The 135,253-nt window shown below is 48.6% G+C and overlaps 1 protein-coding gene and 5 long non-coding RNA genes across 13 annotated transcripts; 1 reads left to right on the forward strand and 5 right to left on the reverse strand.

Annotated features, from left to right (window-relative positions):
- Positions 1-5,185: 5,185 nt before the first annotated feature.
- Positions 5,186-9,496, reverse strand: LOC140419335 (uncharacterized). Of its 2 annotated transcripts, XR_011945721.1 has the most exons (3): positions 9,420-9,485; positions 8,054-8,167; positions 5,186-6,314 (listed from the first exon to the last, which is right to left on the reverse strand). It is a non-coding gene; the product is annotated as an uncharacterized lncRNA (long non-coding RNA). The 2 variants fall into 2 exon arrangements; XR_011945722.1 differs by lacking the exon at positions 8,054-8,167 and having other exon boundaries at positions 9,420-9,496.
- Positions 9,497-16,817: 7,321 nt separating this feature from the next.
- Positions 16,818-22,261, reverse strand: LOC140419336 (uncharacterized). Its single transcript, XR_011945723.1, has 2 exons — positions 21,819-22,261; positions 16,818-20,757 (listed from the first exon to the last, which is right to left on the reverse strand). It is a non-coding gene; the product is annotated as an uncharacterized lncRNA (long non-coding RNA).
- Positions 22,262-37,356: 15,095 nt separating this feature from the next.
- Positions 37,357-40,830, reverse strand: LOC140419361 (uncharacterized). The gene is made up of 2 exons (XR_011945727.1): positions 40,721-40,830; positions 37,357-39,701 (listed from the first exon to the last, which is right to left on the reverse strand). It is a non-coding gene; the product is annotated as an uncharacterized lncRNA (long non-coding RNA).
- A 48-nt stretch (positions 40,831-40,878) lies between these two features.
- LOC140419340 (uncharacterized) lies at positions 40,879-118,859 on the forward strand. 7 transcript variants are annotated; one of them, XM_072503200.1, is made up of 3 exons: positions 40,879-40,977; positions 42,459-43,205; positions 72,016-76,047. In XM_072503200.1, exon 3 carries the CDS (start codon positions 72,187-72,189, stop codon positions 73,525-73,527), a length of 1,341 nt encoding a protein of 446 aa, XP_072359301.1. In that variant the 5' UTR covers positions 40,879-40,977; positions 42,459-43,205; positions 72,016-72,186; the 3' UTR covers positions 73,528-76,047. The 7 variants fall into 7 exon arrangements, with proteins under 7 accessions (XP_072359301.1, XP_072359299.1, XP_072359300.1 ...); XM_072503203.1 differs by lacking the exons at positions 40,879-40,977; positions 42,459-43,205 and adding exons at positions 109,066-109,075; positions 115,334-118,859 and having other exon boundaries at positions 69,860-73,436; XM_072503198.1 differs by lacking the exons at positions 40,879-40,977; positions 42,459-43,205 and adding an exon at positions 66,645-66,698.
- LOC140419364 (uncharacterized) lies at positions 80,789-88,507 on the reverse strand. The gene is made up of 4 exons (XR_011945730.1): positions 88,459-88,507; positions 87,396-87,502; positions 84,758-84,871; positions 80,789-81,655 (listed from the first exon to the last, which is right to left on the reverse strand). It is a non-coding gene; the product is annotated as an uncharacterized lncRNA (long non-coding RNA).
- On the reverse strand, positions 95,213-97,117 carry LOC140419365 (uncharacterized). Its single transcript, XR_011945731.1, has 2 exons — positions 97,009-97,117; positions 95,213-96,716 (listed from the first exon to the last, which is right to left on the reverse strand). It is a non-coding gene; the product is annotated as an uncharacterized lncRNA (long non-coding RNA).
- Positions 118,860-135,253: the final 16,394 nt, after the last annotated feature.

Consider the following 135,253-nt stretch of genomic DNA (forward strand, 5'->3'; position numbering starts at 1 on the left):
CGCATCTCCCTTTTGCGGCCTAATCCCAGCTCCCCCATCTCGGGCCTTCCATCTCCCCTCCCCCCAACGGGGCCCCGTCCTTCCAACCACCAACGCCCACAATCTCACAAAACCCCCCCTTCAAACCAATTCACCCTACCCCACCCAGCACCCAAGGAAACAATGCAGAACAGAACAGAACATCCCCCAAAGCACAGTAACCACAGTAGCCCCCCGCGACCTCCCCTCATAACTGACCCTCAGTCCGTGTCCAACTTTTCGGCCTGAATAAAGGTCCACGTCTCCTCCGGCGTCTCAAAGTAATGGTGCTGGACCTTAAACATGACCCACAGACGTGCCGGCTGCAGCATCCCGAATTTCACCCCCTTGCGATGCAGAACCGCCTTAGCCCGATTGTACCCGGCCCTCTACTTGGCCACCTCCGTGCTCCAGTCCTGGTATATACGGACCTCTGCATTCTCCCACCTGCTGCTCCGCTTCTTTTTTGCCCATCTTCGGACACACTCCCTGTCCACCAAGCGGTGGAACCACACCAATACCGCCCACGGCGGCTCGTTAGACTTGGGCCTCCTCGCCAGGACTCGGTGGGCCCCATCCAGCTCCAGGGGGCATCGGGAAGGCACCCGCGCCCATCAACGTGTTCAGCATCGTGACCACATATGCTCCAGCATCCGACCCCTCCACTCCCTCCGGGAGACCCAGAATCCGCAGATTCTTCCTCCTCGACCGATTCTCCATGTCCTCGAACTTCTCCTGCCATTTCTTATGCAGCGCCTCGTGCGCCTCCACATTCACCCCCAGGCCCAATATCTCGTCCTCATTCTCCGAGGCCTTCTGCCGCACCTCCCGGATCGCCGCCCCTTGGTCCTTCTGGGTCTCGACCAGATTGTCGATCGAAGCCTTCACCGACTCCAGCAGCTCTGCTTTCAATTCCGTGAAGCAGCGCTTGAGAAACTCCTGCTGCTCTTGCGCCCACTGCGCCCACGCTGCCTGGTCCCCACCCCCCGCCATCTTGGCTTTCCTCCCTCGCACTTTTCGCTGCACCAGAATTATTTTTTTCACCGCTCCACTCCTGGTCCAATCCATACAGTGCCGGGGAAATCGTACTGTCACCTTCCCACACTGGGAATCGTCGAACAAATGCCGCTGGGGCCCCTTAAAGGAGCCCAAAAGTCCGTTTCTGGCGGGAGCTGCCGAACGTGCGACTTAACTCAGCATAGCCGCAACCGGAATTCGACCTGCGTATTAGGCAGGTTGATGGTACTATCTACCTATGTGACAGGAAGTATTCCTGTATTAGTGTGTGTGTCTGTGGTTCTGTGTATGAGAATGTGGTTGTGTGTGTCTGCAGAATATCTGTGCTGCTTCTAATCAGTTGCAACACAAACCTTCCTCTCTCTGAGCAAATGATGTTGGTTCACTGAGAATTCCATCCAGTGATTTGAAAAGTGCCACTCAGAGATTCATAAAATTGTAGGAGGCCTTTCGGCCCATCAGTTCACCAATGACCCTTTGAAACACAAACTTAACTAGGCCCAATCCCCTTCTACCGCACCTTAAGGGGCAATTTAGCATAGCCAATCCACCTAACCTGCACATGATTGGACTATGGACAGAAACCAGAGCTGAGAAAGACACCACTGCCCCGCCAGTTCAAGGCGACTGTCACCTCCAGCCACAGAGATCACCATCCCCCTGATGTGGGTCCAGTAAACTGTTCCCACCTGATCCAGCGCATACGTCTTTTCTGTCTATTTAGCTGATGCATTATATCTCAACTGCTTTATATTCACCGATGATTTCAACCCCCTTTTTGGATAATCTGTGACTCCCAGACACTTGTCCATTAGAGTAGCGGAAAGTCTGAGAACTGAAATAATGCAGAGTAATGATGAGGTGTATTTCTATCACCACTTTTCTTTGAAATCTCCCCCTAAACCAAAAAGAGTCAAAAAGGTTCTTTAAATGGTGTACAAGGAGTTTCACTCCTTAAGGCAGACTTAAGTAGGTGCTATTCAGGGTCAAACTAATATTTCAAGTTATTCCTGGTATAACCTATATCTACAAAGAAGTAAAAGATCTTGCTTCTGGAGTGCCGTTCGAGTTGATCAGACCTTCGTGACCCCCTTGACAATCTCTCTTCTTATCTGTGGGTGTTCTCAGTAGTTTTGATTCTCTGTTCGGCTCCTCAGTACTGCAGTCCCCATGCACCAAAGTAGCTGTAAAAGCTCATGCTGGCAACTAGCGATTCAGGGTATTTATTACCCTTCTAGCAGCCTTACCGTTTACATGGCCTTCTCCTGAAGTAATATCATCTGCTTATTGATTTATATATTTTGTCCATTTCTTAACATATGTTTAATTCTGCTGAAGCATAAGTACACCTCTTTTTAATGTGGTGTTAACATGACCTTAGCTTGTCAAACTTTTACTTAAAGAGTGATACATCTGACCTTAGCTTGTCAGAACACTGGCAGGGAAGCTTCCTGCTAATTAATTTGTTGTATTTCAGTCTTTTAACCCCTTATCATTTTTAAGCATTGCACTTTGTCATATTCCTTTCAAATGTTTCAAATGACATTCTTTCTATTTTACTATTTTACAAAAGTGTTGGTTGCTTTTTGGGAAGAAATTGTACCATAGCAAAGGCAACTGTCATCTCCAGATTTCCACTTTTAACTGGTGTCATTAAGTTTCTATCTTTCACAAATAAACATTATTTAAAGTAATTCCAATCAATTGCTTGCTAAAATAATTACCTTCTATCAAAGGGACTTGTTCCCTTTATGTAACTTAAAACTTAACTTTGCTAGAATTTCTCTAACTTTAAGAAAGGTATTGGGTTACAGCACGAGTTGTTGTGAGGTGTCATCTCAAAGCCTGTGTGATAATAACTGTCTGCAGTCTGAAACCTTTTGCTGCTGTTAACCCTTTGAGAGACTTCTGCTTTAACTTCTCTATATCATTTTTAAGCATTGCATTTTCTCATATTCCTTCGGGTTGATCATCAGACCTTCATATTTCAAATGACATTCTTCACATTTTATTTTACAGGTGTTAGTTGTGGCTCAGTGGTTACATTCTTATCTCTAAAGTCAGCAGGTTGTGGGTTCAAATCCACCTCCAGAAACATGAGCATCAAATCCAGGTTGATGATATGATGCAGTCCTGAGGGAGCACTGCACTGTCAAAGGTCCCGTCTTCCAGATCAGACCTTCAACTCTGGCCCCATCTGCCCTCAGTTGGGTGTAAAAGTTCCCATGATGTTATTCCAAAGAGCAGGGGAGTTCGCCCTGGTTTACTGCTTAATATTCATCCCTCAACAAACATCACTGAACAGATTCTCTGGTCACAGTCACATTTCTGTTTGTGGGATCTTGGTGGATTGGCTGTGCTAAATTGCCCCTTAGTGTCCAAAGGTGAAGTGGGGTTACAGTGAGAGGGCGGGGGAAGTGCACCTGGGTGGGGTGCTCTTTTGTAGTGTTGGTGGAAACTCGATGGCCGAATAGCCTCCTTCTGCACTGTAGGGATTCTTCAATGCTGCCAGACCTGTTGAGTTAATTTAGCATTTTCTGCTTTTATTCTATATTACACACCCTTTTAATCCACTGATTATATTTATTGAACCACTGTACCATCAACTACCAGGAACAGTGTGTTGATGTTTCAGCTATTCTGGCCTTGGGTGACTGTGTGGAGTTTGCACATTCTCCCCGTGTCTTTGTGGGTTCCCTCCGGGTGTCCCAGTTTTCACTCGCTGTCCAAAGATGTGGTTAGGTGGATTGGCTGTGCTAAATTGCCCCTTAGTGTCCAAAAAAAAGTTAGGTGGAGTTACTGGGTTACGGGGATAGGGTGGAGGCATGGGCTTAAGTAGGGTGCTCTTTCCAAGGACCAGTGCAGGCTCGATGGGCCAAATGGCCTCCTTCTGCACTGTAAATTCTATGATTCAGTATGATTTTCTCTCTCAGTCTGATCCAATGGGTCTGTCTGGTAATATTTCCCTGATGGTGTCACAGTGGTTAGCACTGTTGCTTCATAGCAGCAGGGTCCCGTGTTCAAATCCCGCTTGGGTCACTGTCTGTTCGGATTCTTCCCGTGTCTGCATGGGTTTCCTCCGGGTGCTCCGGTTTCCTCCCACAAGTCCTCAAAGATGTACTTGTTAGGTGAATTGGACAGTCTGAATTCTCCCTGTGTACCCGAACACACACCAGTGTGGCGACCAGGGGCTTTTCACAGTAACCTCATTGCAGAGTTAATGTAAGCCTACTTGTGACAATAATAATAATCTTTATATGTTTGGGTGTTTGGTATATTAAGGAGCAGGTAGAACTTCCTTGGTTCGACCTGTTGTCCCCTCAGATATTCCACCTGTTTTTGGTTAATGTGTCTGGAGTCTTTGAGTCCTTCCAGTCCGTCTCCAGTTCTCCTTCCTGTCTCGGGTATATGAGTCAAGGGATCTTGGTACTGTAATTCGTGTTGTTTAGTTGTCTGTCTGTCTCCAGCAGGTATTGTTGTCTCTCGATAATGACTATGATGCTACCCTTGCTTCTGGTCTTATGAACATATCCGTGTTTAATCCAAGCTCCCGGATTGTCTGTCTGACTCTCCGGGTAAGATTCTGTTTGTCTCTTGTATTTCACTACTGTGACAGGGCAGATGATTGAAGAGATTCAAACAAGGGAGTTCTGGGAAAGATGGGCAAAGATTTGGGAGGTGACAACATGTTCAATAAGTTTGGAGAGGAGAGGGAGGTTGAAGATGGGGCAGTAATTTGTAAGGATCGCAGGGTCAAGCGTTGTTTTATTGAGGAGGGGGTGATGATGGCAGATTTGAAGGACTGAGGGACAATACCTGAAGAAAGAGAAATGTTGACAATATCCATGGACACAGGGTAGTTGGCTGATCAGTCGCTGAGTGGGAATAGGGTCGATGGGAGAGACACTAGAGAAAGATGTAGGTTCAGGGCTCGGGAAAGTATGAAATTTAGAGACAGTTTGGTCCGGTGGGTTCGTGGAAGGGAGGGAAGCAGCAGAGGCAGCTGATCGGATTTACTCAATCTCAGTTACAAAGAAGCTCCTCACACTTCTTGTTGGAGATGAGGATGGAAGAGACAGGGGAGAGCGAGAGTACTTCAAAAGGAACTAACTTGGGTCAGAGATATTAAAAAGTTTCAACACACTGCGTATTTAACACCAATATGATTTATTTGACTTTTAGTCAGATTATTAGCCCCTGTAAATGGGCTGGAGTTTGTCATCAGCAGAAAGAGATCCAAATGAACACGATTCAGTCCTGAATGTGAGGAACAGCAAAATCCAATCACTGTCGTTACTTGTGGCCTCGTTGGTGACTCAGCAGGTGGGATGAAGTGGTGAATCCCTTCCCACACTCAGAGCAGGCGAATGGTCTCTCCCCAGTGTGAATTCGCTGATGTACAGCGAGGTTAGATAATCGCCTGAACCCAGTCCCGCAGTGAGAGCACCTGAACGGTCTCTCGTCAGTGTGAACACGTTGATGGACCATCAGATTCGTAGAACTTTTATAGCACTTCCCGCAGTCTGCACATTGAAACGGTCTTTCATCAGTGTGAACTCGCTGGTGACTCAGCAGGTGGGATGACTGAGTGAATTCCTTCCCACACTTGGAGCAGGTGAATGGTCTCTCCCCTGTGTGAATTCGCTGATGTGCAGTGAGGTCAGATGATTGCCTGAACCCAGTCCCGCAGTGAGAGCACCTGAACGGTCTCTCATCAGTGTGAACACGTTGATGGAACATCAGATTCCCAGAATTTTTATAGCACTTCCCACAGTCTGGACATTGAAACGGTCTCTCAGCAGTGTGAACTCGCTGGTGACTCAGCAGGTTGGATGACCGAGTGAATCCCTTCCCACACTTAGAGCAGGTGAATGGCCTCTCCCCGGTGTGAACTCGCTGGTGTGTAGAAAGACTAGATGACTCAGTGAATCCCTTCCCACACTTGGAGCAAGTGAATGGTCTCTCCCCAGTGTGACTGCGTCGATGAGTTTCAAGCTTGGATGGAGAAGTGAATCCTTTCCCACAGTCTGCACATTTCCACGGTTTCTCTTCAGTGTGACTGCATTTGTGGCTTGTGAGGCCTGATGATCGACTGAATCCTCGTCCACACACACAACACGTGTACGGTTTCTCCTCACTGTGAACAATGCTTTTTCCTTCCATGTTAAAAGTACGCTGATATTCAGGATATGATAAATTGAGGACTCTGTCAGATCCTGAAGTGATGTTAGGTTAGAGTTTCTGGACTTTGAAGCCTCCCCTTCGAACACCCTGTGAAACTGATTTAAAACAGAAATTAGGGAGCGAGAGAGAACCCACAAAAACACAAAAGGCAGGTTGTGAAATTGAGCTGAATGAATCTGGTCATTTGTGGGGCCGGCACTGGGAAAACGCGACTATGAAAACTGCTGGATTGTTATAAAACCCAACTTGCCTCTTTGGGAGGAGAGAGAAAGAGGCGAAGAGGGATTTTGTATATCTACAAGACATATTAAGAGAGTAGTTGGCAAAGCATATTCGACCTTGAGCTTCATAAATTGAAATATTGATACTGAAACTATGCTTTAGGTGGCAACGTGGTTAGCACTGCTGCCTCACAACTCCAGGGGCCCGGGTTCAATTCGAGTCTCGGTGACTGTGTCTGGAGTTTGCAATTTCTCCCCGTGTCTGCGCGGGTTTCCTCCGGTTTCCTCCCACAGTCCAAACATGTGCAGGTTAGGTGGTTTGTCCATGTTAAATTGCCCCTTAGTGTCCGAAGGTTAGTTGGCGTCACTGGGTTCCGGGGACAGGGTGGAGGCATGGTCTTAAGTTGAAGGAGGGTGCTCTTTGCAAAGGTCAGTGCAGACCTGATGGGCTGAAATGCCGCCTCCTGCACTGTAAATTCTATGATTCTGCACTGTAAGAATTCTATGAACCTCTGGTCACCACGCTTCAGGAAGGATGTGAAGTGGGCAGCATGGATGTGAAGGTTCTTGGAGAAGGTGCAGAGGAGATTTACCAGAATGGTTCCAGCAAAGGAGGTTGAGGGGCGATTTGATTCAGGTACACAATATTACGCCAGATTTCCATCGGGTGGTCAAAGGAACTGTTTCCATTCACTGATCTTACAAGCAGTCGGGACACAGATTTAAAGTTTTGGGTAAAACCTGGATTGAACGATATAAGATCCTGAGGGGTTTTGACAGGGTGGATGTGGAGAGGATGTTTCCTCTTGTGGGAGAATCGAGAACGAGGGCATCACTGTTGCAAAATAAGGAGTCGCCCATTTAAGATGGAGATGAGGATTTTTTATTCTCTTGAGGGCTGTAAGACTTTGGAACTCACGTCCTTAAAAGGCAGTGGCAAGAGAGTCCTTGAATATGTTTAAGGCAGAGCTGGATAGATTCTTGATGAGCAAGGAGGTGAAAGGTTATCAGGGGTAGGCAGGAATGTGGAGTTGAGGTTAGAATGAGATCAGCCGCAATCTTATTGAATGCTGATCAGGCTCGAGGGGCCGAGTGGCCTGTTCCGAGTTTGTATGTAAAAGGTACAGGAGATATGAGGTGATATGACATATGTTTTTACACAGCGAGCGGCAATGACCTGAAACTTGTTGCCTATGAGGGAGTTTGAAAATAGACACAATGAATGATTTGATTTCAAAAGGAAATTGGATAGACATCTGAGGGAAATAAACCTGCGAGGATACAGGGATAGAGCAGGAGAATGGGACTAACTGGATTGCTCCAGAGAGCTAGCATGAACTCAATGGGCCAAATGCCCTTCTCTGCGCCATCATGTCGCTGACTCTTTTGTGCAGGCTAGTTTTGTAATTTAACCCCGGGAGGTTCAGATATCACTCAGGTAAATCTGTGCTACACTCCCTTCGAGGCCATTCTATCCTTCCTCAGGTTTGTTGCCCAGAACTGAACACAGTTCTCCAGGTTTGGTCTAACCAGGGTTTGTGAATCTCGAGGCTTTTCCAGTCACACTGAGACCTGAAATCTTCCCTCACAGACAGAACAGACAAACCTTTTACCTTCCACACCTAGATGCTGCTGAAATTCAGTTTTTAATTAATTGAATGACTGTCAGATCGCATTGTGATGTTTGGTTTGCGTTTCCCGCCTGTTCAACCTCCACTTCCAGTATCCTGTAAATTTACAGAAACCTCACTGTCAGTTTACTTTCCTTGCCAACTTTGATTAAATGTATTCCTGGAGGTTTGATCACATGACCTGCCACCATCCTCCAGCCATTAATCGGTCAACATATCCATCCTTGTGACACACTGCCTTCCTCGGCCAATTGGGAAGCAAAAGGACTCGGTACCTTACAGGACAGTGATTGACTGTCAGCCAAACAACCTTTATTCCATTTTCACTATTTTAATGTCCGCTGAAGAGAAATGTTCAAAGAAAATTACCAAAAATGTTTTTGACTGTCTTAATGATTTCCCAGCTTTGACTCTCACTAAGGCAGAAGGTAAAATTTGAATTCATTGAATGTCTACGGATGACCATGAAACCATGGTAAGAAGTCTTACAACACCAGGTTAAAGTCCAACAGGTTTGTTTGAAATCACTAGCTTTCGGAGCGCTGCTCCTTCCTCAGGTGGATGAAGAGGTATGTTCTAGAAACATATAGAGACAAAGTTGATACAAGACGATACTTTGAATGCGAGCATTTGCCGGTAATTAAGTCTTTACAGATCCAGAGAGAGGGGTAATCCCAGGTTAAAGAGGGGAACACTTCAGCAGTCAAGGGCATTCAGCCTCTGATCTCCGGGTAAGCATTCTCCAAGGCAGCCTTCAGGATGTGCGACAACGCAGAATCACCGAGCAGAAACATATAGCCAAGTTCCGCACACGTGAGTACGGGCTCAACCGGGACCTTGGATTCATGTCGCATTACATTCACCTCCCACCATCTGGCCTGGGCTTGCGAAATCCTACCAACTGTCCTGGCTTGAGACAATTCACACCAGAGGAAGGAGCAGTGCTCTGAAAGCTAGTGATTTGAACCTGTTGGACTTTAACCTGGTGTTTTAAGACTTCTTACTGTGCTCACCCCAGTCGAACGCCGACATCACCACATCATGAAACCATGGTCATCTTCGATGGTCAGCACGGTAGCATAGTGGTTAGCACAGGACTGACCGAGCGGCTGGGCCTCCAACCAATCAGGGTGAATGGGAGGCGGAGCAAAGCCGGCGCTCTCGCCCACTACGCATGCGCTCCGGCGCGTACTTCGTCCACTCGGGCCTGTCTCGGGTAAAAGCCCGAGCAGCATTCGCCGATTCAACTGCCGTGTCCGAGCTCCGTATTCGGGGCTGAGGGCCGACACGGATTGTTTATGAAGCCTCCCGACCCCTCAACCGGCTCTGTCCATCTCTCATGACTTACCGAGCGGGATCTGACCAGTGGATTTCCACCCGACTGCCTGAATCCTGGTCTATCATCGGCACTGCGCATGCTCCAAATCACGTGGGCGACCTCGCTCTGCCCCGCCCCTCATTCACTCCGATTGGTTGGAGGACCAGCCGCTCCGCTGGGTCCCCCAGTCACGCCCCCTCTTCCTATTGGACGGGCTGCCGTCAATCATTCGCAGGGCATGGTGAGCTGGAGCATGCGCAGTGCCGATGCTGGGCTCGGCCGGGAGGTTTCACTGAAACCCGGTGGAGGCTCCAAACACCAATAAGAAGTTTCCGGGCCCGGGTTTGCATCGAGCCGGGGGACAGCTGCGGCCTGCTCCCGGTGACAGGCCTGAGTTAACGGCCGCCGTCTTTATAGAGGCTGCAAACCCGCAGGGGGCAAAACATCAGAGACAGAGTTTGTTGTGAAACCAATGGGATGTAAAACAGGAGGTCAGGGTTACAGTCAACAACAACAACTTCTATTTATATAACACCTTTAACATCAGAAATCATCCCAGTCAACTTCACAGGAACATTATAAAACAAAGTGAGACACCCAGACACAAAAGGAGATATTAGGGCAGGTGACCAAAAACTTGGTCAAAGAGATGAGTTTTAAAGAGTCTGAAAGGAGGTAAGTGAGGTGGAGACGAGGAGGTTTAGGGAGGGAATTCAGTGCTTGGGGCCGAGGGAACTTAAAACCATGACGTAGTAATTGGAATCCAGCGTGTGCAAGAGTCCAGGATCAGAGCTGTGCAGATATCTCGGGGGTTGTGGGGCTGGTGGAGATGACAGACACGGAGAGAGATGAGGCCATGGAGGGGTTTGCAAACAAGGGTGAGAATTGACTGGGAGCGAATGCAAGTCTCGGAGCACAGGGATCACTGGGGAAAGGAACTTGCTGTGTATTAAGACATGGGTAGCAGACTTTTGGATGGCTTTAAGTTTACAGAGGTAGAATGTGGGAGAGCAGCCAGGTGTGTAAGGGAATTGTTGAATCGGGAGGTGACGATGGTAAATTGCCTTAGTATCTAAAAAGGTTGGGGGGGGGGGGGTGGTTACGGGTAAAGGTGGAGGTGTGGGCTTAGCTAGGGAGCTCTTTCCAAGGGCCAGTGCCGATTGGGTGGGCCAAATGGCCTCCTTCTGCACTGTAAATTCTATGAGGTCAGAAGCTCATTGGATCAGTATGAAACCAAATTTACAAAGAGACTGTCTAAGTCTCAGACTGTTGCCAGGGAGAGGGGTAGAGTCGGTATGTCACGAATGGAGGTTGGAGCAGGGACCGAACAGTGGATTCAGTCTTCTCCATATTTGATTGAAGTTATTTAGTCAGCAGGAAGAGAACCAGAATGGACCCTGAGTCTGATATCCGTATAACTTAGTTCGAGAGGGAGAGGAAGAACAAAGGAAACCCTGGAAGATTTGGAGAAACGACCTTTGTGATTGTTCATCAAATCTCCACACAGTCAATTAGTCAGGGTGATTCAGATTATAGTCTGTCACAATGGATGAAGTGACTTATAAAGCATGTTCTTACCTCAAATTATATAACTTTGGTAAAAGGAAATAATGATCCAGTACTTTATTTGGATTTCAGCCCCAGGCAGGAGTAGAATGTGTGGACGGGGATTTACAGCTTTGGGGAAAGAAGAGAGACAAAAATGTTCTGCAGAAATTGGAATTAACTGTTCTGAATTTCTATCCTGTACTGAAAGTGTGACCTTTGTAAACTCCTTTTACAGGGCAATAGGAGAGGATTTTCAGACAGGAAACACAAAACCAAATATCACATTACGATCCGACAGTGTCACTCGGTTGGTGTGGACCTGAATATCCTCAGACTATAAATTGGAATGAAAAATGTTTGTTCTGTTTGTGGGAAAATATTTCAATCATCAGTGTGATTGGAAAACACCGAGACACACACACACCTGAGTGAGTGTGTTCCAGTGAACTGACTGTGGAAAGAGCTTTAACCAGTTACAGCCTGGAAAAACACACCATTCACTGAGGGGAGAAACCATACACGTGTTCTGTGTGAGGACCAAGCTTCACTTGATTGTCTAAAGAGGAAACAGACAAAGACACTGACTCCATGGAGATACCGTTGAAACCGTGGAGTATGATTTTCGCTTAGGGGGTTTCCAAAATGCGAGAGGTACCGGGTCCATATCCCGGACGAGCCCTGCAAAGTGCTTGACTGGGGAGGTGATGGTGTAGTGGCATTGTCACTGGATGAGTAATCCCGAGACCCAGCACAATTCTCTGAGAATGCAGGTTCAAACCCCACCACGGCAGATGCTTCATCGTGGTTTGTATTTGAACTTGAATCCAATAAATCAGGGGATGCACAGTGGTTAGCACAGTTCCAGCTCCACTGTCCCAGGTTCGATTCCCGGGTTGGGTCACTGTCTATGCGGAGTCTGCATGTTCTCCCTGTGTCTGCGTGGGTTTACCCTGGGTGCCCCAGTTTTCTCCCACAGTCCAAAGATGTGCAGGTTCGGTGGAGTGGCCACGCTAAATTGCTCTTAGTGTCCAAAAGGGTTAAGTGGGGTTACTGGGCTATGGGGACAGGGTGGAGGTGTGGGCTTGAGAAGGGCCAGTGCAGACTCGATGTGCCGAATGGCCTGTTCTGCACTGTAAATTCTATGATTGTGGAAGTTGGATGTTAAACAGTTTAGTGAGAATCGGGTCAAAGGAGCAAAGGGTAAGTCTCACAGACAAGATGAGCGCTGATAGAGCATGATGGGAAACAGCAGGAAAATAGGAGAAAGTTGTGAGTTCAGAATTTGGATGAGAAAGGTCTTCGAGGCAGATTTACTGAGTGGGTTAGTGGAAGAGGAGCTGTAGAATCAGCTGATCGGATTGTTTCAATGGTCGGGTTTTCCAGTCCTTCCTGCTGGCTGGATCTTCCAGTCCCACAGGTCTCTCAGTCTGCTGTTCCGGTTCATTGGTTGTCTCATTGGGTTCACTGTATGCCTCCTGGTGCCAGTGGAAGAACACCCGGAGCCTCATTCGCCTGATGAATTCCCTGGGGCCGAGAAACTACGACATCTTCACAGCCTTCAACAAGTCATCGATGAAGACAAACATGTTTTTGAGGATGAGAGTGTGATACCGGTGGGTAGGCTGAAGGAAGTAGATGTTCTGAAGAAGGATATATTAGCAATTTTGAAAAACCTGTGGGTCAACAAGTCCCCTGGGCCAGATGGGATATATCCAAGGATTCTTTGGGAGGCAAGGGATGAGATTGCAGAGCCTTTGGCTTTGATCTTCGGGTCCTCACTGTCCACGGGATAGTGCCAGATGACTGGAGAGTGGCGAATGTTGTTCTTCTGTTCAAGAAAGGGAATAGGAATGACCCTGGTAATTATAGGCCAGTTAGTCTTATTTTGGAGGTCGGTAAGATAATGGAAAAGGTCCTAAAGGATAGGATTTATGACCATTTGGAAAGATGCAGCTTAATCCGGATTCGTGAAGGGTAGGTCTTGCCTCACAAATTTGATTGAATTCTTTGAGGAGGTAACTAAGTGTGTAGATGAAGGTCGAGCAGTTGATGTCGTATACATGGGTTTTAGTAAGGCGTTTGATAAGGTCCCCCATGGTCGGCTCATGAAGAAAGTAAGGAGGTGTGGGATAGAGAGAAATTTGGCCAATTGGATAAGTAACTGGCTATCACATAGAAGATAGAGGGTGGCGGTGGATGGAAAATTTTCAGACTGGAGACCAGTTACCAGTGGTGTACCACAGGGATCAGTGCTGGGTCCTCTGCTATTTGTGATTTTTCTCAATGACTTGGAGGGGGCTGAAGGGTGGGTCAGTAAATTTGCTGATAACACCAAGATTGGTGGAGTAGTGGATGAGGTGGAAGGCTGTTGTAGGCTGCAAAGAGATATTGATAGGATGCAGAGCTGGGCCGAAAAATGGCAGATGGAGTTAAACCCTGATAAGTACGAGGTGATTCATTTTGGTAGAAAAAAATTGAATGCGAATTACAGGGTCAACGGCAGGGTTTTGAGGAATGTGGAGGAACAGAGCGATCTTGGGGTTCATGTCCACAGATCTCTGAAGATTGCCACTCAAGTGGATAGAGCCGTGAAGAAGGCTTATAGTGTGTTAGCGTTTATTAACAGGGGGCTTGAGTTTAAGAACCAGGGGGTTATGCTGCAACTATACATGACCCTGGTGAGACCACATTTGGAATATTGTGTGCAGTTCTGGTCGCCTCATTATAGGAAGGATGTGGAAGCATTGGAAAGGGTGCAAAGGAGATTTATCAGGATGCAGCCTGGTTTGCAGCATAGGTCTTATGAGGAAAGTTTGAGGGAGCTAGGGCTTTTCTCTTTGGAGCGGAGGAGGATGATAGGCGACTTAATAGAGGTTTATAAGATGATCAGGGGGACAGATAGAGTCGACGTTCAGAGACTATTTCCTTGGGTGGATGTAGCTGTTACAAGGGGGCATAACTATAAGATTCAAGGTGGGAGATATAGGAGGGATGTCCGAGGTAGGTTCTTTACTCAGAGAGTGGTTAGGGTGTGGAATGGACTGCCTGCTGTGATAGTAGAGTCGGACACTTTAGGAACTTTCAACCGGTTATTGGATAGGCACATGGAGCACACCAGAATGACAGGGAGCGGGATAGCTTGATCTTATTTCGGACAATGCTCGGCCCACCATCAAGGGCCGAAGGGCCTGTTCTGTGCTGTACTGTTCTATGTTTTATGTTCTATCTTGCCAAGGCCATCCCCGCTACTTTCCTTCAAACAACTGCGCAACCTCAAACAGACCATTGAATGCAGCAAACTACCCGGCGTTCAGGAGAACAGCGACCATGACACCAAACAACCCTGCCATGGCAACGTCTGCAAGACGTGCCAGATCATCAACATGGGTACCACCATTACACGTGAGAACACCCCCCAACCAACAATGCGGTATATTCTTGTGCGACTCGGCCAACGTTATCTAACTTATAAGCTGCAGCAAAGGATGTCCCGAGGCATGGTACATTGGCGAGGCCATGCAGACGCTGTGACAACGGACGAACGGACATTGCGCAACAATCGCCAGGCAGGAATGTTCCTTCCAGTCGGGGAACACTTCAGCAGTCAAGGGCATTCAGCCTCTGATCTTCAGGTAGGCGTTTTCCAAGGCGGCCTTCAGGACTCGCGACAACGCAGAATCGCCGAGCAGAAACTGCTAGCCAGGTTCCGCACACAGGAGTACGGCCTCAACCGGGACCCTGGATTCATGTCACATCACATGTGCTTGCAAAATACTGTCCTGGCTTGAGACAATTCACACCTCTTTAACCTGTGATTATCCCTCTCTCCAGTCGTACTGTATGGACCTGTAAAGACTTAATTACTTGCAAAGACTCGCATTCAAAGTATGATTTTGCATCATTGAATTTTTCTACATATAGAACATAGAACAGACAGTGCGGAAGGAGGCCATTCGGTCCATCGAGTCCGATTCAAAATTGGCAGAAGCATTAAATGCTTCTAATTTATGATGTGGAGATGCTGGTGTTGGACTGGGGTGGGCACAGTAACAAGTCTTACATCACCAGGTTAATGTCCAGCATATTTGTTTAGAATCACTGGCTTTCAGAGCACCTTTCGCCCGTTAGGTGAATGTGATAACCTCTAGGCTTCAGAAACAGCTGGCAGCACGGTACCCAATGGCCCTGTGCAACATTCAACTGCACAGTCTTGCTGCAGCTTTCACTGGTTCAGCTGAGAGGCCAGGTCACTTATTACATGAAGACAGCTGTTCCTTTAAAACAGATGTCTCAACTCATAAGACCATAAGGTGTAGAACTTACGTTGAACTTTAGCATTTGTTCAGTAAATATCTAACGGAACAATGCTCTCGATTCAATCATTAATGCATCATTCTTACCTTCCTACAGAAAATTTCCACCAATTTTACTCAATATTTGTTTCATTATTCAGTGTTGAACATCAGTATATTTATGTGTTATATATGATTTCAGTTTGAATTGAATAGCTCTCGAGTCTTCACTCTGAATAACTCTGAAATATACACCATTGAATTGCAAACACGACTGACCAAGAAAAGAAAGCGTTTCACTGGGTAACAGAAATCCCATCAATCTTTGTTCAGTTTGACCACAGTCAGCCTTTGAACAAAGACAAATATAGTTAAATGGAAGTGAATTGAGAATTACGTGTTGCTTATATTTGACCTCTCTGTGTTTTGGTATGAAACATTCTGCAGCCTAAATCCCGTTCATGTATAAGAAAGGAGGGGTGACAGCAAATCCGCACTGAGCCTGGATTTCCTCATCTCCCTGAGTGGCTTTTCCTGTTTCTCTATCATTAAGGCCGAATTTTTCAAAAAGGTGGTTCAGTTAAATCTCTGCCATTTCCTCGAATTCAGTTACAGTATCGTTTGTGTTTGTCTATATGAGCACACATTACCATTAGGTATGTTTTGGATGGTGATTAAAATATTAATCTGAGTCTACAAAGCCATTAAATTATTTTGTGAACTGAGCAAACTGCCAAGATCCGCACTTTGTTTTTTCATGTGTGTAACGATCTGTCTGGACTGTACGCAGAACAATACTTTTCACTGTACTCGGTACACGTGAGAATAAATCAAATCCAATCAAAGAGAGTTTCTTACTCGTCTTCAAATTGAACAATGAGTCTTCTTAAAAATTATTCATTCATGGGAGGTGGGTGTCACTGGCTGGGCCAGCATTTACTGCTCATTCCAATTGCCCTTGAACTGCGTGTCTTGTGAGGCTATTTCAGAGGGCATTTACAAATCAGCCACAACATTGCTGTGGATCTGGAGTCACATATAGGCCAGGCCATGGAAGGAGAGCAGATTTCCTGAAGGACATTAGTGAACCAGATGAGTTTTTACAACAATCAAGAATGTTATCATCAGACTTTTAATTTGATACTGTCATTCAATTTCAGTTTCACCATGTGTCAAAGGCAGATTCGATCCCAGATCCCCAGAGCATTAACCTGGGTCTCTGGATTACTCGCACAGTAACAATACCATTCCTCCAATGCCTAGCCCACATAGTCTTGGCAGAATATGATGTGTTCTATGATCTATTCTTGCAATGACTCTATAGAATTGCTGGTGACTTAGCCAGAACGATGATTTATTAATGTACACGTGGTAAGGGAATGATTAGAATGCTATACAGACCAAGTTATCACAGAGTTAGATTCGACACTCTTGGAACTACCCTTATGTGCAACTGGCCTCGTGCACGCTTTACAACCTTCTGCTGGTCTCTGGATGTCACCTGACTGATGCCTGACACCACCTACTGGTGGGAGGTCACACTGCTGAGTACATGTAATATTATATACACGCTTCTCACCACATCTCGTAACTTCGCAAAATTATTGAGCAATTTATTTTTTTAAACAAATTCTGATAGCTCTGCAGTTTCTGGAAACATTTTGGTTGATCATTTATTTTTTAAAATAAAGATCTAGTCTTTACAATATAATTACCTAATACACCAATTCACTAATGATGATCAATGTTCACTACTGAATAATCATGAATATAATTATTGTTTTTTTGCTATAAAATCAATACATAGTTAATAAAGAAAAGGTACAGAAGGTGAAATGGCTGCAGGAAGCCACATGCTAGAGGTATAAAAGGGCTTGCTTGACCTTGTGAATACACTGTGAAAATGACAATTTTATAACTAAATGTGATTACACATGGTACTTACAGCTTCCTACATTACAACAGTGAATATGTTTCAAAAGTACTCCATTGGCTTTAAAACACTTGAGGAGATCCAGTGGCAGTGAGAGATTTTATAGAAATGTACATTTATTCTAATTGTCTGCAAACTAAGATATATTACACTCGGTGTCCTCATCAGAATCATTGATGAAGACGGAGTCTTAATTTTGTGTAATAACCATGGCGTTGACACATTTTGATTACTCTGTGAACCTCCAGACACATGTAAAACGAGCGCAAACAACCTCGAACCTACTACCTATGAGAGTAGGAGATGCAGAGACGACGGAAGAATTTCAATCGGAAATTGGACAAGCACTGAGAGAAATAAACCTGCACAAATTTGGTGATAGAACAGGGCAATGGACAGACTAGCTTGCTCCACAGAGAGCCAACACAGTCTCAGAGGGCTGGATGGCCCTATTCTCCACCCTCCAGATGCTGTGATCTCAGGAGAGAAATTCAGCTATTCCAGCCACTCCAACTAACTGGAGTCACTTATCCCTGGTGCCATTCTTGCACAATGGTTAGCACTGTTGCTTCACAGCACCAGGGTCCCAGGTTCGATTCTTGGTTTGGGTCACTGTGTGGAGTCTGCACATTCTTCCCGTGTCTGCGTGGGTTTCATCCGGGTGCTCCAGTTTCCTACCACAAGTCCTGAAAGATGTGCTTGTTAGGTGAATAGGAGATTCTGAATTCTCCCTCCGTGTAACCGAACAGGCGCTGGAGTGTGATGACTGGGGTTTTTTCGCAGTAACTTCATTTCAGTGTTAATGTAAGCCTACTTGTGACAAAAATAAAGATTATTATTCTTGTAAATGTCCTCCACACCCTCTCTAAGAACTTCACATCTGTCTGAAAGTGTGGGCCCATATCTTGGGTTCCATTCCAGAGGGATAGAATTGAAAAGCACGGAGGAAATGTTCAACTTGTACAGAACCAGGGTTAGACTACACTGGGCGCACTGTCAACATTGGTGATCTCCATTTAGAAAAAGAAAATAGAGGCACTGGATAAGGTGCAACAAAGATTCATAATAGACAGAGCTGAGAGCAGTTAACACTCATGATGTGGAAATGCCGACCATCAGGTGCATAGAGACACAGAGAGATCTGGGCATGCAGGTCCACAGATACTTAAAAGTGGCAGCACAGGTGGAAATGGTGGTGAAGAAAGCATATGCCATGCTTGCCTTGATAGGACGGGGTATCGAGTATAAAAGCTCGATAATTATGTGACAATTGCATAGAATGTTGGTGAGGTCACATTTGGAATACTGTGTCCCAATTCTGGTCACTGCACTACCAGAAGGACGTGGAGGCTCTGGAGAGAGAGTACAGAAAAGGTTTACCAGGATGTTGCCTGGTATGGAGGGTATTAGCTTTGAGGAGAGATTGAATAAACGGCATTGTTTTCGCTAGAGAGACGGATGCTGAGGGACAACCTGATAGAAGTTTATAAAATTATTAGGGGTACAGATAGAGTGAACAATTAGAGGATTCTTCCCCAGTGCGGAAATGACAATTACAAGGGGGCACATGTTCAAGGTGAGGGGGGAAAGGTTCAGTGGAGATGTATGGGGGGAGTATTTTACACAGGGTGGTGGTGGCCTGGAATGCTCTGCCAAGTGAGGTGGTTGAGGCAGATAAGTTAGCGACCTTTAAGACTTATCAGGATAGGGGTATAGAAGGATACAGGCAGTTGGTCGAGACAGGACACGTGTTCGGTGCAGGCTTGCAGAGCCGAAGTGCCTGTTCCTGTGCTGTATTGTTCTTTGTTCTCTACAGGGCCTTGGCAAGGCCGTACCTGGAATATTGTGTGCAGTTTTGGCCTCATTATCTGAGGAAGGATGTTCTTGCTCTAGAGGGAGCGCAGCGAAGGTTTACCAGACTGATTCCTGGGATGGTGGGACTGACGTATGAGAGACTGAATCAGTTAGGATTGTATTCGCTGGAGTTCAGAAGAATGGGGGATCTCATAGAAACCTATAATATTCTAACAGGACTTGAAAGGGTAGATGTGGGAAAGATTTTCTCGAAGGCGGGAGTGTACAGAACCAGTGGTCGCAGTCTGAGGATACGGGGTAGACCATTTAGGACAGAGATGAGGAGAAATTTCTTCAACCAGAGAGTGGTGAGCCTGTGGAATTTGTTACCACAGGAAATAGTTGAGGCCAATACATTGAATGTTTTCAAGAAGCAGTTAGACATAGCACTGAGGGCGAAGGGATCAAAGGATATGGAGGGGAAATTGGGATTAGGCTATGGAGTTAGATGATAAGCCACAATCATAATGAATGGCAGAGCAGGTGCAATGGGCCAAATGGCCTCTTCCTGCTCCTATTTTCCATGTTTCTATGTAATCCCTTCCCACACTAAGAGCAGGTGAATGGCCTCTCCCCAGTGTGAACTCGCTGGTGTGTCTGCAGGATGGATGAATCAATAAATCCCTTCCCACACTGAGAGCAGGTGAACGGCTTCTCCCCAGTGTGAATTCGCTGATCTCATAGAATAGAATTTACAGTGCAGAAGGAGGCCATTCGGCTCATCGAATCTGCACCGGCTCTTGGAAAGAGCACCCTACCCAAGGTCAACACCTCCACCCTATCCCCACAACCCAGTAACCCCACCCAACACTAAGGGCAATTTTGGACACTAAGGGCAATTTAACATTGCCAATCCACCTAACCTGCACATCTTTGGACTGTGGGAGGAAACCGGAGCACCCGGAGGAAACCCACGCACGCACGGGGAGGATGTGCAGACTCCACACAGACAGTGACCCAAGCTGGAATCGAACCTGGGACCCTGGAGCTGTGAAGCAATTGTGCTATCCACAATGCTACCGTGCTGCCCTCAATGTTTCCGCAGGGTGGATGAATCAATGAATCCCTTTCCACACTGAGAGCAGGTGAACGGCCGCTCCCCAGTGTGACTGAGTCGATGAATCTCCAGCACAGATGAGACTCTGTATCCCTTCCCACAGTCCCCATATTTCCATGGTTTCTCCATGTTTTGGGTCCCCTCGTGTCTCTCCAGATTGGATAATCAGTGGAAGCCTTGTCTACACTCAGAACATGTGCACTGTCTCTCCTCACTGTGAATGGTGTGATGTCTACACACAGAACATGTGCACTGTCTCTCCTCACTGTGAATGGTGTGATGTCTACACACAGAACATGTGCACTGTCTCTCCTCACTGTGAATGGTGGGATGATTTTTCAGGCTGTGTAACTGGTTAAAGCTCTTCCCACAGTCAGTTCACTGGAACATTCTCACTCGGGTGTGTGTTGTGTGGGTCTTGGTGCTTTTCCAGTCACACTGATGTTTCCACAGTCAGTTCACTGGAACTCTCTCACTCGGGTGTGTGTTATGTGGGTCTCGGTGCTTTTCCAGGCACATTCATGTTTAAAATCTTTTGAAGCCGACAGATTGGACAACCATTTCTCCTTCTCGCCGATGATGCCCGATGATATCTAGTTCAGAAGGAATCGAGTGAGTTTGTCACATCATGTTTGAGACATGATGTTTGAGATTTCTGTCTATAATTCCTCCTCTTCCAATATCCTTCAAAAACAATTTACAAAGTCAGCACTTAGTACAGGATAGAAATTCAGAACAGACAATTCTAGTTCCAATGGAACATTATTTCTTCTCTTGTTCTCCAAAAGCTGTAAAATGCTGTAAATGACTCAAAGGGCCGAATGGCCTGCTTCTGCACTGTAAATTCAATGATAATCTATGATTAATCTAGGACAAAGGTTCGGCACAACATCGTGGGCCGAAGGGCCTGTTCTGTGCTGTATTTTCTATGTTCTATGTTCTATGCCCACCCCACACAATCTCCCTCCATTCTCACTCTGCTGTATGTAATATTCACCCTCCCAATTTTCCTGAAGGGCTGATCAATGTGGATTGACAGATCCAAGCTCAGCTCATTGCTTCTTGACCAGGACACAGAGATTATAATAGGAGCAGGAGTAGGCCATTCGGCCCACTGAGTCTGCTCAACCATTCAATGCGATCCTTGGCCGATCCACCTCAGCACCATTTCCCCACACGAACCCCATATCCCTCGATATCTTCAATATTTGGAATCCTTTCAATGTTTGTTTTGAACAAACTGAGGCTCCACATTCCTCTGGGGAAGAGAATTCCAAAGCATCACCACATCCTCGAGTGAAGAAATCCCTCCTCATCTCAGCTTTCACTCTATTTTCCTACTTGTTCCCATAACGCTGAACTCCATTGTCAATAGAATATCTGTCAAACTTGTGCTTCAATATCTTCAATGACCCCCAGATACAACTGGTCCCTGTGGAAGAGAAATCCAAAGACTAACAACCCTCTGAGGGAAGAGATGACTGGAAATCTATAACATAGCGACAGTCTTATGTTACAGGACAATAAATAATAATGCATTTACTTTATTACAAACTGTAAATAATATAACTAATCTGTTGCAACTGTCCTGGCTTGGGACAATTTGCACCTCTTTATACTGTGATTATCCCTCTCTGCAGTCACACCGTCTGGACCTGTAAAGACTTAATTATCTGCAAAGACTCGCATTCAAAGTATCGTCTTTCATCATTGGCTATGTTTGTGTAACCTACCTCTTCACTCACCTGATTAAGAAGGTACATTCTGAAAACTCGTGATTCCAAATAAACCTGTTGGACTTTAACCTGTTGTTGTCAGACTTCTTACTGAGCCTGGCCCAGTCCAACGCGGCATCTCCACATTCTGAACAATGGGGAACAAGCTCCTCCCACTCATTGAAACATCGCCTCGACAAAGACTGCAAACGCGCATGCGCCCTGATGCACATCCAATAAAAATGGCAGCCGTTAACTCGAGCCGAAGATAAGGAGCTGGAGCTCGATACAAACTGGGTCACGTAAAACTTTCCGAGTTTTGCGATTGCAGCAGTTTTACACAACGTTTCCGCCCACTCCCGCGATCTCTCGCTTCCTCCATATTGTTAAGCGCCTATTACTGATTTCAGATCTGAAGACACAGTTCTTCCCGATCGCCATTACCCACCCTGCGCATGCTTCAATCACAGAAAGTCCCGTATCTCATTCACTCCGATTGGCTGGAGGTCCAGCCGTTCTCGGACGGTCCTCCAGTCCCGCCCCTCCTCTTCCTACTGGTCCGGAGCTGCCGTCAATCACCCGGGCATTGTGACGGTGGCAGAAGGTGAGAGCGGCCACAGGCTCAGGCTGACTCGCTGATTGATCAATAATAACATTGTTTCACATTTGGCTCTGGGGCCGCACTCGGGATTTATAAACTCCGCCCACCGACACTGACCTCTCACCTGACATCTCACAATGCCCGGGCAATGATTGACGGCAGCTCTGGAACAATAGGAGGAGAAGGGGATTGGTTGGAGGACCGAACGGGAGCGGCTGGTCCTCCAACAATCAGTGAATGAAGGGCGGGACTCTCGGGGTGCCGGATCTTCACAGAAGAAGCAGGCGCATGTGGCAACTCAAACAAAGGAAGGTTTGTCTCCTCAATTTCTGACCTGGATGCATAGTGATGATTTTTGGAAACAGAGATTACAGCTAACGGGCAAAAAATAAAAAAATTGGGCCTTATTTTCTTGAGAAATCAATTGACTCAGTCGTGACCTGATACAAGTCTTTAAAATGATCTGTGGGTTGGACAGGGGAGAGGTGGGGCGGATGCTGCCAATTGTAAAGGAGTCGAAAACTGGGAGTCAGGAATAAACATGGGCGGCACGGTAGCACAGTGGTTAGCACTGAGAAACGGTGCGGGATTTGCGGTTGAAACTGAGGAGGCTGACAAGCACTGTTGCTTCACAGCACCAGGATCCCAGGTTCAATTCCCACTCGGGTCACTGTCTGTGCGGAGTCTGTATGTTCTCCCCGTGTCTGCGTGGGTTTCCTCCCACAAGTCCCGAAAGATGTGCTTGCTCAGTGAATTGGACATTCTGAATTCTCCCTCAGTGTCCCCGAACAGGCGCCGGAATGTGACAACTGGGGGCTTTTCACAGTAACTTCATTGCATAAGCCTACTTGTGACAATAATAACAATTATTATTATTATTATAAACTAGGTCATAAATACTAATAAATTACTAATTTATTAATAAATTACTAATAAATCCAAGAGGGAGATATGGACACATTTCTTTATTCACTGGATTAGAATGTGCAACTTGTTACCAGGGAAGGAGTTGAGGAAAGTGCTGAATTGTTTCCAAAAGGAAGTGGGACAAGCACATGAGAAAAGGGAATGGAAAGATCAGCTGACAGGCTGAGATGAGGTGGATGGGCTGGAAGGAGATGTGTGTCGAGGATAATCAGCAGCAGAACAGTTGGAAACAGGTCAGAACAACTGGCATGTTCATTGTAGAATCTAAGTGATTCTATGTAAACTTCTATTACACAATGTTAGGATTGCAGATGGGAAATTCAAACCAAACATCATGTCAAGTCCTAACAGAGTCTATTGATTCATCAGGAGTTGAAAATCATCAGCCTTTCAATGTGGAAGGAGAAATGTTTGTCCTGCCTGAGAGAAAAGATTGCAAACATCAGTGTGACTGGAAAAGCACTGAGGCACATACACACAGTGATTATTCCAGGGAACTGGCTGTGCAAAGAGCTTTAACCAAACACAGAGTCTGAAAGAATATTGCACCATTTACATCAGGAAGAGACCGTACTCAGGCTGTGTGTGTGGACCAGGCTTCACATCAGGAAGAGACCGTACTCAGGCTGTGTGTGGACCAGGTTTCACATCAGGAAGTGACCGTACTCAGGCTGTGTGTGTAGGCCAGGCTTCACATCAGGAAGAGACCGTACTCAGGCTGTGTGTGTGGACCAGGTTTCACATCAGGAAGAGACCGTACTCAGGCTGTGTGTGTGGACCAGGTTTCACATCAGGAAGTGACCGTACTCAGGCTGTGTGTGTGGGCCAGGCTTCACATCAGGAAGTGACCGTACTCAGGCTGTGTGTGTGGACCAGGTTTCACATCAGGAAGTGACCGTACTCAGGATGTGTGTGTGGACCAGGTTTCACATCAGGAAGAGACTGTACTCAGGCTGTGTGTGTGGACCAGGTTTCACATCAGGAAGTGACCGTACTCAGGCTGTGTGTGTGGACCAGGTTTCACATCAGGAAGTGACCGTGCTCAGGCTGTGTGTGTGGACCAGGTTTCACATCAGGAAGTGACCGTACTCAAGCTGTGTGTGTGGCCCAGGCTTCACATCAGGAAGAGACCGTACTCAGGCTGTGTGTGGACCAGGTTTCACATCAGGAAGAGACTGTACTCAGGCTGTGTGTGTGGACCAGGCTTCACATCAGGAAGAGACCGTACACAGGCTGTGTGGACCAGGCTTCACATCAGGAAGAGACCGTACTCAGGCTGTGTGTGTGGACCAGGTTTCACATCAGGAAGTGACCGTACTCAGGCTGTGTGGACCAGGCTTCACATCAGGAAGAGACCGTACTCAGGCTGTGTGTGTGGACCAGGTTTCACATCAGGAAGAGACCGTACTCAGGCTGTGTGTGGACCAGGTTTCACATCAGGAAGTGACCGTACTCAGGCTGTGTGTGTGGACCAGGCTTCACACCAGGAAGAGACCGTACTCAGGCTGTGTGTGTGGACCAGATTTCACATCAGGAAGTGACTGTACTCAGGCTGTGTGTGTGGGCCAGGTTTCACATCAGGAAGTGACCGTACTCAGGCTGTGTGTGTGGACCAGGCTCCACATCAGGAAGTGACCGTACTCAGGCTGTGTGTGTGGACCAGGTTTCACATCAGGAAGTGACCGTACTCAGGCTGTGTGTGTGGCCCAGGTTTCACATCAGGAAGAGACCGTACTCAGGCTGTGTGTGTGGACCAGGTTTCACACCAGGAAGAGACCGTACTCAGGCTGTGTGTGTGGACCAGATTTCACATCAGGAAGTGACTGTACTCAGGCTGTGTGTGTGGGCCAGGTTTCACATCAGGAAGTGACCGTACTCAGGCTGTGTGTGTGGACCAGGTTTCACACCAGGAAGAGACCGTACTCAGGCTGTGTGTGTGGACCAGGTTTCACATCAGGAAGAGACCGTACTCAGGCTGTGTGTGTGGACCAGGCTTCACGTCAGGAAGTGACCGTACTCAGGCTGTGTGTGTGGACCAGGCTTCACATCAGGAAGAGACCGTACTCAGGCTGTGTGTGTGGCCCAGGCTTCACATCAGGAAGAGACCGCACTCAGGCTGTGTGTGTGGACCAGGCTTCACACCAGGAAGAGACCGTACTCAGGCTGTGAGTGTGGACCAGGCTTCACATCAGGAAGAGACCGTACTCAGGCTGTGTGTGTGGACCAGGTTTCACATCAGGAAGAGACTGTACTCAGGCTCTGTGTGTGGACCAGATTTCACATCAGGAAGTGACCGGACTCAGGCTGTGTGTGTGGACCAGGCTTCACACCAGGAAGAGACCGTACTCAGGCTGTGTGTGTGGACCAGGTTTCACATCAGGAAGAGACCGTGCTCAGGCTGTGTGTGTGGGCCAGACTTCACATCAGGAAGTGACCGTACTCAGGCTGTGTGTGTGGACAAGGCTTCACATCAGGAAGAAACTGCACTCAGGCTGTGTGTAGACGAGGCTTCAACTCATCGTCCAACCTGGACAGACATAAGAACACCAGAACACTGGCATCACGGAGAAACCGTGGAAATGTGGGGACTGTGGGAAGGGTTTCAATTATCCATCTGAAGTGAAAACTCATCGATGCAGTCACACTGGGGAGAGGTCATTCACCTGCTCTGTTTGATGGAAGGGATTCACTCAGTCATCCCGCCTCTACACACCATCCCGTACCAGCCTTCCTGAACAGGTGCCGGAATGTGGCGACTAGGGGCTTTTCAGAGTAACTTTATTTGAAGCCTACTTGTGACAATAAGTGATTTTCGTTTCATTTCATGTTCACACAGGTGAGAGGCCATTCACCTGTCTGGATTGTGGGAAGGGATTTAATGCTTTATCAAACCTCCGGACCCACCGTCAGGTCCACTCTGATCAGAGACCATTTAAATGTGCTGACTGTCAGAAGAGCTTTAAAAGTAAAAAGGATTTACTGATACATCATCGCTCTTACACTGGGGAGAGGCCATTCACCTGCTCCGTGTGTGGGAAGAGATTCACTTGTTCCTCCCACCTTCTGATTCACCAATTATTTCACACTGATTAGAGACCATTTAATTGTTCTGACTGTGAGAAAACCTTTAAGCAAATGGGATCTTCTGAAACACCAACACACTCACACTGGGGAGAGGCTATTCACCTGCTCGATCTGTGGGAAGGGATTCACTCGGTTAGCTCACCTTCTGACACACTATCGAGTTCACACTGGGGAGAGGCCATTCATCTTCTGTGTGTGTGGACAGGAATTCATTGCTTCTTCCAATCTTCTGATACGCCAACTTGTTCACACTGATCAGAGACCATTTAAATGTTCGCACTGTGAGAAGGGATTTAAAAGTTAACAATCTGCTGAAACGCCAGTGAGTTCACACTGGGGAGAGGCCATTCAACTGTCCCGTGTGTGGAAAGGCATTTGCTCAGTCAAACAACCTGCTCAGACACCAGCAAGTTCACAGGCGGCATCCGGGTTTGGATTCTGCTGTTATTGCTGCTGTTAACCACATGCAGGACTAAAATTTATTTGGATGCCTATTTCATGTGGGGTTCCACAGTTCTGTGGTACAAATCAATGATTTTGAGTTAAATGTAGGGGCTATGATGAAGAAGTTGGTGGAAGATACAGAAGTTATTCATGTGTTTGACAATGCGTGGGTTTCCTCCTGGTGCTCCGGTTTCCGCTTAGAAAGATGTGCTTATAGATTATCATAGAATTTACAGTGCAGAAGGAGGCCATTCGGCCCATTGAGTCTGCACTGGCTCTTGGAAAGAGCACCCTACCCAAGGTCAACACCTCCACCCAACACTAAGGGCAATTTTGGACACTAAGGGCACTTTATCATGGCCAATCCGCCTAACCTGCACATCTTTGGACTGTGGGAGGAAACCGGAGCATCCGGAGGAAACCCACGCACACACGGGGAGGATGTGCAGACTCCGCACAGACAGTGACCCAAGCCGGAATCGAACCTTGGACCCTGGAGCTGTGAAGCAATTGTGCTATCCACAATGCTACCGTGCTGCTTGTTAAAGGTGACATTCTGGATTCTCCCTCAGTGTACCTGAACAGGCGCTGCAGTGTGGCAGCGTTAATGTCAGCCTACTTGTGACACTAAAAGATTATTATTATGCAGAATAAATCAGACGACAGCAGGAAGATATCAATTGCCTGGTTCAGATGGACAGAAAAATGGCAAACAGAATTCAACTGGAGCAGTGTGACATCAAGAATTTGGAGGGTAACAAGAGAAGGGAATGAAGAATAAATGGGATGATGTTGAGAATTATACAGGAACAGTGACCTTGGATTCAAAAACCATAGATTCCCGAAGATGGCTGGACAGGTAGATCAGGTGGTCAAGAAGGCATTTTGGACACTTTTCTTTCTTGTCTGAGGCCCAGATGTTGTCACTGGTTTTCCAAATTTGCAGTGTCTCTTTTTAAAAATATTTTTCGTAAGGTATTTGAAATTTTTAATGATAATAACAATAACAATGACAAAAACATGGTACAATAAACATTACCACCCCCAACCCAATCGTCACACACCCCAACCATAAAACAACAATCCCACCCCCCCCCCCCCCCCCCCCCGCCCCCTTGGAATACTGTTTCTGCTGACATTTTAATTTTCCCCGAGAAAGTCGACGAACGGCGGTCACCTCCGGGTGAACCCGACCATTGACCCTCCCAAGGCTAACTTTATCTTCTCGAGACATAAACCCAGCCATGTCACTAACCCAGGTCTCCACACTCTGGAGCTTCAAGTCCCTCCACATTAGCAAGATCCGTCTCCGGGCTACCAGGGAGGCAAAGGCCAAGACGTCAGCCTCTTTCGGCCCCTGAACCCCCGGCTCTTCCGACACTCCAAAGATCGCTACCTCAGGATGCAGCACCACCTTTGGTTTTAGCAAAACCCTGCCAAAACCCTCCAAGCTTCGGGCATGCCCAAAACATGTGGACATGATTTGCTGGGCTTCTCGCGCACCTTGCACACCTATCCTCTACCCCGAAAAACTTGCTCATCTGGGCCACCGGCATGTGTGCCCGGTGGACTACCTTAAATTGTATCAGGCTAAGCCTGGCACATGATGAGGAACTATTAACCCAGCTTAGGGCGTCTGCCCATAGCCCCGCCTCTATCCCTTCTCCTAGCTCGTCCTGCCACTTGCCCTTAAGCTCCTTCACTGGAATTTCCTCTGTCTCCGAAAGCTCCTGGTAAATATCTGCTACCTTCCCCTCTCCTACCAGGTACTGGAGACTACTCTATCCTGTATCCCCCGTGGTGGCAGCAGCGGAAAGGCCGGAACCTGTTTTCTCAGGAAGATTCGCACCTGCAAATACCTAAACCCGTTCCCTGCTGGCAATTCAAATTTATGCTCCAAGGCTTTCAAGCTGGGAAAGCTCCCGTCTATAAATAGATCCCCCATCCTTCTAATTCCTGCCCTTTGCCATCTCCAGAACCCACCATCCAGCCTACCCGGTACAAACCGACGATTATTATAAATCGGGGTCCAAACCGATGCTCCCTCCACTCTCTTATATCTCCTCCATTGCCCACAGATTCTCAGAGTCACCACTACCACCGGACTTGTGGAGTATCGGGCCGGCGAGAACGGAAGAGGTGCCGTTATCAGTGATCCCAAACTTGTGTCTTTGCATGACGCCACCTCCATCCGCTCCCACACAAACCCCTCCCCCCGCTACCCACTTCCTGATCATGGCTATATTAGCCGCCCAGTAGTAATTGTAGAAGTTTGGCAGCGCCAACCCACCCTCCCCCCGACTGCGCTCCAGCAACACTTTCTTCACTCGTGGGGTTTTACCCGCCCACACAAAGCCTGAAATAACCTTATTCACCCGCTTGAAAAAGGCCTCAGGGATGCTGATGGGGAGGCACTGAAAGACAAACAGAAATCTGGGGAGGACCATTTTCACGGTCTGTACCCACTCCGCCAGGGATAGCGGGAGCATGTCCCATCTCTTAAAGCCCTCTTCCATTTTCTCTACCAGCCGGGATAGGTTTAACTTGTGCAGTGTCTCCCATTCCCGGGCCACCTGGATTCCCAGATACCAAAAGCTCTACACTACCATTCTAAGCGGCAGCTCTCCCAGTCTCTTCTGTCCTCTTGCCTGGATCGTGAACATCTCACCTTTTCCCATGTTCAACTTATACCCCGAAAAATTGCCAAATTCCCCCAGGATTTGCATTACTTCACCCAACCCCTCCAATGGGTCTGAAATATGCAAGAGCAGGTCATCTGCGTAAAGCGAGACCCGGTGCTCCACCCCCCCTCGAACCTGCCATTTCCAGTTCCTAGAGGCTCTTAACGCCATGGCCAATGGCTCTATGGCCAGAGCAAACAGTAACAAGGAGAGGGGGCACCCTTGCCTCGTCCCTCGGTGTAGTTCAAAATACCCCGACCTGAGCCGGTTCGTAAGCACACTCGCTACTGGTGCCTGATAGAGCAACCGCACCCAGTCAATAAAGCCCTCACCAAACCCAAACCTTCCCAGCGCCTCCCACAGGTAATTCCACTCTACCCGATCAAAAGCCTTCTCCGCGGGCTTCCTGTGGCGGCTATGAAGGAGTAAGTCGCACATTTGGTGGCTCCCGCTCGGGTCGGACTTTTGGACCTTTTTCCCTGACTTTTTACCGGATTTGATTTGAAAAATTGATGACAGAGGCAATTGTGAACTGAATTCCCACATCGGTGCATGGAGAGGAGGACTAGAAGTACTCATAAGTGCAGAAACAGAAAGACAGAGAAGACTTGGGCTGAAGCGGCACTGGGAGTAAGCATGGCAGATGACTGGACCTCTGGTTTGTCGACCCAGCGGTCAACGGAGCAGTTGATGCAAGCTTTCCAGGAGGGCTTCGCCAAGCAGAAGCAAGACTGCTTGGAACCAATTAAAGAGGCAATTTCGCGGCTGGAACTTAGATTGGATGCCCAAGATCGGGTGATTCAGAAAGTAGAGAAGGAGCTGGTAGGCCAGGAGGAACATCAAACAGCGGTGGAGTTGGATTGGATTGGATTGGATTTGTTTATTGTCACGTGTACTGAGGTACAGTGAAAAGTATTTTTCTGCGAGCAGCTCAACAGATCATTAAGTACATGAGAAGAAAAGGGAATAAAAGAAAATACATAATAGGGCAACACAACATATACAATGTACCTACATAAGCACTGGCATTGGATGAAGCATACAGGGTGTAGTGTTAATGAAGTCAGTCCGTAAGAGGGTCATTTAGGAGTCTGGTGACAGTGGGGAAGAAGCTGTTTTTGAGTCTGTTTGTGCGTGTTCTCAGACTTCTGTATCTCCTGCCTGATGGAAGAAGTTGGAAGAGTGAGTAAGCCGGGTGGGAGGGATCTTTGATTATACTGCCCGCTTTCCCCAGGCAGCGGGAGGTGTAGATGGAGTCAATGGATGGGAGGCAGGTACGTGTGATGGACTGGGCGGTGTTCACGGCTCTCTGAAGTTTCTTGCGGTCCTGGGCTGAGCAGTTGCCATACCAGGCTGTGATGCAAAATGATAGGATGCTTCCTATGGTGCATCTGTAAAAGTTGGTAAGAGTCAATGTGGACATGCCAAATTTCCTTAGTTTCCTGAGGAAGTATAGGCGCTGTTGTGCTTTCTTGGTGGTAGCGTCGACATGGGTGGACCAGGACAGATTTTTGGAGATGTGGAATTTGAAACTGCTAACCATCTCCACCTCGGCCCCGTTGATGCTGACAGGGGTGTGTACAGTACTTTGCTTCCTGAAGTCAATTACCAGCTCTTTAGTTTTGCTGGCATTGAGGGAGTGATTGTTGTCACTACACCACTCCACTAGGTTCTCTATCTCCCTCCTGTATTCAGACTCATCGTTATTCGAGATCCGGCCCACTATGGTCATATCGTCAGCAAACTTGTAGATGGAGTTGGAACCAAGTTTTGCCACGCAGTCGTGTGTGTACAGGGAGTAGAGTAGGGGGCTAAGTACGCAGCCTTGCGGGGCGCCGGTGTTGAGGACTATTGTGGAGGAGGTGTTGTTGTTCATTCTTACTGATTATGGTCTGTTAGTCAGAAAATCGAGGATCCAGTTGCAGAGTGGGAAGCCAAGACCTAGGTTTTGGAGCTTTGATATGAGCTTGGCTGGGATTATGGTGTTGAAGGCGGAGCTGCAGTCAATAAATAGGAGTCTAATGTAGGATTCCTTGTTTTCGAGATGCTCTAGGGATGAGTGTAGGGCCAGGGAAATGGTGTCTGATGTGGACCGGTTGGAGGTGGGGATGCTAAGAGACCAGCAGAAAACGCTCCTGGAGAAGGTGGAGGACCTAGAGAATAGATCCCGCTGGCAGAGCTTGAGGATCGTTGGGCTCCCGGAGGGATCTGAAGGAGCGGGCGCTGGGGCATATATAGCGGCCATGTTCGAGAAGCTGCTGGGGGATGGGGCATTCCCACGACCCTTGGAGGTGGACAGGGTTCACAGAGCGCTTGCGAGGAAGCCGCGAATGGGAGACCCCCCTGAGGGCAATGGTGGTGAGATTCCACAGATATCTGAATAAGGAGCGCGTTTTACAGTGGGCCAAGCAGACATGGTGCTGCAAATGGGACAACAGTATCCTGCGGATCTATCAAGACCTGAGTGCGGAGGTAGCTAGGAGAAAAGAGAGGTTTAACCAGATCAGGAGAAGAGAGGTGTTTAACCAGATCAGGTCGACCCTTTTCAAGAAAAAGGTGAAGTTCGGACTGTTGTTCCTGGCCAGCCTCTGGGTCACATACGAGGAACAACATTTCTATTTCGAGTCGCCTGAAGAAGCGCTGGACTTTGCAAAAAGGAAAGGACTGGTGCTGGACTGAGAACTTTGAATCTTGCTGTAGCGTTTATGTTTTTCAAAAGAAGTTTCTTGTTTCTCGCTTTTTTGGTCATTATTTGTAATGCCTGCTGTATGGATCTGTGGTCAGCTGCAGAACTGAGTGACGTAAAGTTTGCATTTGCACTGTTGGGGATGGAGGTGTGTTTGTACAGATGCTGGATCTTTTGCTTGATCTTATGTTCTGTTGGAGTCCAACCTGGGTTTTTTTAAATCTCTGTTGTACAATTGTGTTGGGATTGCCTTCCAGTTGAATATGTATGTATGAGCAGAGGGGGGGACGGGGGGGGGACCAATAGGTGGGTGATTGTCTGGCACCAGGGGCGAGAGCCACCAAGCTAGCTGGGCGGACTAGCTTATGGAAGCGTAGTTGGGGGGGGGGGGGGGAGGGGGTGAACAGATGTTAGGCTTATCAAAGGGGTTGATTAATTTTGTGCTGTTACTGGGGGGGAGGGGGAAAAAATGTTCTGCTGATGAGGGAGGGACTGTTACTGAGGGACAGAGAGGGGGTCAGGGGCTGAGGCTGCCTGGGGTCGGGCCGGTGGATGTGTGGGGCGTGGGCTGGCGACTGGTCCAAGAGAATGGATGGCTGATCGGCGAAGGGGGTCGATGAGCCCACCAACTAGACTGACCACCTGGAATGTAAGAGGGCTCAATGGGCCGGTCAAGAGAGCACGCGATGTCCCAGGTTCGATCCCGGCTGTGGGTCACTGTCCGTGTGGAGTTTGCACATTCTCCCCGTGTTTGTGTGGGTTTCGCCCCACAACCCAAAGATGTGCAGGTTAGGTGGATTGGCCACGCTAAATTGCCCCTTAATTGGAAAAAATTAATTGGGTACTCTAAATTTATTTTTAAAAAGGGGCACGCGTGTTCGTGCATATGAGAGGACTGAAGGCAGGCGTGGTAATGCTGCAGGAGACACACCTTCGAGTAGCTGACCAGATTAGGTTAAGGAAACGTTGGGCCGGACAGGTTTTTCACTCGGGGCTGTTCTCAAAGACCAATTGAGTGGTGTTTGAGGCGGGAAGAATAGTTTCAGATGGGGGAGGCCAGTACTGGGACGATGTGGAGTTTATAAAGAGGATGCTGAGGAAGATACCGGACCTGGATTCGCATAAGCTGGTCATGGGAGGGGACTTCAGTACAGTTATTGACCCTGGTTTAGACCGGTCAAGCTCAAAAACAGGCAGGGTGCCAGCAATGGCTAAGGAGCTACAAGTGTTCATGGAGAAGATGGCGCGCGGGGGGGGGGGGTTGGACCCATGGAGATTTGGGCAGCCAAGAGTAAAGGAGTTCTCCTTCTACTCATATGTGCATAAGGTGTACTCCCAGATCGATTTCCTCATTCTGAGCAGGGCTTTACTGACGGGGGTGGTAGACACAGGGTGCTCGGCGATTACAATCTCAGTCCATGCCCCGCACTGGGTTGACCTACAGGTTAGTAAAGACAGTAACCAGCGCCCACACTGGAGGTTAGACATGGGGCTCTTAGCGGACGAGGTGTGTGGGCGGTTGAGGAAATGTATTCAGAATTACCTGGAGGTCAATGACATGGGGGAAATTTCAGCAGCGGTGGTCTGGGAGTCATTGAAGGCGGTGGTTAGAGGGGAGCTGATCTCGATACGGGCCCACAGGGAGAAAGTAGACAGGACAGAGACGGACCGACTATAAAGGAGATACTACAGGTCGACAGGAGGTATGCGGAGACCCCAGAGGCAGGGCTTCTAAGGGAACGGCAGAGGCTACAGGCAGAGTTGGCTTGCTAACCACAGGGAGGGCGGTGGAGCAGCTGAGAAAGGTGAGGGGGGGGCGATCTATGAGCACGGAGAGGACAGCAGAATGCTTGCACAGCAGCTTAGGAGGAAGGTAGCCAGGGAGATAGGGAAAGTAAAGGATTGGGCCTAAACCTGGTGGGAGATTCAGCAGGGTTGAACAAGGCGTTTAAGGATTTTTATCGTAGGCTGCACGGGTCGGGACCCCCACCGGGGCCAGAGGGGATGAGGCATTTCCTTGGGGGGCTTAATTTCCCGAAGGTGGACGGGGAGCTGGTAGAAGGGCTGGGGACTTCGATCGAAGAGATAGGGTCTGAAGGCCATGCAGACGGGTTCCCAGCGGAGTTCATGAAAAAGTTTTCTGGGATTTTGGGGCCGCTGTTGGTGAGGACATTCAATGAGGCAAGGGAGGGAGGGGTGCTTCCCCCGACGATGTCACAGGCCACGATCTCACTGATTCTGAAGTGGGATAAGGATCCGGAGCTGTGTGGGTCATACAGGCCGATATCCCTGTTGAATGTGGACGCCAAACTGCTGGCCAAAATTTTCTCCTCTAGGATTGAAGATTGTGTTCCGGGATTTGTTAAGGGAAGGCACCACGGCACCACTTGGGGCAGCACGGTAGCCTTGTGGATAGCACAATTGCTTCACAGCTCCAGGGTCCCAGGTTCGATTCCAGCTTGGGTCACTGTCTGTGCGGAGTCTGCACATCCTCCCCGTGTGTGCGTGGGTTTCCTCCGGGTGCTCCGGTTTCCTCCCACAGTCCAAAGGTGTGCAGGTTAGGTGGATTGGCCATGATAAATTGCCCTTAGTGTCCAAAATTGCCCTTCGTGTTGGATGGGGTTACTAGGTTATGGGGATCGGGTGGCGGTGTTGACCTTGGGTAGGGTGCTCTTTCCAAGAGCCGGTGCAGACACGATGGGCCGAATGGCCTCCTTCTGCACTGTAAATTCTAGGATAATCTATGAAGGCAATTGGTGTCCAATGTAAGAAGGTTGCTAATTGCGATTGTGATGCCCCCAGAAGGTAGGGAGGTGGAGGTAGTGGTCGCAATGGATGCAGAAAAAACTTTTGATCGAGTAGAATGGGAATATTGTGGGAGGTGCTGGGACGGTTCGGATATGGACGGGGCATTATTGACTGGGTCAGGTTTCCATTTCAGGCTCCTGTGGCGAGCGTACGGACGAATAGGACGACATCGGACTATTTTAGGCTACACCGGGGGACGAGGCAGGGGTGTCCCCTCTCCCCACTGTTATTTGCGCCAGCTATAGAGCCGCTGGCAATTGCGCTGAGAGCCTCAAGGGGCTGGAAGGGGTTGATCCGGGGGGAGGGGGGGGGGGGGGGAGTGGAACACAGAGTCTCACTTTATGCAGACGACCTGCTTCTCTCTGTGTCAGACCCAGTGGGGGTTATGGAAGAAATCATGAGGATTCTAGGGGAATTTGGCCGGTTCTCAAGGTACAAACTAAATATGGGGAAAAGCGAGATGTTTGCGATCCAGGCAAGGGGACAGGAGAGGCGATTGGGGAAGTTTTAGGTATCTAGGCATCCAAGTGGCGCGGGAATGGGAACAGTTACACAAACTTAATCTCGCCCGTCTGGTGTACCAAACAAAGGACGGTTTTCGGAGGTGGGACGTGCTCCCGCTGTCACTAGCTGGGAGGGTACAGACGGTGAAGATGACGGTCCTTCCGAGATTCCTGTTTGTGTTCCAGTGTCTCCCCATCTTTATTCCGCGCTCCTTCTACAAACGGGTTAACAAAGTTACCACCGGCTTTGTATGGGGCTGGTTTAGCACACTGGGCTAAATCACTGGCTTTTAAAGCAAACCAAGGCAGACTAGCAGCACGGTTCAATTCCCGTACCAGCCTCCCCGAACGGGCGCCGGAATGTGGCAACTAGGGGCTTTTCACAGTAACTTCATTTGAAGCCGCCTTGTGACATTAAGCAATTTTCATTTCATTTCGTATGGGCGGGCAAGACACCGTGAGTAAAAAAGGGAATGATTGAGCGAAGCCGGGGAGGGCAGGCTGGTGCTGCCAAACTTCAGTAACTATTATTGGGCGGCGAATATAGCCATGATCAGGTGGTGGGGGAAGGTCGGCATGGCGCGTATGGAGGCACCAGTTTGGGGGCACTGATAACGCACCTCTGCCGCTCCCGCCGGCACGGCACTCCACCAGCCCTGTGGTGGTGGCAGCCCTGAGAGTCTGGGCACAGTGGAGGAGGCATGTGGGAGCGGAGGGTGCATCGGGTCTGGGCCCCAATCTGTAATAACCGCCGGTTTGCCTCGGGAAAGATGGACCTGGGGTTTCGGAGATGGCTGAGAGCAGGAATTGAGATGATGGGGGATATGTTTACAGAGGGGAACTTTCCTAGCTTGAGGGAGCTGGAGGAGAAATTTGGATTGGCGAGGGGAAACAAATAAAGGTACCTGCAGGTGCGGGACTTCCTACCTAGGCAGGTCTCAACCTTCCCGCTCCTACCACCAAAGGGGATTCAGGACAAGGTAGTTTCCAGAGTGAGGGTGGGAGAAGTGAAGGTCTCCAACATCTATAAGGAGCTCATGGGGGTCAGAGAACATGCAGACCGAGGAGCTGAAGCGCAAATGGGAGGAGGAGTTAGGAGGAGAGATAGAGGATGGTCTCTGGGCGGATGTATTGAGTAGAGTCAACGCGACCACAACATGTGCCAGGCTCAGCCTGAGACAGTACAAGGTCGTTCACCGTGCTCAAATGACAGTGGCCCGAATGAGCAAGTTCTTTGGTGTAGAAGACAGGTGTGCAAGGTGTGCGGGGGGTGGGGGCAGCGAACCATGTCCATATGTTCTGGACATGCCCAAAGCTCAGGGGATTCTGGCAGGAGTTTGCAGACGTCATGTCCAAAGCATTGAAAACAAGGATGGTGATGAGTCCAGAGGTGACGATTTTAGGGGTGTCGGAAGATCCGGGAATCCAGGAGGAGAAAGAGGCAGATGTTCTGGCCTTTGCTTACCTGGTAGCCCGGAGACGGATACTATTAGCTTGGAGGGACTCAAAGCCCCCGAAATTGGAGACCTGGCTATCGGACATGGCTAGCTTTCTCTGTCTGGAGAAAATCAAGTTTGCCTTGAGAGGGTCACTGTTAGGGTTCGCCCGGAGGTGGCAACCGTTCATCGACTTCTTTGCAGAAAATTAATCGTCAGCAGAAGGGGAAGTGGGGGGGGGGGGGGGGGGTGGGGGGGGGGGGGGGGAAGAGTTAGTTTAGTTTAGAGTAGGGGGTTAATACAGGTGGGACCTGCAAGGGGGTAACAGACTTTATTTTGCACTATGTTTATAGACTTATGTATATTGTTTATTTTGGCGTTGTTGTAAAACCAAAAAATACCTCAATAAAATGTTTATTAAATAAAAAGTCTAAATCATTCATATATAACACACAAAGCATGGAATCTTGTCCTGAACAATCCAGAAATCCACTGGAAAGTCTTCCAGTCATTCCCCTTTGCTTCCTGCTGATGACATTTCCAGCGTAATGGAAGTCCCCTGGTTTTCCCACATGGAACTGGATGTGCATTAGTTATTTCATCATTAACTGACTTAAGTAAATAAACATAAGATTCAAACAAATAGGGCCGTACAGTAACGCAGCAGTTAGCACTGCGGCCTCACGGCGTTGAAGTCCCAGGTTCGATCCCGGCTCTGGGTCACTCTCCGTGTGAAGTTTGCACATTCTCCCCGTGTTTGCGTGCGTTTCGTCCCCACACCCAAAGATGCGCAGGCTAGGTGGATTGGCCACGCTAAACTGTTCCTGAATTGGAAAAAATAAATTGGGTACTCTAAATTTATATCAAAAAAGAATAAAACAAATAAAGATTCATCATGTCCTCACCAATCAGTTTTTTTCCATTATCCTGAAGTGACCTTATTTTTATAGGGAGTTAAGTGAAGTGTGTTCCTAACCCCTCGTTATCTAAATTTCCATTCACCATTTTTCTGTCCACCTGACCCAGTCCATGGCTTTCTCCCTCATCGTCTAAAACACATCAGCAACTTTTGTATAATCTTGGTGCATACATTTAAGTCTAAATCATTGATATATACCGGAAAACTGTAGAGCCCCACTGGAAACAGATGTCCAGGCATCATTCAGTCCTGAATGTGACTAACAGCAGCAACAACAGCTGAATCCGAACCCTGCTGTTGCCCAGTGAACTTGCGGATGTCTGTGCAGGTTGTTTGACTGAGTGAATCTCCTCCCACACACGGAGCAGTTAAACAGCCTCTCCCCAGTACCGCTCCCACGTGTGGGCCACACGGTAGCACAGTGGTCCGCACTGTTGCTTCACAGCTCCAGGTTCCCAGGTTTGATTCCCGGCTTGGGTCACTGTCTGCGCGTTGCCCCAGTGTCTGCGTGGGTTTCCTCCGGGTGCTCCGGTTTCCCCCCACTGTCCAAAGATATATGGATTTGCCATGCTAAATTGCCCTTGAAGTTTCCAAAAAGGTGAGGTAGGGTTATGGGTTAGGTTGGAGGTATGGGCTTAAGTCGGGTGCTCTTTCCAAGGGCTGGTGCACTCGATGGGCCGAATGGCCTCCTTCTGCACTGTAAATTCTGTGATTCTGTTTCCGTGTGAACTCGCTGGTGTTTCAGCAGATTCGGTTTACTTTTAAATCTTTTTTTCGTCGGAACATTTAAAAGGTTTCTGTTCAGTGTGAACAAGTTGGTGTCTATTCAGGTTGGATGACTGAGTGAATTTCTTGTCACACACGGGGCAAGTGTACGGTCTCTGCCCGGTGTGAACTCGCTGGTGTTGCAGAAGGTTGGATGAACATTTGAATCCCTGCCAACACATGGAGCACATGAATGGCCTCTCCCCAGTGTGAGTGCGTTGATGTAACAGTAAATCCTTTCTGCTTTTAAAGTTCTTCTCACAGTCAGCACATTTAAAAGGTCTCTGATCAGTATGAACAAGTTGGTGTCTCAGGAGGATTGATGACTGAGTGAATCCCTTGCCACACACGGAGCAGGTGAATGGCCTCTCCCCAGAGTGAGTGCGTTGGTGCAACAGTAAATTATTTCTGCTTTTAAAGCTCTTCTCACAGTCAGCACATTTAAACGGTCTCTGGTCAGTATGAACATGCTGGTGTGCGATGAGGTTGGATGATTTAGAAAATCCCTTCCGACACACTGAGCAGGTGAATGGTCTTTCCCCAGTGTGAACACGTCGGTGAGTTTCCAATTCAGATGGGTAATTGAATCCCATCCCACAGTCCCCACATTTCCACGGTTTCTCCATGGTTATTGATAGGTTATCTGGTGTAGGTGGGATGAAGATTTGAGGTCACTATCAGATCAGCCATGATGTTATTAAATGGTGGAACGTGGTCACGGGGCTGAATGTCCTATTGCTGCTTCTTGATTCCTCTGGCTCGAATTTCCTTATGTTTCTCCAACTTGGATCATCAGTTGAAGCCAGAGTACAGTTTCTCCTTGATGTAAATGCTGCAATTTAATTTCATGCTGTGTGATTGGTTAAAGCTCAGTTCCAGCTAACTGTGGAAAATTACTTCGATGTCTGTGTCTCGGTGCTTTCCCAATCACAGTGATTTTTGACATTTTTTCCGAAAGACAAAACAGACAAACATTTCTCCTTCCACGTTGAAAGGGCGGTCCTGATGAATCAAGTGACTCTGTCAGATCTCAACATGATGTTTGCATCTGCAAATATTCTGTAAAATGAAATTACATTGAATTACTGTGAATATATAAGACACAAACAGTCCATTCTGTCACAGATTCTATCAATACTCGGCACACATCTTCGGTTCCATTTTCTCTCATGTGCTTGTCCAGTTTCCTTTTGGAAACATCTCAGCACTTTCCTCAGCTCATTTCCATGGTAATGTGTTGCACATTCTAAACCTGTGATAAATAAATGTGTCCGTATTGCCCTCTTGGATTTATTCGTAACTATCTTGTATTTCTGACTTGTTGTTTATTGATGGTTCCTGATTTTGGACTCTCTCACATCGCCCCTCTCCAAACTATTGATAATTTAAAAGATTTATAGAAGGTCACTGCTTAATTTGTTGTTGTCGCTACAAAAAGGTCCCACTCTATTTAATCTTTCCTGAGAGCTGTAATCTCTCATGTTTCAAAAGCCATCACTGTCAGTCCAGGATAGAAATTCTGAACAGTCAATTCTAGTTTCTCTGGAACGTTTTTTCCTCTCTTGTTCCCCCAAAGCTGTCAATCCCAGTCCCACGCACTCTCCCTCCTCCCTGGGCTGAAATCCAAACCCATCTCACCATCTGCATCATTTCTTTCCTCCACTCCCAGTTTTCTCCCTCCCTCTCCTCTGCCTGGGTTCAGTTCTCCAGCTCCTGTCTGCAGACTGACACTAAAACCAATGGGTCTTATTGGGGGCTTGGGGCCTCCAGCGGGTGTTTGTGAATCACCCATTGAATGGGGACTGATTAACGGCAGGTTCTGACCAATAGGAAGAGGGGGGGGGGGACCTCCAACCAATCAGAGTGAATGAGAGGCGGAACAAAGCCGGGGCTCTCGCTCCCTCCGCATGCGCCCTGCCGCACAACAGCCGGGCCTGTCTCGGGGAAAAGCCTGAGCAGTGTTCGCCGGTTCAGCTGCTGTATCCGAGCTTCGTATTCGGGGTTGGGGCCCACACGGAGTGTTTATGAAGCTTCCCGACCCATCCGCCGCCTCCATCCCTCCCTCCCTCATGACTCACTCGGCTGAATTTGACCTGATGAGGGTTTCCACCCGACCGCCTGAATCATCCTCTGTACTGCGCATGCTCCAACTCACGATGGCGATTGGGGACAGCCCCCCCTTATTTATTCCGATTGGTTGGAGGAGCAGCTACTCCGCTTGGTCCTCCACTCCCCCTATTGGTCCAGAGCAGCCGTCAATCATTAACCGGTCATTGGGAGCTGGAGCATGCGCAGTGCCAATGCTGGACTCGACCAGGAGGTTTCACTGAAAGAGGTGAGTTTTAAAGAGAGTCTTAAAGGACGAAAGTGAGTTGGAGAGAGGGAATTCAGTGCTTGGGGCCGAGGGAACTTAAAACCATGGCGGACTAATTATAATCGGGGGTGTACAAGAGTCCAGAATAGAGCTGTACAGATATCTCCGGGGGCGGGGGGGGGGTTGTGGGGGGGGAGGAGATGACAGACACAGGGAGAGATTAGGCCATGGAGGGATTTGAAAACAAGGGTGAGAATTGACTGGGAGCGAATGCAAGTCTCGGAGCACAGGGATCATAGGGGAAAGGAACTTGCTGTGTATTAAGACATGGGTAGCAGACTTTTGGATGGCATTAAGTTTACAGAGGTAGAATTTACGGGCAGCACGGTAGCATGGTGGTTAGCACAATTGCTTCACAGCTCCAGGGTCCCAGGTTCGATTCCGGCTTGGGTCACTGTCTGTGCGGAGTCTGCACATCCTCCCCGTGTGTGCGTGGGTTTCCTCCGGGTGCTCCGGTTTCCTCCCACAGTCCAAAGATGTGCAGGTTAGGTGGATTGGCCGTGATAAATTGCCCTTAGTGTCCAATATTGCCCTTAGTGTCCAATATTGCCCTTAGTGTTGGGTGGGGTTGCTGGGTTGTGGGGATAGGGTGGAGGTGTTGACCTTGGGTAGGGTGCTCTTTCCAGGAGCCGGTGCAGACTCGATGGGCCGAATGGCCTCCTTCTGCACTGTAAATTCTATGATAATCTATGAGAATGTGAGAGAGGTGTGTAGTGGAATAGTTGAAGCAGGAGGTGAGGATGACATGACCAAGGTTTAGCACCAGACGCACAGACATAGGAGAGAAGCCGGATAATGTAACGCAAGTGGAAACAGTCTTGGTGATGGCACAGATATGAGGTCAGAAGCTCATATTGGGATCAAATATGAAACCAAGGTTGCAAAGTGACGAGGTAAGTCTGAAACTGTTGCCAGGGAGAGGTCAGTATGTCAGGAATGGAGATTGGAGCAGGGACCGAACAGTGGATTCAGTCTTCTATTTGATTGAAGTTATTTAGTCAGCAGGAAGAGAACCAGAATGAGCCCTGAGTCTGATGTCCAGTATAAATTAGTTCGAGAGGGAGAGGAAGAACGAAGGAAACCGGGAAGATTTGGAGAAACGACCATCGTGATTGCTCATCAAATCTGTCAGTTCTGGACACAAGGTTCACATATGTTATTCTGCGTGCTCAGTCAGGGTGATTCAGATTAATGTCTGTCACAAGTCATGGATGAAGTGACTTATAAAGCATATTCTTACCTCTAATTATATAACTTTGGAAAGATACAGAAATAATGATCTAATACTTCATTTAGATTTCAGCCCGGGGAGAGGGTATGTGGGAGGGGGATTTGCAGCTTTGGGGAAAGAAAGAAAAGAAAGGTTCCCCAGCAACTGGAATTGTCTGTTCTGAATTTCTATCTTGTACTGATCGTGTGACCTTTGTAAACTCCTTTTCCAGGGCATTAGGAGAGGATTTTCAGACAGGAAACACAAACCAAATATCACATTACGATCTGACAGTGTCACTCAATTGATCTGGACCTGAATATCCTCAGACTATGAATGTGGAATGAAAAATGTTTGCTCTGTCTGTGGGAAAATATTTCAAACATCAGTGTGACTGGAAAAGCACAGAGACACACACAACACACACCCGAGTGAGAGTGTTCCAGTGAACTGACTGGAAAGAGCTTTAACCAGTTACAGCCTGAAAAAACATCACACCATTCACAGCGGGAAGAAACAGAATATACTGTGCAGGAGCCCATTCGGCCCATCGAGTCTGCACCGACCCACTTAAGCCCTCACTTCCACCCTATCCCTGTAACCCAATAACCCCTCCTAAACCTTTTGGTCACTAAGGGTAACTTATCATGGCCAGTCCACCTAACCTGCACATCTTTGGACTGTGGGAGGAAACCGGAGCGCCCAGAGGAAACCCACGCGGAAAGGGGGAGAACGTACAGACTCCGCACAGACAGTGACCCAGCGGGGAATCTAATCTGAGACCCTGGCGTTGTGAAGCCACAGTGCTATCCACTTGTGCTTCCATGTGTTCTGTGTGAGGACGAAACTTCACTTGATTGTGTAAAGAGAGGCACAAAGACAATGACTCCATGGAGATACCATAGAAACGTGGAGATTGTGGAAGCTGGATGTTCAGCAGTTTAGTGAGAATCGGGTCAAAGGATCAAAGGAGCAAAGGGTAAGTCTCACAGACAAGATGATCTCTGAGAGGGCATGATGTCAGATAACAGAAAAAGAGGGGAAAGATGTGAGTTCAGAACTTGGAAAAGAAACGACTTTCGAGGCAGATTTACTGAGTGGTTTAGTGGAGGAGCAGCAGAATCAGCTGATCGGATTGTTTCAATTGATGGGATTTTCCAGCCCTTCCTGCTGGCTGGACCTTCCAGACCCGCCAGAGGCCACCCCCTCGCGGCGGTTCTCACGGCGGGATGGGTGAACCACACAAATAGACCACAGACTTTGACAGGACCAGAATATCCCGCCGGCAGCCAAGGCGAGTTTCCTCCCCCACCGGAAAGCAAGTCACGGGAGAACCGGAAAACCCTGCCCAATCTGAGTGACAAAGAAGCTCCATGAGCTCCTCACATTTGTTGGGGGTGAGGATGGAGGAGACAGGGGAGGGAGAACAAAGGTTCGAGATATTAAAAAGACAACACACCGTATTTAACACTAGGCTGGTTTTATTAGAATTTTATGCAGAATATTAATTCCTATAACTGGGCTGGTGTTTATTATCAACAGGAGAGACTCCAATGAATCATCTTCAGTCTTTCATGTGATTTAAATTTTTATTTTTTATTTTTTTTAAAAAGAGTACCCAATTCTACTTTTGTTTCCAATTAAGGGGCAACTTAGTGTGGCCAATCCACCTACCCTCCACATCTTTGGGTTGTGGGCGTGAGGTCCACGCAGACTCGAGGAGAATGTGCAAACCCACACGGGGCCGGGATCGAACCCGGGTCCTCAGCACCATGAGGCAGCAGTGCTAATCACTGCGCCACTATGCCACCCAAAATCCAATCACTGTAATCACTGTGACCTCGCCTGTGTCTCAGCAGATTGGATGACTGAGTGAATCCCTTCCCACACTTGGAGCAGGAGAACGGCTTCTCCCCTGTGTGTATGGGTCGATGTGCCAGCCAGCAGGTTGGATGAATGATTCAATCCCTTCCCACCCTCCGATCAGGTGAGTGGCCTCTCCCCAGTGTGAATTCTCTGGTGTTGGGTGAATTGAGCTAATTTCCTGAACCCAGTCCCACAGTGGGAGCATCTGAACGGTCTCTCCTCCATGTGAACACGTTGATGGGTCACCAGTTCTCCAGTACTTTTAGATCACTTTCCGCAGTCCAAGAATTTAAATGATCTCGTCACTCATCAGAGTGAACCCATTGATGGGATGTCAGTTCCGCAGAACTTTTAAAGCACTTCTCACAGATCAGGCATTTAAAAGGTCTCTCCCTCAGTGTGAACCCGTTGGTGTTTCAGCAGGTGGGATGACTTGAGTGAATCCTTTCCCACACACAGAGCAGGTAAATGGTTTCTCCCCAGTGTGAACTCGCTGATGTGCCATCAAGTGGGATAACCGAGTGAATCTCTTCCCACACACCGAGCAAGTGAACGCCCTCTTACCTGTGTGACCACTTTGGTGTCCTAACAGATTGGATAACAGAGTGAATCTTCTCCCACACTGTGAGCGGCCTCTCCCCATTGTAAACTCTCTGATGTCTCAGCAGGCTGAATGACTGAGTAAATCCCTTCCCACACTGAGGGCAGGTGAATGATCTTTCCCCGGTGTGACTGCGTCGATTGATTTCCAGGTCAAATGGGCAACTAAATGCCTTCCCACAGTCCTAACATTTCCATGGATTATCCCCAGTGTGTCTACGCTTGTGTCTCGAAAAGCCCAAAGATCGACTGACGACTCGACCACACACACAACACATATATGGTTTCTCCTCGCTGTGACAAGTGCTTTTTCCTTCCATGTTCAAAATCTGATGATATTCAAGTTATGATATACTGTATGACTCTGTCAGATCCTTCTGTCATGTTTGGTTTGTGTTTCCCAACTGCAAACCCTGTGAAATTGATTTAAAACGGTAACAAAGTGAGTGAAAGAGAACCCACAAACACACAAAGGCAGGTTGTGAAATTAAGCTGAATGATTTTGCTAATTTGTGAGGCCAGCACTGGGGAAAAGTGACCATGAAAATTGCTGGATTGTCATTAAAAACCCAATTGGTGCCAGGGTCCAGGATGTCTCCGAATGGGTAGAGGGCATCCTGAAGGGGGAGGGAAAACAGGCAGAGGTCGTTGTACATATTGGTACTAACGACATAGGCAGGAAGGGGCATGAGGTCCTGCAGCAGGAGTTCAGGGAGCTAGGCAGAAAGTTAAAAGACAGGACCTCTAGGGTTGTAATCTCGGGATTACTCCCTGTGCCACGTGCCAGTGAGGCTAGAAATAGGAAGATAGAGCAGCTAAACACGTGGCTTAACAGCTTGTGTAGGAGGGAGGGTTTCCGTTATCTGGACCACTGGGAGCTCTTCCGGGACAGGTGTGACCTATATAAGGACGGGTTGCATCTAAACTGGAGAGGCATAAATATCCTGGCCGCGAGGTTTGCTAGTGTCACACGGGAGGGTTTAAACTAGTATGGCAGGGGGGTGGGCATGGGAGCAATAGGTCAGAAGGTGAGAGCATTGAGGGAGAACGAGGGAATAGGGACAGTGTGGCTCTGAGGCAGAGCAGACAGGGAGAAGTTGCTGAACACAGCGGGTCTGGTGGCCTGAAGTGCATATGTTTTAATGCAAGAAGTATTACGGGTAAGGCAGATGAACATAGAGCTTGGATTAGTACTTGGAACTATGATGCTGTTGCCATTACAGAGACCTGGTTGAGGGAAGGACAGGACTGGCAGCTAAACGTTCCAGGATTTAGATGTTTCAGGTGGGATAGAGGGAGATGTAAAAGTGGTGGCGGAGTTGCGCTACTGGTTAGGGAGAATATCACAGCTGTACTACGGGAGGACACCTCAGAGGGCAGTGAGGCTATATGGGTAGAGATCAGGAATAAGAAGGGTGCAGTCACAATGTTGGGGGTTTACTACAGGCCTCCCAACAGCCAGCGAGAGATAGGTAGACAGATTTTGGAAAAGAGTAAAAACAACAGGGTTGTGGTGATGGGAGACTTCAACTTCCCCAATATTGACTGGGACTCACTTAGTGCCAGGGGCTTAGAGGGGGCAGAGTTTGTAAGGAGCATCCAGGAGATCATAGACTTGACAGTGCAGAAGGAGGCCATTCGGCCCATCGAGTCTGCACCAGCTCTTGGAAAGAGCACCCCACCCAAGGTCCACACCTCCACCCTATCCCCATAACCCAGTAACCCCACCCAACACTATGGGCAATTTTGGACACTATGGGCAATTTATCATGGCCAATCCACCTAACCCGCACATCTTTGGACGGTGGGAGGAAACCGGAGCACCCGGAGGAAACCCACGCACACACGGGGAGGATGTGCAGACTCCGCACAGACAGTGACCCAAGCCGGAATTGAACCTGGGACCCTGGAGCTGTGAAGCATTTGTGCTATCCACAATGCTACCGTGCTGCCCCGAGGGCTTCTTAAAACAATATGTAGACAGTCCAACTAGGGAAGGGGCGGTACTGGACCTGGTATTGGGGAATGAGCCCGGCCAGGTGGTAGAAGGTTCAGTAGGGAAGCATTTCGGGAACAGTGACCACAATTCAGTAAGTTTTAAAGTGCTGGTGGACAAGGATAAGAGTGGTCCTAGGATGAATGTGCTAAATTGGGGGAAGGCTAATTATAACAATATTAGGTGCGAACTGAAGAACCTAGATTGGGAGCGGATGTTTGAGAGCAAATCAACATCTGACATGTGGGAGGCTTTCAAGTGTCAGTTGAAAGGAATTCAGGACCGGCATGTTCCTGTGGGGAAGAAGGGTAAATATGGCAATTTTCGGGAACCTTGGATAACGAGAGATATTGTAGGCCTCGTCAAAAAGAAAAAGGAGGCATTTGTCAGGGCTAAAAGGCTGGGAACAGACGAAGCCTGTGTGGAATATGAGGAAAGTAGGAAGGAACTTAAGCAAGGAGTCAGGAGGGTTAGAAGGGGTCACGATAAGTCATTAGCAAATAGGGTTAAGGAAAATTCCAAGGCTTTTTACACGTACATAAAAAGCCAGAGGGTAGCCAGGGAAAGTGTTGGCCCACTGAAGGATAGGCAAGGGAATATATGTGTGGAGCCAGAGGAAATGGGCGAGGTACTAAATGAATACTTTGCATCAGTATTCACCAAAGAGAAGAAATTGGTAGATGTTGAGTCTGGAGAAGGGTGTGCAGATAGCCTGGGTCACATTGAGATCCAAAAAGACGAGGTGTTGGGCGTCTTAAAAAATATTAAGGTAGATAAGTCCCCAGGGCCTGATGGAATCTACCCCAGAATACTGAAGGAGGCTGGAGAGGAAATTGCTGAGGCCTTGACAGAAATCTTTGGATCCTCACTGTCTTCAGGTGATGTCCCGGAGGACTGGAGAATAGCCAATGTTGTTCCTCTGTTTAAGAAGGGTAGCAAGGATAATCCAGGGAACTACAGGCCGGTGAGCCTTACTTCAGTGGTAGGGAAATTACTGGAGAGAATTCTTCGAGACAGGATCTACTCCCATTTGGAACCAAGTGGACGTATTAGTGAGAGGCAGCATGGTTTTGTGAAGGGGAGGTCGTGTCTCACTAACTTGATAGAGTTTTTCGAGGAGGTCACAAAGATGATTGATGCAGGTAGGGCAGTGGATGTTGTCTATATGGACTTCAGTAAGACCTTTGACAAGGTCTTTCATGGTAGACTAGTACAAAAGGTGAAGTCACACGGGATCAGGGGTGAGCTGGCAAGGTGGATACAGAACTGGCTAGGTCATAGAAGGCAGAGAGTAGCAATGGAAGGATGCTTTTCTAATTGGAGGGCTGTGACCAGTGGTGTTCCGCAGCGATCAGTGCTGGGACTTTTGCTGTTCGTAGTATATATAAATGATTTGGAGGAAAATGTAATTGGTCTGGTTAGTAAGTTTGCAGACGACACAAAGGTTGGTGGAATTGCGGATAGTGATGAGGACTGTCAGAGGATACAGCAGGATTTAGATTGTTTGGAGAGATGGCAGATGGAGTTTAATTCGGACAAATGTGAGGTAATGCATTTTGGAAGGTCTAATGCAGGTAGGGAATATACAGCGAATGGTAGAACCCTCAAGAGTATTGAAAGTCAGAGAGATCTAGGTGTACAGGTCCACAGGTCACTGACAGGGGCAACACAGGTGGAGAAGGTAGTCAAGAAGGCATACGGCATGCTTGCCTTCATTGGCCGGGGCATTGAGTATAAGAATTGGCAAGTCATGTTGCAGCTGTATAGAACCTTAGTTAGGCCACACTTGGAGTATAGTGTTCAATTCTGGTCGCCACACTACCAGAAGGATGTGGAGGCTTTCGAGAGGGTGCAGAAGAGATTTACCAGAATGTTGCCTGGTATGGAGGGCATTAGCTATGAGGAGCGGTTGAATAAGCTCGGTTTGTTCTCACTGGAACGACGGAGGTTGAGGGGCGACCTGATAGAGGTCTACAAAATTATGAGGGGCATAGACAGAGTGGATAGTAAGAGGCTTTTCCCCAGGGTAGAGGGGTCAATTACTAGGGGGCATAGGTTTAAGGTGAGAGGGGCAAGGTTTAGAGTAGATGTACGAGGCAAGTTTTTTTACACAGAGGGTAGTGGGTGCCTGGAACTCGCTACTGGAGGAGGTGGTGGATGCAGGGACGATAGTGACATTTAAGGGGCATCTTGACAAATACATGAATAGGATGGGAATAGAGGGATACGGACCCAGGAAGTGTAGATGATTGTAATTTAGTCAGGCAGCATGGTCGGCACGGGCTTGGAGGGCCGAAGGGCCTGTTCCTGTGCTGTACATTTCTTTGTTCTTTGTAATGTCCTTCAGGGAAGGTATCCTGCCTCCCAATCTCTGGGCCTACACAGACCTGGACCTCTACTTGAGGAGAGAACAAGATAGGGTGAGGAGAAGAGGAGTAGTGGGAGAGCTAAGGTTGTAGCTGCAGGGGGCACAGGTGGTGGGAGAATGAGAAGGATTTTACCTTTCTAAAACTCATCAAGAACTTTCACAGAATCTACCACCTAGAAGGAGCAGGATCACACGTAAACATGAAAGCCATCACCTCCAAGTATCCGTCCAAGTCACACACCATCCTGACTTGTCTGACATCCAGTGCTGGACAAACAGAAGTTTAATATATTGAAAAGACTGAAGCCATTGCCTTCAGTCCTTGCCAATCCCTAGCCACTGATTCCATCTCTCTCCATGGTAACTATCTGAGGCTCAAAATGATTGTTCACACCGTGGTAGTATATTTCACCCCAAGGTGAGTTTGCAACTGCATGTCCTAAATGGCCTCTCTCTGTGATGCAATCATTCTATCATTGCACTGAAGGAAAGGGTCCGATCTCTGCCACCAACACCTAACCCATACAGGCCGTTTCTTAATTGGCCCATCTCTGTTCCTCGATTAGTTTCGTATGAAACTCCTGAAAAAATATTGCAGTTGCTGGAAATGTGAACTAAGAAGAGAAAATGCTGGAAAAACACGGCAGGTTAGGCAGTATCTGCGGAGCGAGAAACAGAGTTAATGTTGAAGGGTGTGCAGAATTAATTACGTGGAATAGAAGTGGTACAGAATTTGTATGTTAATATAAACTCAGAATTGGAAGGGAAATGATATCTAGTGCAAAAAATGTAATTCCTGACCATGGGAAGATCAAGCTGGTAAATCAGCAGCACATTGATGGGCAGCAATGGAAACCTAATTTAGAAACAGTTGGCAGAAACACAGTTAAATACCAGTAAGAAGTCTTACAACACCAGGTTAAAGTCCAACAGGTTTGTTTCGAATCACTAGCTTTCGGAGCACTGCTCCTTCCTCAGGTGAATGAAGAGGTAGGTTCCAGAAACATTTATATAGGCAAAGTCAAAGATGTGAGACGATACAGCACCCACCAGGTAGGCGGTACATACTCGTGTGACTCAGCCAACATTGTCTACCTCATACGCTACAGGAAAGGATGTCCCGAAGCGTGGTACATTGGCGAGACCATGCAGACGCTGCGACAATCGCCAGGCAGGAATGTTCCCTTCCAGTCGGGGAACACTTCAGCAGTCGAGGGCATTCAGCCTCTGATCTTCGGGAAAGCGTTCTCCAATGCGGCCTTCAGGACGTGTGACAACGCAGAATCGCCGAGCAGAAACTTATAGCCAAGTTCCGCACACAGGAGTACGGCTTCAACCAGTCCTTGGATTCATGTTGCATTACATTCACCCCCCACCATCTGGCCTGGGCTTGCGCAATCCTACCAACTGTCCTGGCTTGAGACAATTCACACCTCTCTCTGGCTCTGTAAAAACTTAATTACCTGCAAATGCTCGTATTCAAAGTATCATCTTGCACCTTTGTCTGTATAAATGTTTCCGGAACCTACCTCTTCATTCACCTGAGGAAGGTGCTGCGCCCCAAAAGCTAGTGATTTGAAACAAACCTGTTTGACTTTAACCTGGTGTTGCAAGACTTCTTACTGAGCTCACCCCAGTCCAACGCCGGCATCTCCACATCATAGTTAAATTCCAAAAAATGGTTGGAATAAATCTACTATTAGAGACAGAGGAAGTTAGACAATGGCAGAGAGGTGAATGGGAATCAAATAGGAAGCAGACTTAATGAGGTGAATGTCCTAATTGTAATTCTAATCTTACGTTTTTTGTTCACCGGCCTGCTGTGCATTCGCCCCACCGCACATTGTCCATCCCTAACTCAGGTCTGTTAGGTCGGAGCTGCTGTGTGCAGATTGAGATGAAAATCACGACTCCGCGATTTTCTCTCCTGGTCACTGGGACCCTGAAGCCCCGCCCCCTCTGCGTAAACAATACAGTGCCGCATGCGCACTGCTCCTGCGGAAACATGGTGTTTTTAAACCTGGGACTATTCTCAGGAAAAAAGCCTCCGAGCTACAAACTCCGAACCTGCGAAGTCATATTTGAGCTTGAGGCCTACACCGGATGTTTATGAAGCCTCCCCACCCGGCTCCATTCCTCCCTCCCGCACTCACCCGCCTCTGAGCAAGGTGACACTGCGCATGTTCCGGAGAGTTCAGCAATGCGCCTGCGCACTGACCTCTCGCAGAGTGAATAGGGCACATTCATACCCGCAGGGAATGCTGGGTAACAGTAGCGCCATCGAAGTATCCAAACAAGGAATCTAATTTTGTCACGCAATTGAAATTAATTAATAAACTCAACAGATAAACTATTGCCAGTATCGGCGCAAATTAAGGGGTTTTCCTGGTGTGATCGAGTAGATGATTGATGTAGCATCCTCTCTGTTACAGGCAGTGGAGATTTGAAATGAAATGAAAATCGCTTGTCACAAGTAGGCTTCAATGAAGTTACTGTGAAAAGCCTCTAGTCGCCACATTCCGGCGGCTGTCCGGGGAGGCTGGTACAGGAATTGAACCGTGCTGCTAGCCTACATGGTCTGCTGTAAAAGCCAGCGATTTCGCCCAGTGTGCTAAACCAGCCCCTTATCATAGATCATAGAATTTACAGTGCAGAAGGCGGCCATTCGGCCCATCGAGTCTGCATCGGCTCTTGGAAAGAGCAGCCGACCAAAGCCCACACCTCCACCCTATCCCCATAACCCAGTAACCCCACCCAACACTAAGGGCAATTTTGGACACTAAGTGCAATTTAGCATGGCCAATCCACCTAGCCTGCACATCTTTGGACTGTGGGAGGAAACCAGAGCACCCGGAGGAAACCCATGCATCCACAGGGAGAACGTGCAAACTCCACACAGCCAGTGATCCAAGCCAGGAATCAAACCTGGGACCCTGGAGCTGTGAAGCAATTGTGCTTGCCACTGTGCTGCCTATCTCAACACCTCCAAAGAAAACCACTCAACCCGTTACACACTGTTTAATGGGAGATAAAGTAATGTTTGAAAAATTGCTAAAAGTGGCTGATGAATCGACTGGTAAGTCTCAATCACTTTGGTGCAATTGGTCAGCTATTAAGAGAAAGCTTGATGGTTTGCGACCATCCAGAGCTAAGCTCTCATTATTTTTCTCCCTGTCAGTATTCATTGTCACAGTTCCAGGTTATCAATGGGCACTTAAACTACATGAAATCCCCAAAACAATGAGAACTAGTGATGTCCGGTGAGTTCCCACACTAATCGTACTGAATTAATATGTTTTTTAAAAAAAGCAAAATGACAGACCATGTATTTAAACCCAACCCATTAGAAAGCTTGAATTAAAATTGGACACATTGCAGTGAATTGTTTAATGACCCCCTAATCTGGTCTGACATTTTGTGACATCATTATTCTGCCATGTGACTCTGTTTTTCAGATGAATTGTACTTCCACAAAGAAAGATGTGAAGCAGAATGAGACTGCAAGGTTTAACACTGTGGGCCGTTCAGCTCCGTGCACCGCATTGTTTCTGTAACAGTGAATACATTTCAAAAGTACTCCAGTGCCTTTCAAACACTTCAGGAGGTCCAGTGGTCATGAGAGGTTTTATAGAAATGCACATTTCTGCTAATTGTCCTCAAACTAGGATTACACTCGGTGTCCTCACCAAAATCATTGATAAAGATTGAGCCTTAATTTTGTGTAATAACCACGATGTGGACACCATTTTGAATACTCTGTGAAACTCCATATGCACAATTATTTGTTGTAAAACACAGCGAGTTGTTGTGATTTGCAATGCACTGTCTAAAAATAGTTCTGGAATTTAATTGGACTGTAACTTCCAAAAGGGAATTTGGTGCATTCTGAAAAAAAAAGAAAAGTCGAACTACAGGATTAAATGGTCGTTGTGCAAAGCTGGCAAGACAAAATGGGCCAAATAGACTCCTCTGTACTCTCAGAGCCTTGTGTACATGTAAAGGGAGTGGTAACAACCTGGAACCTACTGCCTATGAGGGTGGGATATGCAGAGATGAGGGAAGTATTTCAGTAGGAAATTGAACAGGCACTGAGAGAAATAAACCATAGGGATTGGAGGATAGAACGGGGCAATGGGCAGACTGGCTTGCTCCAGAGAACCAACATGGTCTCAAGGTTTCCTAAAGTGTGGGGCCCATATATAGGGTTCCATTCTAGAGGGATAGTATTGAAAAGCACAGGGGAAATGTTCAACTTGTTTAGAACCAGGGTTAGACTGCACCGGGAGCATTGTCAACATTGGTGATCTCCATTTCGAAAAAGGAAATAGAGGCACTGGATAAGGTGCAATAAAGATTCATAATATACAGAACTGAGAGCATTTAACACTCAGGAAAGGCTGGGGCTGCTTTTTTCTGGAAAAGACTGATGGAAATCTTTAAGAATATGAAGGGGAGCAGCACGGTGGTGCAGTGGTTAGCCCTGCAGCCTCACGGCGCTGAGGTCCCAGGTTCGATCCCAGCTCTGGGTCACTGTCTGTGTGGAGTTTGCACATTCTCCCCATGTTTGCGTGGGTGTCGCCCCCACAGCAGAGTAGGTGGATTGGCCACGGTAAATTTCCCCTTAATTGGAATAAGTCAATTGAGTCATTAAAAAAAATTTTTTTAAATTATGAAGGGATTCAATTATCCAAAAGGAATTTCAGCAGAAACCTCTGTACCCAGCATGTGGAACTCGCTACCACAGCGAGTGGTTGAGGTGAACAGCATGAATCCATTGAACGGAAAGCTAGATACATACATAAGGGAAAGGAATAGAGGGAGATGCTGATGGGGGAGATGTCGAGGGGTGGGTGGAGGATCATAAATACTGACACAGACCATGGCTAACCTCAGCCGGTATGGGAATTTAACCTGTGCTGTTGGTGTCACTCAGCACGAACCAGCCATCCAGTCAACTGAGTTAACCGATCCCCTTGTAAATCTGTAATAATTCCTTGAATATTTGTGATTGCCTGTCTCGCACCATACTATTTAATGTCGTTTGTCAGTGCACCTCAGACAACTTGCCCCTCATTCCCTGATAGTTTTCTTCCGTGAGAAATAGCAAGATAAATTCAACATAAGAACCATGTAACCACCATAGCCCATCTTCATGGCAATGAGGCATGATTTGGGGGGTTTCCAAACAGAAATGGTAACGAAACATCTTCTAACATCCAAACAGCCTTTTACACTTTGATCATTGTGAAATGTGCAACCAGATATTCGCGAGAAGGCTGAGTGAGATTGATCCCAGTGGAGGCGAAGTCGTGAGACCGGCCAGTCCAGCAGAAACCCTCTGACCATCTCCATTGACCAACAGAATGAACAAAATGCAGTCCTGGATGTAATTGAGAACAGAAACAATAACAGCAGAATCCAATCCCTGTAATCAGTTGTGAACCTGTTGGTGTCGCAGAAATTGTGATGAATTACAAAATCCCTCCACACGTTGACAGCAGGTGAATGGCCTCTCCCAGTATGAACTCCCAGGTGTGAGATAATCGGGATTATGGAGACATGGCAGCAGGATGACCAGGGATGGGAACTGAATATATTCAGTGTTTAGGAAGGACAGACAAAAAGGAAAAGGCAGTGAAGTGGCAGTGCAGGTTAATAATAATAATCTTTATTCTTATCACAAGTAGGCTTACATTAACACCAGGTTGGTGTTGAGGATCGTCAGAAGATACAGCAGGACCTAGATAGGTTGGAGACTTGGGCAGAGAAATGGCAAATAGAGTTTAATCCGGATAAATGTGAGGTAATGCATTTTGGTACGTCTAACGTAGAGGGGACATATTCCGTAAATGGGAAAACTCTTAGGAATATAGAAAGTCAGAGAGATCTGGGCGCGCAGGTTCACAGATCTTTGAAGGTGGCAACACAAGCTTAGGAATGCTTGCCTTCCTTGGACGGGGGTATAAAAACTAGCAAGTCATGCTACAGTTCTATAGAACCTTGTTAAGGCCACACTTGGAATATTGCGCACAATTCTGGTCGCCACCCTACCAGAAGGATGTGCAGGCTTTGGAGAGGGTGAAGAGGAGGTTTACCAGGATGTTGCCTGGTCTTGAGGGTGTTAGCTATGTGGAGAGACTGAATAGACTCGGACTGTTTTCATTCGAAAGACGGAGGTTGAGGGATGACCTGATAGAGTCCACAAGATTATAGAGTTGATGTACAAGCACTCTTTCCCACGTTGGAGGGGTCAGTCATCAGGGTGCACAGGTTTAAGGTCCCTGGGGCAAAGTTTAGAGGAGATGTGCGAGGCAGGTCATTTTACGCAGAGGGTGGTGAGTGCCTGGAACACATTGCCAGGGGAGGTTATGGAAACAGATACATTAACGGCGTTCAAAAGGCATCTTGACAAACACGTGGATAGGATGGGTATAGAGGGATACGGCACAAGGAAGTGCTGAGGGTTTTGGCAAAGATCTGTATCATGACCGGCACAGGCTTAGAGGGCCAATAAAGTATCTGTCAAACTTGAGCTTCAATATATTCAATGACCAAAGGGCATGTTCCTGCGCTGTATTGTTCTTCTTTGTTCGTTGAAATAGTTGAGGCCATTGCATTGTATGTTTTCAAGAATAATAATATTCTTTATTGTCACAAGTAGGCTTACATTGCAATGAAGTTACTGTGAAAAGCCCCAAGTCGCCACATTCCGGCGCCTGTTCGGGTACACGGAGGGAGAATTTAGAATGTCCAAATTACCTAACAGCACGTCTTTCGCGACTAGTGGGAGGAAACCGGAGCACCCGGGGGAAACCCACGCAGACGCAGGGAGAACGTGCAGACTCCAGACAGTGACCCAGCCGGGAATTGAACCGGAGACCCTGGCGCTGTAAAGCCACAGTGCTAACCACTGTGCTGCCCACACAGCAGAAGCAGTTAGATATAGCACTTACGGCGAAGGAGATCAAAGGATATGGAGGGGAAAGCGGGATTGGGCTATTGAGTTGGAGACAAGTCACGATCATCATGAATGGTGGAGCAGGCTCGAAGGGCCATTTTCTATGTAATCCTATTTTCTATGTAATCCCTTCCCACACTGAGAGCAGGTGAATGGCCTCTCCCAGTGTGAACTCGCTGGTGTGTCTGCAGACTGGATAACTGTGTGAATCCATTCCCACAGAGGGAGCAGATGAATGGTTCTCCCGAGTGTGAATCCGCTTATGTTTCCGCAAGGGGATGAAGCAATAAATCCCTTCCCTCACTGAAAGCAGGCGAATGGCCTCTCCTCAGTGTGAACTTGCTGGTGTCTCTCCAGGATGGAAAAATCACAGAATCCCTTCCCACACTGAGAGCAGATGAATGACGTCTCCCCAGTGTGAACTTGCTGATGTCTCCGCAGAGTGGATGAATCAATGAATCCCTTCTCACACTGAGAACAGGTGAATGGCTTCTCCCCAGTGTGAATTCGCTGGTGTGACTGCAGGGTGGATAACTGAGTGAATCCCTTCCCGCATTGAGAGCAGGAGAATGGCCTCTCCCCAGTGTGAATTCGCTGATGTCTCCACAGGGTGAATGAAGTACAGAATCTCTGCCCACACCGAGAGCAAGTGAATGGCTTCTCCCCAGTGTGAACTCGTTGGTGTGACTGCAGGCTGGGTAACTGAGTGAATCCCTTCCCGCATTGAGAGCAGGTGAATGGCCTCTCCCCAGTGTGAACTCGCTGATGTTTCTGCAGGCTGGATGAATCAATGAACCCCTTCTCACACTGAGAGCAGATGAACGGCCTCTCCCCAGTGTGAACTCGCTGATGTGTCTGTAAGGTGGATGAATGACTGAATTCCTTTCCACATTGAGAGCAGGTGAATGGCCTCTCCCCAGTGTGAACTCGCTGGTGTCTCTGCAGACTTGATAACCGAGTGAATCCCTTCCCACACTGAGAGCAGGTGAATGGCCTCTCCCCAGTGTGAACCTCCAGCTGAGATGGGACTCTGTATCGCTTCCCAGAGTCACCACATTTCCACAGTTTCTCCATGTTTTGGGCCTCCTCGTGTCTCTCCAGATTGGACAATCAGTGGAAGTTTTGTCTACACACAGAACATGTGCACTGTCTCTCCTCACTCTGAATGGTGTGATGTTTTTTCAGGCTGTGTATCTGGTTGAAACTCTTTCCACAGTCAGTTCACTGGAACTCTCTCACTCGGGTGTGGGTCTCGGTGCTTTTCCAGTCACACTGATGTTTCCACAGTCAGTTCACTGGAACACTCTCACTCGGGTGTGGGTTGTGTGGGTCGCAGTGCTTTTCCAGTCACACTCACGTTTAAAATTCTTTGGAAGTTGACAGTTCGGACAAACATTTCTCCTTCTCGCCGATGATATTCAGATCAGAAGGAATCGAGTGAGTTTGTCACATCGAGACGTGATGTTTGAGATTTCTGTCTGTAATTCCTCCTCTTCCAATATCCTTTGAAAACAATTTACAAAATCATCATTGTTAATACAGGATAAAAATTCAGAACAGACAATTCTAGTTCCTGTGGAACATTATTTCCTCTCTCGTTCTCCAAAAGCTATAAATCTCCATCCCACACAATCTCCCTCCATTCTCACTCTGCTGTATCTAATATTCACCCTCCCAATTCTCCTGAAGGTGCTGATTCATGGTGATTGACAGATCCAAGCTCAGCTCATTGCTTCCTGACCAGGACACAGAGATTAGAATAGGAACAAGAGTAGACCATTCAGCCCAGCGGCTCTGCTCAACTATTCATTGAGATCCATGGCCGATCTACCTCAGCACCATTTTCCCACACGATCCACATATCCCTCGATATCTTCAATATCTAGAAACCTGTCAATATTTGTCTTGAACATACCCGATGACTGAGGCTCCACATTCCTCTGGGTAGAGAATTCCAAAGCTTTCCCACATCCTCGAGTGAAGAAATTCCTCCTCATCTCTGCTTTCTCTCTATTTTCCGACCTGATCCCCATAACCCTTAACTCCATTGTTAATAAAATATCTGTCCAACTTGTGCTTCAATATATTCAATGACCCCCAGATACAACTGGTCCCTGTGGAAGAGAAATCCAAAGACTAACAACCCTCTGAGGGAAGAGATGACTGGAAATCTATAATGTCGCTGCAGTCTTATATTACAAGATGAGAAATAATAATACATTTACTTTATTACAAACTGTAAATAATATATCTAATCTGTACCATGTAACAACACTAGACATATCTCTGTTCATTATTAATTTAAAAAAATATATATATTTTATTGAACATTTTTGGTCAACCAACACAGTACATTGTGCATCCTTTACACAATATTATAACAACACAAATAACAATGACCTATTTTATAAACAGAAAATGAATAAATAATAAATAACAAAAATGAAAACTAACCCTAATTGGCAACTGCCTTATCACAAGTAACACTCTCCAAAAATATAATTTAACAGTCCAATATATAATTATCTGTAGCAACGACCTATACATATTATACAGTATATATATTAACAACCCTGAGAGTCCTTCTGGTTCCTCCTCCCCCCCCCCCCTCTCCCCCCCCCCCCCCCCCCTCCCCCCCCCCACCCCCATCCTGGGCTGCTGCTGCCTTCTTTTTTCCATTCCATCTATCTTTCTGCGAGGTATTCGACGAACGGTTGCCACCGCCTGGTGAACCCTTGAGCCGACCCCCTTAGGACGAACTTAATCCGTTCTAGCTTTATAAACCCTGCCATGTCATTTATCCAGGTCTCCACCCCCGGGGGCTTGGCTTCTTTCCACATTAGCAATATCCTACGCCGGGCTACTAGGGACGCAAAGGCCAAAACACCGGCCTCTCTCGCCTCCTGCACTCCCGGCTCTTGTGCAACCCCAAATATAGCCAACCCCCAGCTTGGTTCGACCCGGACCCCTACTACTTTTGAAAGCACCTTTGTCACCCCCATCCAAAACCCCTGTAGTGCCGGGCATGACCAAAACATATGGGTATGATTCGCTGGGCTTCTCGAGCACCTCGCACACCTATACTCAACCCCCAAAAATTTACTGAGCCGTGCTCCAGTCACATGCGCCCTGTGTAATACCTTAAACTGAATCAGGCTTAGCCTGGCACACGAGGACGACGAGTTTACCCTGCTTAGGGCATCTGCCCACAGCCCCTCCTCGATCTCCTCCCACAGCTCTTCTTCCCATTTCCCTTTTAGTTCATCTACCATAGTCTCCCCTTCGTCCCTCATTTCCCTATATATATCTGACACCTTACCATCCCCCACCCATGTCTTTGAGATCACTCTGTCCTGCACCTCTTGTGTCGGGAGCTGCGGGAATTCCCTCACCTGTTGCCTCGCAAAAGCCCTCAGTTGCATATACCTGAATGCATTCCCTTGGGGCAACCCATATTTCTCGGTCAGCGCTCCCAGACTCGCGAACTTCCCATCCACAAACAGATCTTTCAGTTGCGTTATTCCTGCTCTTTGCCACATTCCATATCCCCCATCCATTCTCCCCGGGGCAAACCTATGGTTGTTTCTTATCGGGGACCCCCCCAAGGCTCCAGTCTTTCCCCTATGCCGTCTCCACTGTCCCCAAATCTTCAGTGTAGCCACCACCACCGGGCTTGTGGTGTAGTTCCTCGGTGAGAACGGCAATGGGGCTGTCACCATAGCCTGTAGGCTAGTCCCCCTACAGGACGCCCTCTCTAATCTCTTCCACGCCGCTCCCTCCTCCTCTCCCATCCACTTACTCACCATTGAAATATTAGCGGCCCAATAATACTCACTTAGGCTCGGTAGTGCCAGCCCCCCCCCTATCCCTGCTACGCTGTAAGAATCCCTTCCTCACTCTCGGGGTCTTCCCGGCCCACACAAAACCCATGATGCTCTTTTCAATCTTTTTTAAAAAAGCCTTCGTGATCACCACCGGGAGGCACTGAAACACAAAGAGGAATCTCGGGAGGACCACCATCTTAACCGCCTGCACCCTCCCTGCCAGTGACACCATATCCCATCTCTTGAAATCCTCCTCCATTTGTTCCACCAACCGCGTTAAATTTAACCTATGCAATGTGCCCCAATTCTTGGCTATCTGGATCCCCAGGTAACGAAAGTCCCTTGTTACCTTCCTCAATGGTAGGTCCTCTATTTCTCTACTCTGCTCCCCTGGATGCACCACAAACAACTCACTTTTCCCCATGTTCAATTTATACCCTGAAAAATCCCCAAACTCCCCAAGAATCCGCATTATTTCTGGCATCCCCTCCGCCGGGTCTGCCACGTATAGTAGCAAATCGTCCGCATACAAAGATACCCGGTGTTCTTCTCCTCCTCTAAGTACTCCCCTCCACTTCTTGGAACCCCTCAACGCTATCGCCAGGGGCTCAATCGCCAGTGCAAACAATAATGGGGACAGAGGGCATCCCTGCCTTGTCCCTCTATGGAGCCGAAAATATGCAGATCCCCGTCCATTCGTGACCACCATTATTAATTTAATGTCCCCTGAAATGTCAGCCATCTCCTGGGGAACCCACCCCTTTAATTGTGAACATTAGGAAAGAGACCATCCTTTTTTAAAATAAATTTAGAATAACAAAGAACAAAGAAAGGTACAGTGCAGGAACAGGCCCTTCGGCCCTCTAAGCCTGCGCCGACCATGCTGACGGCCTAAACTAAAATCTTCGACACTTCCGGGGTCCGTATCCCTCTATTCCCATCCTATCATGTATTTGTCACGATGCCCCTTCAACGTCAATTATTTTTTTCCAATTCAGGGGCAATTTAGCGTGGCCAATCCACCTAGACATGGGGAGAATGTGCAGAGATGTGCAAAATCCCCATGGATCGTGACCCGGGGCTGGGATCGAACCCAGTCCTCGGTGCCGTGAGACAGCAGTGTTAACCGCTGCGCCACCATGCCACCAGTGAGCATCCTTTTAGTTGAGACAAATAAATGTGCCAACCTGTTAAGGAGATGGGTGGGAGGAGTTGGAAACACTTTGTGGAGCCGCAAATCTGCATGAATTTTATCCCCCCAATTATAATATAATAATTTTTATTGTCACAAGCTTACATTAACACTGCAATCAAGTTACTGTGAAAAGCCCCTAGTCGCCACATTCCGGCCCCTGTTCGGGTACACTGAGAGAGATTTCAAAATGTCCAATTCACAACAGAAATTCATCCCAAGCAGGAGGAAACGTGTTAAAGGGGAGGACAAGGCATCCATGGTTGACGAGGGAAGTCAAGGACAGCATAAAAGAAAAAGCATACAAATTGGCGAGTTTTAGTGGGAAACCAGAGGATTGGGAAGCCTTTAAAAGTGATCAGAGGACATCTATAAAAGCAATAAAGGAAGATGAAATATGAGTGCAAACCAGCTAGTAATAAGTGAAGATGTGAAGAGTTTTTTTCAATATATAAAAGGTAAGAGAGAGGCAAAAATAGACATTGGACCACTGGAAAATGTGGCTGGAGAAGTAATAATAGGAAACAAAGAATTGGCAGAGCAACTGAACAGTTACATTTCATCAGTCTTCACGGTGGAAGACACCAGTGGGATGCCAGAGATCCAGGAGAATCAGGGGGCCAAGGTGAGTGCAGCGGCCATCAATAAGGTGAAAGGTTCTGGGGAAACTGAAAGGTCTGAAGGTGGATAAACCACCTGGACCGGATGGACTACACCCCAGGGTTCTAAAAGAGATAGCTGAGAAAATTGTGGAGGCATTGGTGGTGATCTTTCAGAAATCACTGGAGGCAGGAAGGGTCCCAGAGGACTGGAAAGTGGCTAATGTAACACTGCTGTTTAAGAAGGGAGGGAGGGAAAAGATGGGAAGTTATGGGCCAGTTAGCCTGACTTCGGTCATTGGTAAGATTTTAGAGTCCGTTATTAAAGATGAGATCGCGGAGTACTTGGAAGTGCATGGTAAAGTAGGTCTGAGTCAGCACAGCTTTGTCAAAGGGAGGTCATGTCTGACAAATCTGTTAGAGTTCTTTGAGGAAGTAACAAGGAACTTAGACAAAGGACGTGATTTATTTAGATTTCCAGAAGGCCTTTGACAAGGTGCCGCAGAGGAGACTGTTAAATATGTTAAGAGCTCATGGTGTTAAGAGTAAGATAGAGGATTGGCTGACCGGCAGAAGGCAGAGAGTGGGGATAAAAGGGTCTTTTTCAGGATGACAGCCGGTGACTAGTGATGTACCTCAGGTGTCTGTGCTGGGATCACAACTTTTCACAATATACATGAATGATCTGGAAGAAGGTACTGAAAGCACTGTTGCTAAGTTTGCACATGATACAAAGATCTGTGGAGGGACAGGTAGTATTGAGGAAGCAAGAGGGCTGCAGAAGGACTTGGACAAGCTAGGAGAGTGGGCAATGAAGTGGCAAATGAAATAAAGAACAAAGAAAAGTACAGCACAGGAACAGGCCCTTCGGCCCTCCAAGCCTGTGCCAACCATGCTGCCTGTCTAAACTAAAATCTTCTACACTTCCTGAGTCCGTATCCCTCTATTCCCATCCTATTCATGTATTTGTCAAGATGCCCCTTAAATGTCACTATCGTCCCTACTTCCACCACCTCCTCCGGCAGCGAGTTCCAGGCACCCACTACCCACTGTGTAAAAAAACTTGCCTCGTAGATCTCCTCTAAACCTTGCCCCTCGCACCTTAAACCAATGCCCCCGAGTAGTTGACCCTTCGACTCTGGGGAAAATCCACTCTGTCTATGCCCCTCATAATTTTGTCTATGCCCCTCATAATTTTGTAGATCACTATCTGGTCACCCCTCAACCTCCGTTGTTCCAGTGAGAACAAACCAAGTTTATTCAACCGCTCCTCATAGCTAATGCCCTCCATACCAGGCAACATCCTGGTAAATCTCTTCTGTACCCTCTCTAAAGCCTCCACATCCTTCTGGTAGTGTGGCGACCAGAATTGAACACTATACTCCAAGTGTGGCCTAACTAAGGTTCTATGCAGCTGCAACATAACCTGCCAATTCTTATACTCAATGCCCCGTCCAATGAAGTCAAGCATGCCTTATGCCTTCTTGACAACCTCCTCCACCTGTGTTGCCCGGTTCAATGACCTGTGGACCTGTATACCTAGATCTCTCTGACTAACAATACTCTTGAGGGTTCTACCATTCACTGTATATTCCCTACCTGCATTATACCTTCCAAAATACATTACCTCACATTTGTCCGGATTAAACTCCATAAAATACAATAAATACAATGTGGAAAAGTGTGAGGTTGTGCACTTTGGAAGGAGGAATTTAGGCACAGACTATTTTCTAAGTGGGGAAATGCTTCGGAAATCAAAAGCACAAAAAGACTTGGGAATCCTAGTTCATGATTCTCTTAAGGTTAATGTGCAAGTTCATGCGGCAGTTAAGAAGGCAAATGCAATGTTAGCATTCATGTCAAGAGGGCTCGAATGCAAGACCAGGGATGTGCTTCAGAGGCTGTATAAGGCTCTGGTCAGACCCCATTTGGAGTTTTGTGAGCAGTTTTGGGCCCCGTACCTAAGGAAGGATGTGCTGGTCTTGGAAAGGGTCTAGAGGAGGTTCACAAGAATGATCCCGAATGGTCTAATTCTGCTCCAATGTCTTTAGGTCTAATCCTGTAAAAGGAGTTTCCAAAATCCATCGCAGTCAGTCCTCCTCCTGCTCCCTGATCCAGGATGACCGCTCATGCCCCCCGCTGCACTGACCCTCATTGTCATCAGCAGTCCCTCGATTTGAGGGTGATGTTGACTCAGGGTTGTGAGCTTCTGCCCCGGGTCTTCATGTGACTGAACAGAGCCGCAGAGCTTTGGACACATGGGACAGGATATCTCATAAGGCAGTGAAATCTGGAGAGCAGGATTTGCTTCCTTTTCTTCCCATCTCTGCCACCGCTTTGCATCATCAATAAGACATTGAGAGGGCAGCACGGTAGAGCAGTGGTAGCACTGCAGTCACACGGCGCCTAGGTCCCAGGTTCGATCCCGGCTCTGGGTCACTGTCCGTGTGGAGTTTGCACATTCTCCCGTGTTTGCGTGGGTTTCGCCCCCACAACCCAAAAGATGTGCAGATTAGGTGGATTGGACACACTAAATTGCCCCTTAATTGGAAAAAATGAATTGGGTACTCTAAATTAAAAAAAAAAAATTTTAATAAGACATTGGGACTCAAAGACTAATCCGGTTTGATGGACAAGTTGTCTTCATTCTGAACAATGGGGAACAAGCTCCTCCTACTCATTGAAACAAAGATGACAAACGCGCATGCGCCCTGATGCACATCCAATAAAGATGGCGGCCGTTAATCCGAGCCCAATATGAGGAGCTGCAGCTCCGCTCAGTGCAAACTGGGTCCCGTAAACTTTTCCGAGGTTTGCGATTGCAACAGCTTTACACAACGTTTCCGTCCACTCCCGCGATCTCTCGCTCCCTCCATATTGATAAACGCCTCTTACCAATGTCAGATCTGAAGAAAACATGTTTCTACATCGCCATTACCCACACTGCGCATGCTTCAATCACAGCGGGCCCCGCCCCTTATTCACTTCGTTGGTGGATCAGCCGCTGCCAGTGCTACGGTCCCGCCCCTCGCTTCCTATTGGTCGGGAGTCGCCGTCAATCACCCGGGCATTGTGACGGGTCAGTTGGTGAGAGCGGCCACAGGTTCAGGCTGACTCGCTGATTGCCCAATAATAACAGTGAGAGTCTCAGTGGGACAGTCAGACAATAATAGTGGAGATGGGGCCCAGAGGATAAACAGCAAAGTGTTCACTCACTTTGAGAGTAACAAACAGAGTGTCTGTCCCAATAATAAAAGTGTGTGTGAGTGAACACATCTGTGTCTGCACAGATTTCCTGTTGGTGCTCTTGTTTCCGCCCACACAAAGATGTGCAGGTTAGGTGGATTGGCTATGCTAAATTGTCCCTGGGAGGGGTTATGAGGATAGGGTGGGAGATTGGCCCAGGCAGTGTGATCTTTCAGAGGGGCGGTGCAGACTCATGGGACGAATGGCCTCCTTCTGCACTGTAACAATTAGTCATAGTGTCATAGAATTTACAGTGCAGAAGGAGGCCATTCAGCCCATCGAGTCTGCACCAGCTCTTTGAAAGAGCACCCTACCCAAGCCCATACCTCCACCCTATCCCCATCACCCAGTAACCCCACCCAACACTAAGGGCAATTTTGGACACCAAGGGCAATTTAGCATGGCCAATCTACCTAACCTGCACATCTTTGGACTGTGGGAGGAAACCGGAGCACCCGGAGGAAACCCATGCGCACACGGGTCAACGTGCAGACTCTGCACAGAAAATGACCCAAGCCGGGAATCGAACCTGGGATCCTGGAGCTGTGAAGCAATTGTGCTAACCACTATGCTACCATGCTGCCCACAATTCTATGATCATTGAATTCAATGTCCCACCCTATCCTCATAACCCCTCCCAGGGACAAATTTAGCATAGCCAATCCATCTAGCCTGCACATCTTTGGACTGTGTGGGAGGAAACAAGAGCACCAACAGGAAATCTGTGCAGACACAGGAAGAATGTACAAACTCCACACAGTGACCCAAGGTCAGAATTGAACCCAGGTCCCTGGTGCTGTGAGGCTAACCACTGTGCCACCCTGTTACTTTGTCAGTTATTAGACAATAACCTGCCTGTTATTCCAATTCTGTTATGCGTTATTCTGTCAGTTATTATTGGACAATAACCTGCCTGTTATTCCAATTCCGGTGTGTGTTACTCTGTCACCGTTATTACTAGACACTAACCTGTGTTATTCCAATTCTGGTGTGTGTTACTCTGTCACAATTACAATTAGACAATAACCTGTCTGTGATTCCAATTCTGGGTGTGTTACTCTTTTACTATTATTATTAAACAATGAAAGGAGGACAAGGTGAAAAGGACCAAATATGTTTTCAGTTCCCTGGGCCCCAAGCACTGGATTCCCTCCCTGAACCTTGCCGCCTCCACCTCATGTCCCTATTTTAATACTCAACTTAAAACTTACCTCTTTAATCTGGTTTTTGGTCACCTGCTCTAATATCTCCTTTTGTGTCTCGGTGTCTCACTGTGTTTTATAATGTTCCTGTAAAGTTGACTGGGATGATTTATGATGTTAAAGGTGTTATATAAAGAGTTGTTGTTGTTGACTGTAACCCTGACCTCCTGTTTTACAATAATCGATTGGTTTCACAACAAACTCTATCTCTGATTATATTCCCCTGCGGGTTTGCAGCGGCCGTTAGCTCAGGCCTGTCACCAGGAGCACGCCGCAGCTGTTGACCCGGGGCACTCGATGCAAACCCGGGCCCGGAAACTTCTCGAAGTTTGGGCCTCCACCGGGTTTCAGTGAAACCTCCCGACCTCGTCCAGCATCAGTACTGCGCATGCTCCAATTCACAATGGCCGAGAATGATTGACGGTAGCTCTAGACCAATAGGATGCAATGGGCGAGTCTGGAGGACCGAGTGGAGCGGCTACACCTCCAACCAATCGGAGTAAGTGAGGGGCGGGGCTAGACACGGACGTCCCTCATTATAAACTGGAGCATGCGCAGTGTCGTTCATTGCTCAGCATTGAAGAGGTTGTGTTGAAACTTTTGGCTGTGCGGTACCGCCGGGTGAGTCCTGAGGGATGATTAAAGCCGGCGGTGGGTTGTTCCGGCGGCTTCATAAACACCCCGCATAGGCCTGAAACCCCCATTTACGAAGCTCATATACGGCATTTCAACCGGCGAAAGCTGCTCGGGCTTTTCCCCGAAACAGGCCCGAGTTAACGGCCGCCATTTTCTCGGGAGCATGTGTTTAGCCTGGCGCATGCGCAGACAGAGCCCAAGGCTCTGCCCCATCCGTTCACTCTGATTGGTTGGAGGATCAGCCGCTCGTGTTCGGTCCTCCAGATCCGCCCCCTCTTCCTATTGGTCGGTACCTGCCGTCAATCAGTCCCTGGGCATTGTAAGCTTGAGTTAACCCTTCAGAACCCTTGTTTGCTTCACATGCGATGATCTTGGTGGAACAGCCCGGAGTGGGCGGGGCTTCAGGGTTCCAATGACCAGGAGGGAAAATGGTGATGAATTGGTTTTATCCGCACTCTGCACAGAGGGAGTTGAGAACTGAACCCAGCCAGAATGGAGGGGATAAATTGTAAGGATTGGAATAGAGACCATGGTGTGCTGGGCTGTCCAATCTCATGGTGAAAATGAAGGCACAACCTGTCCTGGAAGACCATGTGAACTGAATGCCACGGATGGGATTCTGCCAGAGCGGAGGCCAGACCTGCTGAAACACAAACAGTAAAGGGTAAATTTCTATGCCTTGACAAAGGTCCAATGTGTTGGACAAATAGCATCCAGGCAGCCTGGGACAATGGACTCAAATACAGGACTATCGTCTAAAATATGGTATGATTAATCACCCGGAGATCTGCATTCCAGCACCGGGAGAATGCATGGGATTAGGATTTATTGTTTTGCAGGCACAAGTGAGGAAAACATGCTTCATGGAAAATAAAATTGCGTGTTCAGAATTTCTTTCCTGTATTTAAAGTTTTGTAAACTCCTTTTCCGGGGCATTATAATGGGTGGATTTACAAACAGGAAGCTCAAACTGAACATCACAGCATAATCTGACAGAGTCACTGATTCACCACGGCGTGAATATCATCAGTCTTTGAATTTGGAAGGAGAAATGTTTGCATGTTGTGTCAGTGTAACACCAATTCAATGGGGCTGTTTAGCACACTGGGCTAAATCGCTGGCTTTGAAAGCAGACCAAGGTGGGCCAGCAGCACGGTTCAATTCCCGTAACAGCCTCCCCGAACAGGCGCCGGAATGTGGTGACTAGGGGCTTTTCACAGTGACTTCATTGAAGCCTACTTGTGACAATAAGCGATTTTCATTTCATTTTCAACCATCAGTGTGACTGGAAAAACATCAAGACACACACACTGGAGTGAGAGTGTTCCAGTACACTGGCTGTAGAAAGAGCTTTAACCAGTGAAACAGCCTGTTTTAAAAAAAAAAAACATCTCAGCAGGGACAATCCGTGCACATCTGTGTGTGTGGACAAAGCTTCAACTGATTGTCCAAACTTGAGAGAAACAGGGAAACTGATACCATGGAGAAACCGTGGAAATGTGATAGAGCATTTGATTCTTCATCCCGGCTGGAAATCCATCGATGCGTTCACACTGGGGAAAGGCCAATCAGCTGTTCAATATGTGAGAGAGGATTCACTCAGTTATCTGGCCTTCGGTTACACCAGCGCGTTCACACTGAGAAGAAGCCATTCAGCTGCACAACCTGTGAAGAGAAATTCAAGTCCTTATCCATGCTCACTGAACACCAGCGAATTCACACGGGTCAGAAACCATTCATTTGCTTTGTGTGTGGGGAGGGATTCACTCAGATATTCACCCTCCAGACACACCACCAAATGCATACAAACGAGGATCCATTCAGGTGCACCACCTGTGGAGAGGGTTTCAGTCAGTCAGCTGACCTCTGAGCACCAACGCACTCATACTAGGGAGAAGCCGTTCACCTGCTCCGTGTGTAGGAAGGGATTCCCTTGGTCATCCCAACTGCTGACACATCCTTGTGTGGAGCGGGATTCACTCAGTCACAACACCTGCTGAGACACCAGCGAGTTCACAAGTGAGTGCAGGGACTGGAATCTGCTGTTTTGCTGCTGCCAATCACATCCAGGATTGATAGTCTGACAATATCTGGTTTGATTCTGCTGAAGTTGACTATCCCTTTAACTGGCTGCAGTTTAATATTCTAGAGATGTTTGGGCTGCAATGCCCCTTTTTAAAAGCACCACCTGTGATCTTTCTTTTTCATTCAAGAACTCTCAACAGAAACTTGTTGAGAATAAATATGAACTTTTTACTTGAATCCTAAATTTGTCTGTGATGCAAAATCTACAGTTCAGTTTCTGAAATGTTCTGCTAATTAACATCTCCGAAACTCTTGATTAATCTTTCCTGATCATTCTTACTGCCTTCTCCAGAGTGGCATATCCATTATGCAGTGAAATTCCGAACAGGCACATCAACATTGTTACTGATGAAGTTTGGAAGTCGCTGAGTTGAATCATTTCTGACACAGCAGCAGCAACATTTGGTAAAGGTGGAACCCACAACAAAGACCGGTTTTGAGACCCACTCAGCAGAGATGACATCTGTACCTGATGTACAACATAAACCCGACAGCTAGAACACTTGAAAATAACCAGGATAGATGTGTAAAAAGCAGGGAGATACTGTGGAAATAAACTTTGGATCAGCCAACATCAATAATTCCAAACTGCCTGTGACAATGGAAATAGATGTGCTGAGTCTGATGTGACTAAGGGCGCTTTGTCCTACAGTCACCAAAGTTGCTGCCCTGAAATTGTCAGATTGTGAAGTTCTTACTGACAGAAGTAAACAGATGTCCCGCTGGGTTGAACATGACTGTGAGCTGTATCCCTGTGAGACAGACATCTCCCAGTCTCTGTTTGATTCTCCTACAGCTTCCCGTCATGGTTGAGTTGGACAAGGAACTCTCATCATTTGAGCTGGAAAAGGCCATTGATTGCTGAGCAAGCAGAAAGGCACCCGGCAAGAATGGAATTCCAGTTGAACTGTTCAAACACAAAGTCCCATCGACTGTCACACCTTCCTGACTGCCTCCGTCTCTGTTTTTGAGATTGTCAGCTGCTCCTCCTTTCGAGGGTGATAACTGCTGAGAGTCACGTATTTCTCTTATTTGTCTTCATGTGACTGGAGAAGGTGATTCTCAACCCACAGATCTTGGAACTGTGGGGCAGGATGACCCATGCACAGTGGGATTCAGTGAACTGGATTTGCTCCCTCTTTGCTTCTTCGTTAAGGTTTTGGAACTCAAATGTGTTCAAGCTCGATGGACAAGTTGTTGCTATAGTAACTGATTAGGAGAAAACTCTTCCCAGTTATTAACATCAATGCTTATTACATAACGTTTATTAGATGGGGTTGATTGTGCCTCTTGGTACATGTTGGTCCGTCAGACCTGACATTGAATGACTGAATCTGAAGTCTGTCACTAAGTTCTCTCTGATGGGATGGAGAATCAGGGTGGGGGTAAAGTGCCTCAAGGTCAGTGATGGACTTGAATGGGTACAAAATGAACCCGGGTAATGGTGAGAACCATGAAATCATCACAAACAATCAGAGTAACGTGTTAGAAAACTAACAAATGACTTGGACGGCTGGGATGGTTATCAAATTTGCTGATGACACAAAGATAGGCAGGAATATAAATTATGTAGAAGACGTAAGTTAACCCACAGATAGCACGGTGACAATTTGAATTAACGACTTTGCCTTTTAAAGATTTGGCTTTATCTCATTTGTTAACCAAGTGTTTGAGAACCGGAGATATGGGAGTTATCTCCAAACTGAGCATTGACTTCTGTCACTGATGTGAAAATACCATATTATGAGAATAATAAGAAAATTTTCCCCTTCGAGGGATCAATAGCCAGCGGCACAGATTTAAGGTCAGGTGCAGGACATTTTGTGGGGATTTGAGGAAAATCTTTATCACCCAGAGGAATGTGGGAATCTGGAACTCTGTGTGAAAGGGTGATAGAGACAGGAACCCTCCACATTTAAGAAGTGTTTAAATGAGCACTTGAAATGCCGTAGCTACAAGGCTGCGGACGAAGTACAGGAAAATGGGATTGGAATAAATAGGTGTTTGATGGCCAGCACAGACACAATGGGCTGAAGAGCCTCTTCCTATGCTGTAAAACTCTGACACTATGACAGAAAGCAGAGATTAGGCACAATGCGTCTTTTTGAGATTGGCAAGATTTATTGAGTGATGCGCCATAAGGATCAGTGCTGGGACCGCCACTGCCCAGGCAACATCATAGAGTGATAGAGTTTTACAGCACGAAAGAGGCCCTTTGGCCCAACATGTCTGAGAACAAATAGCGATTCACCAGGCCCGAGTGAACGGCCGCCATCTTTATGGGAGGCAATGATAATCGTGTGCATGCACAGCCGCCATCTTTATAGGGGGCAATGTGCAGCAGGGCGCATGTGTGGTGCTCTCTGTCCTGTCATCAGGAGGAGAGAATGTTGTGAATTTCTATCCTGGATGAACAGGGATGGATTCTGGAAACTCCTTTTGCAGGGGGTTAGAAGGGGAGGATTTAAACACAGCAAACTGAAACCAAGAGAATTGTTTGTCTCTTCTGATATAGGTCTTTAACTGGGTTGGAGCTGAGGATTGAGATGGGGAGGCTCCAACTTCATTCCATCATGTGGCTGACCAGGAACCTCTCTCACTCCTGTCATCTGCTGTTGGTGTCTGTTGGAAGGATTTACAGGCTGATGCTATGAAGAAGAGTCATACAGACTCAAAACGATAACTCTATTTTCACTCTCCACAGATGCTGCCAGACCTGCTAAGTTTTCCAGCATTCTCTGTCTCTGTTTCAGATTCCAGCATCCACAGGATTTTACTTTTCTTGATATTCAGTCTGTTTGGCCAAGTTATGAACACGCTTTCCTTGGTCATCAACTCCTAGAGTGGGACTGGAACCCAGAGCTTCTGGTTCAGAGTCAGGGTAATCTACTGCTGCACTACAACATCTCTGGAACACAATAGAGACTAATAAATCCCAAAGAAAAATAGGAAATAATCCTTTCTTCAGACAGTTGCTAAAATGTGGAGTTCACTAAGGCTGGAAGTGGTTGACATAAATAACTGAGTTGCTTTTACCAGGAAACTAAATGAGGACCTGAGAGAGAAATGGGATCAGAATGCGAAACTCTCAAGCTGAGATGAGGTCAGCAGAATGAGGAGAGTCTTGTGTGGAGCAGAAACTAGTACGTACCAGATGGGCCGAATGGCCAATTATGTATCATATATTCTTTGTAATTAATTGTAAATTATTTTACAGGGTAATAGAAGAGGAGGATTTGCAGTCCGGAAAATCAAACCAGTTGTCAGGTCTGACGGAGTCAATCGATTCATCGGGATCTGAAGGAATTTAATTGATGTCTCAGCTGGAAATTGGTGAGAGTCCGTTCGCCTGCTCCGTGTGTGGGAAGGGATTGATACAGCTGTAAACATGCTGACACGACAGCGAGCTCGCAATAGCGAGAGTCCGTTCACCTGCTCCGTGTGTGGGAAGAAATTCATGTGTTCGTCCAACCTGCTGGCTCACCAACTCGATCATATTGATGAGGAGCCTCTTCAAAGCTCTGATTCTGGGGATGGCTCTGATACCTCCAAGGAACTGGTCCAATACCAGCGAGTTCACACTGATGCCAGACCATTCAGCTGCTCACACTGTCAGAAGAGATTCAGCCAGTCCTCCCGCCTCGCGGATCACCAGCTCCTTCACACACACGAGAGACCATTCAGCTGCTCCCACTGTGGGGAGTTATTCACTGAGTCAGTGCATCTCATTGAGCACCAGCAAGTTCACAACAAGGACAGGCCATTCAGCAGCTCTCAGTATGGAAAGAGATTCACTCAGTCCTCCCACTACACTGAGCACCAGCTCATTCACTCCAACAAGAGACCTTTGAAATGCTCAGAGTGTGAGAAGACCTTTAAAAGAAACTTTAATCTGCTGAGACACCAGCGCACTCACACCGGGGAGAGGCCGTTTCCCTGCTCTGTGTGTGGGAAGAGATTTGCTCATTCATTCCACCTTCGGAGACACAAGCAAGTTCACACTGGGGAGAGACCATTCACCTGTTCCATGTGTGGGAAGGCATACAGTTGCTCATCTGACCTTGTGATACACAAAAGGATTCACACTGGAGAGAGGCCATACACCTGCTCCGAGTGTGGGAAGGGATTCACTCGTTCAGCCTACCTTTTGATGCACAAAACGGTTCACACCGGGGAGAGGCCATTCTCTTGCTCTGTGTGTGCGAAGAGATTTACTCAGTCAGCTGCCCTGCGCGCACACAAGCGAGTTCACACCGGGGAGAGGCCATTCACCTGCTTTGTGTGTGGGAAGAGTTTCTCTCGTTTGTCCCAGGTTTTGATACATGAGCAAGTTCACACCGGGGAGAGGCGGTATCTTTGTCACGTATGTGGGAAGGGATTTACTAGTTTACACCACCTGCAGAGACACCAGCTTGTTCACACCGGGGAGAAGCCGTTTATCTGCTCCGTGTGTGGGAAGGCTTTCCCTGAGTTGTCCAGCCTCCGGAGACACGACCACATCCACACTGGGAAGAGGCCGTTCACCTGCTCTGTTTGTGGGAAGAGATTTATTCAGTCATTCGATCTGCTGAAACACCGGAGAGTTCACACCAGGAAGAAGCTGCTCACCTGCTCTGTTTGTGAGAAGAGATTTACTCAGTCATCCAACCTGCTGAGACACCAGAAACTTCACACGTTACCAGAAAAGTTGAATTCTGTTGTTCCTGTTGCGAATCACACCCAGGATTGAACCTTTTCTACTTTCTAACTCTAGATTATTTCAGTCTCAATCTTCCAGTTACTCTCATGGATAAGTCCCAGCTCCCCATACCTTCCAGAGTGCCTCTCCTGGCCTTGGGATCCACAGAAGTATCACTAACATTCCCAGTGATCAATAAAACAAAACCCTGTCTGTTAATCACTTTCAGATACTGGACTCATTGCATGGACTGGAGCGCTTCAGCTATGAAGAGAGGCTGGTTAGGTTGGGGTTGTTTTCCTTACAGCAGAGAAGGCCGTGCGAGTGGGGGGGAAATTTTATTGAAGTGTCCAAAATTATGAGGAACATAGAGTGGATAGAAAGAAACCTTTTCCCTTAATAGAGGAGTCAGTAACCACGAAGCAGATATTTATGGTAAGGAGCAGGAGATTGAGGGGATTTGAGGAGAAACGTTTTCACACAGAGGGTGGTGGGAATCTGGAACTCACTCCCTGAAAGGGTGCTCGAGGCGGGAACCCTCACAACATTTAAGAAGCATTTAGGTCAGCACTTAAAACGTCAGAACGTACAATACTATGGATCAAGTGCTGGAAAATGGGATTCGAATAATCGGTGCTTGATGGCTGGCACAGGCACGATGGGCCGAAGGGGCCTCTTTCAATAATCGCTTATTGTCACAAGTAGGCTTCAATTTGGTGTTGTAAGACTGACTGGTGTCTCAGAGCATCTCGCAGAGAAATGGCAAATGGAATTTAATCTGGACAAATGTCAGGTAATGCATTTTGGTAAGTCTAACATAGAGGGGACCGTAAATTGCAAAACTCTTAGGAATATAGAAAGTCAGAGAGATCTGGGCGTGCAGGTCCACAGATAGAACATAGAACAGTACAGCACAATACAGGCCCTTCAGCTCACGATGTTGTGCCGACCATTTATCCTAACCTTCACCCCTTCAATTTACTGCTGTCCATGTGCCTGTCTAAGAGTCGCTTAAATGTCCCTAATGACTCTGACTACCACCTCTGCTGGCAGTGCACTCCACACACCCACCACTCTCTGCGTAAAGAACCTACCTCTGACATCTCCCCTATACCTTCCTCCAATCACCTTAAAATCTTTGAAGGTGGCAACACAAGTGGACAAGGTAGTCAAGAAAACATACATAATGCTTACCTTCATTGGATGGGGCATCGAGTTCACAGCCGTGTTCATTGCAGTGTAAGGTACATAAAATTCAGATTTGGACGAAGGAATCCAGCTAAAACAATGGAAATCTGAGACAATCCTGTGATAACAACAGTTAATAAATTAATTAGGTGACAGGGAAATGGTGGACGGGATATTAAAAGAAGGAATATTGAATTAAAATTGTATTACAATTGGAGTTTGTACATTCTCCCTGTGTTTGCATGGGTCTCACCCCCACAACCCAAAGATGCTCAAGGTAGGTGGATTGGCAACGCAAAATTGCCCCTTAATTGGAAAAAATGAATTGGGTACTCTAAATTTAAAAAAAGAAAATTATATTACAGTTACAGACCTATACACCATTCCTATATTACAGGCTCAGAAATAGATTTACATTTATTGTCACATGTACCGAGGTACAATGAAAATTATTGTTCTGCATACAGTCCAGTCAGATCGTCCATACATGAAAAACGTTGGGCATACAATAGATACAATGTAAATACACAGACATCGGGTGAACCGTATGGAGTATGGTGCTACACCAGAGAAGATGTGTGAAGAGATGAGTTCAGTCCGTAAGAGGGTCGTTTAGGAGTCTGGCAGCAGCGGGTAAGAAGCTGTTTATGAATCTGTTGGTGCGTGATCTCAAACTTTTGTATCTTCTGCCTGATGGAAGAGAGAATATCCCGGATGGGAGGGGTCTTTGATTATGATCCTTTATTGTCACAAGTATGAACTTACTGTGAAAAGCCCCTATGCTGCCCACTTTCCCAAGGCAGTGGGAGGTGTAGACAGTGTCAGTGGGTGGGAGGCAGGTTCACGTGACGTCCTGGGCTGTGTTCACGTCTCTCTCTAGTTAAAATCGCTCCAGTGCAAATGGAGGCCATTCAGCCCATCGAGTTTGCACCAACCCTCTGGAATAACACTCAACCCAAGCCCATTCCCCTTCTCTATCTTAATAACTCCTAACCTAAGCATCTTTTCTGGAAACTGAGGGACAATTGAGCATGGTTAATCCACCTATGAAGGAACGGTCTTGGGCCGATCAGTTACCATACCAAGCTGTGATGCAGCAGAAAGCTTTCTATGGTGCATCTGTAAAAATTGGCAAGAGTCAATGTGGACATACCAAATGTCCTTAGTTTCCTGTGGAACATATGAAGTACATGTAAAACTCATTATTTAAGTATTTCACTGAGGACCAGGAACGATGTAAGGATTTGACTCTGTCTGTTTTATTGCAGAGCTATTAATAAAATCAGTAAAAGACAATCTGTTGTTGGGAGTTTGATTCTCTGGTGTCTGAAACCACAAGATTCAATGTTTAGAGGCAACAAGATGAACAAGGAAACACATCAAGGCGCAAAACGCCAGCTGGATATTCACAGGAGAAAGTCTTATCAAACACCTCGAATGCATGAAATGAAATGAAAATCGCTTATTGTCACAAGTAGGCTTCAAATGAAGTTACTGTGAAAAGCCCCTAGTCGCCACATTCCGGCGCCTCGAACTGTGCTGCTGGCCTGCCTTGGTCTGCTTTCAAAGCCAGCGATTTAGCCCTGTGCTAAGATCCCAGCTGTAAGAAACTCTCAAATCATTTGTAAATATCTTTCAAATGCTGACAGGTTGCAGCTGTCAGTTTCCATCACATTGATGCCAATGAAAGGTTAGAGAATGGTTATTCTGGAACTAAAAAACACGAGTTATATCACAGCTAGATTACTGAGTATAGTTCTGGTCACCACATTACAGGAAGAATGTGATTGTACTGGAGAGAGTACGGAAGTGATTTATCTGGATGTTTCCAGGATTGGGGAATTTTAACTGAGGAAAGATTGGATTGACTGGGATTGTTTTCTGTGGAACAGAGGAGGCTGAGTGGGCATTTAATTGAGGTGCATAAAATTATGAGGGTCCCAGATATAGCGGATCAGACGGCAGAAGGACCTATTTCATTAACAGACAGATCAGTAACCTGGGGGCAGAGATTTAAGTATCTGTTTGAAGGATTAGAGGGGAATTGAGGATTTTCTTCACCCAGGGGTGTGGTGGGGATCTGGAACTCTGTCTGAAAGGGAGGTAGAGACAGAAACCCTCATCACATTTAAAGGCACCCTGATGTGGAGTTTCTGTGACCTGCAGGCTACAGACCAAGAAGTGGAAAGTGGGATTAGACTGGATAAGGAATTTTCAGCCAACACAGATACAATGGGCTGAATGGCCTCTGTGCTGTAAATGTCTAGGATTCTGTGATGACAAGTGATCCTCGGGTTTTTATCCAAGACAGACCTCGGCGCAATCAGTTCCGCCAAGTGTTGATGTGATGGATTAAGCGGTGTCAGATACCAGGAGCAGGATTAAAATGGAAATATCAGTAAATCCTGATATAGTTTATCTGTATGTGGTTCCATTTTAATAACTTCTCCTGAATGTGACCGTCACCCAGGATTTGATTTATTTATAATAATCTTTATTGTCACAAGTCAGCTTACATGAGGTTACTGTGAAAAGCCCCTAATCCGCCACATTCCGGGCCTGTTCGGGTACACTGAGGGAGAATGCAGAATGTCCAAATTACCTAACAGCACGTCTTTCGGGGCTTGTGGAGGAAACCGGAGCACCCGGAGGAAACCCACACAGACACAGGGATAATATGAAGACACTGCACAGACAGTGATCCAAGCCAGGAATTGAACCTGGGACCCTGGCGCTGTGAAGCAACAATGCTAACCACCGTGCTACCGCGCTGCCCACACTGCTGGCCTTGCACTGCATCATATGAAAATTGTCAATACATCTGGTTCAAAACAGAAGTTCAGGTCTTAATGTCTTGTTTGATTTCACTTTGCTGTGTTTAAATCCTCCCCTTGTAACCCCCTGTAAAAGGAGTTTCCAGAATCCATCACTGTCAGTCCTGCTGAGTGGACAGGGCTCACCGCGCATGCGCCCTGCTGCACACTGCCCCCAATGAGGATGGTGATGGTTAACTGGGGAAAGGCTCTGCAGGAAAACCTTCCCGCTCGGTACAAACCCGGGAGCGGTAATTTCATGTTTTAGCTTTGAGGCCTCCCCTCCCACCCACTGCATCTAACGCTGCCTCCGCTTATCCGCCTCCTTCCCTCCTGAATGAATGAAATAAAAATCGCTTATGGTCACAAGTAGACTTCAATGAAGTTACTGTGAAAAGCCCCTAGTCGCCACATTCTGGCGCCTGTTCGGGGAGGCTGTTACGGGAAGATGAGACAAACAAGTGTCTGTCCCTGGACATGAGCCGCACTGCGCATGCGCCACATCACAATGCTCGGGGAGTGATTGACGGCAGCTCTGGACCAATAGAAAGAGGGGGCGTGACTGGAGGACCGAGCGGGAGAGGCTGGTTCGCCAACCATTCGGAGTGAATGAGGGGCGGCACTGATTGTGGATCTCCCTCATTGGCTAAGATTCTGCATCATTTTTTTCTTCCCATTGGCCACGTGGGTGTGGTTTCCAGAATCTCATTTCCTGCCTGAGAATTGTTGACCAACTGGAAGACGTGGGAGGACCGGGTGGACTCTGGTCCTCCAGCCAATCATACTGCAGGTTTTGTGTGATTGAAGATTGAACTTCACACAGACTGAAACTGCTTCCTGAGTCAAACTTGAATAATTTCTTTCCACTTCAGTGGACGTTTTTAGAGTCCATTGAGCCTTCTATAGAACTGTCACAACAAGGAACAACAAACGTTAACTCTGTTTCACTTGCCACAGATGTGGCATGGTGGCACAGTGGTTAGCACTGCTGCATCGCACAGTGGTTAGCACTGCCGCACTAGCAACCTGGGTTCAATTCCAGCCTGGTGTGACTGTGTGGAGTTTGCAAATTCTCCCCATGTCTGCGTGGGTTCCCTCCGGATGCTCCAGTTTTCTCCCACCATCCAAAGATGGTGGATTGGCCAAGCTAAATTGCCCCTTAGTGACCAAAGGTGAAGTTGGATTCGGGGGAGAGGGCGGGGGAGGTGCCCCTGGGTGGGGTGCTCTTTTGTCGGGTTGGTGCAAACTCGATGGGACGATTCCTCCTTCTGCACTGTAGGGATTCTGTGATGCTGCCAGATCTGTTAAGTTAATCTCCCATTTTCTGTTTTTACTCTACATTACACACCTTTATAATCCACTAATTATATTTATTGAACCACTGTACCATCACTACCAGGAGCAGTGTGTTGATGTTTCAGCTATTCTGACCTTGGGTGACTGTGTGGAGTTTGCACATTCTCCCCATGTCTGTGTGGGTTCCTTCTGGGTGCTCTAGTTTTCTCCCACCGTCCAAAGTTGTGCAGGTTAGGTGGATTGACCATGCTAAGTTGCCCTTAGTGTCCAAAAAAAGGATCGGTGGGGTTACTGGATTATGGGGATAGGGTGGAGGCATGGATTTGAGTGGGATGCTCTTTCCAAGGGCTAGTGCAGGCTTGATAGGCCGAATAACCTCCTTTTGCACTGTTAGTTCTATCATTCAGTCAAATTTTCTATCTCACATTCTCATCCGATTGCTCTGTCTGGTGGTAATTCCGTGACGGTAGCACAGTGATTAGCACTGTTGCTTCACAGCACCTGGGTTCCCAGTTCAATTCCCATTTGGGTTACTGTCTATGCAGAGTCTGCACATTCTCCCCATGTCTGCGTGGGTTACCTCCCACAAGTCCTGAAAGACGAGCTTGTCAGGTGAATTGGACATTCTGAATTCTCCCTCTTGTGTACCTGCTCAGGCGCCAGAATATGGCGACTAGGAGATTTTCACAGTAACTTCATTGCAGTGCTAATGTAAGCCTACTTGTGACAATAATAAAGATTATTATGTGTTTGGGTATTTTAAGGAGCAGGTAGAATTTCCTTGGTTCTAACTGTTGTCCCCTCATATATTCCATCTGTTTTTGGTTAATGTGTCTGGAGTCTGAGTTCTTCCAGCCCATCTCCAAATCTCCTTCCTGTCTCGGGTATATGGGTCGAGGTAGCTTGGTGTTGTGATTCGTGTTGTTTAGTTGTCTGTCTGTCTCCAGCAGGTATAGTTGTCTATCGATAATGACTGTGCTGCTACCCTTGTCTTCTGGTCTTATGAACATATCCGTGTTGCATCCAAGCTCCCAGGTTGTCTGTCTTTCTCTCCGGGTAAGATTCTGTTTGTCTCTTGTATTTCACTGTGACAGGGCAGAGACCTGATTGAAGGGATTCATAGAATCATAGAATTTACAGTGCAGAAGGAGGCCATTCAGCCCATCAAGTCTGCAACACCCCGAGAAAGAGCAGCATACCCAAGCCCAAACTTCCACCCTATTTCCGTCACCCAATTAACCCTACCCCACCTTTTTGGACAGTAAGGAAAATTTAACATGGCCAATCCACCTGACCTGCACATTTTTGAACTGTGGGAGGAAACTCAAGCAGACACTGGGAGAACGTGCTGACTCCACACGGTGACCCAAGTCGGGAATCTAACCTGAGCCCCTGGAGCTGTGAAGCAACTGTGCTAACCACTGTGCTGCCCTTGGGAGTCCTGGAAAAGATGGGCAATGATTTGGGAGGTGACAACATGTTCAAAACGTTTGGAGAGGAGAGGGAGGTTGAAGATGGGGCAATAATTTGTAAGGATGGCAGGATCAAGGGTTTGTTTTATTGTGGAGGGGGTGATGATGGCAGATTTGAAGGACAGAGGGACAGTACTTGAAGAGAGAGAAATGTTGACAATATCCATGGACACAGGGTAGTTGGCTGATCAGTAGCTCAGTGGGATTAGGGTCGAATGGAGCAAGAGCTGGTCTCATGGACAAGATGAGCTCTGAGAGGGCATGAGGGGAGATGGGAGAGAAACTAGAGAAAGATGTGGGTTCAGGGCTTGGGAAAGGATGACATTTAGAGACAGTTTGGTCTGGTGGGCTCGTGGAAGGGAGGGAAGCAGCAGAGGCAGCTGATCGGATGTACTCAATCTCAGTCACAAGAAGCTCCACAAGCTCCTCACACTTCTTGTTGGAGATGAGGATGGAAGAGACAGGGGAGAGCGAGAGTACTTCAAAAGGATCTAACCTGTGTCAGAGATATTAAAAAGTTTCAACACACTGCGTATTTCACACAAATCTGATTTATTAGACTTTTAGTAGAATTTTGGCCCCTGTAAATGGGCTGGAGTTTGTTATCAGCAGAAAGAGACCCAAATGAACATGGTTCAGTCCTGAATGTGGGTAACAGCAAAATCCAATCACTGTGGTTACTTGTGGCCTCGTTGGTGTCTCAGCAGGTGGGATGAAGTGGTGAATCCCTTCCCACACTTGGAGCATGCGAATGGCTTCTCCCCAGTGTGAATTCGCTGGTGCTTCCGCAGGTCGGATGACTGAGTGAATCCCTTCCCACACTGGGCGCAGGTGAATGGTCTCTCCCCAGTGTGAATTCGCTGATGTACAGTGAGGTAAGATGCGTGTCTGAACCCAGTCCCGCAGTGAGAGCACCTGAACGGTCTCTCCTCAGTGTGAACACGTTGATGGGTCATCAGATCCCCAGAACGTTTATAGCACTTCCCGCAGTCTGGACATTGAAACAGTCTCTCATCAGTGTGAACTTGCTGGTGTCTCAGCAGGTCGGATAACTGAGTGAAACCCTTGCCACACTTGGAGCAGGTGAATGGTCTCTCCCCAGTGTGAACGCATCGATGAGTTTCCAGCTGGGATGGGGAAGTGAATCCTTTGCCACAGTCCGCACATTTCCACGGTTTCCCTTCAGTGTGACTGCATTTGTGACTTCGGAGGCCTGATGATCGACTGAATCCTCGTCCACACACACAACACATGTACGGTTTCTGCCACTGTGAACAATGCTTTTTCCTTCCATGTTTAAAATCTGCTGATATTCAGGATATGATAAATTGAGGGCTCTGTCAGATCCTGATGTGATGCTTGGTTTGAGTTTCCGGATTTTGAAGCCTCCCCTTCGAACACCCTGTGAAACTGATTTAAAACAGAAAATAGGGAGTGAGAGAGAACGCACAAAAACACAAAGGCATGTTGTGAAATTGAGCTGAATGAATCTGGTCATTTGTGGGTACGGCACTGGGAAGAAGTGACCATGAAAACTGCCGGATTGTCACAAAAACCCAACTGGCGTCTTTGGGAGGAGAGAGAAAGAGGTGAAGAGGAATTTTGTATGTCTACAAGATATATCAAGAGAGGAGTTGGCAAAGCAAATTCGATCTTGAGCTTCATAAATAGTAATATTGATACTGAAACTATGCTTCTGGTGGCACAGCGATTAGCACTGCTGCCTCACAGCGCCAGGGACCCGGGTTCAATTCCGGCCTTGGTGACTGTCTGTGTGGAGTTTGCACTTTCTTCCCGTGTCTGTGTGGGTTTCCACCCAGTGCTCCGGTTTCCTCCAACAGTCCAAAGAAGAGCAGGTTAGGTGGTTTGGCCATGATAAATTGCCCCTTAGTGTCCAGGGATGTGCAGGTTCGGTGGGGCTATGGGGTTACAGGGACAGGGTTGGGGTGTGGGCCTAGGCAGGGTGCCCTTTCAGAGAATCAGTGCAGATGTGATGGGCCGAATGGCCTCCTTCTGCTCTATAGGATCAGCCCCACATTGGGTGGATCTACGGGTTAGTAAGGAGAGAGGGCAGCGTCCATTATGGAGGTTGGATGTGGGACTATTCGCAGATGAGGAAGTCTGTGGGCGGGTGAGCATGTCGATCTGGAAATAAATGATATGGGGGAAGTCTCGGCAGCAGCGGTGTGGGAAGCTCTGAAGACGGTGGTTAGAGGGAATTCATTTTGATACAGGCCCATAGAGAAAAGGTGGAACGAGCAGGGAGGGATAGGTTGGTTAGGGAGATACTCCAGGTGGATAGGAGATATGCGGAAGCCCCGGACGGGGGGTTATTGAAGGAGCGGCAGAGGTTACAAATGGAGTTTGGGCTGTTATCTACAGGGAAACCGGTGGAACAACTGAGGAAGGCAAGGGGAGCGGTGTATGAGTTTGGGGAAAAGGCCAACAGAATGTTAGCGCACCAGCTGAGAAAAAGGGAGGCAGCCAGGGAGATAGGGAGAGTAAAGAACAGAGGTGGGAATGCGGCCCTGGACCCAGTGGGGGTGAATGAGGTGTTTAAGGACATTTATAGCAAGTTATACGAGTCAGAACCCCGGCTGGGGTGGAGGGGATGAGGCAGTTCTTGGGTCAGTTGAGGTTCCCGAGGGTTGATGAGGATCTGCTGGAAGGGCTGGGAGCCCCAATTGAAATTGAGGACATAATGGAGGGGCTGGAGGTCATGCAGTCGCGCAAGGCCCCGGGGCCTGACGGCTACCCGGTGGAATTCTACATGAAGTTCTCGGAGATATTGGGCCCACTGCTGGTGAGGGCATTTAATGAGGCAAGGGAGAGGGGAGTCCTTCCCCCAACAATGTCGCAGGCCTCGATCTCATTGATTCTGAAACGGGAGAAGGACTCTGAGCTATGCGGGTCATACAGACCAATCTCTCTATTGAATGTGGACGCCAACCTGCTGGCTAAGATATTGGCCACAAGGATAGAAGACTGTGTCCCGGGGGTGGTAGGGGAAGACCAGACGGGATTTGTAACGGGCTAGGTACTCACGGCTAATGTTAGAAGGCTCTTAAACGTTATCATGATGCCCTCAGAGGGAGAAGGCCTTTGATCGGGTGGAGTGGAATTGTGGGAGGAAACTGGAGCACCCGGAGGAAACCGCGCAGACACGGAGAAGGTGCAGACTCCGCACAGACAGTGACCCAACCTGGGAATCGAACTTGGGTCCCTGGCGCTGTGAGCAATAGTCCTAACCACTGTGCTACCGAGCTATCATGGACTCAATGAGCCGAATGCCCTTTTTTGTGTCAGCTGACTCTAACTTTTTTGTGTAATCTCACCTTGCAATTTAACCCTAGAGGTTCAGATATCACTCGGGTAAATTTGTGCTACACTCCCTCCGAGGCCATTCTATCCTTCCTCAGGTTTGCTGCCCAGAACTGAACACAGTTCTCCAGGTTTGGTCTAACCAGGGTTTGTGAATCTCGGGGCTTTTCCAGTCACACTGAGACCTGAAATCTTCCCTCACAGACAGAACAGACAAACCTTTTACCTTCCACACCCAGATGCTGCTGATATTCAGTTTCTTTTTTTTTTTAAATATGTTTTATTGAAACTTTTTTCCCAAACAACAATTTTTCCCCTCTTACAAAGCAAACGCAACAATAATACAGAAATTTTTAACAATACACAAGTAACAAAACCCCTTTATCTTTGACCTAAACTAAACTAAACCACCCCCCCTCCCCCCCCCCCCCCCCCCCCCCCCGCTTCCCCCTGGGTTGCTGCTGCTGGTCATCTGCCTTCCCTCGAACGTTCCCCTAGGTATTCGAGAAATGGCTGCCACCGCCTGGTGAACCCTTGAGCCGATCCTCTCAGGGCAAACTTTATCTGCTCCAGTTTAATGAACCCCGCCATATCATTTACCCAGGCCTCCAGTCCGGGGGGTTTCGCCTCCTTCCACATGAGTAGGATCCTGCGCCGGGCTACTAGGGACACAAAGGCCACAACGTCGGCCTCTTTCGCCTCCTGCACTCCCGGCTCTTCCGCAACTCCAAATAGAGCTAACCCCCAGCCTGGTTTGACCCGGGCCTTCACCACCCGCGAAATCACTCCCATCACTCCCTTCCAATACCCTTCCAGTGCCGGACACGCCCAAAACATATGTGCGTGGTTTGCCGGGCTCCCGCCACACCTCCCACATTTGTCCTCCACTCCAAAGAACCTGCTCAATCTTGCTCCCGTTATGTGTGCTCTATGCAGTACCTTAAATTGAATCAGGCTAAGCCTGGCGCATGAGGAAGAGGAATTTACCCTGCTTAGGGCATCAGCCCACATACCCTCCTCTATCTCCTCCCCTAGTTCTTCTTCCCACTTTCCTTTTAGTTCGCCCACCGACTCCTCCCCCTCTTCCCTCATCTCTCGATAAATCTCTGACACCTTGCCCTCTCCGACCCACACCCCTGAAAGCACCCTATCCTGAATCCCCTGTGTCGGGAGCAGCGGAAATTCCCTCACCTGTTGTCTAGTAAACGCCCTGATATTCAGTTTCTAATGAATCGAGTGACTGTCAGATCGCGATGTGACGTTTGTTTTGTGTTTCCCGTCTGTTAAACCTCCACTTCCAGTATCCTGTAAATTTACAGAAACCTCACTGTCACTTTAGGATAGAAATTCACAACATTCTCTCCTTGCCAGCTTTGATTAAATGTATTCCTGGAGGTTTGATCACATGACCTGCCCCCATCCTCCAGCCATTAATCGGTCAACACATCCACCCTTGTGACGCACTGCCTTCCTCGGCCAATTGGGAAGCAAAAGGACTCAAGAAATCTTTTTTACTGTCCTAATGATTTCCCAGACATGAATCTCATCAAGGTACAAGGTAAAATTTGAATTCATTGAAAGTATACTAATGACCATGAAACCATTGCTGATTGTTGTAAAGACCCATCTGGTTCACTCATGTCCTTCAGTGAAGGAAATCTTCTATCCTTACCTGGTCTGGCCTACATGTGACTCCAGATCCAGTCAGCTGGTTGACTCTTAAAATTCTCTCTGAGATACACTCAGTTCAAGGGCAATTAGGGATGGGTCAAATAGTTTGAGCTTTTAAAGTTGGAGTGTTAACCGGTGGGAAAACTGAGGAAATCCCTTTGCACACGTAAAGTGTGAGAGTGATCTCCCTCTGAACTGCTCCTGAACTGCACATTAGATTAACTAATGACAAACTCATATTTATTCTCTTCCAATAGAAACATCTTCCACTTGTCGATCATGTCAAACCTTTTTATAATCTTAAAGGATCAGGCCACCCTTCATTCCTTTTTCCAGAGAAAAGGTTTACACCCTGTCCAATCCCTCTTGCCGGATATAACCTGCCAGTTCAGGCATAATTTAAATATATTTGCCTACATCTTCTCCAGTTCTTCTCGATCCATTTTACAATATAGAGACTTTAACTAATCTGAGCAGCAAACTCACAATTGCCCCCAAATGCCTGTATGTTGCAGTATTTTAATAATTTTACTATTAGCTGAATATAAGATGGGACAGAAGAAGCAGGTCCAACGAGTCAGTAACCCTGTAGAGCATCTACAAACTTGCCTCTTCCCCTTACTGCTAAACAGTTGACTTTTTCCACTCTTAACCTGTCAGTTATGGCATTAAGAATAATGTGTCAGAGAAAGACTGGATTTTAGCTCGGTGACACTAGGCCAGACTAAATTAGTACACAGGATTGTTGAGCTAATGTATCCATATCATAAAATGGTTCTGGAAGGACTGGGGAAGATCCAGGGAAAGTGTACCAGAATGATGCCTGAACGAGCAGGTTACAGCCAGCAAGAAATGCAGAGGCTCGATGAGCCACATGGTTTCCACCCGCTTCCATTTCTTGTGTTATGAACATCACTGTAAATCATTTCCATGCAGACACAACAGATGCAACAACCACCAGTTCGTCGCCATCCTTCCCATAATCCAGGATTCCAAACACACTTTCCAGGTGACAGTGATTTATTTGTACTTCTTGCTATCCAGTATTGTGTATTCACTGCTCACGATTTGGTCTCCCCTACACTGAGAAGATTAAATCTGGATTGGGTGACTGTGGAACATCACCATTCAGTCTGCAAGCATAATCCTGAGCTCCTGATCATTTAATATTTTAATTCCCTGCCCCACTCCCACTCTGTCCTCGGCCTCCTGCACTGCTCCAATAAAGCTCAAAGGAAACGCGAGGAACAGAACCTCATCCTTGATCAGGCAATTTCTGACCTTCCAGACACAACATTCATTTCAGTAATTTCAGAATATAATCATCACTCCGATATTTTTAGACAGTTGGTGCTGGTAACGGTTCTGCTGTTGCCATTTATACCTCACCTGGACCTGTCTTTTATTTCTTCTCGTGTCCTAATAGTTTATTTACTTATCTCATTATCACTCAGTTTTGTCTTGCACCATTATCCCCCTTGTCATTTAATCACTTCAGCCTCACATCCTCCCAAACTGCCCCCTCTGAAATGGCCCAGCAAGCCACTCAGTTCAAGGGCAATTAGGGGTGGGCAGCAAATGCCGGCTCAGCCAGCGACACCCACATCCCAAGAACAAATAAAGGAAAGTCGGCAGTTAGAAAGGCAAATGCAATGTTCGCATTCATTTCAAGAGAGATACAATACAAGATGAATGGGGATGAGAAACATATCAGCCATGATCGAATGGCAGAGCAAACTCGAAAACTCGATGGGCTGAATGGTCTAATTCTGCTTCTCTATCTTTTTTTTAATGAGGGGATCTCATAGAAACATTTGTAAAAAAATTGTTGGAATCCATCCCAGACCTGGATACAGATCAATTGATTCTTGGAGGAGACTTCAATTGTGTTCTGGATCCTAAATGGACTGGTCCAAGCTGATTCAACCACAACAAAAACATGAAAAAGGAATGAAACCAGACGGAACACCCGGCATCGACCCAGGCACCAGAAACGACAACGGCAAACCCAGCAAAAGATTTTTTTAAACTGTTCCCATCAGTAGATTGTAAAAGGATTACGGGACACAGATTTAAGATTGTGACCAAGATCTACAGGGGAGATAGGAGGTAGACATTTTATACAGTGAGTGATAATGATATGGAACTCAATGCTTACACACAAAGGTCGATAATCTCTGGGTCCTGATAACCCAAACGGTGCTGTCAAAATTTGATGTGAGGATTGGTTGTGAGATTCCTGTCTGTGAATCCCTTTCCAAGCCTCTGTGAAAGAAGTTTACAAAGGCATCACTGTCAGTCCAGAAATAAAATTCAGGAAAGATAAATATTTCTCATGGTTTGAGTTTGCTGTGTGTAAATCCTCCCCTACGAATCCCCTGTAAAAGGAGTTTCCAAAATTAATCACTATCAGTCCAGGATAGAAATTCACAACATTCTCTCCTCCTGCTCCCTGGTCCAGGATGACCGCTCATGCCCCCCGCTGCACACTGACCCTCTTGTCATCAGCAGTCCCCTGATTTGAGGGTGACATCTACCCAGGGTTGTGAATTTTTATTCTGGGATTTCATGTGGCTGAACAGAGTCGCAGAGCTTTGGGCACATGGGACAGGATGTCCAATGAATCATAGAATTTACAGTGCAGAAGGAGGCCATTCGGCCCATCGAGTCTGCATCGGCCCTTGGTAAGAGCACCCTACTTAAGCCCACACCTCCACCCTATCCCTGTAACCCCACCCAAACCCTTTGCACACTAAGGGCAATATAGCATGGTCAATCCACCTAACCTGCACATCTTTGGACTGTGGGAGCAAAATGGAGCACCCGGAGGAAACCGATGCAGACAATGAAATTAGGACAGTGGGATTGGCTTCCTTTTCTTTCCATCTCTGCCACCGCTTTGCATCATCAATAAGACATTGGGACTCAAAGACTAATCCAGTTTGATGGACAAGTTGTCTTCATTCTGAACAATGGGGAACAAGCTCCTCCCACTCATTGTAACATCGCCCCGACAAAGATGACAAATGCGCATGCGCCCTAATGCACATCCAATAAAGATGGCGGCCGTTAACCCGAGCCGAACATGAGGAGCTGCAGCTTCGCTCGGTACAAATTATACCGTAACTTTTCCGAGGTTTGCGGCTTACACCAGTTTTACACAACGTTTCCGCCCACTCCCGCGATCTCGCGCTTCCTCTATACTGTTTATCGCCTCTTACCAATTTCACATCTGAAGACACCCTTCTGCTTCGCCATTACCCACACTGCGCATGCTTCAATCACAGCGGACCCGCCCCTCATTCATTCCAATTGGTTGCAGGACCAGCTGCCCTCACTTGGTCCTCCAGTCCCGCCCCTCCTCTTCCTAATGGTCGGGAGCTGCCGTCAATCACCCCGGCATTGTGACGGTTGCAGACGGTGAGAGGGGCCACAGGCTCAGGACGCCTCTGGGAGCTTCCTGGATGGGGTGGAACAGCAACTTGGTCCCCATCGCCCCTGGTCCCCGGGGGAAGGGGAGAGGACTGGTTCCGAGGTGCTGCGACCAGTCACACTTCAAGACCGCGATCGAGCTGCAGAGACGTTGTATTGAATTGCAAAGCCTGCGGTTGGAGTTTGCGGAATGGAGGGAGGGGGGCAGCTGGATATGCTGCTGGAAGCGGCAGGTCGGATTGGGGCCAGGGTTGGAATTCTGACGGACAGCCCGGGGTAGGTTGCTGCTGTTCCTGGAGTTTCTGGGGGTTTCACCCCTTGGACGGTTGGGATAGACTCTGGGACTTTCCTGCCTTTTACTGACTGTTGCCTACTTGGGAGTGACTCTGGCCGTTGCCATTGGAGGACTTTGAGGACATGTTGCTTCTTGTGAGTTTCGGCTAAAGCTCTTGGGCCGGGCTCGTGACATGGAACGTGTAATTTGATGGACTTTTTCGGACTTTATAGTGTATCGCACACAAAGCTTTTGTGTTGGATTTTTGTTTTATTTTTGAGCCTAGGACAAACAACTCATTATTTTCTTTTTTCCTTGGAATGTTCTTTATTATCATTGTTTATAATGTTAAATTAATGTTAAACTGCTCTGCCTCCGAATGGTCCCGTGCCTTTGGGGTGCCTTTGGGCGGGGTCCGTGAAGGGGGGACCCTCTCTCCTCTGCCGTGCCTGGGTTTGGCTCTCTCCGGTGGTCTGTGCTCCTAGCGAGGAGGAGCCTTTCCTCCGGTGTGTTGGCCGCCGGGCGGGGTGGAGGAGCGGGGAATGGACTAGCTGCTTGCTGGCTTTCTGGCAGGTGGCTTGGCACGGTTATTACAAGTTTTGACTGAGAACCCCTTGGGTGACCGGGGGTGACTGAACACTCTTCTGGGTGGTTTCTTGTGTTTAGTGGGTGTTTTCGACATGATACTGGTTATTGTTGTATGACTGTACTGTTGTTGAATTGTTTCAGTGTCGTAAGACCAGGTTGGTTTATTTCTGTTTGTTCTGATTGTGTAGTTGGACCGCCCAGCTTACCAATGGCCCCCTGCCGGTTGAGTGGGTTTCCACAGTCCCATGATTGAGAGCGCCTCTCTCCTCTACCACGCCTGGCTGTGACTCTGTCCGGCGGTCTGTGCTCCTTGTTAAAGTGCTACTTTGAAATGTATTAAGGCCTCGTGCCTTGCAGCTGTTTGTGTAAAGTGACTGTTTGATTGTTTATTTAGTTGTTGTAATTGTGACCACAATAAAATATGCACAGGCTCAGGCCGCCTCTGGGAGCTTCCTGGATGGGGTGGAACAGCAACTTGGTGCCCATCGCTCCTGGTCCCCGAGGGAAGGGGAGAGGACTGGTTTTGGAGTATTGCGACCAGTCGCACTTCAAGACAGCGGTCGAGCTGCGGAGATGCCTCTGAGCTGCAGAGATGCTGCTTCGGACTGCAAAGTTTGCCGTCGGCGGTTTGAGTTTGCGGAATGGAGGAATGAGGGCAGGTTCGGCCCCCTTGGACGCCCTTTGGACGGTTGGGACTGACTCTGGGACTTTCCCACTGCTGACTGTTGCCTACAGTATTGCTGACTGTTGCCTACAGTGGAGCGACTCTGGCCGTTGCCATTTGAGGACATTTTGCTTCTTGTGAGTTTCGGCTAAAGGTCTTGGGCCGGGCCCATGACGGAACGTGTAAATTGATGGACTTTTTCGGACTCCACAGTGTGTTGCAAACAAAGCTTTAGTGGTGGATTTTTGTTTTATCTTTGGGCCTAGGACAAACAACTCATTTTTTTTTCTTTCTTCCTTGGAATGTTCTTTATTATCATTGTCTATATTGTTAAATTAATGTTAAACTGCTCTGCCTCCGAATGGTCCCGTGCCTTTGGGGTGCCTCTGGGTGGGGTCCATGAAGGGGGGAGACCCTCTCTCCTCTGCCGTGCCCGGGTTTGGCGCTCTCCGGTGGTCTGTGCTCCTCGCGAGGAGGAGCTTCTCCTCCGGTGCGTTGGCCGCCGGGCGGGGTGGAGGGGTGAGTGGAGAATGGACTAGCTGCTTGCTGGCTTTCTGGCAGGTGGCTTGGCACGGTTATTACAAGTTTTGACTGTGAACCCCGGGGGTGACTGCACACTCTTCTGGGTGGTTTCTTGTGTTTAGTGGGTGTTTTCGACATGATATTGGTTGTTGTTGTATGACTGTACTGTTGTTGAATTGTTTCAGTGTTGTAAGACCAGGTTGGTTTAACATAGAAAATACAGCACAGAACAGGCCCTTCGGCCCACGATGTTGTGCCGAACATTTGTCCTAGATTAATCATAGATTATCATTGAATTTACAGTGCAGAAGGAGGCCATTCGGCCCTTTGAGTCTGCACCGGCTCTTGGAAAGAGCACCATACCCAAACTCAACACGTTTATTTCTGTTTGTTCTGATTGTGTAGTTGGACCGCCCAGCTTACCAACGGCCCCTTGCCGGTTGAGTGGGTTTCCACGGTCCCATGATTGAGAACGCCTCTCTCCTCTACCACGCCCGGATGTGACTCTTCCTGTGGTCTGTGCTCCTTGCGGAGGGAGCCTTTCATCCGAAGTGTAGTCTGCCGGGCGGGGTGGGGGCAGCAGAGGGAGGGGTTGAACGACGCAGCCACTTGCTGGACCTTTCTGGCGGGCGGGTTGGGGCCGTCGTTTGCGTTGAACTGGGGACCCCTTCCTTGGGGGGTGACTAACGGGGGGTGGTTGAGTAAGGACATGGGCGGTAAATGTTTCTTTTCTGTTGATTTTGTTTGTACTGTCTGTGCGTGGATGGACTTCTGGCGGTATTTTCATATCTTGTAATGGTTTTCCTTGTTATATCATGGTTGAAATGTGTCACATTTTGTGATCGGTTTTACCCTGTTAATATTTTAAAGGTGAATTAAGGCCTGGTGATTGGTTTTGATATGTCACTGTTAAGATGTATTGAAGCCTTGTGCCCTGTGGGTCATATTTGTTCTAAAACGGCCGTATTGTATCGAGGCCTCGTGACTGTTCATGTTATGTGACTGTTAAATCGTTACCTTGAAATGTAATTAGGCCCTGTGCCTTGCAGCTGTTTGTGTTAAGCGACTGTTTGATTGTCAATTTGAAGTGTAATGAGGCCTGGAGCCTTGTAAATTGTCTTTGTCATAACTGTGACCACAATAAAATATTCACAGGCTCAGGCTGACTCGCTGATTGGCCAATAATAACAGTGAGAGTCTCAGTGGGACAATCAGACAATAATAGTGGAGATGGGGCCCAGAGGATAAACAGCAAAGGATTCACTCACTTTGAGAGGAACAAACAGTGTCTCTCCCCATAATAAGTCAGACTGCAGTGTGTGAGTGAACATATCGTTGGATTCAATGTAGAATCATAGAATCCCGACAGTGCTGAAGGAGGCCATTCGGCCCATCGAATCTGCACCGACCCTGTGAAATATCATCTGGGCCAATCTCGGGCGGCATGGTAGCACAGTGGGTAGCACTGTTGCTTCCAAGATCCAGGGTCGCAGATAATAACTGTCACTTATTATTAGACAACCTGCCTGTTATTCCAATTCTGGTGTGTTACTCCGTCGCTGTTATCATTAGACAATAGTAGGAGGGCAAGATGCAAGGTAGCAATGATAATATGATGTTCCTGTGTTATAGTCAACGTCACTGGGAGGTGTGATAAAATAGGAATGGAAACATCATGACAGAGGCAAGTGTGACTGACTCCACCTGATTCAGAGCTGTTCTACCCAAGGTGAGAGCAATGATGACATGGGGAACTCCAGAGATTTCTGGTATCAGAGGGGGATCTGTAGAGGAACCGAAATCATTCTAGTGGTTCTCGATTTGCACAATCACACAGGAAATATATATGACAGCTAAAACCAAAGTTTCAGTCTTCTCTTTGAAACATAGTGATTGAAAAGATCAAATGTTAAAACATCATGAGAGGAAATTTCAGACTGTCGCAAAGGGCATCATTGCTACCTCTTGGCACCATGGACCCTGGTTCAAATCCGGCCTTGGGTGACTGTCTGTGTGGAGTTTGCACTTTCTCCCAGTGTCTGCATGGGTTTCCTACCAGCATTCAAAGATTTGCAGCTTAAGTGGATTGGCCATGATCAACTTCCCCTCAGTGTCCAAAAATGTGTGGGTTAGGTGGGGTTACAGGGATAGGATGGGGGATTGCGCCTTGGTATAGAGCAAACTCAATGGGCCGAATGGCCTCCTTTTGCACTGTAGAGATTCTGAGTGAACTGTTGAATTCATCTGATTCACCATAACTGCCAATTTAGCCTCTACAAGTGTAACTCCCTTTGAAAGTTACTGTAAATCTGCTTCCAGTAGCCTGTCAGTGTCAATTCCACATCACATCACTGTAAAAAAAACATTCTCCACATCAACCCCTTGGGTTCTGTTGTCAAATATCTTAAATCTGTGTCCTCTGGTTACAAACCTTCCTGCTCTTGGGAAACCGTTTTGCCCCATCGACGCCATCACAAAATCTTCCTCATTTTAAACACCTCTATTAAATCTCCTCTTCACCTTCCCTGATCTCAGAGGGACAATCCCTGTTTCTCCTGCTCTGAGTCACAGGGACACGAAATGTGTACTCTTTTTCTCTCAATACCGATGCTGCCAGAACTGCTGAGTTTTTCCACCACTTACTGTTTTTCTCCTGTCTTTCTTTAATCTATTACAACACCTTCATGAAATTCTACACCTCTATTAAATAGGAACATACAGACACCGAGAGAGAGAGAGATATATATATACAGAGGAAAGGAGAGACAAAACTGAGATTTTAAACGGCAGAAAGATGAGGTGGCGAGAGATAAAAGCTGAGAAATAGAGGAAACAAGTAACACAGAAAGAATGATATAAAATATAAGGGAGCAGGTTATCAGTTCCCAGCTACAGAGAGCAGAGGGAACTCAGTGACTGAGCCACAGACACAGCCAGTTCTGTCCGTGAATGGAGACTCTGAACGGAAATAACCGGCTCATTTGTAAATGTCACCACAATGTGATCTGTGTGACTCTGCCCTGACTCTGTGGGCAGATAGAGGTCGCACTGACGGATGTTCTCACCAGATTGTGGTCCCTGGATTTATTTTCTGCTCAGAAGTGAGATGTGCGGTTTGGAACCGGCAGCACAGGAAGTTGTGTTACCTGAGAATGAAACAGCAGGCATCAGTTTCATGTTATCACAGTGAACAGTCTTCCTGCCTGTGAGGGTGAACTCACTCTGGCAGCATCAAGAACACCCACACACATTGCTGCCGGTCTCAGCATTACATTCACCTCCATTCCCATTTTAAACATTAAAATGTGAGGTTATTTAGATTTTTAACATATTAACTGATCAGGAAGATGGACTGAGATCACTGGGAGAAATGAGGGGACATTATACAAAATTAAATTTTCCTCTGAGGGTTATTAGAAAATTGGAGATTTAAAGTTAGTCTGAGCCAATCAGAGAGAGAGAAAGTGAAAGGTAGAGAGAGAAAAGATTCAGTCTCCATAAATGAGATGTTGGAGAGGTTCAGTGTGTTCTATGCTTCTTCAGAGAGAGAAATTAAGTGAGTTTAGGCGCTCTTGTGAAATAGAAAGGTTAAAGGAGTGTGTCTGAGAGAAAGATAGAGGGGTAGGCGGTCTGTGGAATGAGTGAGTGTGAGAGCGGAGAGAGGTTAAGTGAGAATCTGAGAGAAGATAATGAGAGGAGAGCAGGTTCACACCCGAGGATCACTGAGAATGCTCAGAATAAGGAGACCATCCAGAACACGGCCAATAGGGATCTTCAGCTGAACACATCACTTATTCTTAAAGGGGCAGTTGGGGCTCTGACACTGCTCAGCTCCCAGTTAAAGGGGCAGGCACAGCTACGCCCTTTGCTCTGTTATATTTATGATTGTTAAAGGCCCGTAGGGCTGAGGTTTATTTAAAAGGACAGAATGTGGGAAGCACACCTAAATAAAACTGGGAATTCTTGGACACACACTGGAGCTCCTTCTTTATCCAGGAATGAAACTGTTGTCCAATTATCCCAGCAGTTAACAGCTGCTATTTTAAAGCTGACTTCAATCAATCTATTTTAAGTAGGATTCTATTCTATCAATTCATTGTGACTATCACACAAACACGTTTTCAGTCTGGAAACTTAAACCAGCTGCTTTACATTCAATCAGGATCAGATTTGACAGCACATTTCCAGCATTCACCATTGTTCTTCCTGACTCTGAACACAGTAATAGAGGAGCTTCTGTTCTAGGAGCTCTGAAACATGGAAGAGAGCGGTTGGGACACATTTCTTACACGCCTCAGGATTAACCCACACAGGGACTTTGCTGTCAGTGAAGTGGGATGAGAAAGACCAAAGTGTTGTTTGTCCCTCTCGGCGTGACCCTGAAAGACTGTATCCAGGCTGAAGTTCTGTTCCTGCCGTATGATCCTTCCACAGATTGTCCTTTCTGAGCTCCAGACAGGTGATGTTAAACACTCAGGTGAGAAAGATCTGCAACAACGTTTCAAACAAAGTTGATTTATTTCACATTTATAAACCTCATCAGCAGATTAAGACAGAGTGAACATTATTCAGTCCTGGACATGATTAACAGCATCAATAAGGGTATAATCTAAACCTCGTGGTCGCTTGTGAACTCGCTGGTGTGTTACCAGGTGGGATGAGTGAGTAAACCCCCTTTCCACAGACATTGCAGTTGAATGGCCACTCCCAGTGTGAACTTGATGTTTCAGAAGATAAGATAAATGAGAAAATTCCTTCCCCCACACCGAGCAGGTGAATGGCCTCTCCCCAGTGTGAACTCGCTGGTGATTCAATATGTAGGAGGAACAAATGAATCCCTTCCCACACACTCAGCAGGTGAACGGTCTGCTCACTGTGAAGCTGCCGATGTGTCAGAAAGTTGTATGAACGTGTGAATCCCTTCTCACAGTCAGAGCAGGTGAACAGTCTGTCCCCTGTATGAAGTTGCTGGTGTAGCAGAAGGTTGGATGAATTAATGAATCCTTTCCCACAATCAGAGCAGGTGAATGGCTTCTCCCCAGTGTGAATTCTCTGGTGGTTCAGTAGGGCATATGGACGGCTGAATCCTTTCCCACACACAGAGCAGGTGAATGGTCTCTCCCCAGTGTGAGCATGTTGGTGTGTTAGTAAATCCTTTTTGTTAAAGCTCTTCTCAGTCAGGATAGTTAAAATGTTTGTTATCAGAGTGAACAAGTTGATGTGTCTGCAGGTGGGATGACGGGATGACTGAATGAATCGTTTCCCACACGGAGCAGGAGAACGGTCTATCCCCAGTGTGAATACGTTGATATGTCAGCAGATCCTTTTTACATTTAAAACTCTTTTCACAGTTAGGACATGTAAATGGTCTCTTATCAGTGTGAACAAGTTGATGAGTCATAATGCGGGATGACCGAGTGAATCCCTTCCCACAAACAGGGCAGGTGAATGGCCTCTCCTCAATGTGAACTCGCTGGTGTGTGTGAAGGTTGTATGATGGGTGAATCCCTTCCCACAAATGGAGCAGGTGAACAGTCTCTCCCCAGTGTGACTGTGCCGATGAACCTCCAGTTGTGATGGTAACTGAAACCCCTCCCACAGTCCGCACATTTCCAGAGTTTCTCCATTGTGAGGGGTCTTTATGTCTCGCCCACTTAAAGCCTTGTCAACACACGGCCCACTTAAAGCCTTGTCAACACACGCAACAGGAGTATAGTTTTTCCCTGCTGTGAATGGTGTGATTTTCTTTCAGGCTGTGTAACTAGTTCAAGCTCTTTCCACAGTCAGTGCAATGAAACACTCTCATTCGAGTGTGTGTCTCGGTGCTTTTCCAGTCTCACTGATCTTTGACATTTTTTTCCTTAAACGGAAGAGACAAACATTTCTCCTTCCAGTTTCAAAGCCTGATATTCAGCTCCTGATGAATCGAGTGGCTGTCAGATTTCGATGTGATGTTTGGTTTTGAGTTTTCTGTCGGCCAATCCTCCACATCCAATATCCTGTAAAAGTAGTTTACAAAAGTCATCACTGTCAGTCCAGGATAGAAATTCTGAACAGCGAATTCTAGTTTCTCTGGAACATTTTTTCCTCTCTTGTTCCCCCAAAGCTGTAAATCCCCGTCCCACACACACTCCCTCCTCCCAGGGCTAAAATCCAATCCCATCTCACCATCTATTTCCTCCACTCCCAGTTTTCTCCCTCCCTCTCCTCTGCCTGGGTTCAGTTCTCCAGCTCCTGTCTGCAGACTGACACTAAAACCAATGGGTCTTATTGGGGGGTTTGGGTTCTCACCATTGTCCCCGCTCGCGGCGGCTCTCATTCAGCCTCTGGGAGCCGCACCCACTCTCACTGCGGCTGCGCTCAGCCAGGAGCAGCACCGCACAGAGAGGCGACTTCCGGGGGCGGCACATTCTGACGCCTGCGCGTTCTGACTCCTGTGACGTACATAAGGCGTATTGATCCGCGCCCGGCATTCTGGGTAGCCTTATCCGCCATTATTTCATTACGTTCCTCAGGGTGATATATTGGTTCCGGCACTTTTGATACAATTCGGTGTCTGTCCCGAATGGGGAGGCCGCATCGGTGTTTTTCTCTCTGATAGGCCCCTGTTGACGGCTGTCATCTGTTTTGTGGGCGTTTTGCCGCAGGGCGCCTGCGCGGCCGCCATCTTTCTCAGGTGCAACAGGGCGCATGCGCGGCCGTCCAGGACCCGGAAGCCGGAAGTGAGAATCTTGAGAATTTCTCTCCTGGACTGAGAGTGAAATTCCTTTGGAAACTCCTTTAGAAAGAGGAGGATTTACTAACGGGAACTTCAAACCAAACATCACATCATCCTCTGACTGAGTTACTCGAATCATCTGGACCTGAATATCATTGGGAGGTAAAATGGTTTGTCTGTTCTGTCCGTGGATAAAGATTTCAGATATCAGAGTGACGGGGAAACTTTTTATGACCATTCCGGGTTAAATTTGAGACGAATTACACCGATCACATTGGGGAAGTTAAATAATTTGCTGTTGTACTTGATGCGGGATCAATTGCACAAAGACTCAGATTGGATACAACTGTGGCCCTTTTGCAGTCAGATGCGTGGCCTCCTACTGCAGCTGGCAAAATGGCAGATCAATGGAGGACACGCATATTTATACAGCTCCTCGTGGGCGGAGCCAGTCGGCAGTGGCTACCGGCGAACCAGTAGTGCAGGTCCTACCTTACATCCCCTAATACAGATGTACACAGTGGTTCACCACATTCACCCCCTTTAAAAATTAGTCCAGCGGGGGTGGTGTGGAACTATATACAATGTTGCAAATTATGTACAGTGTCTTACAATATGAGTGGGAAAGGAAAAAAATGTCCATTTTGACGGTCCGGAGCCGTCCGAGGTTCAGTCGATACGGTGCTTTGATGATTCGCTGGGGGCGACGTCATGGTGGCGGCGATGGCGGTGCTGGTGTCACCAATGTCGGTGCTGGTGTTGGCCAGTAGTCGGATGACCCCGGGAGCGTGCCAAAATCTTCTTTGTCCTCTTGTGTGGGCAGCGGGGGGTGGGGGGAGGGATGGGCCTGGTGGGGTTAATGTTGGTAGCGCCGGGGGAGGGGAGGCAGGCGCATGGGTGGGGGAGTGTGCTGGGGTGGAACCTGACGGTGCCAGGTCCCTGAGGGAGACAGTATCTTGGCGGCCGTCGGGGAACTCCACGTAGGCATACTTGAGGGTTGGTGTGGAGCAAGTGTACCCTGTCCACCAAGGGGTCCGCCTTGTGGAGTCGGACGTGCGTACGGAGCAGGACCGGTCTTGGAGCTGCGAGCCAAGTCAGGAGCGACACCCCAGATGTGGACTTCCTGGGGAAGGTAAAAACACGTTCATGGGGTGTGTTATTTGTGGCGGTGCACAATAGTGACCGGATGGAGTGTAGTGCGTCAGGGAGGACCTCCTGCCAGCGAGAGGCTGGGAAGTTCCTGGACCGTAGGGCCAGCTGGACGGCCCTCCAAACCGTCCCATTCTCCTTTCTACTTGCCCGTTACCCCGGGGGTTGTAGCTGCTCGTCCTGCCGGAGGCGATACCCCTGCTGAGCAGGAACTGACGCAGCTCATCACTCATGAATGAGGATCCCCTGTCACTGTGGATGTAGGCGGGAAAACCAAACAGAGCGAAGGTGGTGTTGAGGGCCTTGATGATGGTGGCAGAAGTCATATCGGGGCATGGGATGGCGAAGGGGAACCTGGACTATTAATCGACCACACTGAGAATGTACGTGTTATGGTCGGTGGAGGGGAGGGGCCCTATGAAATCCACACTGAGGCGTTCGAAGGGGCGGGAAGGCTTCATCAGGCGAGCACGTTCCAGCTGGTAGAAGTGCGGCTTGCACTCCGCACAGACCTGGCAATCCCTGGTGACTGTCCGTACTTCCTCGACGGAGTAGGGCAGATTGCGGGCCTTGACGAGGTGGTACAGCCATGTGACCCCCCAAGGTGACAATGGCTGTCATGCAGGGCCCGGAGTTGGTCTAGTTGTGCGCTGGCACATCTACCTCGGGAGAGGGTGTCTGGGGGCTCGTTGAGTTTGCCGGGGCGATACAAAATCTCGTAATTATTGGCGGAGAGCTCTATTCTCCACCGTAAGATTTTATCATTTTTGATCTTGCCCTGCAGCGTGTTGTTAAACATGAAGGCTACCGACCGTTGGTCAGTGATACGAGTGAATCTCCTGCCGGCCAGGTAATGCCTCCAATGGCGCACAGCTTCAACGATAGCTTGGGCCTCTTTTCCGATGGATGAATGACGAATTTCAGAGGCATGAAGGGTGCAGGAAAAGAATGCCACGGGTCTGCCCGCCTGATTTAGAGTGGGGGCAAGGGTGACATCTGAAGCATCGCTTTCTACTTGAAAGGGCAGTGCCTCGTCCACTGCATGCATCCCGGCCGTGGCTATGTCAGCTTTGATACGGGCGAAGGCATGTTGTGCCTCGGCCGCGAGGGGAAATTGAGTGGACTGTATGAATGGGCGGGCCTTGTCCGCATAGTTTGGGACCCACTGGATGTAGTAGGAAAAGAGCACCAGGCAGCGTTTGAGTGCCTTGGAGCAGTGGGGGAGCTCCATGAGGGGGCGCATGCGTTCGGGGTCAGGCCCCAGAAGTCCGTTTTGGACTACATAGCCGAGGATGGCTAAGCGGGTCGTGCTTTATTATACGTAATGTTGAGAAGAGTGGCGGTGCGGAGGAATTTAGCGAGGTTGGCATCGTGGTCCTGCTGATCATGGCCGCAGCTGGTGAAATTATCTAAGTACGGAAATGTGGCCCGCAAACCGTACTGGTCGACCATTCGGTCCATCTCCCTTTGGCAGACCGAGACCCCGTTAGTGACGCCGAAAGGAACCCTAAAGTGATAAAGCTGACCGTCCGCCTCGAAGGCAGTATACGTACAGTCCGATTTCAGGATGGGGAGCTGGTGGTAGGCGGATTTCAGGTCAATTGTTGAGACGACCCGGTACTGCGCAATCTGATTGACCATATCAGATATGCGTGGAAGGGGGTACGCATTGAGCTGCGTGTACCGATTGATGGTCTGGCTGTAGTCCACAACCAATCTGTGTTTCTCCCCAGTTTTTACTACTACCACTTGGGCTCTCCAGGGGCTGTTGCTGGCCTCGATCATGCCTTCCCAAAGCAGGCGCTGGACCTTGGACCTGATGAAGGCCTTGTCCTGAGCGCTGTACCATCTGCGCCTGGTAGCAACGGGCTTGCAATCTGCAGTTAGATTGGCAAAGAGGGAGGGGGGGGTCAACCTTGAGGGTCGCGAGACCGCAAACGGTGCGTGGAGGTAGGGGCCTGCTGAATGTAAAGGTGAGGCTCTGGCGATTGGACTGAAAATCCAGGCCCAGCAATAGTGCAGCGCAGAGATTAGGAAGGACGTAGAGAAGGAAACCACTGAATTCTATGCTCTGGACAGTGAGAGTGACCATACAGAACTCTCTGATCGGGACGGAGTGGTATCCGGAGGCCAGGGAGATCCTTTGATTGGCGGGTTGGACCGCGAGGAAGCAGCGCCTTTCTGTATCTGGGTGTATGAAGCTTTCGGTGCTCCCGAAGTCGAGCAGGCAAGTGGTCACGTGGCCGTTGATTTTCACCGTTGTCGAAGCGGTGGCCAGGTTGTGTGGACGAGATTGGTCCAGCGTCATCGGGTGGTCATCCGAGGTTTCGGATGGAGAGTGTCGGCGACCCAGATTGTGGGATGTCCGGAGGTCCTGTGGGGAACAAAATAGCGGCGCCCATGCGGCGCACATTTCAGGGTGGGACAAGATGGCGGCGCCCATGGGACGCACGTTGATGGTGCTGGGCAGGATGGCGGCGCCCATGGCCGCACATGGACTGAGTGGGGGGAAGATGCCGGCGCCGACTGGCCGCAAATGGCCCCGGGAGGAGAAGATGGCGGCGCCCATTGTGCGTTTGGCAGGGAGAGGGGGCGATGGCGGGCACGATAGCGGTGACTGCGTGGGCCTGGCACACAGCTGTGAAGTGGCCCTTTTTACTACAGTTGGAGTTTCAGCGGGAGCGGAGTGCAGAGGCTGCTGGTGGGTGAGTACTGAAATTTTAAAGAAACTTACCTTACAGGAGCAGATCTTGGAGTTTCAGCGGGAGCGGAGCACAGAGGCAGCTGGTGGGTGAGTATTTAAGGAAACACTTACCTGGTACCGTTTACGGTCCCTCTTTGCTGTTGTTTTTTTTAAATTTTATTGTTTAAGGCAGGAACAGGAAGTTCGACCCGCGGACTTCTGGGAAGTGGAGTGCAGGGGTTGCCGGTAAGTATTTAGGTTGAAAAGAACTTACCTTGCAGGGGAAATCAGTTGGAGTTTCAGCCGGAGCGCAGAGGCAGCTGGTGGGTGAGTATTTAAGTAAACACTTACCTAACACTTACTTAACACGGGGGCAGCATGGTAGCCTTGTGGATAGCACAATTGCTTCACAGCTCCAGGGTCCCAGGTTCGATTCCGGCTTGGGTCACTGTCTGTGCGGAGTCTGCACATCCTCCCCGTGTGTGCGTGGGTTTCCTCCGGGTGCTCCGGTTTCTTCCCACAGTCCAAAGATGTGCAGGTTAGGTGGATTGGCCATGATAAATTGCCTTTAGTGTCCAAAATTGCCCTTAGTGTTGGGTGGGGTTACTGGGTTATGGGGATAGGGTGGAGGTGTTGGCCTTGGGTAGGATGCTCTTTCCAAGAGCCGGTGCCGACTCGATGGGCCAAATGGCCTCCTTCTGCACTGTAAATTCTATGAAATCTATGACTTACCTGGTCCCGTTTTCGGTCCCTCTTTGCTGTTGTTTTTTAAAAAATTTATTGTTTAAGGCGGGAACCGGAAGTTCTACCTGCGGACTTCTGGGAAGTCCCTCACCAATAAATTCTGGTGGAGAGGAAACCCGAGACACTACACGTAGTGTCTCCCACCCACCGCCCTCCTCTAACCTAATAATAAAACCCATTGGTGTGAGGTAAGTACCATATTGTATTATTATTATTATTTTTTTTTAAATTTAATTTAGTTGTTAGCCTGATCTTGGTAGAAAGTTAGAGGGATGGCAGGGAAGGGAGTGCAATGTTCCTCCTGCAGGATGTTTGAGGTGAGGGATGCCGTTAGTGTCCCTGCTGATTTTACCTGCAGGAAGTGCTGCCATCTCCAGCTCCTCCAAGACCGAGTTAGGGAACTGGAGCTGGAGTTGGAAGAACTTTGGATCATTCGGGAGGCAGAGGGGGGTCATAGATAGCAGCTTGAGGGAATTAGTTACACCAAAGATTGGAGATAGATGGGTAACTGTAAGAGGGACTGGGAAGAAGCAGGCAGTGCAGGGATCCCCTGCGGTCGTTCCCCTGAGAAACCAGTATACCGCTTTGGATACTTGTGGGGGGGGGGGAGACTTACCAGGGGTAAGCCATGGGGTACGGGCCTCTGGCACGGAGTCTGTCCCTGTTGCTCAGAAGGGAAGGGGGAAGAGGAGCAGAGCATTAGTAATTGGGGACTCGATAGTCAGGGGCACAGATAGGAGATTTTGTGGGAGCATGAGAGACTCACGTTTGGTATGTTGCCTCCCAGGTGCAAGGGTTCGTGATGTCTCGGATCGTGTTTTCCGGGTCCTTAGGGGGAGGGGGAGCAGCCCCAAGTCGTGGTCCACATTGGCACTAACGACATAGGTAGGAAAGGGGATAAGGATGTCAGGCAGGCTTTCAGGGAGCTAGGATGGAAGCTCAGAACTAGAACAAACTGAGTTGTTATCTCTGGGTTGTTGCCCGTGCCACGTGATAGTGAGATGAGGAATAGGGAGAGAGAGCAATTAAACACGTGGCTACAGGGATGGTGCAGGCGGGAGGGATTCAGATTTCTGGATAACTGGGGCTCTTTCTGGGGAAGGTGGGACCTCTACAGACAGGATGGTCTACATCTGAACCTGAGGGGCACAAATATCCTGGGGGGGAGATTTGTTAGTGCTCTTTGGGGGGGGTTTAAACTAATGCAGCAGGGGCATGGGAACCTGGATTGTAGTTTTAGGGTAAGGGAGAATGAGAGTATAGAGGTCAGGAGCACAGATTTGACGTCGCAGGAGGGGGCCAGTGTTCAGGTAGGTGGTTTGAAGTGTGTCTACTTCAATGCCAGGAGTATACGAAACAAGGTAGGGGAACTGGCAGCATGGGTTGGTACCTGGGACTTCGATGTTGTGGCCATTTCGGAGACATGGATAGAGCAGGGACAGGAATGGATGTTGCAGGTTCCGGGGTTTAGGTGTTTTAGTAAGCTCAGAGAAGGAGGCAAAAGAGGGGGAGGTGTGGCGCTGCTAGTCAAGAGCAGTATTACGGTGGCGGAGAGGATGCTAGGTGGGGACTCATCTTCTGAGGTAGTATGGGCTGAGGTTAGAAACAGGAAAGGAGAGGTCACCCTGTTGGGAGTTTTCTATAGGCCTCCAAATAGTTCTAGGGATGTAGAGGAAAGGATGGCGAGGATGATCCTGGAGAAGAGCGAAAGTAACAGGGTAGTTATTATGGGAGACTTTAACTTTCCAAATATTGACTGGAAAAGATATAGTTCGAGTACATTAGATGGGTCGTTTTTTGTACAGTGTGTGCAGGAGGTTTCCTGAAACAATATGTTGACAGGCCAACAAGAGGCGAGGCCACGTTGGATTTGGTTTTGGGTAATGAACCAGGCCAGGTGTTGGATTTGGAGGTAGGAGAGCACTTTGGGGACAGTGACCACAATTCGGTGATGTTTACGTTAATGATGGAAAGGGATAAGTATACACCGCAGGGCAAGAGTTATAGCTGGGGAAAGGGCAATTATGATGCCATTAGACGTGACTTGGGGTGGGGGGGGGGTTGGGTGAAGAAGTAGGCTGCAAGTGTTGGGCACACTGGATAAGTGGAGCTTGTTCAAGGATCAGCTACTGCGTGTTCTTGATAAGTCTGTACCGGTCAGGCAGGGAGGAAGGCATAGAGCGAGGGAACCGTGGTTTACCAAAGAAGTGGAATCTCTTGTTAAGAGGAAGAAGGAGGCCTATGTGAAGATGAGGTGTGAAGTTTAAGTTGGGGCGATGGATAGTTACAAGGTAGCGAGGAAGGATCTAAAGAGAGAGCTAAGGCGAGCAAGGAGGGGACATGAGAAGTATTTGGCAGGTATGATCAAGGAAAACCCAAAAGCTTTCTATAGGTATGTCAGGAATAAGCGAATGACTAGGGAAAGAGTAGGACCAGTCAAGGACAGGGATGGGAAGTTGTGTGTGGAGTCTGAAGAGATAGGCGAGATACTAAATGAATATTTTTCGTCAGTATTCACTCAGGAAAAAGATAATGTTGTGGAGGAGAATGCTGAGACCCAGGCTATTAGAATTGATGGCATTGAGGTACGTAGGGTAGAGGTGTTGGCAATTCTGGACAGGCTGAAAATAGATAGGTCCCCGGGGCCTGATGGGATTTATCCTAGGATTCTCTGGGAGGCCAGGGAAGAGATTGCTGGACCTTTGGCTTTGATTTTTATGTCATCATTGGCTACAGGAATAGTGCCAAAGGACTGGAGGATAGCAAATGTGGTCCCTTTGTTCAAAAAGGGGAGCAGAGACAACCCCGGCAACTATAGACCGGTGAGCCTCACGTCTGTAGTGGGTAAAGTCTTGGAGGGGATTATAAGAGACCAGATTTATAATCATCTAGATAGGAATAATATGATCAGGGATAGTCAGCATGGCTTTGTGAAGGGTAGGTCATGCCTCACAAACCTTATCGAGTTCTTTGAGAAGGTGACTGATCAGGTAGACGAGGGTAGAGCAGTTGATGTGGTGTATATGGATTTCAGTAAAGCGTTTGATAAGGTTCCCCACGGTAGGCTATTGCAGAAAATACGGAGGCTGGGGATTGAGGGTGATTTAGAGATGTGGATCAGAAATTGGCGAGCTGAAAGAAGACAAAAGGTGGTGGTTGATGGGAAATGTTCAGAATGGAGTTCAGTTACAAGTGGCGTACCACAAGGATCTGTTCTGGGGCCGTTGCTGTTTGTCATTTTTAGCAATGACCTAGAGGAAGGCGCAGAAGGGTGGGTGAGTAAATTTGCAGACGATACTAAAGTCGGTGGTGTTGTCGACAGTGTGGAAGGATGTAGCAGTTTACAGAGGGATATAGATAAGCTGCAGAGCTGGGCTGAGAGGTGGCAAATGGAGTTTAATGTAGAGAAGTGTGAGGTGATTCACTTTGGAAGGAATAACAGGAATGCGGAATATTTGGCTAATGGTAAAGTTCTTGGAAGTGTGGATGAGCAGAGGGATCTAGGTGTCCATGTACATAGATCCCTGAAAGCTGCCACCCAGGTTGATAGGATTGTGAAGAAGGCCTATGGAGTGTTGGCCTTTATTGGTAGAGGGATTGAGTTCCGGAGTCAGGAGGTCATGTTGCAGCTGTACAAAACTCTGGTACGGCCGCATTTGGAGTATTGCGTACAGTTCTGGTCACCGCATTATAGGAAGGACGTGGAGGCTTTGGAGCGGGTGCAAAGGAGATTTACCAGGATGTTGCCTGGTATGGAGGGAAAATCTTATGAGGAAAGGCTGATGGACTTGAGGTTGTTTTCGTTGGAGAGAAGAAGGTTAATAGGTGACTTAATAGAGGCATACAAAATGATCGGGGGGTTCGATAGGGTGGACAGTGAGAGCCTTCTCCCACGGATGGAAATGACTGGCACGAGGGGACATAGCTTTAAACTGAGGGGTAATAGATATAGGACAGAGGTCAGAGGTAGGTTCTTTACGCAAAGAGTAGTGAGGCCGTGGAATGCCCTACCTGCAACAGTAGTGAACTCGCCAACATTGAGGGCATTTGGGTTTATTGGATAAACATATGGATGATAATGGCATAGTGTAGGTTAGATGGCTTTTGTTTCGGTGCAACATCGTGGGCCGAAGGGCCTGTACTGCGCTGTATCGTTCTATGTAGTACTTGCAAGTGGAGGTGGGGGCCCGGCAGAGTTGGCGGGGGGGGCTTCTGTTGACCGCAGAAGTAGCAGCGGGGACCCCCTGGGTGTGTGGATCGTCGTGCGGCGCAGGCGTATTGGCTAGGCTGGGCCCCAGCTGGGGGGGTCGTTTGTGGGGTCCAGGAGGGGTAGGACGGTAGGCCGCGCGGTGAGGGGGGTATGCCTAGACATTACGGGATGCTGACCGTCATGGAGAGCGCCAACGTTTTCATCTCCGCTAGGTCGAGTGGCCCCTTCCAGTAGTCATTCTCGGATGCGGTCCGACGCAATCCCTGTTATGAAAGTATCACGCATGAGATTAGCATGTTCAGCGGCCGAAACGGCCTGACAGTCACGGTCCTGGACGAGTGGGATTAGGGCCCGCCAGAAGTCTTCGATGGACGCACCAGGAGTTGAGAGCGAGTGGGGAGTACGTGCCTGGCAAAGAGCGTGTTTGTTTTCTGCGCATAGTGTTCTTTTAGGAGTGCCATCGCTTCCGCGTAACTGAGGCGTCCTGGATCAACGGGAACAGGCTGGAGCTCAACCTAGAATACAAGACCTTTATCTTCTGAGCCTCCGTTGGCGTGGGGATTGCAGCGTTGATGTAAGCCTCAAAACAAGCTAGCCAGTGAGTAAAGTCCTTTCTGGCGTCGGGCGAGTGCAGATCCAGCTGCAGGCGATCTGGTTTGATTTTGATATCCATTTCATTGAAAACCTGACTGCAATAAATTGATGCGTGATCAATTGCACAAAGACTCAGATTGGGTACAACTGTGGCTTTATTGCAGTCAGATGCGTGGCCTCCTACTGCAGCTGGCAAAATGGCAGATCAGTGAAGGACACGCATATTTATACAGCTCCTAGTGGATGGAGCCAGCCGGCAGGGGCTACCGGCGAACCTGTAGTGCAGGTCCTACCTTACATCCCCTAATATAGGTGTACACAGTGGTTCACCACAGTACTCTTACGTGTGCAGGTAAATTTTAAAATGACCGCATTAGCATACTTGGCAGGTAAACTGGGCAAACTGCTGACCTTGTTTGCAGTGAGAGTTACTATCCAGGATTTTATTAAAGTTTGTTGTTCCTGTTGCATTTCATTCAGCTCATCGTGGCTACAAAGTAGGTATTCAGCCTAATCTCAATTTCCAGATAGTGGTCTGTAGCTTTTTAAGTTACATCAATTCAAATGTCTATCTAAATACTTTTTAAATGTTATGAGGGTTTCTGTCATCATTTCAGGCAGCATTGTCCTAATGATTTCCGAGCTTTGACGCTCACTAAGGCAGAAGGTAATATTTGAATTCAATACTTTGCAGACCTAATGGGGCCAATGGCCTGCTTCTGCACCGTAAATTCTATGATCATTGTCGATTGTTGTAAAGACCCATGAATCTCACCAAGGCAGAAGGTGAAATTTGAACTGGTTGAAAGTTTACTGATTACCCTGAAACCATTGTCGATTGTTGCAAAGACCCATCTGGTTCACTCCTGTCCTTCAGTGAAGGAAATCTTCTATCCTTACCTGGTCGGCCTACATGTGACTCCAGATCCAGTCAGCCGGTTGACTCTTAATATGCTCTCTGAGATGCACTCAGTTCAAGGGCAATTAGTGATGGGCAGTGAATGCTGGCCCAGCCAGCGACACCCACATCCCGTGAATGAACAGAAAAGAAAATCTGCCATCCTTACCTGATCTGCCCGACACGATTCCAAACCACAGCAATGTGGTTGACTCTTTTAATGCTCTCCGAGATAGCCGAGCAAGCCACTCGGTTTAAGGAACATTAGGGATGGGCAATAAATGTTGGCCCAGCCAGTGACTCCCACAAATGAATCAAATCCTGGAGACTCCAGTCAGTCAATCCAGGAGAGCGAAAACAGCACTGGAGCAGAGCGAGCCGGGACAGCAAAACAGTGCCGGAGGAGAGAGCCGGGAGATTTAAAAAGTGTGGGAGGAGAGAGCCGGGACAGTGATGGGAGAGGTGAGTGCACAAAAGGTGTGGCAGGAGTGCCTTTAGACACGGAGTGCTGATTGGAACAGAGTGCATCTGAGTTTAGGTGAGTGGCGAGAGAGGGCTGTGTTTTGGTTGGTGTTCGAGTTTATCCTTGAGGTTCTATAAAGACATTTTTTTTAAAAAAAAATATTTAAATTAATTAACTAGTTGAATGTGGCTGGACAGGTGATGTGCTGTTGCTGTATGATGATGGAACTGGTGGATCCCATTGAGACCGTCAGTGACCACATCTGCAGCAAGTGTTGGCTGCTCGAGCAATTTCGGCTCAGAATTGATGAGCTGGAGACCGAGCTGCACACACTGCGACACATCAGGGAGCGGGAACATTACCTGGACGCTTTGTTTCAGGAGGCAGTCACACCCGGTAGAATAAGTTCTGTTAATTCGGACAGTGGTCAGGGACAGAGTGGTGTGACTGCAAGGGAGGCAGGTAGGGGGATCCTGAGTTTAGGAGTTGAGGAGCCTCGGCCCTTGACCTTGTCCAACAGGTATGAGGTACTTGCTCCCTGTGTGGATGAGGAAGAGGGCTGTAGGGAGGATGCGTTGACTGACCACTGCACCGTGGTACAGGAAGCCATTCAAGAGTGGTGAGCAAAAAGACAAGTGGTAGTTGTAGGGGATTCTATAATTAGGGGGATTGATGGCATCCTTTGTAAGCCAGATCGAGAGTCCCACATGGTATGTTGCCTGCCCGGTGCCAGGGTGAGGGACATCTCTGATCGGCTTGAAAGGATTTTGGAGAGGGAGGTGGAGGATTCAGTTGTTGTGGTCCACGTTGGGACTAACAACATAGGTAAGACTAGGAAAGAGGACCTGTTTGGGGATTATCAAACACTAGGGACTACATTAAAGAGCAGGTCCTCCAGGGTTATAATCTCTGGATTACTACCCGTGCCACGTGCCAATTGGCATAGGGTTGAGAAAATTAGAGAAGTTAACACGTGGCTAAAGGAGTGGTGCGGGAAAGAGGGATTCCATTTCATGGGGCATTGGCATCAGTACTGGGGCAGGAGGGACCTGTACCGTTGGGACGGTCTTCACCTGAACCATTCTGGGACCAGTGTTCTAGCGAATAGGATAAATAGGTTGGTCACAAGGACTTTAAACTAGCAAGTTGGGGGGGGAAGGGAAGTGTAAAGCTATGAACAGTATAATGGTTAATGGAGATCAAGGCAGCAGGTTACGTGACAGGTTATTATGTAGAGATATGGGTTCAAAGACAAGGAAAATTAGGAGAAAGGGTAAGAGGAAAAATAAATTGCGAAAAGTTACTGATCAAGGTGTTAGGATTCATAACAAAGACATAAAAAACAGCATAAGTGTACTTTACCTGAATGCTGGTAGTATAGGAAATAAGGTAAATGAGTTGATGGCGCAAATCATAGTGAATGACGATGATTGAGTGGCCATTACTGAAATATGGTTAAAAGATGGTCACGACTGGGAGTTAAATATCCAAGGGTATCAGACTATACTAAAGGATAGAATGGACGGTAAGGGCGGTGGTGTAGCTTTGTTTTTTAAGGATGGCATCCGGGCAATAGTAAGGGATGATATTGGTGCTATGGAGGACAAGGTTGAATCAATTTGGGTGGAAATCAGGAATAGTAAGGCGAAAAGGTCACTGATAGGAGTAGTCTATAGGCCACCAAATAGTAACAGGATGGTAGGGCAGGCAATAAGCAAAGAAATAACGGATGCATGTAGAAATGGTACAGCGGTTATCATGGGAGATGTTAATCTGCATATCGACTGGTTTAACCAGGTTGGTAAAGGCAGCCTTGAGGAGGAGTTTATCGAATGTGCCCAGGATAATTTCCTGGAACAGTATGTAATGGAACCTACAAGGGAACAAGCAGTCCTAGATCTGGTCCTGTGTAATGAGGCAAGATTGATTAATGATCTTATAGTTCGGCATCCTCTTGGAAGGAGCGACCACAATATGGTGGACTTTAAAATACAGTTGGAGGATGACAAGGTAAAATCAAACACTAGTGTTTTGTGCTTAAACAAATGCGTTACAATAGGATGAGAGAAGAACTAGCTAAGGTAGACTGGGAGCAAAGACTTCATGGTGAAGCAGTTGAGGAACAGTGGAGAACCTTCCGAGCGATCTTTCACAGTGTTCAGAAAAGGTTCATACCGACAAAAAAAAGAAAGACGGTAGAAAGGGGAAAAATCGACCGTGGATATCTAAGGAGATGAGGGAGAGTATCAAATTAAAGGAAAAAACATACAAAGTGGCAAAAATTAGTGGGAGACTAGAGGACTGGGAAGTCTTGAGGGGACAACGGAAAGCTACTAAAAAAGCCATAAAGAAGAGTAAGGTAGACTATGAAAGTAAACTGTCTCAGAACATAAAAGCAGATAGTAAAAGCTTCTACAAATATATAAGACAAAAAAGAGTGGCTAAGGTAAATATTGGTCCTTTGGAAGATGAGAAGGGAGATTTAATAATAGGAGACGGGGAAATGGCTGAGGAGCTGAACAGGTTTTTTGGGTCAGTCTTCACAGTGGAGGACACAAATAACATGCCAGTGACTGATGGAAATAAGGATATGATAGGTGAGGACCTTGAGATGATTGTAATCACTCGGGAGGCAGTATTGGGCAAGCTAATGGGGCTAAAGGTAGATAAGTCTCCTGGCCCTGATGGGATGCATCCCAGAGTGTTAAAAGAGATGGCTAGGGAAATTGTAAACGCACTAGTGATAATTTATCAAAATTCACTGGGACCACCCCAGAGTCTAGAGGATTGGAAAGTAGCAAACGTGACACCACTGTTTAAAAAAGGAGGTCGGCAGAAAGCGGGTAATTATAGGCCGGTAAGCTTAACTTCGGTTGTAGGGAAAATGCTGGAATCTATCATTAAGGGGGAAATAGTGGGGCACCTGGAGGGAAACTGTCCCATTGGACAGACGCAGCATGGGTTCACAAAGGGTAGGTCATGTCTGACTAATTTGGTAGAGTTTTTTGAGGACGTTACCAGTGCAGGAGATAACGGGGAGCCAATGGATGTGGTATATCTGGATTTCCAGAAAGGTTTTGACAAGGTGCCACACAAAAGGTTGCTGCATAAACTAAAGATGCATGGCATTGAGGGTAAAGTGGTAGCATGGGTAGAAGATTGGTTAACTAACAGAAAGCAGAGAGTGGGGATAAATGGGTGTTTCTCTGGTTGGCAACCTGTAACTAGTGGGGTCCCTCAAGGATCAGTGTTGGGCCCGCAGTTGTTCACAATTTACATAGACGATTTGGAGTTGGGGACCAAGTGCAATGTGTCAAAGTTTGCAGACTACACTAAGATGAGTGGTAAAGCAAAAAGGGCAGAGGATACCGGAAGTCTGCAGAATGATTTGGATAGTTTAGGTGAATGGGCTAGGGTCTGGCAGATGGAATTCAATGTTGCCAAGTGTGAGGCTATCCATTTTGGGAGGAATACAGCAGAATGGATTATTATTTAAACGGTAAGATGTTAAAACATGCTGCTGTGCAGAGGGACCTGGGTGTGCTGGTGCACCAGACGCAAAAAGTTCGTGTGCAGGTGCACAGGTGATTAAGAAGGCTAATCGAGTTTTGTCTTTCATCGCTAGAGGGATGGAGTTCAAGACTAGTGAGGTTATGCTGCAATTGTATAGGGTGTTGGTGAGGCCGCATCTGGAGTATTGTGTTCAGTTTTGGTCTCCTTACCTGAGAAAGGACATATTGGCACTGGAGGGAGTGCAGAGGAGTTTCACTAGGTTGATCCCAGAGTTGAGGGGATTAGATTATGACGAGAGGTTGGGTAGACTGGGACTGTACTCATTGGAGTTTCGAAGAATGCGGGGGGGATCTTATTGAGACATATAAAATTATGAAGGGAATAGATAGGATAGATGCGGGCAGGTTGTTTCCACTGGTCGGGGAAAGCAGAACTAGGGGGCATAGCCTCAAAATAAGGGGAGGTAGATTTAGGACGGAGTGTAGGAGGAACTTCTTCACCCAAAGGGTTGTGAATCTCTGGAATTCCTTGCCCAGTGACGCAGTTGAGGCTCCTTCTTTAAACGTTTTTAAGAAAAAGATAGATGCCTTTCTAAAGAATAAAGTGATTCGGGGATATGGTGTACGGGCCGGAGAGAGGAGCTGAGTCCACAAAGATCAGCCATGATCTCATTAAATGGCGGAGCAGGCTCGAGGGGCCAGATGGCCTACTCCTGCTCCTAGTTCTTATGTTCTTATGTAGTTGGCATCCGGTCCAGGCTGGCAGTGCATGTGCCTGCGGCACCTTGTCCTCTGTAAAGATGGCGGCCGGTAACCCGGGCCTGGCACCGCTCAGCTCTCACTCTGTTCGGTGCTGTTTAAGACGGGACCATTAACATTTTCCTCGGGAGTTGAAGCCTCCACGGGGTATTTATGAAGCCTCCCGGCTCACTCCGCAGCTTCTATTGCTCGCTGGCCACCCACTGGCTCCGATCCTGAAAGTCGCTCGATTGTTTCTTTCCCGCTCCTCGCACCGTCAGCGCATGCACCAGTCACAGCCGGGCTCTGTGCATGTGCGAGGACCATCTGTAATGTGGATAGAGCACATTCTCAGCTGCTATGCATGATGAGTAATACCCCAGCCATTGAAATCGATATTGCAGATAGAAACTATGCTTTGCCAACCGATTACGATTGGTACCATTTGGCCAAGGTAAGAAATTTATTACATAAATTAATAAAGCAACTAAATAGTACAGGCCGTCCACCACAGGTCTGTCCTGGGTGTGATTGACAACAGACCAAACATGAACAGGGAGATGTTAACGTGTTGGGGTCTGAGCAGGTTCAGGTGAACAGTGATTTTTGTCTCCCTGGACAGAATAGTTAAACTGCCCCTCGCCAATAACAATGTGCTGAAATCGGATCAAATGGTTTGGGACTTTTAAAGTTGGAGTGTTAGCCAGTGGGAAAACTGAGGAAATCCCTTTGCACACGTGAAAAGTATGAGTGATCTCCGTCTGAACTGCTCCTGAACTGCACATTCGATTAACTAATGACTAACTCATATTTATTCTTATCCAGTGGAAACATCTTCCAATTGTCGATCATATCAAACCTGTTCATAATCTTACAGGATCAGGTCATCCTTCATTCCCTTTTCCAGTCCAAAAGGTTTTTTTGTAATTTTCTTGAAATGAAAATTGAAAATCACTTATTTGTCACGAGTAGGCTTCAATTAAGTTACTGTGAAAAGCCCCTATTCGCCACTTCCGACGCCTGTTCGGGGAGGCTGGTATGGGAATTGAACCGTGCTGCTGGCCTGCCTTGGTCTGCTTTAAAAGCCAGCGATTTAGCCCAGTGAGCTAAACCAGCCCCTTTGAACATTTCTCTTCAGCGGATATAAAAATATTGAAAATGGGATAAAGGTTGTTTGGCTGACGGTCAATCACTGTCCTGCTAGCTCGCTGGAGCAATCCAGTCAGTGCCATTCTCCTGCTCTATCCCTGTATCCTCGTAGGTTTATTTCCCTCAGACGTCTATCCAATTTCCTTTTGAAATCAAATCATTCATTGTATCTATTTTCAAACTCCCTCATAGGCAGCAAGTTTCAGGTCATTCCACACGCTTTGTAAAACCATACATCTCATATCACCTCATATCTCCTGTACCTTTTACATACAAACTAGGAACAGGCCACTCGGCCCCTCGAGCCTGCTCAGCATTCAATAAGGTTGCGGCTGATCTCATTCTAACCTCAACTCCACGTTCCTGCCTACCCCTGATGACCTTTCACCTCCTTGCTCATCAAGAATCTATCCCGCTCTGCTTAAAAATATTCAAGGACTCTGCTTCTACTGCCTTTTAAGGGCGTGAGTTCCAAAGTCTTACAACCCTCAAGAGAATAAAAAATCCTCATCTCCATCTGAAATGAGTGATCCCTCACTTTGGAACAGTGATGCCTGCGTTCTCGATTCTCCCATAAGAAGAAACATCCTCTCCACATCCACCTGTCAAGACCCCTCAGGATCTTATATAGTTCAATCCAGGTTTTACCCCAAACTTTAAATCTGTGTCCCTAGTGCTTGTACGATCAGTGAACGGAAGCAGAGTTTCTTTGTCCACCTGATGGAAATCTGGCATAATGTTGTGGCCCTCGATCAAATCTCCCCTCAACCTCCTTTGCAGGAACCATTCTGGTAAATCTCCTCTGCACCTTCTCCAAGAACCTTCACATTCTTCCTGAAGAGTGGTGACCAGAGCTTTAGAAAGATTCATAGAATAGAATTAGAACCATAGAGTTCCAACAGTGCAGAAGGAGGCCATTCGCCCCATCAAGTCTGCAACGATTCTCTGAAAGGGCACCTTGCCTAGGCCCACACCCCTACACTATCTCTGTAGCCCCATAGCCCCACCTAACCTGCCCATCCCTGGACACTAAGCGGCAATTTATCAAGGCCAATCCACCTAACTTGCCCGTCTTTGGACTGTGGGAGGAAACCCACGCAGACACTGGGAGAAAGTGCAAACTCCACACAGCCAGTCACCAAGGCCGGAATTGAACCCAGGTCCCTGGAGTTGTGAGGCAGCAGTGCTAATCCATGTGCCACCAGAAGCATAGTTTCAGTATCAATATTACTCTTGATGATGCTCAGATCGAATTTGCTTTGCCAACTGCTCTCTTAATATGTCTTGTAGATATACAAAATCCCTCTTCACCTCTTTCTCGCTCCTCCCAAAGAGGTCAATTGGATTTTATAACAATTCAACCATTTTCATGGTCACTTTTTCCAAGTGTCGGCCCCACAATAACCAGATTCATTCAGCTCAATTTCACAACCTGCCTTTATGTTTTTGTGGGTTCTCTCTCACTCCCTATTTTCTGTTTTTAAATCCGTTTCATAGGGTGTTTGAAGGGGAGGCTTCAAAGTCTGGAAACTCAAACCAAGCACCAGACTCCTCAGTTTATCGTATCCTGAATATCATCGTACTTTGAACATGGAAGGAAAAAGCATCGTTCACAGTGGGGAGAAACCGTACTCGTGTTGTGTGTGTGGACAAGGATTTGCTCGATCATCAGGCCTCACGAGACACAAATGCAGTCACACTGAGGAGAAACTGTGGAAATGTGGGGACTGTGGGAAAGGATTCACTTCCCCATCCCAGCTGGAAACTCATCGACGCAGTCACACTGGGGAGAGACCATTCACCTGCGCTGAGTGTGGGAAGGGATTTATTCAGTTAGCGGCCCTGCGGAGTCACCAGCGAGTTCACACTGGGGAGAGACCGTTCACCTGCTCCAAGTGTGGGAAGGGATTTATTCAGTTAGCGGCCCTGCGGAGACACCAGCGGGTTCACACTGGGGAGAGACCATTCACCTGCTCTCAGTGTGGGAAGGGATTCACTCAGTTATCCCACCTGCTGAGACACCAGCGAGTTCACACTGAGGAGAGACCGTTTCAGTGTCCAGACTGCGGGAAGTGCTACAAAAGTTCTGGGAATCTGATGTACCATCAACGTATTCATACTGATGAGAAACCGTTCAGGTGCTCTGATTGCGGGACTGGGTTCAGACACTCATCTCACCTCACTGTACATCAGCGAATTCACACTGGGGAGAGGCCATTCGCCTGCGCCAAGTGTGGGAAGGCATTCACTGAGTCATCCAACCTGCAGAAGCACCAGCGAGTTCACACTGATGAGAGACCGTTTCAATGTCCAGACTGCGGGAAGTGCTATAAAAGTTCTTGGGAACTGATGTACCATCAACGTGTTCACACTGACGAGAGACCGTTCAGGTGCTCTCACTGCAGGACTGGGTTCAGACGATCATCTGACCTCACTGTACATCAGCGAACTCACACTGGGGAGAGACCATTCACCTGCTCTCAGTGTGGGAAGGGATTCGCTCAGTCATCCTCCCTGCTGAGACACCAACTAGGCCACAAGTAACGACAGTGATTGGATTTTGCTGTTTCTCACATTCAGGACTGAACTATGTTCATTTGGGTCTCTTTCTGCTGATAACAAACTCCAGCCTATTTACAGGGGCTAATATTCTGGCTAAAAGTCAAATAAATTAGGTTAGTGTTAAATATGCAGTGTGTTAATGGTAAAAGGTGCGATTTATGAGCATGGGGAGAAGGCCAGTAGAATGCTTGCGCAGCAACTGAGGAAGAGGGAAGCGGCCATGGAAGTAGGGAGGGTAGTGGATGGGGAAGGTAATCTAGTGGGTGACCCGGCAGGGCTGACCAAGGTCTTCAGGGACTTTTATAGGAAGCTGTACACTTCGGAACCACCCGGGGGACCGGGGGGGATGAGGCGATTCCTGGACGGACTGACCTTCCCAAGAGTGGGGAGGGGGTTGGTGGATGGACTGGGGGCCCTGGTCAGGATTGAAGAGGTATTGGGGGGCCTGAGGGTCATGCAGCCGGGTAAAGCCCTGGTGCTGGACGGGTATCCGGTGGAGTTTTACAAAAGATTTGCCGGGATAGTGGGGCCGGTGCTGGTCAGGGTCTTTAACGAGGCAAGAGACAGAGGGAGTTTACCCCCGACGATGTCGCAGGCCACCATCTTGCTCATTCTGAAACGGTATAAGGACCCGGAGGCTTGTGGGTCACACAGGCCGACCTCTCTGATCAACGTAGATGCCAAGTTACTGGCCAAGAGTTTGGCGACCAGAATTGAGGACTGTGTACCGGATGTAATTGTGGAGGACCAAACCGGGTTTGTAAAGGGGAGGCAGCTGGTGGCCAACTTAAGAAAGCTGCTCAACGTGATTATGATGCCCCCGGAGAGTAGGGAGGTAGAGATAGTGGTAGCCATGGATGCTGAAAAGGCTTTTGACCGGGTCGATTGGGAGTGGGAGGCACTCGGACGGTTCGGGTTCGGGGCGGGGTCCATCGACTGGGTTAGGCTATTGTATCAGGCCCCGGAGGCGAGTGTAAGGATGAACAGGACGACATCGGATTACTTTAGACTGCAACGTGGGACAAGACGGGGCTGCCCTCTCTCCCCACTGCTGTTTGCGCTGGCCATAGAGCCGCTGGCAATTGCACTGAGAGCTTCTAGGGGCTTGAAAGGGCTGGTCCGGGGGAGAGTGCAACCAGAGTCTCGTTATACACGGATGATCTGCTGTTATATGTATCAGACCCAATGGTGGGATGGACGGTATTATGGCAACCGTTCAGGGTGGTGGGGGAGAGTTTCCGATATTTGGGGATTCAGTTGGCACGGGACTGGGGTTGGTTGCATAAGCTCAACCTGTCCCGACTGGTGGAACGAGTGAGGGAGGAGGTCCAGAGGTGGGATGCGCTTCCGCTGTCATTGGCGGGGAGGGTGCAGACTGTTAAAATGACGATTCTCCCATGGTTCTTGTTTGTTTTTCAGTGTCTCCCTATCTTTATCCCGCGGTTCTTCTTTAAGAAGCTGAATAAAATTATTCTGGGATTTGTATGGGCAGGGATGTCCCTGCGGGTGAAGAGGGTGATGCTTGAAAGGAGCAGAGGAGAAGGGGGGCTGGCGTTGCCAAACTTCAACTATTACTGGGCGGCCAACATAGTGATGATAAGGAAATGGATGGTGGGTGCCGGGCCGGTTTGGGAGCAGATGGAGGTTGCTTCGCGCAGGGGCACTAGCTTAGCAGCCCTGGTCATGGCGCCTCTGCCACTTCCGCCGGCACGGTACTCCACCAGCCTGATAGTGGTGGCGACTCTTCAGATCTGGGGCCAGTGGAGGAGGCATGTAGGGGAGGTAAGAGCATTGGTGTGGACCCCAATCTGCGGCAACCACCGATTTGCCCCAGAGAACATGAACGGGGGGATATCGACTGTGAAGGAGGGCGGGGATTGTGAGGATGGGGATGTGTTCCTGGAAGGGAGCTTTCCGAGCATGAGGGCGCTGGAGGAGAAGTTTGGCCTGGCGAGAGGAAACAACTTTAGATACTTGCAGGTAAGGGATTTTGTATGCAGCCTGGTGCCGTCCTTCCCATGTCTCCCGCCAAACGGAAGGCAGGACAGGGTAGTTTCTAGGGGAGAGGTGGGAGAGGGTAGAGTTTCAGACGTCTGCAAGGAACTAATGGGAGCTGAGGATACGCAGACCGAGGACCTGAAACTTAAGTGGGAGGAGGAGCTCGGGGAGGGAGCTGGAGGACGGTATTTGGGCAGATGCCCTGAGCAGAGTAAACACGACCGCAACATGCGCCAGGCTCAGCCTGATCCGGTTTAAGGTCGTGCACCGGGCCCACATGACGATGGCCCGGATGAGCAGATTCTACGGGCTGGAGGACAAGTGTGCTAGATGCGCCGGAGGGCTGGCTAACCATGTACACATGTTCTGGACATGCCCTAAACGTGGAGTATTGGCAGGGATTCGCAGATGTCATGTCCCGGGTATTGAAAACTGGGGTGGTAATGAGCCCAGAGGTGGCAATCTTTGGGGTTTCGGAGGACCCGGGAGTCCAGGAAGAGAGGGAGGCCGACGTTCTGGCCTTTGCTTCCCTGGTAGCCCGGCGACGAATACTGTTAGCATTGAGGGAGTCAAGGCCCCCGAGGACTGAGGTATGGCTATCAGACATGAATAGCTTTCTTCGCCTAGAGAAAGTCAAGTTCACCTTGAGAGGTTTGCTATTAGGGTTCGCCCGAAGGTGGCAGCCATTTATTGACTTCTTCGCAGAGGAGTAAGCGTCAGCAGGAGGGGGTGGTGGAGGGGGTGGCTAGGGTAGAGTAGAGTAGGGGGATATTGAGGCAGGCCCGTGCGTGAACAGAGCCGTGGTTTGCACTATGTTTAATTTGTAATTTGTGTCTTGACTTTTTTTTTGTACTGTACAATGTCACTTTTTCTATATGCCTAAAATACCTTAATAAAAATTGGCTTTTTTTTTTAAAAAAAGCAGTGTGTTGAAACTTTTTTTAACAAACAATTTTAATGAGGTATTTTTCGGCCTTGTAAACAGAGGAATTCCAGATCGAGAAAACAAAAGGACTGTACAGTAAACAAAGTACATAGTGCAATTGCCGTAGCCCACCCCACCCAGAGCTGCCTAAATGATCCCCTATACCACATTCCCCTAACCCCCACGCCGCCCCTGCTGATGATTAATTCTCTGCAAAGAAGTCAATGAATGATTGCCACCTCCGGGCGAACCCTAACAACGACCCTCCCAAGGCGAACTTGATTTTCTCCAAGCCCAGGAAACTCGCCATGTCTGACAGCCAGGCGTCCCTCCAAGCTAGAAGTATCCGTCTCCGGGCGACCAGGGAAGCAAAGGCCAAGACGTCGGCCTCTTTCTCCCCCTGGACTTCCGGAGCCACTGAAACCCCAAAAATCACCACCTCTGGACTAATTGCCACCCTCATGTTCAATACTCTGGACATGACGTCCTCGAACCCCTGATATCTCCTAAGTTTTGGACACGCCCAAAGCATGTGGGCATGGTCTGCCAGCCCTCTCAGACACTTTACACACCTGTCCTCCACGCCAAAGAATCTGCTCATCCGGGACACTGTCATGTGGGCCCGGTGGACGACCTGAAATTGAATCAGGCCAAGCCTGGCACATGTTGCAGTCTCATTAACCCTGCTCAGCGCGTCCACCACAGACCTTCCTCAATCTCCCCTCCCAACTCCTCGTCCCATTTATGCCTCAGCTCCTCGGTCTGCGTCTCCTCTGCTCCCATGAGCTCCTTGTAAATTATCCGAGACACTTCCCTCCCCCATTAGACACTACCCTATCTTGGATCCCGCTTAGTGGCAAGAGTGGAAAAGATGGATCTGGCTGTGACAATATTGAATTCTTTACCCGTCAGTCTGGCCTCAATAAAACTCGAGATGGATTTGTAGGCATAGTATTATTTATTTTTAACCAACTTGCAAGTCTGACTCGCTTCATAATGACCCTCAGAACACACAAGGTTTCTTCTGAAACCCTAAGAGCCGAGTGCTATCGGAGACAAAGGAATCTCTACAAATATATTCAAATGGCATCACGTTTCACATACAAGATTCCTATAGGCCATCCTATACACCTCCTGACCTGGCCATATATCCTGATTGGCTCACTTCTCATTCCTTAACCCTGGGCCTCTTGTTACCCAGCATCCTTTTCCCATCCTCCACCAGACACCCCTCCCTCCTTCCTTGCCATGCTTTCTGAAATCCTTTGTCTGTGAACTCAGTACTATTAGACTGATCACATCCACATTACGGTAACTAATATTTGAACTATCTATTTTATATCACATTCGTTTGTTCAATTCCTCAATCCCTCCTTTTATCATTTCATGATGACCTATCTGTCCAACCCATAGCTATGGCCCCTCATCTAAGAAGATTCGTCGCTGCATTTCCAATTCCTGTTGCAGCACTCCGTCATCCGCTGCACCCTCGTGGATCCTAACAGCCAAGACCTAGGGGTGTTTGTCCGTTCCAGTGCACCCTGCATTTTACCCATCACGCATTTAAGGATGGCCAGGCCCACAAAGATGCAGCCGAGTGCCACTGCTAAATACATGGCCATATTTATCAACCAGTCCTTCCAACCTCCGAATCCCCAGTTACCCAAGAGCTAGGGTCCTGCATTCCGTCCAGGCGATCCCGTATGCGATCCATAAATTTAGTGATGTTAGCGGTTAGGTCTTGAACTCCCATGATACACTTGCCCTGCACTTATGGCGCATACCCCACCCTCACGGGCCAGAAGATAGTCAAGAGCATACCGGTTCTCTTTTGGGAAGTCTCATTCCAGGTGTGATTCTGGTGTACCCCATCCATACCTTTATCCAGGACTTGACATTTACTTTTTCAGCTTGCTTTGCCAACTGCTCGTCCCAAGATCGCAAGAAAGTGCAAAGTGTGATGAACTCAGCTCAACGCAGTACACAAGCTTGCCACATGCATATTGATTTTGTATACAACTCCCGCTGCCTCAGGAAGGCAGACAGCATTATCAGAGACTCCTCCCACCCAGGCAGTGCCTTCTTCCAGATCCTTCCATCAGGCAGAAGGTACAGAAGTCTGAAGACCCGAACATCCAGACATATGAACAGCTTCTTCCCCACAGCTACTAGACTCCTCAACGACTCCCCCTCGGACTGATCCGTTCCCTGTAAGAACACTATTCACGATGTCCTGTGCTGCTCTTGCTCATGTATTTGCTTTGTTTGGCCCCATGTTCCACACTGTAACCAATCACTGTTTGTCAATATACCATTTGTCAATGTTCTCTGTCGATTATTCACTTTGTCTACTATGTACGGACTGTGTACGTTCCCTCGGCCGCAGAAAAATACTTTTCACTGTACTTCAGAACATGTGACAAGAAATCAAATCAATCAATTATTGTTTTCCTGATGTATAACCGCTGACGTATTAACATCGTTTTCCAGGATAAATGTCAAGAAAAAACAAGATTGCGTTTGTCACCTTCAATTTAGGTTTCTGGGAGAGAATATTTAACATTGTGTTTTGATGTGTATTTCAATAAACCCACTCAGTAGTTCTAAATTGGAGTGAACAGAATCCGTCAGCAGGGGGCGGCAAGCAGCAGTTTGCTAATTAGAAAGTCACGTGAGATCAATGCCAAAGCCAATAGGGATGGTATCCTGAGTGATGTCACAATGGGCCTGGCCCCTGCAGTGTGTGGGTGGAACAATGAGCGGAACAGAGCCCAGGTTCCCCCTCTCCTCTCGATCTCTGCCTCATCCCATTCACATTCACTCAGAGATTCAGTCAGACATGTCTCTGTTAATACTGGCGACGCTGTGGGACAGTAAGTATACGATTAGGTTCATCATGACAGTTTAGCATATTGATTGCAAAGTGTTTGCACTAAACTTTAGTATCGTTAACGATAAGATATATCCATATTATGTGCAGCTTGGCAAATGAGAGTTTACACACTCAGGTCTCGATAGACACACGTTTCGCTTTATTCTCTTTAATCTCGTGCTCTTTTGTTCATCTACTTTCACAGGCGGATTATGTGCAGCGAATCAGTCTCCAGTGACATTAACTGTATTAGAAGGACGTTCAGCGCAGTTAATTTGCGAGTTTACAGATCAGGTTATAAGCACTATGCAATGGTATCGGCAGAAACAGGCACAGCCTCCAATTTGCATAATTTGCAAAGTAGCAGGACTGAAGAAAGATGAAATCTTAGGACGATATCTGGCGACTGATGATGAGTCGACAAAGTCTGGTTACCTGAATATAAGCGCCCTGAATGTGGAGGGCGGAGAGGTTTATTACTATACAGGGAGGCACAGTGTCAGATAAAAGACAAAAACTCGTACAACAACCTCCGCGACTATTTTTTTCTCGGCTGAGTGTTTTTGATGCCTCTAACTGCGAAATGAGTTCGTTACCGTGTTCTCAGTGAACAAAACTAACAGGTTTATACAAGACACATTTGAATTCTGTCTTTATCCTTGGCCACATGAACAGAAAGCCGGTACAGGACACGCTGAGAATTATCTCCATGATCCGAGTTATATCACCTCGGTAATTATTCCGGAGTTTACCTTGAATATTGATGTTCCAACAGAGGCGATCCAGGAGTAGTGAGTCTATTACTTGTTGCGGCAACAGAACACAGGCTGTGTCAAAGTCTGGGATGGATTCTAACACATGGAATAGACAATGTCCCTTTGAACATAGACTTACCAAGCAGCACGGCTTGGGCTGTGAATTGTGTCAGAAAACATTCAACCAGAAGATAAATAAACATTGAGGTAATTCTGAGCTCCCGGCTTGTTACCAGCAAAATACTCTAGCCAAATAGACACCATGTGTCGGCTGTGGTCTGAGAGACCTAGAAACTGAGAGTGTAAATGGAGAAAGGATTTCATCTTGCTTTCGAAAGACATGACAAGATCACAAAACGGCAAAACGTGAGTGAAAGCACCATAAATTGATTTGTGAAATTGATTTACAGTATAGCTGCAAGTTTTTAAAAAAAAACTAACTAATAACATTCCTCAGCTGCTGCTCACCTGTTATTGTTGGGTGTTGTGTTTTTGCATTGGATTGGATTTGTTTCTTGTCACGTGTACCGAGGTACAGTGAAACGTATTTTTCTGCAAGCAGCTCAACAGATCATTGTGGTGGTATGTATTAGGGGTCATGTGGGACCTGTGAAGCCGAGATGCTATTGGCTGACAGATCCCGGGTCCTGGTTGGATCTGCCGACTTCTGGCTCCGCCCTGAAGGCGGAGTATAAGAACCCGAGCTTCTCCCCGCAGCTTCATTCTGTTGCTGAGCTGCTGGGGACAAGCATCGCTTAATAAAGCCTGGATCGACTTCATCACTTCTCGTCTCTCGTAAGTCATTGTGCGCTACAATTTATTAAGCGAGCTTAAAACACTATGGAGCCCCGGATCGCCCTGGAATGCCTGCGGATCAGCCCCCATGCAGCGAACTCGGCAGCAGTATTCAAACACTGGCAAGCATGCTTTGAAGGCTACCTCCGAACGGACCCCGGCCGGATCACAGAAGACCAGAAAATGCAGGTCCTGCATTCGAGGGTAAGCCTGGAAATTTACCCTCTCATAGAAGACGCAGAGGATTTCCCGACGGCGCTCGCATTGCTGGAGGGCATCTACGTTCGGCCCGTTAACCAGGTCTACGCGCGCCACCAACTCGCGACGAGACGGCAAAGTCCCGGAGAATCGCTAGAGGAATTCTACGCCGTGCTGCTAATTTTGGGACGAGGCTGCAGCTGCCCGCCGGTGAACGCGATGGAACACACGGACCTGCTAATTCGTGATGCATTTGTGGCAGGTATGAACTCTCCCCAAATCCACCAAAGACTTTTGGAAAGAGAGTTGCTAGAACTCTCAGAGGCACGGGCCCATGCAGCCTCCCTTGATGTGGCCTCGCAAAACGCCCGCGCCTACGGCCCCGACCGCGCGGCAGCCCCTTGGGCTCCGTGGACCCCCGTCGCGACAACCCCCCCCCCCCCCCCTCATAAGCTTGCGCGGTTAAAGTGCCAGACCATTCCGGGGGGGCCCGCTGCTATTTCTGTGGACAAGCGAAACACCCCCGGCAGCGCTGCCCGGCCCGCGCAGCTATTTGTAAAAGCTGCGGCAAAAAGGGCCATTACGCGGCAGTGTGCCGGTCCCGGGGGGTCGCCGCAATCCCCGGCGAAGAACGAGCCCAGCACATCCCAAACACTCCCCAACCCTCCCCAGCGCCCCATGTGCGACCCGCGGGCACCGCCATTTTGGGTCCCGGGCACCACGAGGGGAGGATGGGCGCCGCCATCTTGTGACCCCCCAGCCACGTGCGATCCATGGGGGCGACCATTTTGTCCGCCCCCGGCCGCGTGCGATTCATGGACACCACCATCTTGGTTGACATAAAAGGACCCCAGCATCGACGGTTCCACGGGGTCCGAAGAAGACGCCGCGACACTACTACCACGACTGGCTTCGGTGACACTGGATCAATCGCGGCCCCGGACGCTCCAGACGACGACAACAACGGAGCTGGTCAACGGATACGAGACGCCATGCCTGATCGACTCCGGGAGCACTGAAAGTTTTATTCACCCAGACACGGTAAGACGCTGTTTTCTGACCATCCATCCAAGCACGCAAAAGATTTCCCTAGCTGCAGGATCCCACTCCGTAGAGATCAAAGGGCTCTGCATCGCAAACCTAACGGTGCAAGCGAGGGAGTTTAAGAACTATAGGCTCTACATCCTTCCCCAAATCTGCGCGCCCACATTACTGGGATTAGATTTCCAGTGTAACCTGCAGAGCCTAACATTCCAATTCGGCGGCCCAATACCCCCACTCACTATCTGCGGCCTCGCAACCCTCAAGGTTGAACCGCCGTCCTTGTTTGCAAACCTCACCCCGGATTGCAAACCCGTCGCCACTAGGAGCAGACGGTACAGCGCCCAGGACCGGATGTTTATTCGGTCTGAAGTCCAGCGGTTGCTGAAGGAAGGCATAATCCAGGCCAGCAATAGTCCCTGGAGAGCCCAGGTGGTAGTAGTAAAGACCGGGGAGAAGCAAAGGATGGTCGTAGACTATAGTCAGACCATCAACAGGTACACGCAGCTAGATGCGTACCCTCTCCTCCGCATATCCGACATGGTCAATCGGATTGCCCAGTATAAGGTCTTTTCCACCGTGGACCTCAAGTCCGCCTACCACCAGCTCCCCATCCACCCAGGTGACCGCAGGTACACCGCCTTCGAGGCAGACGGGCGTCTATACCACTTCCTAAGGGTCCCATTTGGCGTCACGAACGGGGTCTCGGTCTTCCAACGGGAGATGGACCGAATGGTTCACCAGCACGGGTTGCAGGCCACGTTCCCGTATCTCGACAACGTAACCATCTGCGGCCACGATCAGCAGGACCATGACGCCAACCTCCAAATGTTCCTCCAGACCGCTAACGCCCTGAACCTCACATATAACGAGGAAAAATGAGTCTTTAGCACAAACTGGTTGGCCATCCTGGGATACGTAGTGCGCAATGGGATAATAGGCCCCGACCCCGTACGCATGCGCCCCCTCATGGAATTCCCCCTCCCCCCACTGCTCCAAAGCCCTGAAACGTTGCCTGGGTTTCTTTTCATATTACTCCCAGTGGGTCCCCCAGTACGCAGACAAAGCCCGCCCGCTAATACAGTCCACTACCTTCCCCCTGTCGACAGAGGCTCGCCAGGCCTTCAGCCGCATCAAAGCGGATATCGCAAAGGGCACGATGCGCGCCATCGACGAGTCCCTCCCCTTCCAGGTCGAGAGCGACGCATCCGACGTAGCTCTGGTGGCCACCCTTAGCCAAGTGGGCAGACCCGTGGCCTTTTTCTCCCGGACCCTCCAAGCCTCAGAAATCCGCCACTCCTCAGTGGAAAAGGAAGCCCAAGCCATAGTGGAAGCTGTGCGACATTGGAGGCATTACCTGGCCGGCAGGAGATTCACTCTCCTCACCGACCAACAGTCGGTAGCCTTCATGTTCGATAATGCACAGCGGGGCAAAATTAAGAATGACAAGATCCTAAGGTGGAGGATCGAGCTCTCCACCTTAAACTATGAGATCTTGTATCATCCCGGAAAGCTGAACGAGCCGTCCGATGCCCTATCCCTCGGCACGTGCCAACGCACAAATAGACCGCCTCCAAGCCCTCCACGAGGACCTCTGCCGCCCGGGGGTCACTCGATTCTACCATTTCGTAAAGTCCCGCAACCTCCCCTACTCTGTGGAGGAGGTCCGTACAGTCACCAGGAACTGCCACATCTGCGCAGAGTGCAAACCGCACTTTTTCAGGCCGGATAGAGCGCACCTGATCAAGGCTTCCCGCCCCTTTGAACGCCTCAGTTTGGATTTCAAAGGGCCCCTCCCCTCCACCGACCGCAACGCCTACTTCCTGAACGTGGTGGACGAGTACTCTCGTTTCCCCTTCGCCATCCCCTGCCCCGACATGACAGCGGCCACAGTCATTAAAGCCCTTGGCACCATATTCACACTGTTCAGTTGCCCCACGTATATCCATAGCGACAGGGGGTCCTCCTTCATGAGTGACGAGCTGCGCCAGTTCCTGCTCAGCAAGGGCATAGCCTCGAGCAGGACGACCAGCTACAACCCCCGGGGCAACGGGCAAGTAGAGAGGGACAACGGCACGGTCTGGAAAACCGTCCTACTGGCCCTACGGTCCAGGGATCTCCCAGTTTCCCAGTGGCAGGAGGTCCTCCCGGACGCTCTCCACTCCATCCGGTCGCTGCTGTGTACCACCACTAACCAAACGCCTCATGAGCGCCTCCTTGTCTTCCCCAGGAAGTCCTCCTCCGGAACGTCGCTGCCGACCTGGCTGGCGGCCCCAGGACCCATCTTGCTTGGAAACATGTGCGGGTGCACAAATCGGACCCGTTGGTCGAGAGAGGTTCACCTTCTCCACGCGGGTCCTGGTTGGATCTGCCAACTTCTGGCTCCGCCCTGAAGGAGTATAAGAAGCCGAGCTTCTCCCCGCAGCTTCATTCTGTTGCTGAGCTGCTGGGGACAAGCATCGCTTAATAAAGCCTGGATCGACTTCATCACTTCTCGTCTCTCGTAAGTCATTGTGCGCTACAATCATTATTTTAAAATATATATTTTATTAAAGTTTTTCGATCAAAAAGAATTTTCCATTTTTACAACTTTGTAACAAATGTACATTGACCGTTATTTAAACAATATATTAAACTAACAACAAGTGCAGAAAAAGAACAAGAAAAGAGAAATAATAATACTGAAAAAATAAATATAAACAAGTAGCATGGAAAGAAAGAAAAGAACAAAAAACCCAAACACTGAATACTCTCTCCCCTCCAGCCTTTTCCACGCCGCCCCTTCTTCTTCCCTCATCCACTTACATATCTTAGACACATTGGCGGCCCAATAATAGTCACTCAGACTCGGCAGTGCCAGTCCCCCTCTGTCCCTACTGCGCTGCAGGAACCCCCTCTTTACCCTCGGGGTCTTTCCAGCCCACACAAAGCTCATAATACTCCTGTCCACTTTCTTGAAAAAGGCCTTTGTAATCAGTATGGGGAGGCAGTGAAACACGAAAAGAAACCTCGGGAGGACCACCATTTTAACCGCCTGTACTCTGCCCGCCAGTGACAGGGGCACCATGACCCACTTCTTAAAGTCCTCCTCCATCTGCTCTACCAGTCGCGTCAAGTTAAGCTTATGCAAGGTTCCCCAGTTCCTGGCCACCTGGATCCCTAGATATCGAAAATCCCTTGCTGCTCTCCTCAGCGGCAGATCGTATATCCCCCTGCCCTGTTCCCCGGGGTGCATCACAAAAAGTTCACTCTTTCCCATATTCAATTTATATCCTGAGAACTCTCCAAACTCCCTGAGTGTCTGCATTATCTCTGGCATCCCCTCCACTGGGTCCGCCACATATAGCAGCAAGTCATCCGCATATAATGACACCCGATGTTCCTCTCCTCCTCCGAGCACCCCCCTCCACTTCTTAGAGCCCCTCAGCGCTATGGCCAATGGCTCGATTGCCAACGCGAACAGTAACGGGGACATAGGGCACCCCTGTCTTGTAATCGGAAATAGTCGGATCGTTGCCTGTTTGTAACCACGCTTGCCACTGGGGCCCCGTACAGGAGCTGAACCCATCTGATGAACCCCTCTCCAAATCCAAATCTCTTCAGTACCTCCCACAGGTAGTCCCACTCCACTCTATCAAATGCCTTCTCTGCATCCATCGCCACCACTATCTCCGCCTCCCCCTCCGGTGGGGGCATCATCATCACCCCCAGTAACCTTCGCATATTGGCATTCAATTGCCTCCCTTTAACAAACCCTGTCTGGTCGTCATGTACCACCCCTGGGACACAGTCCTCTATCCTTGTCGCCATCACTTTGGCCAGTAACTTGGCATCTACATTTAGGAGGGAGATGGACCTGTATGACCCGCACTGCAGCGTGTCTTTGTCTCATTTCAGGATCAACGATATCGTCGCCTCCGACATTGTCGGGGGTAGTGTCCCCCTTTCCTTAGCCTCATTGAAGGTTCCCATCAGGAGTGGGGCCAGTAGGTCCACATATTTCCTGTAAAATTCCACCGGGAACCCATCTGGTCCCAGGGCCTTTCCTGCCTGCATGTTCCCAATTCCTTTAATCACCTCCTCCACATCAATCTGCGCTCCCAAACCTGCCACCTCCTCCTCCTCAACCCTCGGGAACTCCAGCTGTTTCAGGAAGTGTATCATTCCCTCTTTCCCCTCCGGGGGTTGGGACTTATACAGCCTCTCATAAAATGACTTAAACACCCCGTTCACCCTCCCCGCTCTCTGCTCCATCCTTCCCTCCCCGTCCCTAACTCCTCCGATCTCTCTCGCCGCCCCCCACTTCCTAAGTTGTTGGGCCAGCAGTCGGCTCGCCTTTTCCCCATATTCGTATTGTATTCCCTGTGCCTTCCTCCACTGCGTCTCTGCCTTACCCGTGGTCAGCAGGCCAAACTCCGTCTGTAGTCTCCGTCTTTCCCTGTATAGCCCTTCATCCGGGGCCTCCGCATATTGCCTATCCACCCTCAGAGTCTCCCCAATCAGTCTCTCCCTTTCTTTACCCTCTTGTTTCCCCCTGTGGGCTCTTATGGAAATCAACTCCCCCCTAACCACCGCCTTCAGCGCCTCCCATACTACTCCCACATGGACCGCTCCATCATCATTGACCTCTGGGTATCTTTCAATACATCCCCTCACCCTTCCACATAACTCCTCGTCCGCCAACAGTCCCATGTCTAATCTCCAAAGTGGGCGCTGCTCCTTCTCCTCTCCTAGATCCAGATCCACCCAATGTGGGGCATGATCTGAAATGGCTGTAGCGCACAAAGACTTACGAGAGACGAATAGAGATGAAGTTGATGAGGCTTTATTAAGCGTGACTTGTTCCCCGCAGTTCAGCAACAGACTGGAGCTGCGGGGAGATCTCCTGGTTCTCCAACCAGGACCCGGGATCTGTCAGCCAATGACATCACGGCTTCACAGTCCCACATGACCCCTAATGCATACTACCACATTCACCCCTTGTTAAAAATGAACCCGGCGGGGTGGTGCTTCGCATGGTGGTAGGGGTTTACAAGGCTGGTCCTGGGAGGAAAAAAATTTTTTTTTGCATGTCGTTACAGTGCCCTACACTGGGCTATGTACAAGGTTTGTGAACTATTTATAATATTCGTAAGAGGAACAGAACATTCTCGTTATAGTCCCACAACATTCTTGTGTTATACCGATGCCAGGAGTCGAGCGGGCGGTCTGGTCTTCCTTGTCGATCGCCTCAGCCCCGGTGGTGGTGCAGGTGCTTGTTCCAGCGTTGTCGTCTCTGGGAGCTTTTCGGTGTCTGCTTCTGTTTCACTCCTGGTTGGACATGGGAGGAGGACCGATCCTCCCGGGAAGGGGGCGGTCGCGGGGTGCGCCGGTGGCAGGGAGGGGATGATCGGTGTCGGGGGGGGTGTGCGTGTTGCCGGCGGGCGCCAGGTCTCGCAGGGAGACCGTGTCCTGTCGGCCGTCGGGGTACGCCACGTAGGCGTACTGCGGGTTTGCGTGGAGGAGGTGAACCCTCTCGACCAACGGGTCCGACTTGTGCGCCCGCACATGTTTCCGGAGCAAGATGGGTCCTGGGGCCGCCAGCCAGGTCGGCAGCGACGTTCCGGAGGAGGACTTCCTGGGGAAGACAAGGAGGCGCTCATGAGGCGTTTGGTTAGTGGTGGTACACAGCAGCGACCGGATGGAGTGGAGAGCGTCCGGGAGGACCTCCTGCCACCGTGAAACTGGGAGATCCCTGGACCGTAGGGCCAGTAGGACGGTCTTCCCGACCGTGCCATTCTCCCTCTCTACTTGCCCGTTGCCCCGGGGGTTGTAGCTGGTCGTCCTGCTCGAGGCTATACCCTTGCTGAGCAGGAACTGGCGCAGCTCGTCACTCATGAAGGAGGACCCCCTGTCGCTATGGATATATGCGGGGCAACCGAACAGTGTGAATATGGTGCTAAGGGCTTTAATAACTGTGGCCGCTGTCATGTCGGGGCAGGGGATGGCGAAAGGGAAACGAGAGTACTCGTCCACCACGTTCAGGAAGTATGTGTTGCGGTCGGTGGAGGGGAGGGGCCCTTTGAAATCCAGACTGAGGCGTTCAAAGGGGCGGGAAGCCTTGATCAGGTGCGCTCTATCCGGCCTGAAAAAGTGCGGTTTGCACTCTGCGCAGATGTGGCAGTTCCTGGTGACTGTACGGACCTCCTCCATGGAGTAAGGGAGGTTGCGGGACTTTATAAAATGGTAGAACCGAGTGACCCCCGGGTGGCAGAGGTCCTCGTGGAGGGTTTGGAGACGGTCTATTTGTGCGTTGGCACGTGCCGCGGGATAGGGCATCGGACGGCTCTTTCAGCTTTCCGAGACGGTACAAGATCTCGTAGTTGAAGGTGGAGAGCTCGATCCTCCACCTTAATATCTTGTCATTTTTCATTTTGCCCCGCTGTGCATTATCGAACATGAAAGCTACCGACCGTTGGTCAGTGAGGAGAGTGAATCTCCTGCCGGCCAGGTAATGCCTCCAATGTCGCACAGCTTCCACTATGGCTTGGGCTTCCTTTTCCACTGAGGAGTGGTGGATTTCTGAGGCGTGGAGGGTTCGGGAGAAAAAGGCCACGGGTCTGCCCGCTTGGTAAGGGTGGTCGCCAGAGCTACGTCGGAGGCGTCGCTCTCGACCTGGAAGGGGAGGGGCTCGTCGATGGCGTGCATCGTGGCCTTTGCGATATCCGCTTTGATGCGGCTGAAGGCCTGGCGAGCCTCTGTCGACAAGGGGAAGGCAGTGGTCTGTATTAGGGGGCGGGCCTTGTCTGTGTACTGGGGGAGCCACTGGGCGTAATATGAAAAGAACCCCAGGCGGCGTTTCAGGGCTTTGGAGCAGTGGGGGAGGGGGAATTCCATGAGGGGGCGCATGCGTTCGGGGTCGGGGCCTATTATCCCATTGCGCACTACATACCCCAAGATGGCTAGCCGGTTTGTGCTAAACACGCTCTTGTCCTCGTTGTATGTGAGGTTCAAGGCTTTAGCGGTCTGGAGGAATTTTTGGAGGTTGGCGTCGTGGTCCTGCTGATCGTGGCCGCAGATGGTTACGTTGTCAAGATACGGGAACGTGGCCTGCAACCTGTGTTGATCAACCATTCGGTCCATCTCCCGTTGGAAGACCGAGACCCCGTTTGTGACGCCAAATGGGACCCTTAGGAAGTGGTATAGTCGCCCGTCTGCCTCGAAGGCTGTGTACTTGCGGTCACTTGGGCGGATGGGGAGCTGGTGGTAGGCGGACTTGAGGTCCACGGTGGAGAAGACCTTATATAGGGCAATCCGAATGACCATGTCGGATATGCGTGGGAGAGGGTACGCATCTAGCTGTGTGTACCTGTTGATGATCTGGCTATAGTCTATGACCATCCTTTGCTTCTCCCCTGTCTTTACTACTACCACCTGGCCTGGATTATGCCTTCCTTCAGCAACCGCTGGACCTCGGACCGAATAAATGTCCGGTCCTGGGCGCTGTACCGTCTGCTCCTAGTGGCGACGGGTTTGCAATCCGGGGTGAGGTTTGCAAACAAGGATGGGGGTTCAACTTTGAGGGTTGCGAGGCCGCAGATAGTGAGTGGGGGTATTGGGCCGCCGAATTGGAATGTTAGGCTCTGCAGGTTGTACTGGAAGTCTAATCCCAGTAATGTGGGCGCGCAGAGTTGGGGAAGGACGTAGAGCCTGTAGTTTTTAAACTCCCTCCCTTGCACCGTTAGGGTCACTATGCAGAACCCTTTGATCTGTACGGAGTGGGATCCTGCAGCTAGGGAAATCTTTTCCATACTTGGGCGGATGGTCAAGAAACAGCGTCTTACCGTGTCGGGGTGGATGAAACTTTCGGTGCTCCAGGAGTCGATCAGGCATGGTGTCTCGTGTCCGTTGATCAGCACCGTTGTTGTCGTCGTCTGGAGCGTCCGGGGCCGTGCTTGGTCCAGCGTCACCGAGGCCAGATGTGGTCGCAGTGTCTCAGCGTCTTCTTCGAACCCCGTGGACCCGTCGATGCTGGGGTCCTTTGTTGTCGTCCAAGATGGCGGCAGGGGTGGACAAAATGGCCGCCCCCATGCATCGCACATGGCTGGGGGTCCCAGGATGGCGGCGGGGGTGGACAAAATGGCCGCCCCCATGCATTGCACATGGCTGGGGGGTCACATGATGGCGGCGCCCCTCCTCCCCTCGTGGTGGCCGGGACCCAAAATGGCGGCGCCTGCGGGTCGCACATGGGGCGCTGGGGGGGGGGGGGGTTGGGGCGCGTTTGGGATGCGCTGGACTCTCTTCTCCGGGGGCAGCGGCGACCCCCCGGGACCGGCACACAGCCGCGAAATGGCCCTTTTTCCCGCAGCTCTTGCAAGTTGCTGCGCGGGCCGGGCAGCGCTGCCGGGGGTGTTTCGCCTGCCCGCAGAAATAGCAGCGGGCCCCCCCGGGATGACCTGGTGTCTGAACCGTGCAAGCCTGTGAGGGGGGGGGGGTTTGTCGCGACAAGGGTCCACGGAGCCCAAGGGGCTGCCGCGCGGATGGGGCCGTACGCGCGGGCGTTTTGCGCGGCCACATCTAGGGAAACTGCAAGGGCCTGTGCCTCTGAGAGTCCTAGCGACTCTTTTTCTAACAGTCTTTGGCGGATTTGGTGAGAGTTCATACCTGCCACAAATGCATCGCGAATTAACATGTCCGTGTGTTCAGCCGTGTTTATGGGCGGGCAGCTGCAGGCCGGTCCCAAAATTAGCAGCGCGGCGTAGAATTCGTCTAGCGATTCTCCGGGACTTTGCCGTCTCGTTGCGAGTTGGTGGCGTGCGTAGACCTGGTTCACTGGGCGAACGTAGACGCTCTTTAGTGCTGCGAACGCCGTCAGGAAATCCTCTGCGTCTTCTATGAGAGGGTAAATTTCCGGGCTTACCCTCGAATGCAGGACCTGCAGTTTCTGGTCTTCTGTGATCCGGCCGGGGGCCGTTCGGAGGTAGCCTTCGAAACAAGCCTGCCAGTGTTTAAAAACTGCTGCTGAGTTCACTGCGTGGGGGCTGATCCGCAGGCATTCCGGTACGATCCTGAGCTCCATAGTCCTTTAATCACGCTTAATAAATTGTAGCGCACAAAGACTTACGAGAGACGAATAGAGATGAAGTCGATGAGGCTTTATTAAGCGTGACTTGTTCCCCGCAGTTCAGCAACAGACTGGAGCTGCGGGGAGAACTCCTGGTTCTTATACTCCGCCTTCAGGGCGGAGCTAGAGATCAACAGCCAACCAGGACCCGGGATCTGTCAGCCAATGACATCACGGCTTCACAGTCCCACATGACCCCTAATGCATACTACCACAATGGCTATAGCCGAATATTCCGTTCCTACCACTTTCGGGATCAGCGCCCTTCCTCAGACAAAATAGTCTAGCCGGGAGTATACTTTATGGACGTGGGAGAAGAAGGAAAACTCTTTACTCCTCGGTCTAGCAAATCTCCAGGGATCTACTCCTCCCATCTGCTCCATAAACCCCTTAAGCACCTTGGCCGCTGCCGGCCTCCTCCCGGTCCTAGATCTGGAGCGGTCCAGCCCTGGGTCCAGCACCGTGTTGAAGTCCCCCCCCCCCCCCCCGCCCATTACCAAATTTCCCATCTCTAGGTCCGGGATGCGCCCCAACATACACTTCATAAAACCCGCGTCATCCCAGTTCGGGGCATATACGTTCACCAGCACCACCGCCTCACCTTGCAATCTGCCACCCACCATCACGTACCTGCCCCCACTGTCCACCACTATGGTCTTAGCCTCAAACGATACCCGTTTCCCCACCAGTATTGCCACCCCTCTATTTTTTGTATCTAAGCCTGAGTGGAATACCTGTCCCACCCATCCTTTCCTTAATATGACCTGATCCGCCAATTTCAGGTGCGTCTCCTGAAGCATAACCACATCCGCCTTCAGCCTCTTTAGGTGCGCAAATACCCTTGCCCTCTTAATCGGCCCATTCAGCCCTCTCACGTTCCACGTGATCAACCGGGTTGGGGGGCCCTTTACCCCCACTCTCCCCATCGTCGACTAGCCATCCCCTTTTTTAAACCAGCTCCTCACCCGGGTCCCACACACCCGTTTGTCCCCCAGACGGTGCCCTCCCGTCCCGACCATCCCATCCCGTATCAGCTCCCCCTTACCCTCAGCAGCAGCAAACCAGTTAATCTACCCCCCCCCCCGATAAATTCCCTTCTAGCTTGATTGCTCCCCCCATATTGCTTCCTGGAATCAGAAAACTCTGGCTGACCTCGGCTTCCCCGTTTACCCTTGGCTTCCCTGCGTGTGAGGCCCCCTTCCTTCCTGCGCCCACTTTTCCCGCCGCAATTTCCATAGCGCGGGAAAAAAAAACGCGCTTCCCTCTTGGCCCCGCCCCTAGTGGCGCAGCTCCCTCTCCCCCTCCCTGTCCCCTTCCCCACCGGCGCCCCCATGTCTTCGTGTGCCCCCCCTCGGGGGGGGGGGGGGGGAGGGGGGCAGAACAATTCTCCCGTCTAACATTTTTCCAGATAAACCCTCCTCCTCTCCCC

This window comes from Scyliorhinus torazame, chromosome 5 (genome assembly GCF_047496885.1).
Source record: "Scyliorhinus torazame isolate Kashiwa2021f chromosome 5, sScyTor2.1, whole genome shotgun sequence".
Taxonomy (NCBI): domain Eukaryota; kingdom Metazoa; phylum Chordata; class Chondrichthyes; order Carcharhiniformes; family Scyliorhinidae; genus Scyliorhinus; species Scyliorhinus torazame.

Coding starts and splice junctions, on each gene's coding strand:
- LOC140419340 (XM_072503203.1), top strand. CDS start 72,187: ATGCTGACACGACAGCGAGCTCGCAATAGCGAGAGTCCGTTCACCTGC.